This window comes from Xenopus laevis, chromosome 7S (assembly GCF_017654675.1).
Source record: "Xenopus laevis strain J_2021 chromosome 7S, Xenopus_laevis_v10.1, whole genome shotgun sequence".
NCBI lineage: Eukaryota > Metazoa > Chordata > Amphibia > Anura > Pipidae > Xenopus > Xenopus laevis.
The window spans coordinates 74,334-218,512 of record NC_054384.1 but is presented as its reverse complement, the minus strand read 5'-3'; the positions used below and the strand labels follow the sequence as shown (position 1 = coordinate 218,512).

General features: G+C 44.7%; 6 protein-coding genes across 9 annotated transcripts in view; 2 read left to right on the top strand and 4 right to left on the bottom strand.

The window, feature by feature from the left end:
- Nucleotides 1–7,326: 7,326 nt before the first annotated feature.
- Nucleotides 7,327–11,459, bottom strand: LOC108697295. Its single transcript, XM_018227202.2, has 3 exons — nt 10,681–11,459; nt 8,509–8,776; nt 7,327–8,380 (listed from the first exon to the last, which is right to left on the bottom strand). Exons 2-3 carry the CDS (start codon nt 8,769–8,771, stop codon nt 8,020–8,022), a joined length of 624 nt encoding a protein of 207 aa, XP_018082691.1. The 5' UTR covers nt 8,772–8,776; nt 10,681–11,459; the 3' UTR covers nt 7,327–8,019.
- Nucleotides 11,460–25,785: 14,326 nt separating this feature from the next.
- zyx.S (zyxin S homeolog) lies at nt 25,786–34,863 on the bottom strand. Of its 2 annotated transcripts, XM_041570286.1 has the most exons (9): nt 34,698–34,863; nt 29,966–30,217; nt 29,251–29,474; nt 28,340–29,161; nt 28,087–28,204; nt 27,638–27,807; nt 26,974–27,152; nt 26,761–26,881; nt 25,786–26,618 (listed from the first exon to the last, which is right to left on the bottom strand). In XM_041570286.1, the coding sequence occupies exons 1-9, from the start codon at nt 34,846–34,848 to the stop codon at nt 26,505–26,507; spliced, it is 2,151 nt and encodes a 716-aa protein (XP_041426220.1). In that variant the 5' UTR covers nt 34,849–34,863; the 3' UTR covers nt 25,786–26,504.
- Nucleotides 34,864–48,928: 14,065 nt separating this feature from the next.
- Nucleotides 48,929–72,609, top strand: fam131b.S (family with sequence similarity 131 member B S homeolog). 3 transcript variants are annotated; one of them, XM_041570748.1, is made up of 7 exons: nt 48,934–49,192; nt 57,846–57,952; nt 63,516–63,548; nt 64,525–64,618; nt 64,733–64,918; nt 70,089–70,220; nt 71,319–72,609. In XM_041570748.1, the coding sequence occupies exons 1-7, from the start codon at nt 49,165–49,167 to the stop codon at nt 71,699–71,701; spliced, it is 963 nt and encodes a 320-aa protein (XP_041426682.1). In that variant the 5' UTR covers nt 48,934–49,164; the 3' UTR covers nt 71,702–72,609. The 3 variants fall into 3 exon arrangements, with proteins under 3 accessions (XP_041426684.1, XP_041426682.1, XP_041426683.1); XM_041570750.1 differs by lacking the exon at nt 70,089–70,220 and having other exon boundaries at nt 48,929–49,192; XM_041570749.1 differs by lacking the exon at nt 63,516–63,548.
- A 7,759-nt stretch (nt 72,610–80,368) lies between these two features.
- clcn1.S (chloride channel, voltage-sensitive 1 S homeolog) lies at nt 80,369–103,552 on the bottom strand. Its single transcript, XM_041570747.1, has 23 exons — nt 102,768–103,552; nt 100,299–100,431; nt 99,640–99,771; nt 99,060–99,188; nt 98,814–98,947; nt 97,088–97,165; nt 92,294–92,372; nt 91,636–91,761; nt 91,060–91,144; nt 90,774–90,875; nt 89,821–89,905; nt 89,345–89,488; nt 88,908–88,977; nt 88,436–88,546; nt 85,637–85,850; nt 85,183–85,316; nt 84,859–85,058; nt 84,557–84,629; nt 84,046–84,128; nt 82,365–82,400; nt 82,068–82,172; nt 81,904–81,990; nt 80,369–81,094 (listed from the first exon to the last, which is right to left on the bottom strand). The coding sequence occupies exons 1-23, from the start codon at nt 102,966–102,968 to the stop codon at nt 80,807–80,809; spliced, it is 2,829 nt and encodes a 942-aa protein (XP_041426681.1). The 5' UTR covers nt 102,969–103,552; the 3' UTR covers nt 80,369–80,806.
- Nucleotides 103,553–124,346: 20,794 nt separating this feature from the next.
- hbox10.S (homeobox-containing protein 10 S homeolog) lies at nt 124,347–131,450 on the bottom strand. The gene is given in 9 exon segments (NM_001087690.1): nt 124,347–124,583; nt 125,075–125,260; nt 125,658–125,935; nt 126,945–127,170; nt 127,455–127,546; nt 128,076–128,305; nt 128,518–128,624; nt 128,811–129,314; nt 131,154–131,450. Coding segments are annotated over 9 exon segments (1,716 nt in total). The 5' UTR covers nt 131,215–131,450; the 3' UTR covers nt 124,347–124,551.
- Nucleotides 131,451–140,032: 8,582 nt separating this feature from the next.
- LOC108697140 (trypsin) overlaps nt 140,033–144,179 on the top strand; it is a 21,530-nt gene continuing 17,383 nt past the window's right edge. The window contains exon 1 of the mRNA XM_041571177.1: nt 140,033–140,162. Within this exon, the coding sequence (XP_041427111.1) occupies nt 140,033–140,162 (130 nt within the window). The remainder of the gene's footprint in view (nt 140,163–144,179) is intronic.

The following is a 144,179-nucleotide window of genomic DNA, read 5'->3' as shown; positions in this document are numbered from 1 at the left end:
GAGACCCTGTACATTTGGCTCCAAAGTCAGGCACACCCTCTCTCCCAAGGATGCACTGGGGTGCCCAGCCAATCGGATGCTCTCCAGCCTGTCACTGGGCTGGATGATGTCACAGACAGAAAAACACGTGGAGGATTCCTCTTGTCCCCTACAGTTAGTTAGGCAAAAATGTAATGTATAAAGGCTGGAGTGAGTGGAAGTGTAACATAATAGTCAGAACACTACTTCCTGCTTTTCAGCTCTCTAACTCTGAGTTAGTCAGTGACTATAAGGGGGCCCACGTGGGACATAACTGTTCAGTGAGTTTGTAATTGATCCTCAGCATTCAGCTCAGATTCAAAAGCAACAGTTGTGACTCATGTGGTTCCCCATCAAGTCCCTTCCTGCCTGGTAACCAATCAGTGGAAAGCAAGAGAGCTGAAAAGCAGGAAGTAGAGTTCTGGCTATTATGTTACACATCCACTCACTCCAGCCTTTATACATTACATTTTTGCTTTACTAACTATATTAGGAACATTTTTTATTTTGCACAGTCTATCTATTTACACATTTTTGATTGGTATACTGAACTGTTCCTTTAAGCCAAGAAATAAGTCACACAGGGAGGGGGCAGCCATTGCTGAGTCCATGCACGAGACTCATTGTGCCCATGGGCACCAGTGAATTCCCCTGGGAAACTGATGGAGTCTGGACCATAATAACCCAGGGCAGCACAGTGAGGAGCTTACCAGGCAGGTGCCCATTTGTGGGGCAAACAAATGATACAGTAAGAAAAGGTAAGTGGGGAAATGACACGTTACCCCCAAATGTGCCAAAATACTGTCAATTCTATTCAGTCTGGGGGGCACATAAAGAAAGAGAGGGTCACACAGCTTAGACTGCAAGCTCTTTGGGGCAGAGACCTCCTAGTGTGTTTCTCACCCTCATGGCACTTACTCTCTATTTCTCATGTGTAATGATATAGTAGCACTCTCTAGATACAGACACATGGCCAATAATTGACTTGTAGGTGCAGTAGAGCCATTGAATAGTCATGCCATGCTGCTGATCTGGTACTTTGTACTGTACTCATTCACAAATAGACTGGAGACGGGAAAACATAGAAAGAAGTGCAGAACATGAGAGGCTGCTCAGCTAAAATCATCTCAAATGCTTTCAAATAGCACCAAAACCTGACAGCCATGGAAGAAAAGGGGAAAGGACCATTGGAATGGATAGAAGAATATCCAAAAAGACTCAGCCAATGATCAACTCCAGGAAGATGAATAAAGAAGCAGTAAAGTTCCCTGTGATACTGTTACAATTAGAAGTGACTATGTGAAGCCAAGCTATCGGCAAGAAGCCCCCGCAAAGTCCCATTGTTGTTGACGTAGGCTGAAGAGCTTACAATTTGCCAAAGAACACATGACTGGCCTAAAGAGAGATGGTGCAACATTTTGTGGACTGATGAAACAAGATTGTTCTTTTTGGGTGTAGGGGCCGCAGACAATTTGTCAGACGCCCCCAAACACTGAATTGAAGCCCCAGTACAGAGTGAAGCACAAGCATCATGATATGGGGGGGTTTCTCATCCTATGGTGTTGGGCCTATTTATCCCTTTATACCAGGGATCATGGATCAATCCAAATACTTGTCATGTTGCCTTATGCCCAAGCGGAATGCCCTTGAAATGGGGGGCCCAAACACCCCAGTAACTGAGCAACATCTTGGTTCCACCCCAACAGCCCTTACCTGTAGGTGTGACACCCCCCCTGGAGTTCTGTGGGTAATGGCTGTGGGTAACTGGCAAGTCCAGATGCGCATGTGCATGAAAATACGATGGGGCGCCGGGTGTATACACAGAGCATTGTGGCATCAGCAAACGCACTGACGTCAGGTTTTAGCGCCACATTTGAAAATAAAAGGCGCATTTGGAAACAAAGCTTGTTTTCAGCTCAATGGACTTGCTGAGCATATACTTGTGATTATCTATTCTGGCTTTGATCCCTGCCTGTTAATTGACTCGGATTCCTTTTCACCCTTTGCCTGCCTTGACTACGAACATTGCCGCCTGCCAATGACCACTGCCAGTCCTGACCAAGCCTATTATTTAACCCTTCTGATAACACGTTTCCAATTGACTTCACTCACAAATAAGATCCCTGCCTATTACTGCAGCAGAAAGTTCTGGGGCCTCAAAAGGGAGTCAGTGAAAAGCAGGGTAAGCAGAGCTCTCTTGTTCAATTTAGTGCAGTACACAAGCTTCTCTGTATACAGGTCATAATACTTTGTTAAACACACTGCTATTATTCCAAATACCATTGTACTGGATATACAAATACACACACACACACACACACACAGACATACATATAGACACACAGACATACATATACACACACAGACACACATATAGACATACAGACACACATATAGACATACAGACACACATATACACACAGACATACATATACACACACAGACATACATATACACACAGACACACATATAGACATACAGACATACATATACACTCAGACATACATATAGACACACAGACATACATATACACACACAGACACACATATAGACATACAGACATACATATACACACAGATATACATATAGACACACAGACATACATATAGACACACAGACACACATATAGACACACAGACATACATATAGACACACAGACATACATATACACACACAGATATACATATACACACACAGACACACATATAGACACACAGACATACATATAGACACACAGACATACATATAGACACACAGACATACATATAGACACACAGACATACATATAGACACACAGACAGACATATAGACACACAGACATACATATACACACAGACATACATATAGACACACAGACACACATATACACACAGACACACATATAGACACACAGACAGACATATAGACACACATATAGACACACAGACACACATATACACACAGACATACATATAGACACATAGACACACATATAGACACACAGACACACATATACACACAGACACACATATAGACACACAGACATACATATAGACACACAGACAGACATATAGACACACATATAGACACACAGACACACATATACACACAGACATACATATAGACACATAGACACACATATAGACACACATATACACACAGACACACACAGACACACATATAGACACATAGACATACATATAGACACACATATAGACACACAGACAGACATATAGACACACAGAAATACAAATAGACATACAAACAAATGTGATTCCCTAGGCTCAGTCTGACACCTGCTGTCATTTCTATAAACTGCCACTCCTAAAACTGTCACAAGGTGTCACCATTGAGCCATTTATAATCCCAGAAAATGCACTAAATTGACTAGAGTTTGTTATGGGTCCAACCTGCACCCAATCAAGGGTTTGGGTTCAAGGTGCCATTTACATCCAGTGTAACATATAGAGCATCTTGCACTTAGGGCACCTATACTTATGCTTGGCATGTACAACACGGACTTCTGTTGTGCCCATGTGCTGCCCCACTAGAGCACCTTGCCCCCAGTTTACTCACACCAGCACCCACGGCACCTGGCACATATTGATGCTGGAATTCTGGGTCAGGTGCAATTGTGCTCAGTTACTGCACTTGCTTTAGTAAGAACTGCAGGAAATAAACAGATTCATTCTTTGCTTCTTCAGCAAGTTCTGATCCAATTCCTTCAGCCTGGAAGTGATGAATGTAATTTGCTTCCATCCTGTCTCTTACACTAGGAATGAGTTGTGCTCTCCGGTACCCAACAACCAGCTGGCAATGGCAAAGAAAATAAAGACCAACTGCAATTTGTATCAGAATATCACCACTTACTGTAAGGTGAAGAACTGCAGGGTTATGGTCACAAGAGCTTGCAATCTGTCACAATGATCCGACTGCTAAAACCTGTTTGGGGTCATGAGTCATGTGACTGAGGCACTGAGGTGTTGTCCTTTGACCCCACCACGTTCTCACCCTCCCCAACTGACAACACTGAAGTGATGGAACATCACAAACACTTCTGAGGAATTCCAAAACTGCACCAAAAATGCACAACAACAAAACAAATGTCCCAGGTCCAGTCAGAACTGGAATATACTGCACCCGGTTACTCATGGAGAGATAAACTGACCCTCTCTTTGGCTTCTCCCCAAACCTGCCCCAGTGTAGGGACCCTCTGATCCATGTGATAGTGTCAAGGGCCCGCCCCCCCCCCCCCCACACCCAAAGTTCTGTAATGTTTGTGGGACACTATGTGACATACAGAATATAAGGTTGGGGGAATGTATAGAGTGGCGGGAGTCATGGGCACAGAACATCATAATCTCATTGGCCAAATGTGGCCCCTTTTGTGTAGGGGGGGTTATTTTATTAGAGCATCAGATTCTTTGTTTCCTTCCCATATAGAGACCCAGTTAGAACACATCTATGTATCGTTGCTGGTAGGGGGGGGGGCAGCGGGTTTGTGGGGGTTACACTGAGTGGACCCCCAACACTATTTCCCATTACAGTCACTCTGACCCTCATAGAGCCCCCGGCCCGTGTCAGAGCCCTATTGTTCCAGTTTATTTGACTAAAGGTCTGGCCTTGGGTAAGTCAATCCCCAGTACCAGAAAGTCCCCACTCCGGGCCCCAGGTACATGGAACTGTGGGATTTCTCGGCCCTGGGTACATAGAACTGTAGGATTTCTCGGGCCCCGGGTACATGGAACTGTAGGATTTCTCGGGCCCCGGGTACATAGAACTGTAGGATTTCTCGGGCCCCGGGTACATGGAACTGTAGGATTTCTCGGGCCCCGGGTACATGGAACTGTAGGATTTCTCGGGCCCCGGGTACATGGAACTGTAGGATTTCTACATGCAGAATTTGTGCAAAAGGCAGTTATTTTGTTATATTTTGTTTGTACTGGAATCAGTTATTTGAGTGATCTCTAATACATCTACTAGGAAAGGAGCCCCCCTATAAGATATATTGGATGTAACTGTCAGTGAATATCTGACACCCAACTGCTGCATGAAGAGAGAATGAAGAGAAACAGATGCTGAGAGAGGAATAGTGAAGATAAACTTGATTATTTCAGAAACAAAGCAGAATTATTAATTGTATTTAGAGAGTTTCTTATTTGAGTCTGATGAAGGTCACATGTACATTAAACTTTCCCAATAGTTCCCCTGTGGGGGTGTAATGAGGCTGTGAGCACACAATACATAGAGACAAATACAAGCTGAGTGCACATGATCTTCTATTTTTCTGTATGGCCTTTCTCAGAGCCATAAGTGCAAAGTGTGGGCCCACATTGAGTCCCCAGGACAAAAGCATCAAGAGTATGTGACCCCCTTTGTTCCCTGGTCAGAGGATCAAGAGTTTCTCCATCACTCACACGATGATGCCTATTAAAGGGGTAGTTCACCTTTCAGCTAACTTTTAGTATGTTATAGAATGAATAATTCTAAGGAACTTTTCAGTTGGTCTTCATTTTTTATTTCTGATAGTTTTGTAGGGACCTATAGGGTTAATGTGCCCCTATGGCTTTAAATCCCGACCCTTCCTCTGTTTCCCTAGTTGCTGGGCAGAAGCCCATGTATGTAGCTCATCATTTACATATCCCAGTTATTGGCCAAGAGGTGTTATGACCACTTCCTGCCACACTTTAATATAGTGCATGGAAAGGGGTGGAGGTTCCTCTTTGGCTTCTGGTGTCCTAACATCTGGATGTTCCCACTGAGTCTGGGTACAACAAGGCCCAGTAAAGCCAGTTTGCCCTAGAGGGACCTGAACCCCTAGTGTGTAAATCGGGGGGGCAGGGACCCTGTGAATGAGACTAGTGAGTGTCAGGAATATAATCTTATAGATTCTCTAGGAGAGTAAGAAATAACAAGTAGGTGTAACAGGGAGGAGCTTCCCAGGCTGTAACACACTGTAACTTCAGTGAAGGGACACAGTGGATAGTGTGCGAGGCTTTAGCTCCTCCTCCCTGACCCCACCACTGGGTGAGATCCAGACCATGTGTGAGTATTTCTGCCTGGAGGTGCTGCACTGCCTTCACTACATCCTCAGGAGAGTCACATTCAGATGTCTCATCCAACTGTCCTTGTCTGCTGATGTTATTCTGTATTTGCCTCATTTCTTTGTAAGTAACCTGTGGTCTCAAACAAATAAACTCTTATCACTTTGTTTTACTGCAACAACCTCCTGGCGTCCATTCTTTGACATTTTTATTGCAGGGTAGCCTGTGGGAGTTGTAGTTACACTACACCGCACCTTTATTCTTCCACTTAGCGTCACATGTAACCCATACTCTAATCACTAGCTGCACATTAACCCGTTTGGTCTGAATAGCCCAAGTTACAGTTACAGTTTTCTTCTGACTCTTTCCACCTTCCAAATAGGGGTCGCTGACCCCATATAAATACAAATGCTCTGTAAGGCTACATATATATTGTTATTGCTACTTTTTATTCCTCATCTTTCTATTCAGGCCTCTCCTATTCATATTCCAGTCTCTTAATCAAATCAGTGCATAGTTGCTAGGGGAATTTGGACCCCAGCAACCAGATGGCTGAAATTACAAACTGGAGAGCTGCTGAATAAAAAGCTAAATAAGTCAAAAAACACAAATAATAAAAAATGAAAACCAATTACAGATGGAGGTGCCGCGGAGCATGCTGGGACATGAGGGGGCGGGGAATGTGCGGACATTACTGAGGATTCCGGAAGTTCCTGTCTCTAATCACGTCCCAGTTGTTGCTCCAGGGCAATCGCACGTCGGAGTCTCAGATCAGCCAATCAGCAAGCTGCTCCCTGTGCTTGAGGGCAAGGCCTGAGCCAATCAGAACTTTTCTCTCTAACTCCTGCAGCAGCTGCAACGCCCGGGGCCACATGGGATTCCTCAGACTCCGCAGTGATGTCAGCGATCTGCTCCTCTCACGTCACGTGACCAACTGCAGCTTTCTGGGAGTTGTGAGGGGGGGAGTGAAAGTGACGCAAAGTGATTATTATGTCCCACCTGTGTCATTACTTTAACCCTCTCCCTCCCTATTAACTCATTCCCTGACCCACTTTCTCTATTAACCCTGTCTCCCTATTAACTCATTCCCTGCCACTTGCCCCTTCCTAGTAACCCTGTCTCCTCATTAACTCATTCCCTTTCCCACTTCCTATTAACCCTCTCTCCCCTCTTTCCCTGTGTGTGAGGGCTAAAATGTGCTTTACTGGAGGAGGAGGAGCTGCTCCTGGGCCCCTATTGTCAGGCTTCACTGTCAACTTACACAAAAGACAATGAGAAATATGAGTGAAAATGTAAGAACCATGTGGAGTTTTTATTGTAATAAATAATGTGCACCCCTGACATTCCCTGATTGGCCCCCAGGCTGGTCCTCTGCATATGTTTAACCCCTTACTCACTGTAGCCTAAAGCACAAGTCTGACACAGTATAAATCCAGTCCGTCCATTCCATCTGCTGTTATGTAAAAGTGTTCAGCGCAAAGTAGAACGTTATGAAACCCGTCTGCTGACCACTTATTCAAGGGTTAATATTAAAGTGCTGCCAAAGTGCATCAGTAGAAAAAGGGGGGTCATTTGTGATCAGAAATATTAACCCCCGCCCCAGGAGATGAGCAATGTAGCAGCTCTGGCTACAGAGGGGTTAATGTTTAGAACCCTCCGTTTTGTATTTATTTCTGCAAGAACCCAGCAGAGCATTTCTTCCTACAGACCCTCACCCTCTGCAGAGTATTCCCCATATCTATAGTTCAGAACCTGCACTTTGTATTTATTGCTGCAGGAACCCAGCAGAGCATTTCTTCTACATCTGCAGAGCATTGCACTTTGCCCTTGTCTGTCTCACTAGTTCCTTGTGTCCAAGTCTTTCTGTTACTGCAGAGCAATAATCCTTGGCCAGTCCTGCGGAGCCTTGTGTTTGTCCTGCGGAGCTTGCGCTCAATCACTGCGGAGCTCCCCTCTGTCCTGCGGAGCTTGCACTCAATCACTGCAGAGTTTCCCTCTGTCCTGCGGAGCTTGCACTCTGTTCATATGTCGTTTGCTGAAAATCCTCCTCCCACTGCATCTCGGCCTCAGTGTAATCTGGTGGGGGGGTGAGGGGCTCCGGCCAGCGTTCCTCCAGGATCCCCCCATTGTTCTTAAATTCATGGATGTCAGAGCTGATTCTCAGCATGGTGGGGCGCTGCACCCGGATCCCCCCCACGGGCTCCACCTTCCCACTGGTGATGTCACTGTATGGGGGGGGCTCAATATCCGGCACCGGCCCAATTGTCACAGTCCAGACGGTCGCAGGGCCATGAACCATCACGTCCTCATAGCGGGGGGCATCGTAGTGGGCAGGGTCCCTGGGGGAGACAAAGTGAGTGAATAATATTGGGGGGGGAGAGAAATGGGGGAGACAAAGTGAGTGAATAATTTTGGGGGGGGATAAAGTGAGTGAATGACATGGGGGGGTTAAATACTCAGTACTCACATGTGAGTCTGTCCTGTGCCCTGGGCTTGGGCCTGTGCTCCCCCCTCCTCCTCATCGTCGTTCCTCCTCCTCTTCCTCACGCAGGACGACACGGTGACCAGGAAAGAGCCAATCACCACCAGGCTGCCGAGCCCCAACAAACAGGCCCCCAAAATGAACATTCGGTCAGAAATGGTGAGAATCACAACGCCCCCCAGCAGGAACGCCATCCCGAAGGTCATAGCCGTGCGGTGGATCCCCCTCATCACCAGCTGGGACACCATCTTGTCTGGGGGGGAGCAGAGGGGAATTAGGGGGTCACAGACATTGATCAGATCTTGTACAACTTTTGTGTGTGTGGGGGGGGGCAGATTGCAATGAACTGGGAAGAAATTGCCGGCGCCAGATGTTTCCCTAGATGTTTACTAAATGTGTGGGAATTGTCCAATCATATTGACCATAGGCTCCATTGTATCAAACAGACTAAATACAGATCAGATTGGATGCAATTTATTAGAGTAGATCAGATTGGATGATAATTTATTAGATCAGATTGGATGCAATTTATTAGAGCAGATCAGATTGGATGAGAATTTATTAGAGCAGATCAGATTGAATGACAATGTATTGGAGCAGATCAGATTGAATGAGAATTTATTAGATCAGATTGGATGCAATGTATTAGAGTAGATCAAATTGAATGATAATTTTTTAGAGCAGATCAGATTGAATGAGAATTTATTAGAGGAGATCAGATTGGAGATGATTTTTTCCTTCTAACAACCTCCACATCTGAGCGGCACCTGATGAGGGATCTGTGGCCAGTGGGAGCAGCAATGGGTTAATGGAGACAGAGAGGGGACACTGGGGGCACGGGGAAATCTTGGGGGGCCATGTCTTAGGTGAGAGGTTTTTGGGACAAAAGAAATATTAGTGACCCCCCTACTCATTTACATTCTTCTCCCAATAGGGGCCCAGGATTAATCCCCCTTCTACCCAAAAACTGGCCCAGGTTTAACCCCCGGGGCACTGAGCTGCTGATAGGAGAAACAGGAGGAACTGTGGGAATATTTAGGGTTAGGATGGCACAACTCTCCACAGTGGGAGCAACAAGTGACCACACCCCCAGCATTTTCCTAATTGCACCCAGTATCTGTGGCATTGCCCTCGCTGTGGCCCTACAATGACAGAGCCGGTTTTATTTTTGGGTTCAGCACTCTTTGTCCCACCCCAACATTCACTGACTGTAGTGTCTTAGGGGTTAAGTCATGTGACTGTGACTCAGCGATTCCTGTGCTCGCAGTTCCGTGTCACTTCGTGTGACCTCCCAGCCCTGGGTACTTAGATTGTCAGCTCTGTGGGGAAGTGTTAAATACTTTACAATAACTTCTCCATTAGGGCCCAGCAGAAGGACACTATTTGGCCCCCCCTGCTCTAAACTGGATGTAGTTTTTTTTTAGGGTCCCAGTGAAGTGTGGGCTTTTCCCCCTGAGCCCTGCCCCCACACAGAATGGGCACAGGGGAGTAGCCACAATTCATACAATATGAGCCCCACAACACAGGACGGGGGTACTGAGCACAGTCTGATCCCACCCAGTTCTAAAACTGCTGTAACCATGGGAACTAAGGGTTGCTGGGAGTTCTAAAGACCCGGAGGAACACAGGCTGCACTTTACTGCACTGACTTGGGGCCCTCGTGTCTCCCCTTATGCACAACATGGGGCCACAGACTGAGTGCCCCCCATATTAAATCCTGGGTTTCTCCTTCTGTATGTGCTGATACAATGGGAAAATCCCTGTTATTCCTGATATCCCCCAGGGTGCCACTGTCTCCTTCACTAGATAAATACAGATCTATATATATGTATATGTGTGTGTCCTTACTGGACTTTCCCTCTCCCTCCCCTGCTGAGAGACGGGTTACTGCAAGTACTACTCCAACCCCTTCCCCTGCACTAGTATCCCCCCCCCACTCATACAGTGTTCCCTTAATATCATCATTTATTTATATAGCGCCGACAAGATATAATATCCCCCCTGTGCTGAGAGATGGGTTACTGCAAGTACTACTCCAACCCCTTCCCCAGCACTAGTATCCCCCCACTCATACACCATTCCCTTAATATCCCCCCTGTGCTGAGAGACGGGTTACTGCAAGTACTACCCCAGCCCATTACCTGAGTGCTCACTCACCTAGTGCAGGTCTGTCTCACAGCAGGATCTGGAGGTGTCTCGTCCTGGCGGTAGTGGGTCTCGCTCTCTTACTCCCCGAATTCTCTCAGGTTCTGGCGGGTAAGTCCATTCTCCTGGAAGTTCTGCTTCACAGATTTAGTATATTGTTTCCTGATGTGTCTTCTGATTGGGAATGAGATTTGTACCCCCAAATTCTAACCTCCAAAACTGGAACCCCAACCCCCAATATAATCAGGAATGACTATGTCCCCTGTGTGGTGTCTCTTTCATGTTGTGCTGTCTCTCATGGTGTGTGTCTCACAGTGAGTGTCTCTGTAGCTACACCTGTGTGAGTCCCTGCACCTGGGGAAAGGTGAGTTCTATGTGACACTGGATGTTCCAGTCCAGAGCTGAGATTCAGGCCATTCCTAGGGTGTGTTTGTGCCAACTGGAACCAACCAGTCACAGAGCTGAACCTCGGAATTATATTTGGCCCCGCCCCTTAGGACTGCTTCTCATAACTGACTGTACAGCAGTGTCATTCCTCATATCAGCTGCATTCCTACTGGGACGGCCAGAGAACTGTCGGTTATGTAATGTCCTATTATTTACTGTCACTGGGACAGACCTGTACATTGTGCCCCCCCAAGAGTACAAACTTATGGGGGTGCTGCTTATGTCAGCAGCAGGAAAGGGCAGCAAGGTATTGTCCTGTATTAAATGGGGCAGAGAAGAGCAACTAAGCTGATAAAGGGAATGGAAGGGATCAGTTATGGGGAAAGACAAGTTGGGATTGGTTACACTGGAGAAGAGACAGTTAAGGGGGATATGATCACTATATATAAATATATAAGGGGGATATGATCACTATATATAAATATATAAGGGGATATGATCACTATATATAAATATATAACGGGATATGATCACTATATATAAATATATAAGGGGATATGATCACTATATATAAATATATAAGGGGGATATGATCACTATATATAAATATATAAGGGGATATGATCACTATATATAAATATATAAGGGGATATGATCACTATATATAAATATATAAGGGGATATGATCACTATATATAAATATATAAGGGGATATGATCACTAAATATATAAGGGGGATATGATCACTATATATAAATATATAAGGGGATATGATCACTATATATAAATATATAAGGGGGATATGATCACTTTATATAAACATATAAGAGGGATATGATCACTATATATAAATATATAAGGGGGATATGATCACTATATATAAATATATAAGGGGATATGATCACTATATATAAATATATAAGGGGATATGATCACTATATATAAATATATAAGGGGGATATGATCACTATATATAAATATATAAGGGGATATGATCACATAATATATAAATATATAACGGGATATGATCACTATATATAAATATATAAGGGGATATGATCACTATATATAAATATATAAGGGGGATATGATCACTATATATAAATATATAAGGGGATATGATCACTATATATAAATAATAAGGGGATATGATCACTATATATAAATATATAAGGGGATATGATCACTATATATAAATATATAAGGGGATATGATCACTAAATATATAAGGGGGATATGATCACTATATATAAATATATAAGGGGATATGATCACTATATATAAATATATAAGGGGGATATGATCACTTTATATAAACATATAAGAGGGATATGATCACTATATATAAATATATAAGGGGGATATGATCACTATATATAAATATATAAGGGGATATGATCACTATATATAAAATATATATAAGGGGATATGATCACTATATATAAATATATAAGGGGATATGATCACTATATATAAATATATAAGGGGATATGATCACTATATATAAATATATAAGGGGGATATGATCACTATATATAAATATATAAGGGGATATGATCACTATATATAAATATATAAGGGGATATGATCACTATATATAAATATATAAGGGGATATGATCACTATATATAAATATATAAGGGGGATATGATCACTATATATAAATATATAAGGGGATATGATCACTATATATAAATATATAAGGGGATATGATCACTTTATATAAACATATAAGAGGGATATGATCACTATATATAAATATATAAGGGGGATATGATCACTATATATAAATATATAAGGGGATATGATCACTATATATAAATATATAAGGGGATATGATCACTATATATAAATATATAAGGGGATATGATCACTATATATAAATATATAAGGGGATATGATCACTATATATAAATATATAAGGGGGGTATGATCACTATATAAAATATATAAGGGGATATGATCACTATATATAAATATATAAGGGGGATATGATCACTATATATAAATATATAAGGGGATATGATCACTATATATAAATATATAAGGGGATATGATCACTATATATAAATATATAAGGGGATATGATCACTATATATAAATATATAAGGGGATATGATCACTATATATAAATATATGAGGGGATATGATCACTATATATAAATATATAAGGGGATATGATCACTATATATAAATATATAAGGGGGATATGATCACTATATATAAATATATAAGGGGATATGATCACTATATATAAATATATAAGGGGATATGATCACTATATATAAGGGGATATGATCACTATATATAAATATATAAGGGGATATGATCACTATATATAAATATATCAGAGGGAAATGATCACATATGTGATGTACAAGGCAGGGTCGAATGCTTTAGTCACCAGTAGCTCCTCCCAGCAGACATACGGTGGAAGCTGCAGTCGGTGCCCATGAGATTATTTGTGGCCAGTCATTGAGCATCTAGTTATTGCCCCTCATATAAACCCTCTGTGATCGAATTCTTTCCAGTGGATCATTCCAGGGGCCCTCCTGCTCCTCCCACTTTTTCCTGTTGGCCAATATCCTGGGCTGCTTCCTGTTCCCCAGTCACATGATTATGCAAAGTCTCTGTCCCTTAATTGCCCCAGGAAATGAGATAACGAGGGTGAGTCAAGGTCATTACCCCAATGTTACAAACATTTCTATAACGACAGCAATAAAAATCTTCTATAAAAAAAATAATCTGCACCTAGGGTTGCCACCTGGCTGCTAAAGATAAAGGTTTATCCCAATCGTATTAATAGGGAATAAAGATAAATATTTAGGAGGCTGCTACTTTAATCCCAATGTTATTAATAGGGAATAAAGATAAATATTTAGGAGGCTGCTACTTTAATCCCAATGTTATTAATAGGGAATAAAGATAAATATTTAGGAGGCTGTTACTTTAATCCCAATGTTATTAATAGGGAATAAAGATAAATATTTAGGAGGCTGCTACTTTAATCCCAATGTTATTAATAGGGAATAAAGATAAATATAGAGTATAGGAAGACCAGTATCTGCACCTCCCTTGGCAAACAAGTCCCACCCCCGAGGGGTCTGGGGAGAGTAAAGAGAAGAAAAGTAAATGATGGTGGTTTTGTTTCCCCTGCCTCTTCTTTATCCCACCTGGAGCCGACTCTGCCAGGATTGTGCTGACTCACCTGCAGCAGACTAGGGGTTAACTTCTAGGTGCTCATTACTCATTATCACTGAGGTTCAGGCAAATTAACCTTTTCCATTGATTAATGATTATACGCTGGGCAGCCAATCACTGTTTGTGACACAATGGAAATTCCATGTTTCCTTATCTGTCCCTGCGCTTATCTCTGTTTATAGCCAGCAGGGAAGAGCCGCCGGCCATTGAACCCCCATTTCTACTATTAGCACCCCACTAACTGACTCCATTGCTGCCTAGGGATTGGGCCAGGGCCACCTCCAGAAATCGTGGGGCCCCATACTACTTATTTAGTCCTCTATGGGGCCCCGATTATTGGCACACCCTGTCCCATGTGCCGACTCCCTGGGGAAGAACTTTATTGAGTTGGTTCTGATCTGGTTCTGTTTTAAACCCAAGCACAAGAGCAACTGCTTTTAGCCCTAGGAGCAGCATGCAGGGAGTTAAAAGGAGCAGGGAAATGTGTGTTACCTGGCAATAACGTTCCCATCAATAGAAATGTTTGCTTAGGTGCAAAGTCCTGGTGCTGGGGAATGGGCTCTGGGGAGTGTTGAATGTCACCTGATCAGGCACCCGCGCCCTAATGCCCTATAATCCCCTAAAAGCCCAACCTTAATTGGGTTACAGGAAATGCACATTTGTTACATTCTATTATAATCAGGAGGCTGAAGGGGCTGCTGGGAAATGGAGCGACTCATGTATCGACTGTAACAGTTGCTATGGGACAGGCGTTAGTAACACTCAGGGAGCGTGCTCAGTAGGGGCTGCTGGGAAATGTGGCCCCATCCATGAGTGTGTGGGGGGCAAAAGGCAAGAGCTGTGACATCATCACTCTTATTCCTGGAGGCTCACGGTGATTGGCATGTAAGTGGCGCTGCCCAGTGCAGCTCTCGAGTCATGAGTAGCTTTACCCTGCCCATATGATGTCATAACCAAACAAGTGCATGTTCTCTGGTTAATTATAGTGCCCATTAGCAAATGAGCCCCAGACCCAGTATGTCATTTCTCTGCACCCCAGAGTATAAGGGGGGATGGCAACTATGCATGGTACCTAGGGTGCCCCCTGTAGCCATTTGAATGAATCTGCACCTCAGTATCAGGGTTTCACTACACAAAGAGCCCCATGTAACATTTGGGTGCAGAGCAGGTGCTTAGTTACACATGGGTGTAAAGAGCAAACACTGACATCTAGTGGTGACGAGGGGAACTGACAATAACAATTACAGCCCAATAACAAATCTGTAAACAGGGGGTGCAGCTTTCCTGTGGGGCCCAGAACAAGGGTAACACTTGGACCCCCTGCCCATTACTATACACAGACAAATGATCAAGGTTTCTTAACATCCTCAGGATAAACAAAACCTGCAGCCCAGTGTGTCCCTTAAAGCTTTGTATTGGGGTTCTGCCCCCCCACCCCCCACAGTCATGATCTGGCAGATAGTGGGGGCAAATCACAGCAGGAGTCTAAAAGCAGTGAATCTCTAATATAATAAACAGCAATAAGTAAATCCTTGTGTCTCAATGGGATCAGCTGGGGCTCCGAACCACAGGGAACCTCCAGAGTGTCATTTAGGGGTACACAAGACATTGCCCCAACTTGGCCCCCCTCTGAGGTCACTTTTATTAAACCTCTCAGGACAACTGTATCATTAGACGGTTCTCACATATTTCTATTGGTTTGTCCTGCCTAGACATTGAATGGTTAAAGGCAGCAGAGAGACGACCTGACTGAGTGGTTATCAACTGTCTCTTACTGCAACCAGTCACTCACACTCAACTGTCTCTTACTGCAAGCAGTCACTCACACTCAACTGTCTCTTTCTGCAAGCAGTCACTCACACTCAACTGTCTCTTTCTGCAAGCAGTCACTCACTATCAACTGTCTCTTACTGCAAGCAATCACTCACACTCAACTGTCTCTTTCTGCAAGCAGTCACTCACTATCAACTGTCTCTTACTGCAAGCAATCACTCACACTCAACTGTCTCTTTCTGCAAGCAGTCACTCACACTCAACTGTCTCTTTCTGCAAGCAGTCACTCACTATCAACTGTCTCTTACTGCAAGCAATCACTCACACTCAACTGTCTCTTTCTGCAAGCAGTCACTCACTTTCAACTGTCTCTTACTGCAAGCAATCACTCACACTCAACTGTCTCTTTCTGCAAGCAGTCACTCACACTCAACTGTCTCTTACTGCAAGCAGTCACTCACACTCAACTGTCTCTTACTGCAAGCAGTCACTCACATGATTCAACTGACTCTTACCGCAAGTAGTCACTCACACTCAACTGTCTCTTACTGCAAGCAGTCACTCACATTCAACTGTCTCTTACCGCAAGTAGTCACTCACACTCAACTGTCTCTTACTGCAAGCAGTCACTCACATTCAACTGTCTCTTACTGCAAGCAGTCACTCACATTCAACTGTCTCTTACCGCAAGTAGTAACTCACATTCAACTGTCTCTTACTCACACTCAAGGAAAAGGAGAAATGAATGGAAACCTGTCAATTGGCTCTACATTCTCTTCTCTCTTTCTACTGTCTCCTCTCTCTTCTCGCTCCCATTATTTCTTCTTCTTCTTCCTCCTCCCCACTGTACCCACAATTTCTCTTTTCTTATTTGCCACATTCTCTCCCAACTCCCCCTCCCTCTTTCCCCTTAATTATCATATATCCTACAAAATGTCTCTCCCTCACCCCTATCTCTCTTACACTTCTTCCCTTCTTCTCTGTCCCTGTGTCTCTCCCGTATTCTCCTTCTCTTCTCCCCAAAGCTCCAGCATCTCCCACGTTTTGGCCCCAGGCCAGTGAAGCAGAAATGTTCAGTAACACAGAGGAGAGTTTGGGGTTCATTGAATTTCTTGACTTTCTGGGAGAAAAAGTCAATCTTCAGACTTTCAAAGGGTGAGAATGAGCAAATGTTCTTTTCCCATGAAATTTGGGGGGGGGGGGCATGTTACTGAATATGTTTGATGAATTTTAACGTCTCATCCCGACAGTTTCCGGGGGGGTTTGTATGTGTTCCAGGGGCAAACGGGATCTGAGTCCATTTACACCACATTCCGGGGCCACAAAATCATGTTCCACGTATCAACCAAACTGCCCTACACCCCCGGGGACCCCCAGCAGGTCTGTGCACTGGAGAAATCCATTGACTGTTGTTCTACTATTTTGTCTTGGATCAGCCCCCCGAGTCGCCCCAAGTCCAGTCCTGACGGTGCCCCCGTATTACAGCTGCAGAGAAAGCGCCACATTGGGAAAGTGCCACATTGTGTCCCTGGTCTTCCAGGAGGAGGGGGCCGTGTTCGTCCCAAATCTCATCACCCCCCACTTCCTCCACTGCTTCATCGTAGTACAGCCCTGGCACTGCCCCACTGGGGACCCCTACTTCAAGGTGAGCTGGCCTTCAGACTGGGCCCCCTTAGCTCATAACAAGGTTACAGATATATAGAAACATTGGGGTGTCACCCTGCTATAGTTCCAGGGGTACCCAGGGTACAAATAAACACTCACCCCAAATCTCCCCTAACTGACCTTCAGACTGGGCCCCCTTAGCTCATAACAAGGTTACAGATATATAGAAACATGGGGTGTCACCCTGCTATAGTTCCAGGGGTACCCAGGGTACAAATAAACACTCACCCCAAATCTCCCCCTAACTGACCTTCAGACTGGCCCCCTTAGCTCATAACAAGGTTACAGATATATAGAAACATTGGGGTGTCACCCTGCTATAGTTCCAGGGGTACCCAGGGTACAAATAAGCACTCACCCCAAATCTCCCCCTAACTGACCTTCAGACTGGCCCCCTTAGCTCATAACAAGGTTACAGATATATAGAAACATTGGGGTGTCACCCTGCTATAGTTCCAGGGGTACCCAGGGTAACAAATAAACACTCACCCCAAATCTCCCCCTAACTGGCCTTCAGACTGGGCCCCTTAGCTCATAACAAGGTTACAGATATATAGAAACATTGGGGTGTCACCCTGCTATAGTTCCAGGGGTACCCAGGGTACAAATAATCACTCACCCCAAATCTCCCCCTAACTGACCTTCAGACTGGGCCCCAAGTACCTGTTCCATTTCAATGAGTTTCGGTTCAGTACAACCCAATGTCATTTTGTGACAGTACCATGGATTTCCCCCGGGTGGCAGTGTTGTTATTAATGACAGAATACGCTGCATCAGGGCCCCCAACTGGGTACAGACATTTCTGATGAATTTGAGGTGACTGATCTGTAGGGTGAATGGGAGAATGTTTGTGGCCCCTGGGGTCCACATGATCAAATAAAGGGGAGGCTCATTCAGGCAGCACTTTTGCCCCAGGGCACAGACCTAAGGCAGCTGTTAAATCCCCATTATCGTCTGTTTTCTTTTCTGCCCCTCAGAAATATCTCACTGTCTCTCTATCTCTAATTCCTGTCTTTTCCAAACAGAATTCCCAGTCCCAGGAATTCCTAATCACAAAAGTGATTAATGCTGAGGTCAGTTGCTACCGGGCTGAGAGATTCTCCAAACTGCAGGAAACAGGCCCTGTCCGTCTGTCTGTGCAGTTGGTCTCTTTAAGGGGCAGTGCAGTGAGCTTTGCTGTCTCTCTCACAGGAACATACTAGGGGCGCTCTCATAGACAGTTTGTATGAGGAGCTGTTCATGCACAACCAGAGAGTGCTGGGGACACTGGATGAGAGCGCAGGGGAGAAGCTGGAGAGTGCGGGGACTGGATTCCTGGAGAACATTAAGGTGAAGTGTTGGATTGTGGGACAGAGAGCGCTGATTCCATCAGATCCCCCCACTCACTGTCCAACCCTGAGCCTGGCATTGCCCAGTCTGGCACAAGGGGTCACCTCTCCATCATGAGCCCCCCCCCCCATGTTGGGTACCAGGGATCCCTATAACTATCATCACTTTCCTCCAGGCACCGCGTGTCACCCCCAACTCCAGTGCCAGTGTGCCCATTAAATGCCCCGCCAGGGTCAGAATCTGACACATACCTACAAATAACTGATATGGGGGCAGAGAACTCTAATACACGGACCCCTGAATTTGTGTTTCCTCACTAATGTCCCACCAGGGAGCTCAACCCATGTCTCTACCCACAGACTTTCTCATTGTCCCTGCGTAGCCCCCAGTGCTCTTGTGAGACCCTCACACGTGGCACCCAAACCAACAGCATCGCAACAGAGGGACCCCCTGATGAGAAAAGGTGGGTATCACTCATGTATTATAAGGGATAATGTACCCCCTACTGTAAATGATAAGGATATTAGAAGTCACTGAGGGGTTGTTCTGTGACCATATAAAGGCACAAGGCTGCAGGCTGAGTTACAATTTAGAGGTTTATAGCGCGTCTGATTACGCAATTATGTAAAACAAAGCAGGAAATGGTAAGTGCAAGGGAATTTCCTTCCCCGGGCTGCTGATTAGTTCTGCTGTACTTGGCTGTAAGTGGCCCAGTGGGCTCATGTAGGTGTGGGCAGAGTGGGATGAGAATATTCCCAGGCTGGGAGCCTATAGGAGGGCAGAGCTGTGGGTTTGCATGTCAGTGGGTGAGAACTCAGGTGTGGGACACATTCCAGGAATAACACAAGATTAGGCTTTATCACAACTGGCCCAACAAGTTCCAACACACAATGATTGTGTCCCTAGTGCTGGGTGCACAGTTCCCCCTCCCTGATAGCAGCACCCGTGTATCATTAGTCCTTGGCACAAATATTCACTGGCACCACTGAGCAGCTCACAGGATATAGAAGCCCCTGCTTGTGCCCTGGGGGAGAATAATCCTGGGCTCCCTAAATATGGGAAAGCAATACAGGCTAGCACACACAGCGAGTTAAACCGGGGTCATACCCCTGCTGCGTTTATTGCGTCACAACGTTTCGAGGGCGTTCCCCCTTCATCAGGTGATACAGAAATGTACGTGCATACACAATATATAGCCAAATTACCCACCCCAATAAAGAAGGAAGTGTCTCCAAAATAGTGTCCATAATTGTTGCAAACAAGATTCTGCAGGTGAAGAAGTCCCAATGAAACAAAGTATCCATAACAGAGCAATAAGAAGAGCCAATGTAGATTCACAATCTTAAACATGAAAAAAATAAATCCCTCTCCCTAATAATGGAAAAAAGGGTTTTACCTCACCCTGGATGCATATTCGATTATTTTCAAATTAATATCTGCAAAATAAAGGAAAATGGTTTAATAAAAAAGGCAATAATAAACTATAAAAAACAAGATAGATTGAATTCTTCATTTAAGCCTCTAGGAGTTTGTGTTTGCAGAGTTCAAATCCAATAACTTTTGTTTTGCAGTCATTTTTGTTTAAAGTCTTGTCCCTGTATCTCATTCACTTTTTCTACAATTTGCCAATGAATTTGTCAAATCCTATGTTTGTTCTCATAGAAATGTTTGGCTAATGTTGTTTCTTGTTTTTTCCTAATTACTTTATCATCGTTCCCTGGTTGGTAATTTCTTATTACCAATTTGTGTTCGTTCAGTTGAACTTTGATGGTTCTTTGTGTCTGACCCACGTCCGCCACACGGGCACTTAATACAATAGATCCCCCCTTTAGAGTTACACGTGTGGAAACCTTTGGTACTATACAGTGTCCCTTTTAGTGGGTGCATTACATTCTCCCCTTTAATAAAGCCATTACAATGACCACAGTTATGACATGGGTGGGTACCTTCCCATTCTCCTATTCTGTTTAATCAAGTCTTCAATATTTTTACCTCTTTTGTAGAAAAAGTTCGGAGGAGAGGAGAACAGATTCGCCACTTTTGGATCCTTCTCTAAGATGCCCCAGTATTTCAATATTATTTGATTAATAAATTTAGAGTTGGTATCATATGTCGATACAAATGGGATTCTTTGGAAGGTATCTTTTTTTCTTTGTTGTAATAAAATTTCTCTCGGTATTTTACCTATTTCCTCCAGAGTTATTTGTAACATCTCCTGTTTGTAACCTCTATCAATAAACTTCTCTATCGTTTTTTCTGATTCCTGTTTAATGATACCAACTCTAAGTTTATTAAACAAATAATATTCAAATACTGGGGCATCTTAGGGAAGGATCCAAAAGTGGCGAATCTGTTCTCCTCTCCTCCGAACTTTTCCTACAAAAGAGGTAAAAATATTGAAGACTTGATTAAACAGAATAGGAGAATGGGAAGGTACCCACCCATGTCATAACTGTGGTCATTGTAATGGCTTTATTAAAGGGGAGAATGTAATGCACCCACTAAAAGGGACACTGTATAGTACCAAAGGTTTCCACACGTGTAACTCTTAAGGGGGGATCTATTGTATTAAGTGCCCGTGTGGCGGACGTGGGTCAGACACAAAGAACCATCAAAGTTCAACTGAACGAACACAAATCGGTAATAAGAAATTACCAACCAGGGAACGATGATAAAGTAATTAGGAAAAAACAAGAAACAACATTAGCCAAACATTTCTATGAGAACAAACATAGGATTTCACAGATTCGTTGGCAAATTGTAGAAAAAGTGAATGAGATACAGGGACAAGACTTTAAACAAAAATGACTGCAAAACAAAAGTTATTGGATTTGAACTCTGCAAACACAAACTCCTAGAGGTTTAAATGAAGAATTCAATCTATCTTGTTTTTTATAGTTTATTATTGCCTTTTTTATTAAACCATTTTCCTTTATTTTGCAGATATTAATTTGAAAATAATCGAATATGCATCCAGGGTGAGGTAAAACCCTTTTTTCCATTATTAGGGAGAGGGATTTATTTTTTTCTTGTTTAAGATTGTGAATCTACACATGTGCTCTTCTTATTGCTCTGTTATGGATACTTTGTTTCATTGGGACTTCTTCACCTGCAGAATCTTGTTTGCAACAATTATGGACACTATTTTGGAGACATTGGACACTTCTTTCTTTATTGGGGGTGGGTAATTTGGCTATATATTGTGTATGCACGTACGTTTCTGTATCACCTGACGAAGGGGGAACGACCTTGAAACGTTGTGACGCAATAAACGCAGCAGGGGTGTGACCCCGGTTTAACTCGCTGTGTGTGCTAGCCTGTATTGTTTTACTATTTGAAGTTGGGGGTGCCGTCTCCCTTAGGCGTTTAGTACCAAGCGGAACCAGCGATGAAGGGCCTGAGTGTGCAGGTGACCTCTCTGTACAGTCCCTAAATATGGGCCCAGTCAGTTCCTGTCTGTATATTTAAATAAAGAAATCCCCCCCCCCCGTGTGTTGCAATAACAAGACCAGACACACATGTTAAACTTTCACATTCAGCTCTCTGCCCCCGACCTGGATATACAGGATCAGCCCAGCGCCACTATTTACAGAACTCCTTCCAAATCCACCAATGGGAGGGCAGGGAATTGTGTGCCCCGCAGTGATTGGTGCCGTCCAGGGGAACAGACAGACATGATGAAGAGCAAAGGCTGAATAGAGAGTTCATTGTCCAGCTGAGGCCCCTCTGATCTGGAATATTAATACTCCCACTCCAATGAAGTCAATGGGGAGAAAGCTCCAGTGAAGTAGGAGGAAATTGGCTCTACCCATGAGGAACACTTGTAGGCCTCACTACATGGGAAGAGGCAGCTTCTTGGGGCCCAGGATCACTGGTGTATTTGGGACTCTGCAGTAATGGGGGATGAGAGGCTTGAGGTACAGAGGGTCTGTTGGGGTTCCCATGCATAAACTCAGAATTAAAGTTTAGAGTGTAATGTTGGTGTGGGTGTGAGTGGCAGCTGAGTGATCAGGGGAAGGTTCCAATTGGCTGATCCATTAGTTGATCCATTTCTCAGTAGGATCTATGGGGAATATAAGTGCAACAATTGTATCAATTCTAACAGTTGCCTTTATTGAAACTCTGGGATTCTGCTCAGCAGGGACAAACACATGGATCAACTCATGGATCAGTTACAGGGTCGCTGACCCTCTCCCACAGCTGCTTCACAAACCACATACAGTAAGAAGGGGAAAACTTCAATATTAGAAAATTTGTCACAAATCGAAAACAATTGGGAAAAGTCGTTATTTCTGGGGAAGTGCCTGAAACTGAACGGATGGAAGAGGAAAAAACCCTTTAAGAAAAATAAAACAAATCCCCCCTAGGAACCTACAAAGGTTTAAGCTAAACAAAAAGAGTAAGAAATATTCCCTGGAATGTTCCAGCTATTAAAGGGACCCTCCCCAAGCAGGAATCTCTGTGTCACATGACTTTCCTGTAGAATCTGGGGGAAGGGGAGACCTAAGGGCACCCAAAGATAGTGGGAGGTCAAACCGACCTTTCACTGACCAATTAGAAGGCAGATCTATGCAGGGGACAAGTGCCCAAGGCAGCAAGAGCCCCCCTGAAGACAGGAAAATGGTAACTACGTGTAACTATGCCAGTAACATGGATTAATCAGTACAATTTGCGGACTTTGCCAGTAATTAGTTCCTTGGCGTCTTATAATACTGGAGTATGGACTGACCCCTCCCACACTGCTCAGCGGTCACATGGTAGAGTGCAAGCTTAGCATTATTATTATTCTCTTTCTCTCTAGGATATTCTACTAAAGTGATGCCGCTCAGGGGCCCAAGAAATGGACTGGCACCTATCGTGGCCCCTAGTTGATACCCAGGAGATTCTCAATTACAGATTCACAATGTTCCTTTTCTTACACACTCCAGGGAAAGTTACCACTACACAGGGTCGCACTACACAGAGCTTGTTGTATGTTGGCACCTGAGGGAGGGCCCCTATTACCCAATGAGCTTCTCTGAGCCCCTCCTTCTCCATTTAACCCAACCTTCCCTCACTTAGCTCCAATCCTTCTACTGTCAACCCACTCAGCTCCTCCCACAATCTCACTGCCAACCCCATCAAAAAGGATCCGCCTACTTGCGTTACAAAATTTATCAGGCCAGCCATTCCTTGTATCCACTACTCCCCATTCTAGACTTAAGAGTCATGACCTTGTGTTGCCTTTGTCTGTGACTATTGTGTCAATGTGCCAATTCTCCCAATAAAATGTGCATTTACCCCAAATTCACTGACTCTTTCTATCCCTGTGAAAAACAGGTGGAACCGAGATCAATTCCTAGACTGGGCACAGGCGGAGGGTAATTTGTGTGACTGGGAGGGTAGTTACAGGAATTTCCTTTTAACAAACTCCTTCATGTTTTTCTATAATACCCCAGAACCCATGGCAGTATAAATACAGGACCAATTCCATGTATAATACCCCAGAACCCATGGCAGTATAAATACAGGTTATAATACCCCAGGACCCATGGCAGTATAAATACAGGACCAATTCCATGTATAATACCCCAGAACCCATGGCAGTATAAATACAGGAACAATTCCATGTATAATACCCCAGGACCCATGGCAGTATAAATACAGGACCAATTCCATGTATATTACCCCAGAACCCACAGCAGATAAATACATGTCCAATTCCATGTATAATACCCCAGAACACACAGCAGATAAATACAGTGCCAATTCCATGTATAATATCCAGAACACACAGCAGATAAATACAGTGCCAATTCCATGTATAATACCCCAGAACACACAGCAGATAAATACATGTCTTATTCCATGTATAATACCCCAGAACACACAGCAGATAAATACAGGGCCAATTCCATGTATAATACACCAGTACACCCAGCAGGATGAATACAGTGCCAATTCCATGTATAATACCCCAGAACACACAGCAGATAAATACAGGGGCAATTCCATGTATAATACCCCAGAACCCACAGCAGATAAATACAGTGCCAATTCCATGTATAATACCCCAGAATACACAGCAGATAAATACAGTGCCAATTCCATGTATAATACCCCAGAACACACAGCAGATAAATACAGTGTCAATTCCATGTATAATACCCCAGAACACACAGCAGATAAATACAGAGCCAATTCCATGTATAATACCCCAGAATACACAGCAGATAAATACAGGGCCAATTCCATGTATAATACCCCAGAACACACAGCAGATAAATACAGTGCCAATTCCATGTATAATACCCCAGAACACACAGCAGGATAAATACAGTGCCAATTCCATGAATAATACCCCAGAACTCACAACAGATAAATATGGGGCCAATTCCATGTATAATACCCCAGAACACACAGCAGATAAATACAGGGTCAATTCCATGTATAATACCCCAAAACACTCAGCAGGATAAATACAGGGCCAATCCCATGTATAATATCCCAGATAACCCGCTAACCATGCCTCTCAAGGCATGAAATGCGTAAGGCGTGTTCTTTTAAGGTATTTTCTGGTTTGGCAGCAGTCAATCTTTTGGGAAGTTTAAGGGAGTTTTCCAGAGACAGAGCACAGCAGGGTAGAAACATTTAAAATGAACAAGCGCCACCCCAGAGATTGCCAAGCCACCCGGTAAGGATTTCACTCTTGATGGGACTATAAGGGCCCGGGGGCAGATATATGACAGTTGACCTTCAATATACACAGCACTGGACAATAAAGAGGTGCCACTGGTTTATTTCTCGTCAACCAAACATATTAACCCTTTGTTTGTCATACAGCACTGACTAGAGGGGGGCAAACACTTTACATGGCAGGTGCGTTTACTCAGGGAACCAATCAGAATGTGCCAAACCCCACACAGAATAATAGGACAGACAGACTTTCAGAGAAGAAATGCTCTCCCATTGGACAGGAAATCCTAACTGACAAACGACTGTTTGTACAAAAGAGTTTATTGGTCAATAAAATCCCCCCCATAAAAAAAAAAAAAAAACAGGAAAAAAAATCCGACACACCATAAAAAATCATTTGTGGCGCATCGATGCATTCCTTCTCATAATCAAGCATCCCCCCTCGGCCCCTCTCTGTGCCCGGGGCAGGAGTTAGACCCTGCTGGAACCTTCACAGCCAGTCCCCCCCTTCCACCATAAAAAAAGAACTGCCCTGTGGGGTGCCCTGTAATAGTGGCGTGCATAGATGGAGGGCAGAGAGAGTGCAAGCAATGAGATGAGCTTCCCAGCTAACTGCCACATAATCTATGTACTAGCAGCAAACCAGCAGCTGCCCACCAGGATCTGCCACTGAAGCTGAAAGTGGCTAATGGCTGGACTACGTGAGAAGCAGCAAGGCGGCCGGAGTGTCAGAAGGGTCCCAGAGTCTTGAGGGCCACAGAATGATGATTTGCTGGATTCTGTAGCCAGAACTAGGAAGTGGGGGGTCATCCCAGGGCAGCGCGGGCACGAACAGTGTGGCACTTCTTGCACAAAACATGGCCGTCCAAAGGGAAGCAGCCGGCATCATCCGCCTCAATGGAGAGGGGGCAACCGCAGTCCTGTGGGGCCAAACATGGGCATGTGAGATGGCACAAGGGTGCAAGTTGCACAGACAGCTAACAAGGGGTGTAACAGGTGGGTTTGGGCAGGGCAGTGAGTGAGCAAGGAAAACTGCCCCCTACAGAAAGGGCAGGAACTCACCTCACACTTGTAGCACATCATATGGAAGTTCTTCTCCAGCGCCACCACCCTCACTGTCTCGTCCCGCCCGGGTTCTGGGGCAATGGGGTCTCCACAAACACAACAGCGGGGGGCGTATCGCCTACAGGGGTGAGAGGCACAAACAGAGAATGTGAAGGAGGGGGGCGGGGGCTGTACAGATAAGGGGGTGACTACAATGTGGGGGGCACTGACCGGTGATAGTCGTTCACACAGTGCGGCAGTTTGTTGTCGTCCACAATGAAGGGTTCGCCCTGGAGGGAGCACTTACACACGGCACAAGTGAAACACGAGGGGTGATAGGATTTCCCAATGGCCTTCAGCAAACGCTCTGTGATCTTCTTGTCACAAACAGCGCAGCACTCGAGTGTGTCCTGTAATTCACAACATTCATTTCTACTCTGGGCACCAACTGGCACCAACCCAACGTACCCACGGGCAGTCACACAGTAACCTTCCCCCAATCCAATATACCGACGGACATAGTCACACAGTAACCAAACCCCCAACCCAATATAGCGACGGGCACAGTCACACAGTAACCTTCCCCCAACCCAATATACCGACGGGCACAGTCACACAGTAACCTTCCTCCAACCCAATATACCCACGGCACAGTCACACAGTAATATTTCCCCTATCCAATATACCGACAGACACACACAGTAACCAAACCCCCAACCCAATATACCAACGGGCACAGACACACAGTAACCTTCCCCCAACCCAAAGTACCGACGGCACAGTAACTTGCCCCAACCCAACGTACCGACGGGCACAGTCACACAGTAACCAAACCCCCAGCCCAGTGTAGATGGCCTCAGGAACATAACCCCCAACCCAACAAGTTGGCACTTACCTGGTAACACTCGTCACACAGCGGCTTGCCCGCGCTCTCGTAGTACTGCTGCCCCTGGAGCTGCTGATCACACCTGGAGCAGGTGAAACACGCCACGTGGTATAAATGCTCTCCAGCTCGTACAACCGTTTCTGTCCGAGACAGGCCCCGCCCACAGAAGCCACAGAGTTCTGCAGAGACATCATGATATTACACCTCTTATACCCCAGGAGTATTTGCCAATTCAAAATGCCTAACCCAATGTTCCAATAGGCACAGTCACACAGTAACATCACCTGGGGGTTTCCTCCCCCACATCTCACAAATGGGTGCAAGTGAGGCAAGACACACCCACATCAGCTTAGTCAACCCCAGTATTACATTTATGTGCCGATAACTGGTGAGTGATTTGCTTCCTGTGATTCACACTGCACCAGCCAATGGCAGATCTGCTCCCAATCTCGACATACCCATAGAGTGCGCCTCGGCTGTAGGTGGCTTGTCCATCTCTCTCATGAGCTGTTGGGTCAACATCTCCAGCTCCTCTACCTCCTTCATGTTCAGCCCTTGGGAGCCCAACGTTTGGTCCTGAAGGGAAAAAGCAAAAGCATCAGCCCCCGCTCCCTTATCTGGCCACCCCAGTGGTTCTACTAACTGAGAAGCCACAACAAGGGCCCCGGGGGCTACAGACACATGTTGCTGTCTTTTATAAAGAAGCCTCACCTGCTGCCCGGTCACTTTGTGGCCACTGTGCTGTCCTCCGGTTCTGTGGATCCCGTCAGACATTGGCTTTTGGCTCCTTAGTCCTTCAGGGAGGGGTTTCATGTCCTTTCCCCCAGTGGACTGAGCTCCTGGGCTTCTCCCACTCTCTGTCTGTGGCCCCAAACTTCTCGTTCTCTCCACTTGGACCTCCACCGTAGGCTCATGTTCTGGTTCTGACCCCTGAAGATTTGCTCTTGGCTTTTCCAGGACTCGGGGTCTCTCTCGCTGCTGTGCAAAGCTGAACCCGGGTGCTCGACCCCCTGATGGAACTGTAGGGGGAGGAGCTTCATGTTTGGCTGCAGGTGTCACTTTGGGACTTGACTGAGATGCTTCTGCTGGGGGTTCTGTGGTTTTTTGGGGGTATGTCACTGGGGCCGAAGGCTTTGGCATAAATGTATGAGGTGCAGATTTGGGTGAAAATGTAACTGTCTTAGGGGAGAACGTCTGAGCAGGGGCAGAAGGGGCAGGAGAGAAAGTGTGAGGAGCAGGTGATGGGGGTGCAAAAGAGACTGGGCCAGAGGGTTTAGCAGCAACAGGTGGGGGGGCAAGAGGCTTTGGGGCAACTGCCATTGGGGCACTGGGCTTAGGGATGAAAACGGAGGATGCAGCCTTGGGGGCCACAGATGGGGGCTCGGGTTTAGGGAAAGCAGGAGGAGGAGGCGACTTGGGAAAAACTGGTGCAGGTTTGGGTGCCTCGCAAGGAGCAGAAGGTCTAGGAGGAGGAGGAGCAGGTGGGGAAGGAAGAGGAGGAGGAGGGGGAGGCGGGACTGGTACAGGGAGGTCCTGTAAAAAAGACAACAAGCAAATGGATTAAAGTCCAGAGCAGAATTCATTCAATGACCCAAATTATGCCTCCCACTACTCACACTCACCTGAGTGTCACTCACACATTCCTCCAGCGGGGGCGGAGAAGGAAAGAATTCCTCTATGGGAGGTGGGAAGGGCTCGGAAAACTCAGGTGGGGGAGGGGGTGGGAATGAACCACCAGAGGGAGAACCCAGTCCCTCATCTCCAAAAGAGGGTGGGGGTGGGGGGAAAGAAGAGCTGGGGGGTGAGATTGATTCCTCACTCGGTGGTGGTGGAGGCAGGACAAAATCTGCAGAAAAAACAAAGCACCCCCCAATCAGAAACTTGTGCTTCAGGTTCTCCAATCAGATCTCCAGCGTAAGGAACTTGGGTTTCCCTTGTTAATGGAAATCAAGTGCTGCGATTGGCCAGACTGGATGTTACATAGTTACATAGTTAAATTGGGTTGAAAAAAGACAAAGTCCATCAAGTTCAACCCCTCCAAATGAAAACCCAGCATCCATACACACACCCCTCCCTACTGTCACATAAATGATATATACCCATACCTATACTAACTATAGAGCTTAGTATCACAATAGCCTTTGATATTATGTCTGTCCAAAAAATCATCCAAGCCATTCTTAAAGGTGACCCAGATCACATGACTATTAGCTATTGTGCAGCCCCCCACACACACACTCACAGGTGATTGGCTTGTTTGATAGTGAGTTTGCTTCCAGCCAATCAAACCCCAGGAAGTAAAACCTCCATCATGACAATTAATCACAAATGTCTTACCGTCATGGTCAACCCCAGGGGGCATTTCCCCAACTTTCCCCACAAACGCCTGGTGCAGCCCAGGCCCAGCAGAATTCTCCTGAGGAACTAAAGACTGTGGCTCTTCCGGGGCCTTAAATGGGTTAATCTTGGGCTTGGGCGGAACCACAGGTGCAAATTTCTTTGGGGGGTTATAAAAGGATGGGGTTGAAATGTTGATGGTGAAGGAGGACGTCATCCGGGTGGCAGGAGCCGCTGGGTCCATGGTAATGGCTAAAAACAGGGAGAGAGAGAGAGTGAGTGACAGGCCAAGGACTGAGAGACTCCCCACAGGCAGTAAATGGTTAATGGGCAGTGGAATTCTCCCCCAAGGGGCCATTTAGACTTTGCCCTGTGCGCCCCCTCCTGCCAGCTGGAAAGGGTTCAGTTATTTACGCACAAAGATTCATTGAGGCCCTTGGCTAGAGGGCAAAGTGGTGCCAGAGAAACATATTCTGAACTTTCCCCCCAACATCTGCCTCACTGCCCTTTCATATGTACCCCAACATTCTGGCTGAAGCTCCTCTTTCCCTCTACATGTTCCCCAGGTCTCAATCTCCCTTCCCCACCCCACCCCAATCCTGAATTCCTTGATTTCACATCAACCCTATCTTCCCACCCCAATCCTGAAATCCAGGATTCGGTTCGGTATTTCGGCCGAATCCTTCTGCCCAGCCCAACGAAATCGGAATCCTAATTTGCATATGCAAATTAGGGGTGGGGAGGGAAATCGCGTAGCTTTTTGTCAGAAAACGAAGTAAAAAAAATGTTCCCCTTCCCAGCCCTGATTTGCATATGCAAATTAGGGTTTGGATTCGGCTCGGTATTTGGCCAAATCTTTTGCAAAGGATTTGGGGGTTCGGCCAAATCCAAAATAGTGGATTCAGTGCATCCCTAATATCAACCCCATCTTCCCACCCCAATCCTGAATTCCTTGATTTCACAACAACCCCATCTTCTCACCCCAAGCCTGAATTCCTTGATTTCACATCAACCCCATTTTCCCACCCCAATCCTGAATTCCTTTATTTAACATCAACCCCATCTTCCCATCCCCAATCCTCAATTCAATGATTTAACATCAACCCCATCTTCCCACCCCAATCCTGAATTCCTTGATTTAACACCAACCCCATCTTCCCATCCCCAATCCTGAATTCAATGATTTCACATTAACCCCATTTTCCCACCCCAATCCTGAATTCCTTGATTTCACATCAACCCCATCTTCCCACCCCAATCCGGAATTCCTTGATTTCACATCAACCCCCATCTTCCCACCCCAATCCTAAATTCCTTGATTTCACATCAACCCCCATCTTCCCACCCCAATCCTGAATTCCTTTATTTCACATCAACCCCCATCTTCCCACCCCAATCCTGAATTCCTTTATTTAACACCAACCCCATCTTCCCACCCCAATCCTGATTTCAATGATTTCACATTAACCCCATTTCCCCACCCCAATCCTGAATTCCTTGATTTCACATTAACCCCATTTCCCCACCCCAATCCTGAATTCCTTGATTTCACATCAACCCCATCTTCCCACCCCCAATCCTGATTTCAATGATTTCACATTAACCCCATTTTCCCACCCCAATCCTGAATTCCTTTACTTAACACCAACCCCATCTTCCCACCCCCAATCCTGATTTCAATGATTTCACATTAACCCCATCTTCCCACCCCAATCCTGAATTCCTTGATTTCACATCAACCCCATCTTCCCACAATCCTGCATGCCTCTTGCAATCTAAAGTGAACCCCCCAGTAACTCAGTCACATTGCAACTCATTTAAAATGCAGATTCTGTGCCCCCCCCTGAACACTCTGCCTGGACCCCATTGTAGGTGAGCATAGAATAAAGGGCTCCTGGGGTCTCGCCCCCTTTGTTTAGTGTTTAGTATTGCTTAACTCATTCATAGCCAGACAGTATCTACAGCTGCCCTGCGACAGGTTGGGACTGATGGGCCAGCCAGGCAAACGAAGGGTTACTAGCGCACGTAACTCTACACGCACTGGGATTCCCTTTGGGCTCCTCACGCCTGCGCCGTCTCACTCTGCGTCTGTTCCTGTGTTTCCATGGAAACCGTCCCGGGGGTTTTGTGCAAAGCTCAGCAGATCAGCCAAGTCTCAATCATCAGCCGAGGTTCAGGCCCAGTGTGATATGCAGGAGGCCGTGCAACAGGACGACAGGAGCAACAGACACTTTCCCCAAACAGAAAGCTTATGACACTTAATCCACCAATCAGTCTGGATCTATGGCTTAACCCATTTAGTGCTATGGAAAAGCTTCAGTCAGACATTAAAACACAAATCAAGCTGTGCTTTCTGCCCCAGTCACTGAGCTGTAATTGTGCTGCCTCCCTGACCTACAGTCTTAGGTCCCTATCCCATTCCCATCAGTCCCTGTCCCAGTGAGCTTACAATCTAAGGTCCCTATCACATTCCCATCAGTCCCTGCCCCTGTGATCTTACAATCTAAGGTCCCTATCACATTCCCATCAGTCCCTGTCCCTGTGAGCTTACAATCTAAGGTCCATATCACATTCCCATCAGTCCCTGTTCCTGTGAGTTTACAATCTAAGGTCCCTATCACATTCCCATCAGTCCCTGTCCCAGTGAGCTTACAATCTAAGGGCCATATCACATTCCCATCAGCCCGTGCCCCAGTGAGTTTACAATCTAAGGTCCCTATCAGTCCCTGCCCCAGTGAGTTTACAATCTAAGGTTCCTATCACATTCCCATCAGTCCCTGCGAGTTTACAATCTAAGGTCCCTAGCACATTCCCAACAGTCCCTGCCCCAGTAGGCTTACAATCTAAGGTCCCTATCACATTCCTATCAGTCCCTGCCCCAGTGAGTTTACAATCTAAGGTCCCTATCACATTCCTATCGGTCCCTGTGAGCTTACAATCTAAGGTCCCCATCACATTCCCATCAGTCTCTGTCCCAGTGAGCTTACAATATAAGGTCCATATCACATTCCCATCAGTCCTTGCCGTAGCGAGCTTACAATCTAAGGTCCATTTCACAGCCACAAACATTAGGGCCAGTTATATCAGCAGTTAATGAACCTGACTGTATCTATTGGGGTGTGGGAGGGAACCCCACATCATATTCCTTGCCGTGCACTGGTGGGTATCAAAGCCAGAACCCTGAAGTGCTGCAACTGTACAATGCCCCCCCCCCCAGCAGGGAAGGGATTAATGACTTTACAGTACAGAGGGGCAGCTCTCCCTGCAGTTGTGCAGAACAGGGGCAGCCAGTGACCTGGGGGCAGAAATAAGGTAACGGTGTGTGTGTTTATAAGTGTGTGTGTGTGTGGGGGTCCTCGGGATTATAAGAAGAGGGGGGCACATCCCTCTCCCTCCCCAGCTGGGAGTCATTAACTTGAGCTGAGAGACAGACAGAGAGAGACAGAGACAGAGAGAGAGAGAGAGACAGAGACAGAGGGGCCAAAAACACACTAAGTAAACAAGAGACTGCCCTGTATAGAGACACAGAGACAAGGGACAGCCCAGCACAGTAAGAGACTTTTTCATTCTCTCTGAAATGGAGCAACACTGATTCACTCCCCTACAAAACCCAAATTGGATCAGTACCGCCCCCTGGAAGCCCTGTAGCTGCTCAGCTCCCCCCTGCCTTGTACTGGATCTCAATGGATTCCCTTCAAGAACAGCCTGTTGTATCTAAAGACCAACTCCCTGCCCCGGGGCAATTATACTACCAACCCCCCCCCCCTGCCCTGGGGCAATTACACTACCAACCCCCCCTGCCCGGGGCAATTACAGTTCATTTCTCCAACCCTATTGCATTTGCCCCCTCCCGCCTGCCCAATCCATGGCCCCAGTGTGTGTAACTTTCCAGCAACTCCTGTGATTGTGAATAAAATCTGGTGCCACAGACGCTGCTGCTTTATACTGGGCCTGTGTCTGAGCCATGAAATGCCTCGAGTTTCACTCCACATCTTCCCAAAGTTTCCAAATTGCCACTCCAGGACTCCCACTGAGCACCCAGTCCTCATGTCCCACAACTATCCCAGTAGTCAGACCCACCCAGTCCAATCCCAGTATACAGCCCTTGTCCCACTCCAATCCCAGTACACAGCCCTTGTCCCAGTCCAATCCCAGTACACAGCCCTAGTCCCAGTCCAATCCCAGTACACAGCCCTAGTCCCAGTCCAATCCCAGTAGAGCCCTAGTCCCAGTCCAATCCCAGGACACAGCCCTTGTCCCAGTCCAATCCCAGGACACAGCCCTTGTCCCAGTCCAATTCCAGTACACAGCCCTTGTCCCAGTCCAATCCCAGTAGAGCCCTAGTCCCAGTCCAATCCCAGTACACAGCCCTTGTCCCAGTCCAATCCCAGTACACAGCCCTTGTCCCAGTCCAATCCCAGTACACAGCCCTTGTCCCAGTCCAATTCCAGTACACAGCCCTTGTCCCAGTCCAATTCCAGTACACAGCCCTTGTCCCAGTCCAATCCCAGTACACAGCCCTTGTCCCAGTCCAATCCCAGTACACAGCCCTTGTCCCAGTCCAATTCCAGTACACAGCCCTTGTCCCAGTCCAATCCCAGGACACAGCCCTTGTCCCAGTCCAATCCCAGGACACAGCCCTTGTCCCAGTCCAATTCCAGGACACAGCCCTTGTCCCAGTCCAATCCCAGCGGAGCAGGTCGGACAAATAAAGTCTCAAACAAAAACTCACGGTTCGTGCGATCCCAGAGCTCTCGGTGCCGGTGGGTGCGGGAGACTGAGCGGTGAAACAGAGAGAATGAGAGGCGCAGGGCAGGATGGGCGGGGCTTGTACAGAAAGGTTTGGGTGGAGTTTGTGGTTTCTGAGCGCCGCCCCATCGCATATGTGCTCGCCCCGCCCTCTTTGTGTCACAATGATGTCACCACACATTCCATTAACTATTTCATTGTGTCAGTTAGGTCCTTGCGTGGAAACTGGTTCCTTAAAGTATCAGTAACACCGAAAACACAACACAACTAATGACAATATAATGTAGTATTGCCCTGCATTGGTAAAACTGATCTGTTTGCTTCACAAACTCTACTATAGTTTATATAAACAAGCTGCTGTGTAGCCATGGGGACAGCCATTCAAGCACAGGATACACAGTAGATAACAGATAAGTACTACTATAGTTTATATAAACAAGCTGCTGTGTAGCCATGGGGGCAGCCATTCAAGCACAGGATACACAGTAGATAACAGATAAGTACTACTATAGTTTATATAAACAAGCTGCTGTGTAGCCATGGGGGCAGCCATTCAAGCACAGGATACACAGTAGATAACAGATAAGTACTACTATAGTTTATATAAACAAGCTGCTGTGTAACCATGGGGGCAGCCATTCAAGCACAGGATACACAGTAGATAACAGATAAGTACTACTATAGTTTATATAAACAAGCTGCTGTGTAGCCATGGGGGCAGCCATTCAAGCACAGGATACACAGTAGATAACAGATAAGTACTACTATAGTTTATATAAACAAGCTGCTGTGTAGCCATGGGGGCAGCCATTCAAGCACAGTATATTTATATAAACGTTACTACCAGATGAGCGTAGGACTGGCCAGATATGGGATCAGTGTGACGCAGTTGTTCAGCTTAAATATATTGCAATATATGGACAAACAATCGCTGTTTTGTTTAAAGGGTAAGGCATTTTTCAGTAGCAGTAGCACAAAATGTCTCTGTCTTAAATATTTTGATAATGGGTTGAGTGCAGAGGACTCTTGTATTTGTCTATATTATATAGTGAATAAAGTGCCCCCTTTTGTAAAATATAGGGATATTATAAGTTACCGAGGAGTTTCATGACCATATAAAAACACGAGGCTGAAGGCCGAGTGTTTTTATACAGGTCATGGAACTCTGAGGTAACTTCTAATATCCTCATATTTTACAACTGGGGGTACTTTATTTATTATAATACACAAATTTCAATGAGTCATGTGACAGAAATGACATCAGAACTCACCGTTTATAACTGATGACATCAGAACTCACCGTTTATAAGGATATAATTTACAGGATATTCATGGCTTTTGTGTATTATATATATATATACTAAACTACCAGTTGTACCAGTCCAGGGCTACATAGCATTGTATGTTTATTACTTTTAAACACTTTCATCTTTTGGTGTTCCTGTTACTGTATGTGATATATATAGTTATACAGTATATTTGTCTGTATAATATATTCCCCCAGTACTGTATATTGTGTGGGTGTAAGTGTGTACATGTGTAGGTATGTGTGTATATAATGTGAGTCTGTTACTGTACATGTGTAGGTATGTGTGTATATAATGTGAGTCTGTTACTGTACATGTGTAGGTATGTGTGTATATAATGTGAGTCTGTTACTGCACATGTGTAGGTATGTGTGTATATAATGTGAGTCTGTTACTGCACATGTGTAGGTATGTGTGTATATAATGTGAGTCTGTTACTGCACATGTGTAGGTATGTGTGTATATAATGTGAGTCTGTTACTGTACATGTGTAGGTATGTGTGTATATAATGTGAGTCTGTTACTGCACATGTGTAGGTATGTGTGTATATAATGTGAGTCTGTTACTGTACATGTGTAGGTATGTGTGTATATAATGTGAGTCTGTTACTGTACATGTGTAGGTATGTGTGTATATAATGTGAGTCTGTTACTGTACATGTGTAGGTATGTGTGTATATAATGTGAGTCTGTTACTGCACATGTGTAGGTATGTGTGTATATAATGTGAGTCTGTTACTGCACATGTGTAGGTATGTGTGTATATAATGTGAGTCTGTTACTGCACATGTGTAGGTATGTGTGTATATAATGTGAGTCTGTTACTGCACATGTGTAGGTATGTGTGTATATAATGTGAGTCTGTTACTGTACATGTGTAGGTATGTGTGTATATAATGTGAGTCTGTTACTGCACATGTGTAGGTATGTGTGTATATAATGTGAGTCTGTTACTGTACATGTGTAGGTATGTGTGTATATAATGTGAGTCTGTTACTGCACATGTGTAGGTATGTGTGTATATAATGTGAGTCTGTTACTGTACATGTGTAGGTATGTGTGTATATAATGTGAGTCTGTTACTGTACATGTGCAGCCGGCAGTCTCCTGACCTCTCCCTCTCTATTTTCTTTGCCCATAAAAGGCACAAACTCCCAAATCAGCAGGAAATGAGGAGAAGAAATACCAGAACTCTCCCCCCATAGCTGCTCCCTCCCCCTCCCCTTATAAACAATATGAGATCATGTATCACTGACCCTTCCCCATTACTGACTGTCTGTCCCTCTGTCTGTCTGTACCTCTGTCTGTCAGCTCCTTTCACTGCCCTAGCCATCTGCCTGACTGCTGCTATGTCTGTCTGTCCATCTGTTCTGTCTGGCTGCTCCAATGTCTCTCGGATACAAGGTCTTCATGTTCCTACTTCTATCTCTCTGCTGTGTTCAGCAATTTTTCTTCAATAATACAACAGTGCAGGTGATTAGAGGACACCAATTGAGACTGGGGGGAATTAGATATCACCACCAGCATAGGAAGGAGTTCTTTACTGCAAGGGCAGTCAGGTTATGGGATTCCCTACCAAGAGAGGGGGAATGAGTGATTCATTTGTGGGGAGGAAAGGAGATCTCACCATCAGCATAGGAAAGGGTTCTTTACTGTAAGGGCAGTCAGGTTATGGGATTCCCTACCAAGAGAGGGGAATGAGTGATTCATTGGTGGGGAGGAAAGGAGATCTCACCATCAGCATAGGAAGGGGTTCTTTACTGTAAGGGCAGTCAGGTTATGGGATTCCCTACCAAGAGAGGGGAATGAGTGATTCATTGGTGGGGAGGAAAGGAGATCTCACCATCAGTATAGGAAGGGGTTCTTTACTGTAAGGACAGTCAGGTTATGGGATTCCCTACCAAGAGAGGGGGAATGAGTGATTCATTGGTGGGGAGGAAAGGAGATCTCACCATCAGCATAGGAAGGGGTTCTTTACTGTAAGGACAGTCAGGTAGTGGGATTCTCTATCAACAAATGTTGGGAAAGACCCTCAGTTCTGTCTTAGCACAGCCCTATTTAAGTTTTACTTTTAACATTTGTAAAAACTAGGGAACTTACATTAAGTTGAAAGAGGACAGGACCGATCGTGTGGCCAACAAACCTACAGTATTGGATATTGAGTCAGTAACAGCAGGACATCAAGTTGCTCTGGAGTCCAAGGGATTTCACTAACAATATGTCACTATCCCACAATGCTCTTCCCAGGGAGCTGCCCCCTGCAGTTGCAACAACATAAAAGAGACACTTTGCAGCATTGTATGATAAATTGGGGGAGGTGTATAAATAGGTGAGGGGCTGAGCTCAGTGTTATTTGCTGTGGGGGTGCAGTACCCTATGGAGTGAAAGTGCCCCCTATCCCCTAAAACTGACTCTCTATCAACTGTCACTCTAACAGCAACCTCCCAATTTCTCATTCTCTTCTCTGCACTGCTGCCTCTGACTCCTGATACAACTTCCCAATATCCATTCATTCCTCATTCTCACTGGGTTTATAGTTCTGTGTAACTGTCATTGTGTCTGTCCCTTTCTCTTCTCTGCACTGCTGCTTCTGACTCCTGATACAACTTCCCAATATCCATTCATTCCTCATTCTCACTGGGTTTATAGTTCTGTGTAACTGTCATTGTGTCTGTCCCTTTCTCTTCTCTGCACTGCTGCCTCTGACTCCTGATACAACTTCCCAATATCCATTCATTCCTCATTCTCACTGGGTTTATAGTTCTGTGTAACTGTCGTTGTGTCTGTCCCTTTCTCTGCACTGCTGCTTCTGACTCCTAATACAACTTCCCAATATCCATTCATTCCTCATTCTCACTGGGTTTATAGTTCTGTGTAACTGTCATTGTGTCTGTCCCTTTCTCTTCTCTGCACTGCTGCCTCTGACTCCTGACACAACTTCCCAATATCCATCCATTCCTCATTCTCACTGGGTTTATAGTTCTGTGTAACTGTCATTGTGTCTGTCTCTTTCTCTTCTCTGCACTGCTGCTTCTGACTCCTGACACAACTTCCCAATATCCATCCATTCCTCATTCTCACTGGGTTTATAGTTCTGTGTAACTGTCATTGTGTCTGTCTCTTTCTCTTCTCTGCACTGCTGCCTCTGACTCCTGATACAACTTCCCAATATCCATCCATTCCTCATTCTCACTGGGTTTATAGTTCTGTGTAACTGTCATTGTGTCTGTCCCTTTCTCTTCTCTGCACTGCTGCCTCTGACTCCTGATACAACTTCCCAATATCCATTCATTCCTCATTCTCACTGGGTTTATAGTTCTGTGTAACTGTCATTGTGTCTGTCCCTTTCTCTTCTCTGCACTGCTGCCTCTGACTCCTGATACAACTTCCCAATATCCATTCATTCCTCATTCTCACTGGGTTTATAGTTCTGTGTAACTGTCATTGTGTCTGTCCCTTTCTCTGCACTGCTGCTTCTGACTCCTAATACAACTTCCCAATATCCATTCATTCCTCATTCTCACTGGGTTTATAGTTCTGTGTAACTGTCATTGTGTCTGTCCCTTTCTCTGCACTGCTGCCTCTGACTCCTGACACAACTTCCCAATATCCATCCATTCCTCATTCTCACTGGGTTTATAGTTCTGTGTAACTGTCATTGTGTCTGTCCCTTTCTCTGCACTGCTGCCTCTGACTCCTGATACAACTTCCCAATATCCATTCATTCCTCATTCTCACTGGGTTTATAGTTCTGTGTAACTGTCATTGTGTCTGTCCCTTTCTCTTCTCTGCACTGCTGCCTCTGACTCCTGATACAACTTCCCAATATCCATCCATTCCTCATTCTCACTGGGTTTATAGTTCTGTGTAACTGTCATTGTGTCTGTCCCTTTCTCTTCTCTGCACTGCTGCCTCTGACTCCTGATACAACTTCCCAATATCCATTCATTCCTCATTCTCACTGGGTTTATAGTTCTGTGTAACTGTCATTGTGTCTGTCCCTTTCTCTGCACTGCTGCCTCTGACTCCTGATACAACTTCCCAATATCCATTCATTCCTCATTCTCACTGGGTTTATAGTTCTGTGTAACTGTCATTGTGTCTGTCCCTTTCTCTTCTCTGCACTGCTGCCTCTGACTCCTGATACAACTTCCCAATTTCCATTCATTCCTCATTCTGACTCTTGATACAATGTAATAGAAGTAACAGACCTATGTTTCCTCCTAAGTGGAAAATAAAGCAGAGAACCAGAAGCAGGACCCCCTTCGCCCCCACCCAGGATAACCCAGGTATATGTCAGAGGCAGGTTTAATGCTGGATTCACACTCAGTACAGTAGAAAGGTGGAAGCCGGGTCCCTCTTTCTCCCTCCGGATGCCCAACCCCGTGCCACTTATATTTGTTTGTTGGTAAAGTACAAGTTGTAGTTGCCACTAGTACCCCCACCCCAGACATTCTTTTGATTGATGCCAAACCAGCACAACCAGGAATAACCTTTTTTTTTTTTACATGTCATAGGATCCTGATTATATGCAGCCAGAGCTCAGCCCAGCACCCTAAAGGTTAAAGCTGTTGTTGAGCTTTCAGTAAAACATGAGTTCAGTCTAAATGTAGGGTCCCCAAGATGTGCTGCAGTAGCTGAGGCTCTGCTATGTTCTGCTCTGCTCTATTGTACATGTCTCTGCCTACATTTCGGATTGCAGGGCACTAGGTGTCTGCAACCCTAACTAAAGATGTAGGCTAGAAATACATTATATTTTGGACTTCTTTACCAGCCCAAGGCAACCACAGCCCTTTATCAATAAAGATCTGTGTCTCCAAAGATGCCCCAGTAGCTCCCCATCTTCTTTTCAGCTGATTCACTGCACATGCTCTGTGCTGCTGTCACTTACTGATTTAGGGAGCCACTCACAATATACAGTACACATAGAATAGAAATGTCACAATGTAAGGCTGATTAGTCATTAATACACATAATTACTACATGGCAGCACAGAAACCAGTGCAATTAGCATCAGAATTGAATAATCAGCAAACCTGTAGCATCAGCTTATATTACAGCCAGGGAAGCTCATTTTCTGCTGGATAATTAGTGACGAGCCCTAAGCTTAGCTTCTCAACAGCCAATCAGAGCCCACTGAGCATGTGAGTGTCACAGACACTTTCCAAGATGGTGACCCCCTGTGACAAGTTTGAAGTCCTGGATCATTGCTGCTATTGACAAGCTCAAACTTTAGCCTCCTGCAATAAGTTCACTATATTCCATATATATATACTCCATTCGCTTGGCCTTCGTGACACAGCCCTGTCCTGGTTCTCTTCTTACATCACCAATCGTTCCTTCAGTGTCTCCTACAATGGAGTATCATCTTCTCCCCTACCTCTTTCTGTTGGGGTTCCTCAAGGCTCTGTCCTGGGACCATTACTATTCTCCCTCATTAATCAACTCATATGGTTTCCACTACCACCTCTATGCTGACGATTCTCAGATCTATCTCTCATCTCCTGATCTCAACCCAGAACTCCTAACTTGCTTCTCCGGTTGCCTAACCGGTGCCTTGGGTTTATTCTAGATTCTGCCCTGTCATTCACTCCTCATATCCAGTCACTTATTAAATCATGTCACTTTCACCTAAGGAACATATCCAAAATACCATCATTTATCTCCCAAGCTGCTGCCAAAATTCTTATTTACGCTCTCATCATATCACATCTAGACTACTGTAACTCTCTTTTAATTGGCCTCCCCCTCCAGACTGTCAGCTCTCCAGTCCATAATGAACACTGCTGCGAGGCTCATACACCTCAGCAACCGCTCCTCCTCTGCCTCTCCATTCTGTCAATCCCTGCACTGGCTTCCGTTACCTTTCAGAATCAAATTCAAGTTAATGACCCTGACATTCAAAGCACTTCATAACTCTGTCCCACCCTACATCTCTGAACTCATCTCTATATACTCACCCACTCGCTTACTACTCTCCTCTACTGACCTGCTACTTAACTCTTCTCTCATAACCTCCTCACATGCTCACATTCAAGACTTTGCAAGGGCTGCACCCCTCCTCTGGAACTCTCTCCCACGGTCTCTCCCACTTTCTCCCAACCTTTCTGCTTTCAAGAAATCTCTTAAAACGCACTTCTTTCGAGAAGCCTCCCCTCACTCTGCTTAACTACCAAACGCAACATCACATACAGTACCACATTTCTCACCCACTTAATTCCATCTTGCCCACTCCCACACCTTGTGTATTACTCCCTTCCCTTTAGAGTGTAAGCTCTTTCTACATAGGGCCTTCCTCACCTTTTGTACCGGTATTGATTGTGATGTATGTAACTCCATATGTTCTATGTATAGAATTCATGTGATTTAGTTGTATAATCACATTTACTTTACAGTGCTACGCAATATGTTGGCGCTATATAAATAAATGTTAATAATATAAAATGTGGCTTTTTAGCCATATTCATATTAGGGTTTAGTTCTAGTTTAAATAGATGCCCTGAGGCTTGGGCCCCTGAAATCCCCCTGTGAGTGGGGGAGAAAATGCACTTAGTGTAAAGGCAGGGGCTGGGCATAGTCAGGCATTTGGGATGTGTTTAATATAACAGAGTGTGAGCTCTTGAGCATCAGAAATGTCCTGTTTTTTTCACCCTGTTACAATATATCAGTTCTTCGATCATCGCTATGGTTACAAATCAGGGTAATGGGCAGGTGCTACAAATACTACTTGGCCTCTGCAGTCAAAGGGAAGTTCCGCTGCACAAAACAGATAAAAACACAGAAGTCTCCGACCACAAAGGGGAAGGATAACCCAACTGTCAGGAAGATCAGAGCAAATTGAGGGCAAATATCACAATAACAAACTGATGAGAACAGATGAGGATCCTGGCAGAGCTGCTCTTAGGGTGGGGCCCCCATGTGGGGACAAAAGGGTTAGATAATACCAGGCCCCCTGGCTCTATGAGCTTACAATCTAAATGCAAAGTGGAATAGGGATAACAAAGCTTATTGGAAAGGGAGTTTCATACAATAAGTGCTGATTATGTGACCATGAAGGGTTAAGGTTGGACAGTTGCAGCTGACACTTTATCACAGCTGGTCTGTAGGGATGTAGCGAACTGTTCGCCGCCGAACTTGTTCGCGCGAACTTCGACCGTTCGCGTCCGCCTAATGTTCGCGAACGTTTTGGAACGTTCGCATTTTGAGTTCGCGTTCGATTCGAATACAAATCGTTCGACCATTCGACCATTCGACCGCTAAAATCGAACGATTTCCATTCGTTCGAACGATTTCCATTCGTTCGAACGATTTCCATTCGTTCGAACGATTTCCATTCGTTCGAACGATTTCCATTCGTTCGAACGATTTCCATTCGTTCGAACGATTTCCATTCGTTCGAACGATTTCCATTCGTTCGAACGATTTCCATTCGTTCGAACGATTTCCATTCGTTCCAACGATTTCCATTCGTTCCAACGATTTCCATTCGTTCCAACGATTTCCATTCGTTCCAACGATTTCCATTCGTTCCAACGATTTCCATTCGTTCGAACGATTACAATCCTTCGAACGTTCGATTCGAATGAAAATCCTTCGATCGAAAGATTAAAATCCTTCGAACGTTCGATTCGAATGAAAAATCCTTCGAACGTTCGAATCGAACCATTTTAGCGGGTGTTCGAAGTTCGCGAACACCAAATCGGCAGTTCGCTACATCCCTACTGGTCTGCCACAGTGCAGGGGCACAGATAATGGGCGCACCTTCTGGCTTAGGGAACTTTCTACACATCCCCATATCAGATGTTTGGAGGCAGCTATAATAATGATTTGTGTGTGTGTGGAGGGGGGTTATTTTCTAACCCTCCCATATCAGGCCCAGAGACATTGCCTGGGAGATACAGACCACATGCCCAGTCATTTTAATTGTCAGTTTTGATGTTAATTGTGTGTCAAGCAGTATGGCAGCCTTGCCAGGGTGGACAGTTGCCTCTTGGAACATTAAAGGGAATTGCCCAATGTGTGACACCAGGGCTCAGTACCAGGTAACAGCATCTGTTCTCATAGGAATCATTATTGGGGTATCACTTGGGGCCCATACAAACAGACAGGGTCTAGTTGGGCCCTTATAGATGAACCCTGTTGTGAGCACAGTGGGAAGGACAGATGCATTATGGGCTGTTGCAGCCCCTTGTGACATGGAGATTTCAGCATCAGCAAAGGAAGGGGGTATCCCATGACACGGCTCCTGCAGTAGATAAATGGAGAGATTTGCTGTGCTCTATGAGCCCCCATACAACCCTGCTCTGTTGATATGGGGTCTCACAAACACAGGATCATTTCCAGCATGGGAGGGGGGCAGCCAAAGCCTTTGTTGCTTTACAATGGAGCCAATGACTCCAACGGTTCCAATTCTCATTGAATTAATACCATTTTGAATGTAGACTTCTTGCACCCCAGGGGGTGTTTGAGACTGGGGTGGGAACAGCAGACACATTAGGAGCAATTAGAACAGATAGAAGGACATTATTGGCCCATGGGATTCAGGAAATTATTGGGAGAGACGAGTGATAGGAAGTCAAATAACAAAGGGGGGGGCTCAATGACCCCAAGTAGCAGCCACCAGTCTAAACTGACGGGCAAAGAAAATGGAATGGGGGCTAGTGACATCATGCCTGGTGCTGCCCAGTCAGCGAGAAATGGCTGGTGTGTGGGGGGTCCTAAAATCTTATTTCTTCCCCCCCATGCAACTTTGTTTACTTGGACATCGCCCAGATGATTAGGGTGGGGCAGCCCGTGTCCTTGTAAATGTCAGCGGCGCAGTGGGAGGAGCCAATGATTACACATCCAACTTACCATTCGCTGGTGCAAATATTGCCCCTATTTTGCCAACACAATTAAGGACTTAACCCCTCAATGGACATAAAGCAGATACACTAATAATAAAGTGACAAATCATTTTTTATTCCCAAAGGTTGCCCCTCTTTGTTTAGTGTGGGGCCCCATGATCCCCCTCCCCCAGTGACATTATCCAAACCCAAACAATAAATGACATCAGTAAGCAGACATGTCACTATGTGCATCACATGGTGCCCAGAGAACCCGGCAAAGACATGCAGGTAACCCCCCCCCCTGCACTCTGCTAATCTGGAGGGGGGCATCGGGACCCAGAAACTTCCCATGAATAAGCAAGTGCAATTGGCAACCCTGACCTGACAAGGGTTAATTCCTGGGACCCATTGTGTCCATAGTCTCTGTACTGAAGGCTGAACTGGCAGGGAAAGAGTGTGCTTGCCCAATTGCACCACTGGACACATTGCATTGGAGCATAAGGACAGGGGCAGAACATGGAATTGCAGAGCCGCAGAGTAAATAATGTGATGCAACTCCGACATCTGGGAGACTGGGGAAGTTCTGCATTCCACTCCCATTAGTCACTGAGCAAACAGGCCCGGGCAGCACGGCTCCTGGCACTCACATCCGCATTCACTCAAACTGCCGCCCTCACTATACCTGATATTTCCAGGAAATCAGATGGAAGCATAAGGGGAGGGGCAGGAAGTCCATGACTCAAACAGTGGGTGGGACTAGAGCACTCTGATGGAAGCTTACAGGGGGAGGGAAAGGGAGTCTATGACTCAAGCAGTGGGTGAGGCTAGAAAACCCTGGATGAGCTTTCACCTCAGTCCTGCAACATGTGGGGTTATATTATGTTGGGGTATATTAGGACAAGATCGCATTCCACTTGGCCTCACAGCATATACGGTTTATTAATGTCTTAATGTACATGGACAGGATCAGATTCCAGTTCAGCCAAATATTTCTCTGCACTGCTGGCTCTGACTCCTGCTAAATATCAATTCAATGCCAATATCGATTCATTCCTGATTTTTAGGAATGAGCGAATTTTACCCGTTCCGCTTCACCAAAAATTTGCCGCCTGCAAAATGTCTCCGACATTTCCGCAGTGAAACAAGGCAAAAAATTCGCTCATCGTAACTTATTTTCACTGGGTTTATAGTTCTGTGTAGAGAAGAAGAGAAACAGATAGACAGTGACACACACACACAATGACAATTACACAGAACTATAAACCCAGTGAGAATGAGGAATGAATGGATATTGGGTAGTTGTATCAGGAGTCAGAAGCAGCAGTGCAGAGAAGAGAAAGGGACAGACACAATGACAGTTACACAGAACTATAAACCCAGTGAGAATGAGGAATGAATGGATATTGGGTAGTTGTATCAGGAGTCAGAAGCAGCAGTGCAGAGAAGAGAAAGGGACAGACACAATGACAGTTACACAGAACTATAAACCCAGTGAGAATGAGGAATGAATGGATATTGGGAAGTTGTATCAGGAGTCAGAACCAGCAGTGCAGAGAAGAGAAAGGGACAGACACAATGACAGTTACACAGAACTATAAACCCAGTGAGAATGAGGAATGAATGGATATTGGGTAGTTGTATCAGGAGTCAGAAGCAGCAGTGCAGAGAAGAGAAAGGGACAGACACAATGACAGTTACACAGAACTATAAACCCAGTGAGAATGAGGAATGAATGGATATTGGGAAGTTGTATCAGGAGTCAGAAGCAGCAGTGCAGAGAAGAGAAAGGGACAGACACAATGACAGTTACACAGAACTATAAACCCAGTGAGAATGAGGAATGAATGGATATTGGGTGTATATGAATGTAAGCTCTTTTGGGCAGGGACCTCTTTAGCACTTGTATCTGTTATTGGTGTTTTTTGTATTTTCCTGTATATTTAATGGATGGGACTATTGTTTGTACAACACTATGGACTATGTTGCCATTTTATAAATACATGTTATTAATAATAATAATAATAATAATATGCAACGTATTGCTCATTCCTCAGTTCTGCTTCCCATAATCCTCCGTGTGATGGTGACAGACAGTCTCTCGCACTAGATTGTGGTACGACACATATTTGCCTGTAGGAAAGTTGTTGGGGGGGCCCAGGAATAGTTGAATTTAGAGACTAGCAATTCCCGGTGTTACACAGTTTTGTGCCGGGTATAATTTCCCTGTACGGCAGCCCCCACTTTAGGGCTTGATGGATCCTGTGGGTAAATAGCCCCTCGCTGGGTATCAGAGGGGGCGACTCCTCTGCATTTGCCCCTCAGGTTGTGTTCATGGATGGGATGGAGGGACATGGGGGTAAAAAGGGATTCAAACCCCCATATTTACTGTGGAATGTTCTTTAATGAAACCTGCAGACATTGCCCAAGACATAACCAAGGAAACATCTCAGATATTTGTGCAGAGGGAACGGCTTGGGGATTGTTACCAAATTTGGCAGGTTTCACAGAGTTTCTAAGAAAAAATGTCGTCAACTTTATGCCCCCTCCCCATGTTCTGCCCCAAATCTCCTCTTTGTCTCACAATGAACTTGTACTGAACATGAAACTCAATGTCAGGGGCAGGGACCCTCTTATTTACCCTTAAATCTGACAGCAACAGTTACACTCACACAAATACACTCTCACACACACTCACACTCATTCGCACTGACTCACAAAGACACACTCATGCAGACACACACTCATACACACACACTCATACACACACACACACTCCCACACATTCATTCATACACACTGACACTCTCACACACAGGCACAAAGACACACTCACACAAACACAAAGACATTCGCACAGAGATCCCAGTGGTACATGTCTAGCACCCCCTGACTGTTGTACCCCAGGTAAGTGCCTCTTATGCCCCCCCCCCCCCGCCAGTTCTGGCCCCATATAAAGCACACACAGCAGTGCAGGGCTCACACATAACAACTAGAAGCTGCAGGGACAGAGAAGTGATGGGACAGACCAGACTCAGACACAGAAGCTCACACTCTACAATAAAGTGAAACAATGTCTCAAACTGTGAGTGAAACATTTACCAAATGAATTGTTACTGATCCCACAACCAGCTGCAAATTGGGGTATAAATGACCCTAAAACAGCAACAGCACCCCAATGAGAGTGAATGAGGAACCCACAATTCTACAATTGCAACAGCGCAAATGCCAGAGACCCCCAAATCTAATCCCTACTGATAAACTGCAATGAACCCTAGTACTGACTCCATCAAATGTGCATCTTAGTCAATATGAATGTTGGACTCTACCCACTATTGGGGGGATGGGACTGGGAGAGAGATATTGGGGTGCTGAATGGGACAGGGAGAAAGATTTTGGGGAATGGGACTGGGAGAGAGATATTGGGGGGATGGGACTGGGAGAGATATATTGGGGGATGGGACAGAGAGTAAGATATTGGGGAATGGGACTGCGAGAGAGATATTGGGGGATGGGAGAGAGATATTGGGGTGATGGGACTGGTAGAGAGATATTGGGGGATGGGACTGGGAGAGAGATATTGGGGGGATGGGAGAGAGATATTGGGGGATGGGAGAGAGAGCGATATTGGGATGATGGGAGAGAGATATTGGGGGGATGGGAGAGAGATATTGGGGGATGGGAGAGAGAGAGATATTGGGGAGATGGGAGAGAGATATTGGGGACTGGGAGAGAGATATTGGGGACTGGGAGGGAGATATTGGGGGGATGGGAGAGAGATATTGGGGGGATGAGCGAGAGAGATATTGGGGGGATGGGAGAGAGATATTGGGGACTGGGAGAGAGATATTGGGGGGATGGGAGAGAGATATTGGGGGATGGGAGAGAGATATTGGGGGGATGAGAGAGAGAGAGAGAGATATTGGGGGGATGGGAGAGAGATATTGGGGACTGGGAGAGAGATATTGGGGGATGGGAGAGAGATATTGGGGGGGATGGGAGGGAGATGTTGGGGCGCTGGGGGGTGAGAGTGACGATGGTAGAAAAGAGGAGACAGAAGCTTCTCATGAGCGCGCCTGGTACCCAGTAAGGCGCGCCCCCGCAGCCGCAGCCAATCAAGAGCCGCCGGTCCCGCCTGTTTGTGAGCCAGAGAGAGAGAAGGGACCGCGGATCGTCACGTCCGGAGCCTCCCGGGAATGATGGGCCCCCAGTGACAGGGGATCCCCCCTCTTCCCCAATATCTGTCTCTTCCCCATCCCCCCCTCCATTGTCTCTCTCCTCCGCCCGCGCACCTGCTCCGACCCCCCCCATCAACATCATGGGCTGCATCGGATCCCACAGTGCCGGTAAGTGCCCCCCCGACCCGGACATATTCTATATAATAACCCCCCCATATATACACACTGTATAATAACCTCATATATACACACTGTATAATAACCCCCCCATATATACACATTGTATAATAGCCCCCCCATATATATACACACTGTATAATAACCCCCATATATACACACTGTATAATAACCTCATATATACACACTGTATAATAACCCACCCATATATACACACTGTATAATAACCCCCCATATATACATACTGTATAATAATCTCATATATACACACTGTATAATAACCCCCATGTATACACACTGTATAATAACCCCCCCATATATACACACTGTATAATAACCCTCATATATACACACTGTATAATAACCTCATATATACACACTGTATAATAACCCCCATATATATACACTGTATAATAACCCCCCATATATACACACTGTATAATAACCCCCATATATACACACTGTATAATAACCCCCATATATACACACTGTATAATAACCTCATATATACACACTGTATAATAACCCACCCATATATACACACTGTATAATAACCCCCCCATATATACATACTGTATAATAACCTCATATATACACACTGTATAATAACCCCCATATATACACACTGTATAATAACCCCCCCATATATACACACTGTATAATAACCCTCATATATACACACTGTATAATAACCTCATATATACACACTGTATAATAACCCCCATATATATACACTGTATAATAACCCCCCCATATATACACACTGTATAATAACCCCCCATATATACACACTGTATAATAACCCCCATATATACACACTGTATAATAACCCCCATATATACATACTGTATAATAACCTCATATATACACACTGTATAATAACCCCCATATATACACACTGTATAATAACCCCCCATATATACACACTGTATAATAACCCCCCCATATATACACACTGTATAATAACCCCCCATATATACACACTGTATAATAACCTCATATATACACACTGTATAATAACCCCCATATATACACACTGTATAATAACCCCCCCATATATACACACTGTATAATAACCCCCCATATATACACACTGTATAATAACCTCATATATACACACTGTATAATAACCCCATATATACACACTGTATAATAACCCCCATATATACACACTGTATAATAACCTCATATATACACACTGTATAATAACCCCATATATACACACTGTATAATAACCCCCCCATATATACATACTGTATAATAACCCCCCATATATACACACTGTATAATAACCCCCCCATATATACACACTGTATAATAACCCCCATATATACACACTGTATAATAACCCCCCCATATATACACACTGTATAATAACCCCCATATATACACACTGTATAATAACCTCATATATACACACTGTATAATAACCCCCCCATATATACACATTGTATAATAGCCCCCCCATATATATACACACTGTATAATAACCCCCATATATAAACACTGTATAATAACCTCATATATACACACTGTATAATAACCCACCCATATATACACACTGTATAATAACCCCCCATATATACACACTGTATAATAACCCCCCATATATACACACTGTATAATAACCCCCCCATATATACACACTGTATAATAACCCCCATATATACACACTGTATAATAACCCCCCCATATATACACACTGTATAATAACCCCCATATATACACACTGTATAATAACCTCATATATACACACTGTATAATAACCCCCCCATATATACACATTGTATAATAGCCCCCCCATATATATACACACTGTATAATAACCCCCATATATAAACACTGTATAATAACCTCATATATACACACTGTATAATAACCCACCCATATATACACACTGTATAATAACCCCCCCATATATACATACTGTATAATAACCTCATATATACACACTGTATAATAACCCCCATATATACACACTGTATAATAACCCCCCATATATACACACTGTATAATAACCTCATATATACACACTGTATAATAACCCCCATATATACACACTGTATAATAACCCCCATATATACACACTGTATAATAACCTCATATACACACTGTATAATAACCCCCATATATACACACTGTATAATAACCCCCCCATATATACACACTGTATAATAACCTCATATACACACTGTATAATAACCCCCATATATACACACTGTATAATAACCCCCCCATATATACACACTGTATAATAACCCCCCATATATACACACTGTATAATAACCCCCCCATATATACACACTGTATAATAACCCCCATATATACACACTGTATAATAACCTCATATATACACACTGTATAATAACCCCCATATATACACACTGTATAATAACCTCATATATACACACTGTATAATAACCCCCATATATACACACTGTATAATAACCCCCCCCCATATATACACACTGTATAATAACCCCCCATATATACACACTGTATAATAACCCCCATATATACACACTGTATAATAACCCCCCATATATACATACTGTATAATAACCCTCATATATACACACTGTATAATAACCCTCATATATACACACTGTATAATAACCCCCCATATATACACACTGTATAATAACCCCCCATATATACACACTGTATAATAACCCCCATATATACACACTGTATAATAACCCTCCCATATATACCCACTGTATAATAACCCCCATATATACACACTGTATAATAACCCCCCCATATATACACACTGTATAATAACCCCCCCATACACACACTGTATAATAACCCCCCATATATACACACTGTATAATAACCTCCATATATACACACTGTATAATAACCCCCATATATACACACCGTATAATAACCCCCCATATATACCCACTGTATAATAATCCCCCCATATATACACACTGTATAATAACCCCCATATATACACACTGTATAATAACCCCCCATATATACATACTGTATAATAACCCTCATATATACACACTGTATAATAACCCTCATATATACACACTGTATAATAACCCCCCCATATATACACACTGTATAATAACCCCCCATATATACACACTGTATAATAACCCCCATATATACACACTGTATAATAACCCCCATATATACATACTGTATAATAACCTCATATATACACACTGTATAATAACCCCCATATATACAAACTGTATAATAACCCCCCCATATATACACACTGTATAATAACCCCCCCATATATACACACTGTATAATAACCCCCCATATATACACACTGTATAATAACCTCATATATACACACTGTATAATAACCCCCATATATACACACTGTATAATAACCCCCCATATATACACACTGTATAATAACCCCCCATATATACACACTGTATAATAACCTCATATATACACACTGTATAATAACCCCATATATACACACTGTATAATAACCCCCCATATATACACACTGTATAATAACCTCATATATACACACTGTATAATAACCCCATATATACACACTGTATAATAACCCCCATATATACACACTGTATAATAACCTCATATATACACACTGTATAATAACCCCCATAAATACACACTGTATAATAACCCCCCCATATATACACACTGTATAATAACCCCCATATATACACACTGTATAATAACCTCATATATACACACTGTATAATAACCCCCCCATATATACACATTGTATAATAGCCCCCCCATATATATACACTGTATAATACCCCCATATATAAACACTGTATAATAACCTCATATATACACACTGTATAATAACCCACCCATATATACACACTGTATAATAACCCCCCCATATATACATACTGTATAATAACCTCATATATACACACTGTATAATAACCCCCATATATACACACTGTATAATAACCCCCCATATATACACACTGTATAATAACCTCATATATACACACTGTATAATAACCCCCATATATACACACTGTATAATAACCCCCATATATACACACTGTATAATAACCTCATATACACACTGTATAATAACCCCCCATATATACACATTGTATAATAGCCCCCCCATATATATACACACTGTATAATAACCCCATATATAAACACTGTATAATAACCTCATATATACACACTGTATAATAACCCACCCATATATACACACTGTATAATAACCCCCCCATATATACATACTGTATAATAACCTCATATATACACACTGTATAATAACCCCCATATATACACACTGTATAATAACCCCCCATATATACACACTGTATAATAACCTCATATATACACACTGTATAATAACCCCCATATATACACACTGTATAATAACCCCCATATATACACACTGTATAATAACCTCATATACACACTGTATAATAACCCCCCATATATACACACTGTATAATAACCTCATATACACACTGGTATAATAACCCCCATATATACACACTGTATAATAACCCCCCATATATACACACTGTATAATAACCCCCCATATATACACACTGTATAATAACCTCCCCATATATACACACTGTATAATAACCCCATATATACACACTGTATAATAAACCCCCCATATATACACACTGTATAATAACCCCCATATATACACACTGTATAATAACCTCATATATACACACTGTATAATAACCCCATATATACACACTGTATAATAACCTCATATATACCACACTGTATAATAACCCCCATATATACACACTGTATAATAACCCCCCCCCATACATACACACTGTATAATAACCCCCCATATATACACACTGTATAATAACCCCCATATATACACACTGTATAATAACCCCCCATATATACATACTGTATAATAACCCTCATATATACACACTGTATAATAACCCTCATATATACACACTGTATAATAACCCCCCATATATACACACTGTATAATAACCCCCCATATATACACACTGTATAATAACCCCCCATATATACACACTGTATAATAACCCTCCCATATATACCCACTGTATAATAACCCCCATATATACACACTGTATAATAACCCCCCCATATATACACACTGTATAATAACCCCCCCATACACACACTGTATAATAACCCCCCATATATACACACTGTATAATAACCTCCATATATACACACTGTATAATAACCCCCATATATACACACCGTATAATAACCCCCCATATATACCCACTGTATAATAATCCCCCCATATATACACACTGTATAATAACCCCCATATATACACACTGTATAATAACCCCCCATATATACATACTGTATAATAACCCTCATATATACACACTGTATAATAACCCTCATATATACACACTGTATAATAACCCCCCCATATATACACACTGTATAATAACCCCCCATATATACACACTGTATAATAACCCCCATATATACACACTGTATAATAACCCCCATATATACATACTGTATAATAACCTCATATATACACACTGTATAATAACCCCCATATATACACACTGTATAATAACCCCCCCATATATACACACTGTATAATAACCCCCCCATATATACACACTGTATAATAACCCCCCATATATACACACTGTATAATAACCTCATATATACACACTGTATAATAACCCCCATATATACACACTGTATAATAACCCCCCCATATATACACACTGTATAATAACCCCCCATATATACACACTGTATAATAACCTCATATATACACACTGTATAATAACCCCATATATACACACTGTATAATACCCCCATATATACACACTGTATAATAACCTCATATATACACACTGTATAATAACCCCATATATACACACTGTATAATAACCCCCATATATACACACTGTATAATAACCTCATATATACACACTGTATAATAACCCCCATATATACACACTGTATAATAACCCCCCCATATATACACACTGTATAATAACCCCCATATATACACACTGTATAATAACCTCATATATACACACTGTATAATAACCCACCCATATATACACATTGTATAATAGCCCCCCATATATATACACACTGTATAATAACCCCCATATATAACACTGTATAATAACCTCATATATACACACTGTATAATAACCCACCCATATATACACACTGTATAATAACCCCCCTATATATACATACTGTATAATAACCTCATATATACACACTGTATAATAACCCCATATATACACACTGTATAATAACCCCCCATATATACACACTGTATAATAACCTCATATATACACACTGTATAATAACCCCCATATATACACACTGTATAATAACCCCCCATATATACACACTGTATAATAACCTCATATACACACTGTATAATAACCCCCCCATATATACACACTGTATAATAACCTCATATACACACTGTATAATAACCCCCATATATACACACTGTATAATAACCCCCCCATATATACACACTGTATAATAACCCCCCATATATACACACTGTATAATAACCTCCCCATATATACACACTGTATAATAACCCCCATATATACACACTGTATAATAACCCCCCCATATATACACACTGTATAATAACCCCCATATATACACACTGTATAATAACCTCATATATACACACTGTATAATAACCCCCATATATACACACTGTATAATAACCTCATATATACACACTGTATAATAACCCCCATATATACACACTGTATAATAACCCCCCCATATATACACACTGTATAATAACCCCCATATATACACACTGTATAATAACCCCCATATATACACACTGTATAATAACCCCCCATATATACATACTGTATAATAACCCTCATATATACACACTGTATAATAACCCTCATATATACACACTGTATAATAACCCCCCATATATACACACTGTATAATAACCCCCCATATATACAAACTGTATAATAACCCCCCATATATACACACTGTATAATAACCCTCCCATATATACCCACTGTATAATAACCCCCATATATACACACTGTATAATAACCCCCCCATATATACACACTGTATAATAACCCCCCATACACACACTGTATAATAACCCCCCATATATACACACTGTATAATAACCTCCATATATACACACTGTATAATAACCCCCATATATACACACCGTATAATAACCCCCCATATATACCCACTGTATAATAATCCCCCCATATATACACACTGTATAATAACCCCCATATATACACACTGTATAATAACCCCCCATATATACATACTGTATAATAACCCTCATATATACACACTGTATAATAACCCTCATATATACACACTGTATAATAACCCCCCATATATACACACTGTATAATAACCCCCCATATATACACACTGTATAATAACCCCCCATATATACACACTGTATAATAACCCTCCCATATATACCCACTGTATAATAACCCCCATATATACACACTGTATAATAACCCCCCATATATACACACTGTATAATAACCCCCCATACACACACTGTATAATAACCCCCCATATATACACACTGTATAATAACCCCCATATATCCAACTGTATAATAACCCCCATATATACACACTGTATAATAACCCCCATATATACCCACTGTATAATAACCCCCATATATACACACTGTATAATAACCCCCATATATACACACTGTATAATAACCACCATATATACACACTGTATAATAACCCCCATATATACATACTGTATAATAACCTCATATATACACACTGTATAATAACCCTCATATATACACACTGTATAATAACCCCCCATATATACACACTGTATAATAACCCCCATATATACACACTGTATAATAACCCCATATATACACACTGTATAATAACCCCCATATATACACACTGTATAATAACCCCCCATATATACCCACTGTATAATAACCCCCATATATACACACTGTATAATAACCCCCATATATACACACTGTATAATAACCACCATATATACACACTGTATAATAACCCCCCATATATACATACTGTATAATAACCCTCATATATACACACTGTATAATAACCCTCATATATACACACTGTATAATAATCCTCATATATACACACTGTATAATAACCCTCATATATACACACTGTATAATAACCCTCATATATACACACTGTATAATAACCCCTCATATATACACACTGAATAATAACCTCATATATACACACTGTATAATAACCCTCATATATACACACTGTATAATAACCCTCATATATACACACTGTATAATAACCCTCATGTATACACACTGTATAATAACCCCTCATATATACACACTGTATAATAACCTCATATATACACACCGTATAATAACCCTCATATATACACACTGTATAATAACCCTCATATATACACACTGTATAATAACCGTCATATATACACACTGTATAATAACCCCCATATATACACACTGTATAATAACCCTCATATATACACACTGTATAATAACCCCCCATACATTGTTTAATTTGTGCTGCATTTGAGAAGCAGTATCAGTAAGAAGCAGTATCTGCAAATTGTTTCTGTTTCTCTTTTTGCGGTTGTTCTGATTGTGTTTTATTTCTTTCTATAGGCAGTGAAGGGGCCGCTCTGGACTGGAAAGGGTTAAAGGATGCTGACCAAGGAACCACGGAAAACAGCTCTGTGCACGGCAGCAGCACCCACCGGCCTTCCAATGAGGTACCCCAGTGATTGTACCCCACTTTCCCCTCTTCTTATCCTTATTTCTCCTGAGAGGGGAACTTGTTTCAGAGTTCCGTGTATAACTCACCCTCATCATTTACAGTAGGGGGTACATTATCCCTTATAATACATGAGTGATACTCAGAGTTCCCTGTATAACTCAGCCTGCAGCCTTGTGCCTTTATATGGTCACAGAACAACCCCTCAGTGACTTCTTATATCCTTATCATTTACAGTAGGGGGTACATTATCCCTTATAATACATGAGTGATACTCAGAGTTCCCTGTATAACTCAGCCTGCAGCCTTGTGCCTTTATATGGTCACAGAGCAACCCCTCAGTGACTTCTAATATCCTTATCATTTACAGTAGGGGGTACATTATCCCTTATAATACATGAGTGATACTCAGAGTTCCCTGTATAACTCAGCCTTGTGCCTTGTGCCTTTATATGGTCACAGAACAACCCCTCAGTGACTTCTAATATCCTTATCATATACAGTAGGGGGTACATTATCCCTTATAATACATGAGTGATACCTAGAGTTCCCTGTTATAACTCAGCCTTGTGCCTTGTGCCTTTATATGGTCACAGAACAACCCCTCAGTGACTCTAATATCCTTATCATTTACAGTAGGGGGTACATTATCCCTTATAATACATGAGTGATACTCAGAGTTCCCTGTATAACTCAGCCTGCAGCCTTGTGCCTTTATATGGTCACAGACCCCTCAGTGACTTCTAATATCCTTATATAGTTACATAGTAGTTACATAGTTAAATTGGGTTGAAAAAAGACAAAGTCCATCAAGTTCAACCCCTCCAAATGAAAACCCAGCATCCATACACACACCCCTCCCTACTTTTAATTAAAATTCTATATACCCATACCTATACTAACTATAGAGTTTAGTATCACAATAGCCTTTGATATTATGTCTGTCGAAAAAATCATCCAAGCCATTCTTAAAGGCATTAACTGAATCAGCCATCACAACATCACCCGGCAGTGCATTCCCCAACCTCACTGTCCTGACTGTGATGAACCCCCTACTCTGTTCCTTTAAATGAAACTTCTTTTCCTCTAGTCTGAAGGGGAGGCCTCTGGTACGTGATTCTCTTTATGGGCAAAAAGGTCCCCTGCTATTTGTCTATAATGTCCTCTAATGTACTTGTAAAGTCTAATCATGTCCCCTCACAAGCGCCTTTTTTCCAGAGAAAACAACCCCAACCTTGTCAGTCTCCCCTCATAATTTAACTCTTCCCTCCCTCTAACCAGTTTAGTTGCACTTAGTCTCTGCACTCTCTCCAGCTCATTTATATCCCTCTTAAGGACTGGAGTCCAAAACTGCCCCCATACTCCAGATGAGGCCTCACCAGGGACCTATAAAGAGACACAATTATGTTTCATCCCTTGAGTTAATGCCCTTTTTTATACAAGAACTTTATTTGCTTTAGTAGCCACAGAATGACACTGCCCAGAATTAGACAACTTGTTATCTACAAAGACCCCAAGATCCTTCTCATTTAAGGAAACTCCCAACACACTGCCATTTAGTGTAGAACTTGCATTTATATTATTTTTGCCAAAGTGCATAACCTGCATTTATCAACATTGAACCTCATTTTCCAGTTTGCTGCCCAGTTTCCCAGTTTAGACAAATCACTGTGCAAAGTGGCAGCATCCTGCATGGAACCTATAGTTCTGCACAATTTAGTCTCATCTGCACAAATAGAAACAGTACTTTCAATGGCCACCTCCAGGTCATTAATAAACAAGTTGAAAAGCAAGGGACCTAGTACAGAGCCCTGCGGTACTCCACTAACAACACTGGTCCAATTAGAAAATGTTCCATTTACCACCACTCTTTGTAGTCTATCTTTTAGCCAGTTCTCTATCCAGGTACAAATACTATGTTCCAGGCCAACATTCCTTCATTTAACCAGTAACCTTTTGTGTGGCACTGTATCAAATGCTTTAGCAAAGTCTAAGTAAATCACATCCACTGCCATCCCAGAATCGAGGTCTCTACTTACATTCTAGTAAAAAGAAATTAAGTTAGTCTGCCAAGATCTATTACGCATAAAACCATGCTGGCACAAACTCATAGTATTATGATTTGCTATGAAGTCCAGTATCTTATCCTTTATTAACCCTTCGAAAAGCTTTCCTAATACTGACGTCAGACTAACTGGCCTATAGTTTTGAGGCTGAGAACGGGATCCTTTTTTGAATAGAGGCACCACATTAGCAATTCGCCAGTCTCTCGGCACTATGCCAGATCTCAATGAATCCTGAAAAATTAAGTAAAGAGGTTTGGCAATCACAGAGCTAAGCTCGCTAATTACCCTGGGATGAATACCATCTGGCCCTGGACCTTTGTTAATCTTAACATGTTCAAGTCTCTTTTGAATTTCTTCATGTGTGAACCATGCATCATTAGTTGTATTACTAGAATTGGGAGTGTTAAGAAGGAAACCTTCACTTACTGGTTCTTCATTTGTGTAGAAAGATGAAAAATACGAGTTCAGAATCTGCGCTTTTATTTTGTTTTCATCAACCAGCTGACCCCCCTCTGATAGTAAGGCTCCCACCCCTTCCTGCTTCATTTTTATCATTTACAGTAGGTGGCACAATGCCATATCATACACTAATGAGGGTAGAGCTGAACCCTAAGGGCAAACAGCGGGGGGCAGGGTATAAAGGGCAAAATTTTGGTGCTTGATGCTGGTTTTTGCACTTTGTCGCATGTCCTGTCTATGTAACACACTTGTTGCATTGGGTCTGCCTGCCATCTTGTGGCCAAGTGGAGCATGACATCCAGCAGCCAGTGGACAGTGAGAAAGAGAAATTGGATTTTCTGTAGGTAAATCAATGAAACTCTGAGCAGATGATACAGAAACAACATCCCATCATATTCAGGGGCATATATATATTTCCAGGCAGACCGATTGTCCCAATATTCTTTTTCCCTGGTGACAGGGCAAGACCCCATTAGGGGCAGAAGCTGCAGTTTATAGAATGTGAGTCTCTTTGTCCTTCCCAAAATCGAATATATATAAACCCCCAAAAGAGGGAATACGTATAGGGAGCGATCAGCGCCTGTGGCAACAGAAATAAAAAACAACAAAAATAGCGCAATACGTTTGCAATGTAGAATATCACCCCGTGCTTGCACTGGATATTAAGTGAATGTGTTTTCCCCTTTTCCTTCAGGTGGCTATTAGTGAATGAAAGTGGCAATTCAAGTGAACAGAGGGGCGGAAGAGTGCTTTTCCTGTAAAAATAGAATATGTTCCAAGGATGCAGGTGCCTCCACCTTCTATATAAAATGCCTACTTACAAACCACTGGCGTGGTATAATGCGTTTAATATGAAGCTCTCTCAGGTTTTCTCCTCCAGTGTTCGACTCCGTCCAGGTTCCCAAAGTAGGAATACAAACCGATGATAGTGTAACACCGTTTATTTAAAACATAATTAAAAGCAATTAAAATTTACACTCACATTTCCCTTGCGGGTTTTTGCGCATTGAGTCCAACAAACAGTTTTTCTGGGGTCCCCAGAGGCAGTCCTGCCAGCTCGCTCCAAAAATCTTTTCTGCTCGCTCCAGGTGCCTTGGTCCAGGTTGTTGCGTCCCCCAAACTATGCCTAACGCGTTTCGCTGGATGCTGCCAGCTTCCTCAGAGGCGTCATCCAGCGAAACGCGTTAGGCATAGTTTGGGGGATAGTTACACTATCATCGGTTTGTATTCCTACTTTGGGAACCTGGACGGAGTCGAACACTGGAGGAGAAAACCTGAGAGAGCTTCATATTAAACGCATTATACCACGCCAGTGGTTTGTAAGTAGGCATTTTATATAGAAGGTGGAGGCACCTGCATCCTTGGAACATATTCTATTTTTACAGGAAAAGCACTCTTCCGCCCCTCTGTTCACTTGAATTGCCACTTTCATTCACTAATAGCCACCTGAAGGAAAAGGGGAAAACACATTCACTTAATATCCAGTGCAAGCACGGGGTGATATTCTACATTGCAAACGTATTGCGCTATTTTTGTTGTTTTTTATTTCTGTTGCCACAGGCGCTGATCGCTCCCTATACGTATTCCCTCTTTTGGGGGTTTATATATATTCGATTTTGGATTCATGTACAGTTGAGAGACTGTGAAGGGGTCGGCAAGAAATAATCTAAGAGACTGACATTTTTTCATTGGGCTGCATTTTGTAAGCTTTATTGTTTTTCTTTGTCCTTCCCCCCTGCCCCCTCCATTCCCAATATCTCAACACAAAGGGGCTCAGCCTGGGGGAGAGAGAAATCAAAGAATTGTGGTTGAAATTAATTAACTCCACCTAAGTAGTAGGACCAGTCCCAGGAGTCTCTGGTATTGGACCTGATCTGATTTGTACCGCCCCTTTTGTGTGACTGTCATAGACCCCCAAGATTATAAACTCCACTACAGCAGCAAATTTCTGTTTCAATTTCACTTTCAATTTCTGTTTCAATTTCACTTTCAATTTCTGTTTCAATTTCACTTTCAATTTCTGTTTCAATTTCTGTTTCAATTTCTGTTTCAATTTCAGTTTCAATTTCTGTTTCAATTTCACTTTCAATTTCTTTTTCAATTTCACTTTCAATTTCTTTTTCAATTTCACTTTCAATTTCACTTTCAATTTCTGTTTCAATTTCTGCTTCAATTTCTGTTTCGATTTCACTTTCAATTTCACTTTCAATTTCACTTTCAATTTCTGTTTCAATTTCTGTTTCAATTTCTGTGGGGTGATTTTTGTTCCACCTGCAGAGCTGAAAAGCACAAAGAAAACAAAGTCCCTCAGATCACCCCATTGATTATTACTCTAAATGATAAGGATATTAGAAGTCACTGAAGGGTTGATCTGTGACCATATAAAGGCACAAGACAGCAGGCTGAGTTATACAGGGAACTCTGAGAATCACTCATGTATTATAAGGGATAATGTACCCCCTACTGTAAATGATAAGGATATTAGAAGTCACTGAGGGGTTGTTCTGTGACCATATAAAGGCACAAGGCTGCAGGCTGAGTTATACAGGGAACTCTGAGTATCACTCATGTATTATAAGTGATAATGTACCCCCTACTGTAAATGATAAGGATATTAGAAGTCACTGAGGGGTTGTTCTGTGACCATATAAAGACACAAGGCTGCAGGCTGAGTTATACAGGGAACTCTGAGTATCACTCATGTATTATAAGGGATAATGTACCCCCTACTGTAAATGATAAGGATATTAGAAGTCACTGAGGGGTTGTTCTGTGACCATATAAAGGCACAAGGCTGCAGGGTGTATTTGGGGGAGTCGTGGTGCCAGGGTGGGCAGGAGGGGTGAGAGGGTGTTCTAGGGGGTGTTTTGAACATTATGTGGATGAGAATTTCCTTCTGTTGTTGGAGATGTTGGTGTAATTGTTCCCCAGGGTCCCCCCTCATTTCTTGTGTCTGGGAGTTGCTTCTCCCCATATTTCTGCCCCCCTGTGACTCTGTGTCTGTGTCTCATGTGACTGTTCTCCCCTCTCTCTCAGACCCGCACTGAATTCTCCTGGGACGGATTTAATGTGAGTTCAAATGATCTTGTGCCTCAGCCCCGTTTTCCTTTGCAGCCCCCCTCATATCAGGCCCCCGGTATCCTCTGTGCTTCGTGGTCACCCCCGGGACCGGCAGTTGTGATGTCCCAAGATCTTTGTCTTTTTATTCAGCAACTGCGCAGGGATCTCATAGGCTCCTCCCCCAAGTTCAGAATATCACCCCCTGGTATAGAGAATAAGATTTCTAATTAACCCTTTTATCAACACTCACTTGTCTGTCCCTTTCCTTCCTCCCCTGTGACTCCCCCAGTGTCCTCTGTTTGCTACAGCCTCACTCCATTCACCCCACTACAGTCTCTCTCCTGTCCCTCACTCCAGTCTCTCTCTTGTGCCTCATTCCAGCCTCTGTCTCTCCTGTCCCTCACTCCAGTCTCTCTCTCTCCTGTGCCTCACTCCAGTCTCTCTCTTGTGCCTCACTCCATTCTCTCTCTCTCTCTCCTGTCCCTCACTCCAGTCTCTCTCTTGTGCCTCATTCCAGCCTCTGTCTTTCCTGTCCCGCACTCCAGTCTCTCTCTCTCCTGTGCCTCACTCCAGTCTCTCTCTCTCCTGTGCCTCACTCCAGTCTCTCTCCTGTGCCTCACTCCAGTCTCTCTCTTGTGCCTCACTCCATTCTCTCTCTCTCTCCTTTGCCTCACTCCAGTCTCTCTCTTGTGCCTCATTCCAGCCTCTGTCTTTCCTGTCCCTCACTCCAGCCTCTCTCTCCTGTGCCTCACTCCAGTCTCTCTCCTGTGCCTCACTCCAGTCTCTCTTGTGTATCAGTAGACTGCACCCCCTGGCATGTTGTGTGCATGTGTCACTTGCCCCTATGCCCCCCTGTACCCACATAACAGATGTTGTCCCCCCTGTGTGTTGTCCTGTTGGAGGGTCACGCTGGTCTCTCTCTCTCTCTCTGTCCCTCTCTCTGCTCTGAGCGAATGTCTCCTCTCTCTTTTGGTCTGACTGTCAGTTCTCCATGGAAGATACCACCTCGATCCTTCCTCGACTGAAGAGACACTCTAATGCCTATGGAATTGGTGCTCTCGCCAAATCCTCTGTCAAAGGTACTGTACCCCTCCCTAAGTGAACCTGAAGCCACGCCCCAATGGGCACACCCTTACACCTCTTCTTCCAGTCACGTTCCATTTCATAACTTGGCTCCTCCCTCTCTCCCCAAGGTGTCTCTCGGACCATGAAGGATCATGTGACCAAGCCAACTGCCATTGGGTCAGGCCGTGTTGCTCACATGATTGAGTGGCAGAGTTGGGGCCAACCCCCGGCCCCCACAACTGAGACCACCCGAATGGACAGCGATGCCTATTCTGACCTGAGTGACGGAGAGAAGGAGGCTCGTTTCCTTGCAGGTGAGTCACAATATATCAGTGCAAAGCCAAAAACAGGGCATGCTGGGAATTGAACATGACTAATAACATACCATTAGGACCCAGTGTAGCCTGTAGCCCTTCATTATCCTGTCTGCCCCTCCAAACCCCTCACTGCCCCACTGCTCTGCTGTTCTCAACCCACTGCCTGTGTATCTACTGAGTGTGAGTGGGACTATACTGTGTGTGGTACTGAGTGTGAGTGGGACTATACTGTGTGTTGTACTGAGTGTTAGTGGGACTATACTGTGTGTTGTACTGAGTGTGAGTGGGACTATACTGTGTGTTGTACTGAGTGTGAGTAGTACTATACTGTGTGTTGTACTGAGTGTGAGTGGGACTATACTGTGTGTTGTACTGAGTGTGAGTGGGACTATACTGTGTGTTGTACTGAGTGTGAGTGGGACTATACTGTGTGTTGTACTGAGTGTGAGTGGGACTATACTGTGTGTTGTACTGAGTGTGAGTGGAACTATACTGTGTGTTGTACTGAGTGTGAGTGGGACTATACTGTGTGTTGTACTGAGTGTGAAGTGGGACTATACTGTGTGTTGTACTGAGTGTGAGTGGGACTATACTGTGTGTTGTACTGAGTGTGAGTGGGACTATACTGTGTGTTGTACTGAGTGTGAGTGGGACTATACTGTGTGTTGTACTGAGTGTGAGTGGGATTATACTGTGTGTTGTACTGAGTGTGAGTGGGACTATACTGTGTGTTGTACTGAGTGTGAGTGGGACTATACTGTGTGTTGTACTGAGTGTGAGTGGGACTATACTGTGTGTTGTACTGAGTGTGAGTGGGACTATACTGTGTGTTGTACTGAGTGTGAGTGGGACTATACTGTGTGTTGTACTGAGTGTAAGTGGGACTATACTGTGTGTTGTACTGAGTGTGAGTGGAACTATACTGTGTGTTGTACTGAGTGTGAGTGGGATTATACTGTGTGTTGTACTGAGTGTGAGTGGGACTATACTGTGTGTTGTACTGAGTGTGAGTGGAACTATACTGTGTGTTGTACTGAGTGTGAGTGGGATTATACTGTGTGTTGTACTGAGTGTGAGTGGGACTATACTGTGTGTTGTACTGAGTGTGAGTGGGACTATACTGTGTGTTGTACTGAGTGTGAGTGGGATTATACTGTGTGTTGTACTGAGTGTGAGTGGGACTATACTGTGTGTTGTACTGAGTGTGAGTGGGACTATACTGTGTGTTGTACTGAGTGTGAGTGGGACTATACTGTGTGTTGTACTGAGTGTGAGTGGGATTATACTGTGTGTTGTACTGAGTGTGAGTGGGACTATACTGCGTGTTGTACTGAGTGTGAGTGGGATTATACTGTGTGTTGTACTGAGTGTGAGTGGGACTATACTGTGTGTTGTACTGAGTGTGAGTGGGACTATACTGTGTGTTGTACTGAGTGTGAGTGGGACTATACTGTGTGTTGTACTGAGTGTGAGTGGGACTATCCTGTGTGTTGTACTGAGTGTGAGTGGGACTATACTGTGTGTTGTACTGAGTGTGAGTGGGACTATACTGTGTGTTGTACTGAGTGTGAGTGGGACTATACTGTGTGTTGTACTGAGTGTGAGTGGGACTATACTGTGTGTTGTACTGAGTGTGAGTGGGACTATACTGTGTGTTGTACTGAGTGTGAGTGGGAATATACTGTGTGTTGTACTGAGTGTGAGTGGGACTATACTGTGTGTTGTACTGAGTGTGAGTGGGACTATACTGTGTGTTGTACTGAGTGTGAGTGGGACTATACCGTGTGAGTGGGACTATACTGTATGTTGTACTGAGTGTGAGTGGGACTATACTGTGTGTTGTACTGAGTATGAGTGGGACTATACTGTGTGTTGTACTGAGTGTGAGTGGGAATATACTGTGTGTTGTACTGAGTGTGAGTGGGACTATACTGTGTGTTGTACTGAGTGTGAGTGGGACTATAATGTGTGTTGTACTGAGTGTGAGTGGGACTATACCGTGTGAGTGGGACTATACTGTATGTTGTACTGAGTGTGAGTGGGACTATACTGTGTGTTGTACTGAGTGTGAGTGGGACTATACTGTGTGTTGTACTGAGTGTGAGTGGGACTATGCTGTGGGCTGTATTGAGTGTGAGTGGGACTATACCGTGTGAGTGGGACTATACTGTGTGTTGTACTGAGTGTGAGTGGGACTATACCGTGTGAGTGGGACTATACTGTGTGTTGTACTGAGTGTGAGTGGGACTATAACTGTGTGTTGTACTGAGTGTGAGTGGGACTAATACTGTGTGTTGTACTGAGTGGTGAGTGGGACTATACTGTGTGTTGTACTGAGTGTGAGTGGGAATATACTGTGTGTTGTTACTGAGTGTGAGTGGGACTATACTGTGGTGTTGTACTGAGTGTGAGTGGGACTATACTGTGTTGTTGTACTGGAGTGTGAGTGGGACTAATACCGTGTGAGTGGGACTATACTGTATGTTGTACTGAGTGTGGAGTGGGGACTATAACTGTGGTGTTGTACTGAGTGTGAGTGGGACTATACTGTGTGTTGTACTGAGTGTGAGTGGGACTATGCTGTGGGCTGTATTGAGTGTGAGTGGGACTATACCGTGTGAGTGGGACTATACTGTGTGTTGTACTGAGTGTGAGTGGGACTATACCGTGTGAGTGGGACTATACTGTGTGTTGTACTGAGTGTGAGTGGGACTATACTGTGTGTTGTACTGAGTGTGAGTGGGACTATACTGTGTGTTGTACTGAGTGTGAGTGGGACTATACTGTGTGTTGTACTGAGTGTGAGTGGGACTATACTGTGGGCTGTATTGAGTGTGAGTGTGTAGCACTGCTCCCCCAGGGAGTGTGACTATGTGGTTAGTGGAGGGGGGGCAGGATGACAGGCAGAAGGTCAGGGTTTCGGGTGACACTGGCAAATGCGACTCATGACTCTCAGCAGAAAGAAGACCCGGCAGTGGATAAAGAACAGTAAAGCTGAGTCTGGGGAATGGAATGTGCCTGTGGAGAAAGTGCAGGATATTATGGCGGCGGCGGCTGCTGCTGGTGAAACACTGAGGGCAGGTAGGGGCTGGGGGGGGGCAGATATATTTTGTGTGGGGAAGGAGAGGATCCACCCAAATCTCTAAATCAGACACATTACAAATGGATCTCATTAATCAACAGTCCAATTCAGCATTGTCTCACAGGGTTAGGGCTCTACACAAACTGGTTGGTCCACCCTCCCCCCCTTACCTGAGCCCCCCTATTGGGTGATACACCTCTGAGGGTCTGGGATGGTGGAATGGTAAGGACTGCAAGTTCCTAGGGCTTGGGGGCAACAGCCTGGAAATAAAGGAATGTGCCCTACACCCACACTCTCCCTATTAATTGTTTCCTCTCTCCCAATACAATAGAAGGGTGTATCACCCTAATGCACATAAGGTCACCCAGTAGCTGAATAGGGACAGAGGTACAATAACATAATTGGTCACATGTTCCCAAGGCACAGGACATTCTGCAAACTCAGGAGATTGGGAGCAAGGGGCTGGGGGGTTCAGGAGAAGATTGGGAGTGGGAGGTTGAAGGGATCAGGAGGAGGTTACAGATTTGAGGCTAGTGGGTTTAGGAGGAGATTAAGAACAGGACGTTGAAGTGATTCATGATTAGTGAAGACTGGGAACAGGAATGGTTCGGGGGGGGGGGGGAGATGAGGAACATGAGACTGGAGGTTGTTGGAAGAAAGGGTTGAAGGGTTTAAGACAGGGATCCCCAACCTTTTGAACCCGTGAGCAATATTCAGAAGTAAAAGGAGTTGGGGAACAACATTAACATTAAAAATGTTATTGGGGTGACATATAAGTGCTGTGATTGGCCATTTTGCAGCCCCTATGTGGATTGTCAACCTACATTGAGGCTCTTTTTGGCATTACACCTGGATTTTATGCAACCAGAACTTGCCTCCAAGTCAGGAATTTAAAAATAAGCACCTGCTCTGAGGCCACCGAGAGCAACATCCAAGGGGGTGGAGAGCAACATGTTGCTCACGAGCTACTGGTTGGGGATCACTGGTTTAAGAGGAGATTAGGAACAGTAGGCTTGAGGGAGTCTGGAGGGTTCAGGAGGAGATTAAGAACAGGAGGTTGAAGTGGAGGAAATTGAGAACAGGAGACTGGAGGAGATTGGAACCTGAAGGCAGAGGGGAATAGGAACAGGAGGTTGAAGGAATCACAAATAAATTAGAAACAGGTTTCAGGAGTTGTGCAGGAGATTGGAAACAGGAGGCTGGATGGTTAGACACAAGATTGGAAACAGGAGGCTGGATGGTTAGACACAAGGTTGGAAACAGGAGGCTGGATGGTTAGACACAAGGTTGGAAACAGGAGGCTGGATGGTTAGACACAAGGTTGGAAACAGGAGGCTGGCTTCTAACCTTAACCCAACTAGATGCTGGAGGGTTTGGGAATTGATTGTGAAAGTAAGTTGAATGGATTCGGTGGAGACTGAGAAGGGAAAAAGTTTTAAACCAGGAGGCTAAAGGGATCGGCTTTTCCTCCTGATACCTTCAATCAGCTCTTCCCAATCTCATTCCAGTCCCTCCTCCTGTTTCCCAACTCCTCCCAGTCCTGCCAGTTTATTGTCTAAAACCTCCACCAGAACCCTTCCTAGAGTCTCATGTAGCCCATCTTCTAACCCCTTCATTCTCAGTTCTTTTAATGTTTCTTTTAATTCTCAGTTCTTTCTGTTTCCTCCAGCTTCCTGTCCCATTTCCTCCCTTTCCTTTGTACCCCATTTACCCCTGTTTTTCCCATTGTTTTCCATGTCCCTCCCAATTTCCTTTGTATACATCTTGCAGGAGTTTATATACAGTAAATACAATGTATCCTGGATCAGCTTGTTCTGTAGGTTTCACCCCCTTATATTGTTCCTGGTTCAAATGGAGGGGCATTTCCATTTGCTAATTATGTACCTGGGGCAGATGGGGTAATTTTGCCACTGACACTTTGGAGAAGGGTAGGAGGTTTCTGTCTGATGCTGCAGGGATTCATGTTCATGAGTGGGAGGGACCATATTTCCTTACTGACAAAATATCCAAATGTAATTTAGTGTTTCCTGGATTCCTGCAGTTTTATTCCCCCAGAAACCCCCAAATCTATATTCACTTTGGCAGGAGTAATGCAGCAGTTTGCCATCTCAGAGGCAACTCTTATGGCCTGGTCCTCCATTGATGGGGAGGAAGAGAGCATCAACTCCAACCAAGAGAGACAGAGCGAGACCTACCAGGAGCTGCTGGAAAACCAGGGTAACGGGTCAATGAATGAGGAACATGGGCAATGTGAGCTCAGAGGGGCATCTCCCAGGGAAAGGGACCCGCAGAATTTATTCTAAGTCCAATATATTCTATGTCTGTGACCAAGAGGGAGGCCTAACTAAGGCCTATCTAAGTAGCTGCTCAGACTCACTTTCATTTCAAATCAGCCTTAGCCATCTATAGGTGAACTAAATCTCAACAAAGATTGAGGGTAGAATGTGATGTTGGGTTTCTGTTCCAGCCCAAGCCCCCAAAATTCCTACACCAGGGAAGATCTGTGACGCAGAAGATGCCCCCAGAAGCTCCCCCTCTTCTATTCTGCTGTTCCGCAGCATATGCTCTGGTCTTGGGGACATTCAACAGTATATATATACAATATAACACTCACACTCTACAGTCTATATATACAATATAACACTCACAATCTACAGCCTATATATACAATATAACACTCACACTCTACAGTCTATATATACAATATAACACTCACACTCTACAGTCTATATATACAATATAACACTCACAATCTACAGTCTATATATACAATATAACACTCACACTCTACAGTCTATATATACAATATAACACTCACAATCTACAGTTTATCTATACAATGTAACACTCACAATCTACAGTCTAATTATATACAATGTAAGACTCACAATACAAGACTGACTCTGATATTACATGGCTGCATAGAAATCAGTACAGTCTGCATCAGAACCGATTCCTAACTAGTCGCATAGCTGCTATTACACATGTGATTAATGTTCCCCTGATTACGTGTCCCTGTAGTTAGTGGGAGATGCATGATGGGAGCTGCAGGGGGCAATGCTGAAGGGCAGATCATTATTGTTATAGAGATGCTGAATGTGGGGGTTACAGGTGATGGGTGGGGGCAACAGAGAGGAGAACCTGAATTAGGTGCCAGTGGTGTCTGAGCAGAGACTGGGGGGGGGTCACATTCACCCTCCTTATTCCTCCCCCCTGCAATATGTTACTGTGTCCCCCATGCCTTGCCTACCCCCAACTATAATTGTCACATATTGGCTTTTAGTGATTTGCCCCCTTGTTTTGTCTCTGTCTCAGATAACATTGGGCAGACGCACTCTGATTGTTGGCCGCACTCCTATGTGTCCCAGGGGCTGTACTGTCTGGGCTCGTCGGAGGCGTGGGCGAGCAGTGAGCAGTCTATGACGGGGTCCCCTGTGCCCCCTGGAGAACCAGACTGTATCCCGGGCCCCGAGTTTGAGGAGAGACAGCTGGAGAACATCTGTGAGATTAGCCCTCAGCTGCTGCACTCTAAAATCTCCCCCATGGAAGAGGACGACGTGTTGTGTCATGACCTGCAGTCTCTGTCGCCCCAGCGGGAGGATTGCGAGACCCCCCCACACAGCCGCAAGGTGTCCGACGTGGCCACTTCAGGAGTGCAGTCGGGGGAGGAGGAAGAGGATCGAGAGATGGAGAACTGAGAGTGTGTGCGAGACTGCTCTGTGTGAGACGCTCTGGGTGTCATTTATCATGGGGAGCCATGAGGGGGACATGTAAGTTTTCATGCGGTCGCTATGCAACAAGTTGGGTAGTGACCGTGTCCCTTTCGCTCTCAGTGCGGCGGGAAGTCTGTGTCTTTCTAGTGTCTTTTATTTCGGGGGGTCCCTGCGTCCAACCCCCCCCATTGTGATATCAACACTTTGTGTGAGTTACCTCCATGCACGTCACATGCATTCCTGCCCCCGCGCCATCCCCACAGCAGGGGGGTCAGTGCCATTCATGGGGTGCACGTATTAACGCTGCAAGTGCTGGGGGCTGTGACAAGCCTTCAGACATCACTGGGCACAATTCTATGCATCTGACACGGCCTTGTTGGAAATGGGAAACGGGGAGTGGCACTAAATTGTCCCTTCTTGTTGTTTTGTGTGGTGTCCGACTTGTGTTGTTTATTTGTGCGACGGTTCTGCAGTGTTGCCCAGTCTCCCCAGAAGGGCGGCACATTGGTCCCCAGGCTGCATTCAGGGGGCATTGTCGGCCATACAAACCAATCAGCTTCCTCAGGAACTGCTTTTTCTTTTCTCAGTGGGCATTACATTTGCTGGCCGGCCAATCGGGGGGCTTTTTATTGAGGTTTCATACCCAAAGCCAGTTAAAACTCATTGCTTTTCTTTAACAGCGCAGTTTTATGCTCTCCTTATGCACTTCAGTTAAGAGCCCAGGTATGGAAGTGGGTGGGGAGGAAGAGGCCAGTGTTGCCCCCCAGGTGGCATTTTTTCTGTGAATGAGTAGTTTTAGTGTCAGTAGAATAGACCGTAGTGACATATGAATGGCAGTTCCCTCAGTTAAAGGGAAACTATTTGCAAAAAAATAAATAAATTGTGTAACCACAGTGAATGTATCCACTAAGGGCTGCGGGTCAGGGAGGTGACTCTGTGTTGATAAATGACCCCCAGAACGTGAGAGTGTTGGACAGAACCATCATCTCCCAATTGAGGAAGCAGCGACCGGACTCCCGTGGCCCCTGGCAACTCGTCTTCCCTGGTACCTTGGAATGTTCTCCCGGTCCAACCAGAAGAGATCAGGGGGCCCAATTTCTCCAGCAAACTGGATCCAACCTTTGTATTGGCAGCGGGATGGATCCAACCTTTGTGCTCTCTGGAAGAGTACAGAGCACTTGGTGGGAGGTGACTGCTGCGCTGGGGGAGGTCTCGCATGCCTTACAGTGACCTCCCCAAAAAGACCCAAATCATTGCCAAAACCCTAAAACTGTGTAACTACATTCCTGCCAAAGACCTGCAGAGCCCAGCTTCTTTAACCCCATCCCTGCCAAAGAGCTGAAAGCATTGCTCCTAATTGCCAACGAAAGCCCCCGGGGGATGCTCTGTTACCCCACTGCCTGCTGACGCTCAGGATCACTCTACTAACTGGTGACCCAGCAAAGTAACCGTGTAATTCATTGGCCGAATCCTGCAAAGCTTCTCTGTACTAGTGTCTCCCCCATCTGCAGAGCGTTTTCTTCCCAGACACCTGCAGAGCATTGCTCCAGCGCTCACCCTAAATCTCTGCAGTTTGCTCCATCCCTGCACATTACTGCCAGTCTAACAGTCTGTGTTGTTCAGAGCAGATCCAAGTGGTTATGGGAGGGGGCACTAGGGTGTTGTGGTGCTGTGTGGCATTGTGTGTGTGGCATTGTGTGTGTGGCATTGTGGTGCCAGTGTATCCAATGAAAGCTTTTGCCACGAGTCTCTAGAAACCCAGACAAAGAGTTTTTTATAAAAGCGAATGATTGAGAATCAGAGAAATATTATTTGTAGGCATTTTGTATCATGAGTCAAAATTCTCTTGGCCGGGGAATAAACCTGATGCAGATGCACATCCATCCAAGTAATGAATTCCATTGGCCTCTCAGTCTCAGGAATGAAGTGGCAGCTTCCAGGACTCTAATTGGCTACTGCACGAATCCAGCTCGGCCAATCACCAGGGGCACAGGGAGATTGGAATTGTATGAGAAACATATAAAGGCACAAAACTGCAGGCTGAGTTATACAGGGAACTCTGAGTATCACTCGTGTATTATAAGGGATAATGTACCCCCTACTGTAAATGATAAGGATATTAGAAGTCACTGAGGGGTTGTTCTGTGACCATATAAAGGCACAAGGCTGCAGGCTGAGTTATACAGGGAACTTTGAGTATCACTCATGTATTATAAGGGATAATGTACCCCCTACTGTAAATGATAAGGATATTAGAAGTCACTGAGGGGTTGTTCTGTGACCATATAAAGGCACAAGGCTGCAGGCTGAGTTATACAGGGAACTCTGAGTATCACTCATGTATTATAAGGGATAATGTACCCCCTACTGTAAATGATAAGGATATTAGAAGTCACTGAGGGGTTGTTCTGTGACCATATAAAGGCACAAGGCTGCAGGCTGAGTTATACAGGGAACTCTGAGTATCACTCATGTATTATAAGGATAATGTACCCCCTACTGTAAATGATAAGGATATTAGAAGTCACTGAGGGGTTGTTCTGTGACCATATAAAGACACAAGGCTGCAGGCTGAGTTATACAGGGAACTCTGAGTATCACTCATGTATTATAAGGGATAATGTACCCCCTACTGTAAATGATAAGGATATTAGAAATCACTGAGGGGTTGTTCTGTGACCATATAAAGGCACAAAGCTGCAGGCTGAGTTATACAGGGAACTCTGAGTATCACTCATGTATTATAAGGGATAATGTACCCCCTACTGTAAATGATAAGGATATTAGAAATCACTGAGGGGTTGTTCTGTGACCATATAAAGGCACAAAGCTGCAGGCTGAGTTATACAGGGAACTCTGAGTATCACTCATGTATTATAAGGGATAATGCACCCCCCTACTGTAAATGATAAGGATATTGGCATATGGGTACATAAGAATGATATGAATACTAAGAAGTCCCATGTGTATATAAGAGAGACACTGTCCCTATACATTTAATAAAGTAATTGATTTAATCAGTGGGTAATTGGGCATGTACAATACAATTCATGTGTGTCCTACCTGTATATATGAGCATGTAATAGGGTTGCACAGAATCCAGGATTTGGTTTGGATTTGGCAGAATCTGAGCACTTTTTACACTTTGTCTGAAGCCTTTGTCTGAGCCTGGACAAAATCTGAATCCACAAAGTCAGTGACCTTAAAGCTCTGGACAACTGACGTGACTATTTTTCACAATTGATGCAAATTAAATATGTGTCTGAAATGCAAAATGCAAATTAGAGTTCAGTTCGTTATGAGCTGAATCTTTTGTGGAGGATTTGGTATTTGGCTGAATGTAGAATGGATTCAGTGCATCCCTATTGTGCCATATAATTGGGGGGCAAATGGCATCTGTATGTGGCCACGTCCCCTGTATATTACCCCCACCCCATGTTCCACCTGTAGATGTAACTCTTTAATATAACCAGTCCTGTCGGAATATCGGGGTTCTGCAAAGTCTGGGAGCCCCTTAGAAGTTCATATTTGTGCATTAATATGAAACTAACCTTTTTCTGCCCTAAAAGCAGATAAATGAGACCCAAAGAACCGAGTGAGTCACAGATTTAATGATTGTTTATTGTGTGGGGGCAAATGTCTGAGCTCCACAGAGATTCTCAGTTCATTGAAAGGAGAAATTAGAGGCAGGTTTTCCAATTAATGGGGTCTCCAACCTTAACAGAACAGAAGTCTGGGGTTCACTATTCAAGTCTCCTCTTAATAGCACAGATTTATTTGGGGGTGTTGTGGCTCCAACACAGGAGAGTTGCTTCCCAGGCTGGAAAGGGTTACAGTTGCTAAAGAGTTTGGACTCCCCCAGCAAATATAGGACATTGAACTGTAACCCTCCAAAGGACCGGACAACCAGCAAATATCAGGCCAGGAGCCCAGTGTGTAAATTGGGGATCTCTGAACCCCACTCTAACGGTTAAGGGACTAACGGCTTTTCCTGCATTGGCCATTGAGTGTTCAGGAGCCCAACACTAGAGAACCCTGAGCAACAATGATGTGCATGGCAGGGTGCAAGGAGAAATCACTACTGTCTGTGGCCCCCTACAGCTTATTAAAGACCCCCTTTAGCAAAGAATAATCACAGCACCAGAAAATGAATGTTTAGGAACCCCCAACACCTGACTGTGACCCAATAGAAATGTGCGAGGGGCTAAAAAATCATTCTGTAGGAAGGAATGGGTTAAAAGTCCAACTCTGATGTGCCGGACAGACTAACAGTTAATGGTAACGTTTAGTTTCACTCCCGGGGGGCACCGGGTACTGGCGGCAAAAGGGCACATGCCCCCCACACAGATCTGTGTCTCAATGAATCAAATGAAAGGAACAATTGTTATGTGGGTGACACGTTTATTTCATTGGCTCGAATTATCTCGTTTTGGGTCAGTTTACAGTTGAGCTCAGAATTATGCTCAAATATAGAAAAGTCAGAAGGATTCCCGATATTTTACAAGTGGGGTTACATTATTTATTATGATACACCAGTGACTCGTGACATCACTAAGTGCTAATTATAAGTGATGACATCAGCAAGCACTGTTGGTGTGACACCTCTATATATCCTTAGATATAACATGTATAGGATAAGTCCTGTATGTATACGTCTGTATATAGGACAATATTATATAAGGAAGATGTCTCTGTATATAACTATATAGGATTATCAGAACCCCATGTTTCAATAACGCTGGAACCCTACCCAGTACAGAGACCGATAGAGTTGCGGAGATTTTACAGCACAGGCTGTTGGCCTCACTTGGTAGGGTTCAAGTTCAGTGCTGCTGGATTGGATCAGTACTGACTCGGCTCAGAATTGCACCCCAAATTGCAGAGCCAGTTAGTCCAGATGGAGGAAGTTGGTCCGGTCTCCGGTCAGCTTTTATGGACTGTTCAATGAGTCTTAGAGCTCAAGGTACCAAAGAGCTGACATCGAAGTTGAGCAACCCAATCAGTGACACCCCACACTTGTCCCAATCAGTGACACCGTTTCCCTGACCTCATGAGCTCTTCCTCCTCATTCTGTTCCTGGGCCCAGTCCATAGGATGAAGCCTTCTAGCCATGGCACACCTAAACTATATATGTGATATATACTATCCCATAAACACTATTTATATGGATTCAGGGTCACTCTCCTGAAATTCTGCACCTGACTCTCTGGATCCCTCCAGATGCTTCAAGCTTAACAGTGTCTCAATGTATGTGCAAAGGGTTCCTTCTGCCCCAAAAGTGAGATAGATACTACCCAACACATCCAGTGAGTAGAACTACAAGATCCACCAGTGGGGTCCATACAAACCCGTGTATGCACCAAGGAATGGGAATCCCACTGAACATCAAGGGAATTTCTCCTCTTATGTTCTGGTTCCAACCAAGGACCAGTGAATTCTTTTATGGAATTTTATTGGGCCAAATCTGCCCCCCTGCACTCAGTAACCCCATGGTACCTCCTCATTTAGTGGGGCCCATGCACTCCAAAGGCTGAAGTCGAATTTAAGGTTCTGCATCAATGTGCAGTGCTGTGCAGTTCTGTGGGTTAGCGAATGGGCAGCGCCTCTGCATCAGGATTTATTGGAGAATTCCCCGTTAGTGTTGGTTTGCAAAGCTTTCAATTTCATTGGATACAGACCAGTAGTGATGCACCAAATCCAGCATTTTTGGATCCGGCCAGGTACTGAATCCTCCACAAAAGAACCCTAATTTGCATATTTTGATTTGAGATAAAAACGCTGCATCAGTTGTGAAAAAATGTCACTTAGTTGTCCAGAGCTTAAAGGCACGTGGATTTCCCATGGCCAAAAACTGGATCCAGAACCAAATACTGGAATTGGTGCATCCCTGGCCCAAAAGTGTTTTCATTGGTTACTGATCTGTGACCCTGCAGTAGATTACTGGCCTCAAGTTCTCAGAAATCTCACTGTGAGTTCATGGTCAGTGGTTTCCAGAAGTCTGTGCTGATGGGTCAGTGGTTTCTCCTGGCTCTACAGAACACTCAATGACCAGCAATCTCTGTATTGTTGGATCGTCGGCTGATACCTGGCAGAAGGCAAGTGTACTGTTAAGGTACTGGCCATCTTGTTGCCATGTGGTACTATTGGGTTGCTGCCCAAATGTATTGGGTTACTGTTGGGTTAGTGGAAAGCTCTGTGCCATGTGGTACTGTTGGGTTTAGGAGAGTGAGCTGACAGATGTGCAGTAATACATGTAACCAGCGCTGCTGCTCTGCACTTGGATTGGGCCAGTGTCCAGAACAGGGTCACTAAGCTCTGCGGGTTCTGTGGTGGCGGCTCTGTTATTCTGTACCCCAATTCACTGAGATTTGTATTTTTTTTTTTTTGTACATTGCTGATGTTTTGATTCTTGCCTTGTATCTCATGGGGCTCCTATTTTTATATGTTTATATGTGTACTGTATATATAATATGTATGTACAGACACACATGTGCACACGTACATATATATATATATATATATATACACATACCCCCACGCACGCACGAGTAGCTTTATCCCAGGGGGAGACTCGGTCAGACAGCATGGGGAGGGTGCACGGAATAAACAGAACTGACAGACAGATTTCCTTGCCTTATTGCTCTGTGTGTGTCTTGAGTGTGTCTGTGTATTTATGTGTGTGTGTGTCTGAGTGTGTCTATGTGTGTATTTGTGTGTATGTGTGTCTGTATTTGTGTGTGTCTGTATTTGTGTGTATGTGTGGGTGTATTTGTGTGTGTGTGTCTGTATTTGTGTGAATGTGTGTCTGTATTTGTGTGTATGTGTGGGTGTATTTGTGTGTGTGTGTGTGTGTCTGTATTTGTGTGTGTGAGTGTATTTGTGTGTGTGAGTGTTTGTGTGTATTTGTGTGTATGTGTGTGTCTGAGTGTGTCTGTGTATTTATGTGTGTGTGTGTCAGAGTGTGTGTATGTATGTGTGTATTTGTGTGTTTGAGTGTGTGTGTCTGTGTATGTGTGTGTCTGTGTATTTATGTGTGTGTGTGTTGGAGTGTGTGTGTATGTGTGGGTGTATTTGTGTGTTTGAGTGTGTGTGTCTGTGTATGTGTGTGTCTGTGTATTTATGTGTGTGTGTGTTGGAGTGTGTGTGTATGTAAGTGTTAGAAGCCAATGCCCTATGTCTCCTCCCTGCACTGGGGGGGAGGGGGCACAGATGGGACTTGGGGGGTTTGGTCATAAAACTTACACCTGATTCGCGACCAGATCTGAAGCTGAATATTTATATTTAAATTTGAGCAAAATGAGAAATTGTGGGATCTGCAAAATAATCACCCCCATCTGGTTCCCTGGCATTTTATTGCACCCCTAATCATAAAATACACTGGCTAGTGTCCCCAGAGAGAAAGAGGGCGGAGTATTAGGAATGCAAGCAATGGTGATTGGTGGATACAGTTGTCTGTTGCGGGGACCCCCACTTGCCAAAGGTTGTGTTATTTGCTTGGTGCTTGGGATTGACGTGCAGTGGAGCAAATGAACAGATTAGTGGGGGCTGGGAAAGAGCCTGACCCAAACACAAATAGTGATCTAGTGGATCTAGTGTAATAACCCAGAACGTATAAAAAAACACTGAAACCCGACCATAATATTCAAACCCTTTCCCCCAATTGTAATTTACACAGATTAGAAACAAAGAAGCTTCAGGAAAGGGAATTCAAACACTTGGGACAGAACTGGGTGTATTAAAACACAGACCAGAATCATTGTCCTTTATTATATAAAAACAATGTAACCTGTGTGGCTAAACTCAGATGTATGGACATTAATAGTAAGTAGACAGACAGACACATCATATAGAATCTATAAATATTCCAGTGAGCGTTGGAAAGTAGCCATTGAGGAGACAAATTGAAGAGACAAATCTCCAAAGCAAGTTAACAGTGAAAAAAAGAGGTTTGAAAGTGCGGCTCCAGTGGAAATGTGATTATTTTGGTTACTGGGGGCTCTGGAAAAGTCCCTCGTGATTCATTTCAAAGTATAACGAATAGAGGAGCCAAGGTTACAGGACTCACAGTGTAGTGGTACAGAAGGCTCAGCTCCAAAACATGATCAGTGGTGGGCACAGGGCACAAGGTACTCACGAAAATTGGACTTTAGGGGCAGTCAAGCTGCCCAAACTCACTGGAAACACAACTGAATGTGAACCAATTGGCTCTGCTGATCAAAGCTAAATCTCTTTTGCTTCCACTTGATTCTTATTGCTCAGAATTCTATTGGAAGCCTAGGCCAAACCTCAGGTGATGTGCATGTGAAGATGGGGTGTGGGTGAGGGGCAGAAGGTTTAGGTATAGTCTGGGGCAGCTAAGCTACCAATAATTATCTGAGCAATGAACAACGTTACATTATAAAACATGAATAAATACAGGATTTGTCTCAAAGCAGCTTAGATTTACCAAATTAATTCAATTACAGAAGGAACTGAAGCAGATCTGCATTTAAGTAGAAGAATAAGACAAAATATAAGCATAAATGATTTAAGGACATGAGTGTATAATGCACCCTGCACAGCTAGCCAATCACTTCTTCGTTACACTTTATTCATATTAAGACTTTATGCTTTTTTGACCTCATGTTGAGGCCAAAACCCCAGAAATGATCATGTATATTGAAACCCATCAGTGGGTTAAAGTGAAAGGACTGTAGGGAGCGCCATGGGCAGCAGGTTGGGTAATCTATCAAAGACTGGAATCAACAAACCCCCAGACTTTTGTGTTTCTAAGAAAATGTTGGTGCTGAATTGCACATAAAATTGCCAAATACCCCCTTCTGCCATCTCCAGTTACTACTGATATCAAGGAATTTGTATAGGCCCCTACTGTTCCTGATGGCCCTTAAGGGTAATAATACTGTTTTAGGGCCCACATTTCCTCCTACAGTCAAATCCAGCTGATTTTCATGATGAGAAGAGCTATGAGATTCTTTATGGGCACATGAAGTGGGGGCATTGTAAACAGTGAATAATGTATCTTTGGTACCAGGAGTTTGTTGTCAAGCAGTAACTTTCACAAAATCCTTGAAATCATTAGAATTCCAAAGGCTACAATGGTGCATCTTCATCACTGTGCTCATTGGAGACCTTGAAGTCCTTGAGAATTTGGGAGACGTTCTCTGAACCCTGACCAGAGAGATCATCCAGCTCAGAGTCTGGTGTCGCCAGGTTTGTGGGGTCATCAGGCAACACAGAAGGGTCAGGGGAAGGTGGCGCCTTGGGGACTGGTCTGTAGGAATTCTTCTGAGACATTGACCTCCTGCCATCCCGAAAACTGGCTAAAGGAGGGCGCAGGCGAACCCCTGTTTGTGCAGTTCCTTCAATGGCCTTTTGCAGCTAGAAGAGAAAAAGTGCAATACTTTTAAATAAATAATTCCTTTCACTAAATGAAATATCAAGAATGTCACACATGATATCTGTTGCTCCAGGCAGTGTCGGACTGGGACACCAGGGGCCCACCCAAAAACCTTTGACTAGGGGCCAACCAATTAATCAGACCAGGGGCCCACTCTTAGTAATATTATTCTCTCACTCAACCTCTATTCTCCTAGTCTCTGTTCTTTACATACTATAATCTATTATTCCATCTATTTAGCCTCTTTGTTCTCATAGAAATAGGAACTGGCCATGAAATGGGCCAAATGTCTAGCAGCATGAGGGGCCCCTGACACCTTGGCCCACCAGGGCTTTTCCTGGTATCCCTGTGGGCCAGTCCGACACTGGCTCCAGGTGTGGTGTGTTTCATAATTTTTGGGTTCAAACATCTCATTTCATTGTCCAAAATGTGCTCTACACCAACTGGCCTTCAGGCTGGACCCCTTAGCTCATAACAAGGTTACAGATATATAGAAACATTGGGGTGTCACCCTGCTATAGTTCCAGGGGTACCCAGGGTACAAATAAGCACTCACCCCAAATCTCCCCCTAACTGACCCTCAGGCTGGGCCCCCTTAGCTCATAACAAGGTGACAGATATATAGAGACAGTCACCCTGCTATAGTTCCAGGGGTACTCAGGTAAGGATACTAGCGCTCACCCCAAATGCTACCTTAACTGGGCTTAATGCTGGGCACCCCAGCCACTGATCTAGGCCCCTTTGGCTCCAGTCGAACAGTTTAGGGGAGCACTAGTCTCAACCCTCTCACCTCTTTCAAAGCGATGACTCCTCTGAGTTTTCCCCCGTGGGTTATGTAGGCCTGGCTCAGTCCGAGGAGGGAGAAGAGAGTGTGAGTCTGAAGAGAAGAGACAGCCAGTGAGTATCATTATAGCTGGGAGGCCACTTAGCGCTGCTTCCAGGAGGGTTCCCTACCTTATGAAGGGATGTTCGCTCCACAATCTGGAATGGTGATGGGTCAATCAAGCAGCTGTCAAATGAAGCCCGTTTAGAAAGTTCCTGCTGCTCCCACACAGTGATCTGGAAGCACAAAGCCTTTCAATGTAATTTCAATATCATTTGTACCTGTTGCTGTATCACACCCCTCTTATATATTTTATACCAAAGCATTGTTTTTACTAGTAGGGCTCATTTAACAACCATGGGTCTAATATTTACTAAGACAGGGGACTCTTACCTCTTTATTTAAATACCTTTGGCTTTTTTTCTTACCTCTTCCGGTGTCATTATGTCTTCAGGCTCTGATTCCTGTAAAGAGTCTACAGTTATGCCGTTTATATTATAAGCTGCAGAGCATTTCTTCTTTTTGTAGAGGGAGGGGTGCACACAAGGCAGACAGAAGGTTCATTAAATATTTTTTTTTCTGAATTTCTTGGGACTCTAAAATGAAATCTTTGGGCTCAGTAACTTTAGTAATGACAATGAAAAATCGAGATGCAGACAGTATGACAACATGCAGAAGTAGGACAAGATGGAGACAGTAGGACAAGATAGAGACAGTAGGAGAAGATGAAGACAGTAGGACAAGATAGAGACAGTAGGACAATATGGAGACAGTAGGGCAAGATGGACGCAGTAGGACAAGATGGAGACAGTAGGGCAAGATGGAGACAGTAGGGCAATATGGAGACAGTAGGACAAGATAGCGACAGTAGGACAATATGGAGACAGTAGGGCAAGATGGAAACAGTAGGGCAAGATGGACACAGTAGGACAAGATGGAGACATTAAGGCAAGATGGTGAGAGTAGGACAAGATAAGGACAGTAAGGTAAGATGGAGACAGTATGGCAAGATGAAGACAGTAGGCTAAGTTGGAGACAATATGGTATGATGGAGACAGCAGAACCAGATGGAGACAGTAGGGCCAGATAATGACAGCAGGGTTAGATGGAGACAGTAGAGTTAGGGACCGCCATGTGGGGTTTAGCTTGACGTGGTATGGTGGCTTTTCAACTTTATGATCATAACTTTGTAACTAAAAACCCCTGTTTTGTAAACTTACTTTTGAGACAGGGGCCCAGGGAATGTGCATTAAAACTAGCACTTCCTTTATACTTAAATATACTATTACTTAGCTTCCACACCCCTATGCTTCCACACCCCTATTTTTATACATTGTATTGTTGCCAGAAGCTGTGGCTGAGCTTCATGTGGTTTTTAATAGCACCCCATACCCCCCCTTAACCCTATACTTTTAAAAATGGGCGTTGGTTGGACAATGCCTCTCCCTTAAAAGCCGCATACTGGCGGGGGAGGATAGATCCTTTTCACTGAAACCAAGGTTCAACAGACACTGATTACACTGAATGCTACTATGCAGTAAGACTTTTTATACTATGGCCGAAAGGCAAACAAGTTAGGGACCGCCATGTGGGGTTTACCTTGACGTGGTATGGTGGCTTTTCAACTTTATGATCATAACTTTGTAACTAAAAACCCCTGTTTTGTAAACTTACTTTTGAGACAGGGGCCCAGGGAATGTGCATTAAAACTAGCACTTCCTTTATACTTAAATATACTATTACTTAGCCTTTAGAGTGCTTCCACACCCCTATTTTTATACATAGTAGAGTTAGATGGAGACAGTAGGACAAGATGGAGACAGTAGGGCAAGATTGACACAGTAGGACAAGATGGTGACCTTAGTAAAAGATTGTGACCATAGGACAAGATGGAGACAGTAGGACAAGATGGAGACAGTAAGGCAAGATGGAGACAGTAGGGCAAGCTAACGATTGGCCCATATTCTTGCAGGGCATTGTTTTTCAGCCCACTGCAGAGAATCCATTCCCATTCACCTTGAGGCCATGTTTGCACAATAATTGTAGTCCGAGACACTTATTTGCCCTTTTATTGTATCATCTCTATGCAGACCCTCATATTATTCTGACCTGTGGTGTGTCTTGTGGTTTTGTTGCCTCGGAGATGCAGAAGAATCTGTGAATTGCTGCACGAAACCTTCCACAAGAACTTTCTGGGAAAAGAAAGAAAGTTGGAAAATGAACCCAAATGAATAATAAATAGATTGTTAAGGAATTGACACGGCGGCGTAAAGGGGTGAGATACTTATCTTTGCAGCAAGAACCCTGAAACTGGGTCATTTGGTTACTGGTGTTTCCAATGCTCAACATGGAAAGCTATTTCTACCATCTTCTGCTCACTGGTAATACCCAGTTCTTAGGGGGACCTTACCGAAGAGTTGAAATCTACCCTCAAAAGCAAATAAGGGCTGATAGGAAAAGGGTTCAATTATTCTGCCCATGGGGAGCCTTGATGTCCTCATCTGGCATTTGCACAGAGTATATTTTCTATTTCTCTATTGCTTTGGGTCCAGCCATGATTGTTATGGAGGATTGATCAGTATGTTCTTGGTTCCAAAAGGACATTAGTGATGTGGGTTACCTGGCTGTGCTGGGGGGCTTGGAGGCTCCACTGAATTATTTGAGGAGATGGGACCATTGCATTCCTCAATAGCCTTAAAAAACAAGAAAACAATTTGCATCACATTGTGCCCCTCTGTAACAAAGGTTTCTTGCTGTGTTTGATCACTGGCTGCTGCTAAATTTCATTTATAGGATTTCCCTTGACCACCCAGGGGCACTGATGAACCTTATGACCCAAGCCATCATGACTGCAAACTATGAAGGAAGTTCATTAATTGCCTTACTTGCCTCTCAAATGATTCTCTGCTTTTCATTCCTCACCTCTTTCTTCTCTTCCTCTTCACCCGTGGTCTCCTCTTCATCTACATATTTAAATGAGTCTCTTTTTCCTGCTACATCTGCAGGCCTTTGACCTCTGTATGGTGGAGAGGCCAGGTGCTCCCTTCTCTCTCGACTGAGGAGTCTCTCCAACAGGGCAATGATCTCTGACCTTTCTACAGAGCCAAGAAGGACCATACTTTCTGCAAGAAACAGTTTCACTGTTGACAGGATGACTGTACACTGCTGATTGGGGCCAGTTCTGGGTTCTGTAATTCTAGGATGTGGGTTTCTAAACCAACACTATACACTGCCTAAATCTTGTACCTGCTGACTCAACCAGGGGCAATGCTTTGTGGGTGCAGCTTTGCAGAACCTTGAGTAGGTCTCCATAGGTACAGCATGATGTGATGTAATGGAGATCTCTGACCATAATGTCTTCTACAAAGATGTTATATTTACTGGAGGAAAGGAGAAGAAAGTCATAAACTAAGTACATGGAAACAATAACAGTCCAGGATGGACCCAGATTCACAAAATAAGCCAAGACATTTTGGAACCAATCCAGTTGGCCTGCTGGTATTTTGTTGCTGGAATGGGCAGCTTCCCAATTATACTGTCCAGTACAGCGAGACCACCTACGTTTGGTGGCACATACCTTTTGTTGGTTCAGCATGGGGAGAACAGAACTAATGTTAGAAGGTGCTTCAAGCTTCTCTTTGGCAATGGATTAGCTGAGCAGTAATTAGGCAAATGTTTGCAGTGGTATGGGAGGTCTCACCTAACATGGCACGAGGAGAGTTCTGGTAAGTATGGCAACCTCTTGGTCTGGATGATGGAGTCATATAAACTTGGCTGAAGGTTCTGGGCAACAACATTGGCCATAATGACAGAGATCAGCATGGGAAGAATGTGAGAAATCTGCCCAGTCAGCTCAAAGCAGATCACAGCTGTGGATACGGTGTGTGTGACAGCCCCTGTTAGAGCTGCAGCTCCTAGGGAACAACAAATAGAAAGAAGGCTTAGCTTGGCTCAAGCTGCATATCCTAGGTAACAACTACTATGAAGAAAGGTTAGATAGGATCAAACTGCATATCCTAGGTAAAAACCAATAGGAAGAAGGGTTAGATATGATCAAGCTGCATATCCTAGGTCAGCGCTGTCCAACTTATATGGTACAGAGGGCTGGAATTTTTCTAATCAACATGGTGGAGGGCCAATAATGGAAGCCAATGTTAGCCACGCCCTGTTTTTAGACCACACCCACTTTAAACTACACCCATGTTACCGCAAGACTATGTCCACTTTAATAGCACACCAAAAAAACAGATGGTTGGTGCTCACTGCAGGGATCAGGGCCGGAACTAGGGGTAGGCAGAGTAGGTGGTTGTCTAGGATGGCATCATTGAGGGGCGCACGTTTAATTGGGTTTTTTATTTTAATTTTTTTCAAGCGTTTATTTAATAATTTGTTTCAGTAATCATGGTCACTCAGTCGGGTGGAATCCCCCTCCTTCACCTTCTCCCTCTTGCCAGCAAGTAATAGCTCCTTCTGTGCGGTGCCCCAGTGCAGCGTGACATGCGTATACGAGTCTATGACATCACTGATGTGTTGGGTGACAGAGAGAGGCAGAGAGCTGGGGGGCTGCTTGGTGTGACTCTCGCTGCTCTCACACTTGCACAGTTGCACTGAACTGAAGACTTTCTTTCTATTACTGTAAAGTGTGAAGCTTCCTGCTGGCACAGCCACGTACAGATTTGGGGGCCATATATTTGCTGTTGCTGCTGGGCTGGGCGCTGGCACAGGTACATAAATACTTGGGGGCAATATGATGTGATCAGATTTATTTTGGCTGCTGCTGGCACAGGTAAAGATTGGGGGCAATATGATGGCTGCAGGAGGGCTGTATGATGGATGGCTGCTGAGCTTGCTGGTACAGGTATGGGGGGGCAGTATAATGGATGGCTACTGGCACAGGTATGGGGGGCAGTATGATGGATGGCTACTGGGCTTGCTGGTACAGGTACAGGGGGCAGTAATATAAATTTACATTTTCTTGCTTTCTTTATTTAAAAACCATCATGGTAAGGAGGTAAATGGTAATGCAGGACAGGGGGGCACTGATTGAAGCTCTTGCCTAGGGGCCAAACTACTTTGGCCCAGCACCGGCAGGGATGCCACTCATGAAAAAAGTTAAGTCATATTAAGACATACCCTTAAATCCATATGCCTCCTCCTCCCTTTGTATAATACAGTACCCCAGCATATGATTAAACAACTTAGGGGCAACTAACAATCATTTTCAAATGCTAACAAACCCCCAGAACAAATACCAGACTTATGTTCCATAGGGATCATAGGTCAGGCAGAGTATGGCAAACACAGGTTGCAAAAAGCAGGAAAAGTATGAGACACACAGGGAGGGAAGACAGAAGAGAGCAGGAGACAGGGAAAGCTCTCAGTCTAATATGTACTACATACAGTGACACAGTGCTGGGGCCCCATTAGCATTTTGTATAAAGTGTGAACAGGAGAACAATGTGGCAGTTTCAGTCTGGGTCTCAGGTAGAACAGTACAGGGGCTTTAGGATAGAAACAATAGAGGGGTCTCAGGTAGAACAGTACAGGGGCTTTAGGATATAAACAATAGAGGGGTCTCAGGTAGAACAGTACAGGGGCTTTAGGATATAAACAATAGAGGGGTCTCAGGTAGAACAGTACAGGGGCTTTAGGATATAAACAATAGAGGGGTCTCAGGTAGAACAGTACAGGGGCTTTAGGATAGAAACAATAGAGGGGTCTCAGGTAGAACAGTACAGGGGCTTTAGGATATAAACAATAGAGGGGTCTCAGGTAGAACAGTACAGGGGCTTTAGGATATAAACAATAGAGGTGTCACAAGTGTGAACAATACAGGGGGTTAGTCTGAATTTGATGTTTAAACAATGCAGGGGCCAGTTAAACTCTGTAGTGATACCTTTTATATTTTACAGATGGTAAGTAGACACAGCAGGCAGACTTTGATGTGGAGGGCCACATAAAGGGGGGTCGCGGGCCGCCAGTTGGACAGCCCTGTCCTAGGTAAAAGCCAATTAGAAGAATGGTTAGATGGGCTTAAGATGCATATTCTAGGGAAAAACCAATAGGAAGAAGGTTTAGATGGGATCAAGTTGCATATTTTAGGGGACAGCCAATAAGGAGAATGGTTAGATGGGCTCAAGATGCATATCATAGGGAACAACCAATATGAGGAATGTTTAGATGGGCTCAAGCTGCATATCATAGGGAACAGCCAGTAGGAAGAAGGGGTTAGATGGGCTAAAGCTGCATATTTGAGGGAACAACCAATAAAAAAAAGGGTTAGATGGAATCAAGCTGGATCTCCTAGGGAAAAGCCATAAGAAAGAAGGGTTGGATGGGATAAAGCCCCAGCTCCTAAAGTAGAACCAGTAGGAAGAAAGGTTAGATAGGATCATGTTGCATCTCTCAGGTAGAAGAGTTAGATATTGTTAGAATATTGTAAGTCCCAATTAGGGAGCAGAAGGGTTCCCAGCAAGTGGACCAGTGGAAAGACAATTACCAATCACTGCGTAGCCTCCAGGTACGATCTTGTACACAATCCCATCAAAAAGAATCCCATTGGGGAAGAGATATGCCATTAGCTCACCAATTAACCTACCAAAGGCTGCCCCTGTGGAACAAAGAAAATTTTCAGCCTCTATTTGTCATCAACGGAGTCTTTCTTATAAAATCTGGCACAACATAAAATCCAGTACCCTTCAAAACCCTTGAAATCCCAATGCCAGGAGAAAGTATTAGTATTAGGGTTAGGGACTAATACACAGTCCTGCAGAAAGAGCAGACATGTTTGTATAGTGCAGGTTGTTGATGTAAAAGATGTGGGACATCTGCACCAATCTTTGTCAGGAAAGGGTACATTTTGGATTGGCATTAATAATGAAATAAAAATGATACCCCCTTCCCCCTACACACAGTGGCCTACTGGATTTTTCTAATGGCAGACCCATTCATCTTGCCCACCAGTCTCTTACCAAGCACAAAGACTGGCATGAAGGTGCCACATGGTATTGGCATTGTAGTTGCAATGACTGACATCAGGAACTAGAAAGGGAAACACAAGAGCATTGAGCTTGATTGGGAAAAGCTGTTACATTTGATTTCTCTGTATGTTACATATGGTTCTCATTCTCATTTATTCTGCCTGGTCCTGGTCCTACAATCCATATTGCCCAGTCCTATCCCTTCCATGTTCCATCTGTATTTCTTTCCCTGCATTGACAGCTCTCAGCACGGTATGCCCAGTTCATTATAAAGGTGCCACCAGTAACATTGAGATCAGCCACGTTCCTATAAAAGTCATAGGCCCACTTAAAGCACAAAGGGCACAATCACCCTGATCTGCCTCAGGCCAAAGCTACAGGTCTGATCTGCTCACAGGTCTGATCTGATGGGCAGGTGGGTGACTTACCTTCATGACGAAGAAGAGTGGCAGAGTGATAAAAACATTTGGGTAGACGAAAGCAGCGGAACGACCGAGCAATAAGGGGTCCCCTGTATATTTTGTCCACGTGTGGTTATCAAACAGGACACTGATACTTTCCCTTGGCATGAGCTGTGGGGCAGTGAGAAAAAGCCAAGAAAATTATAGGTATGAGGACAGGAGAAACATAAAGGGCAGTTGTAGGTTCCAGTTCCAAAGCTGTGGTGAAATAAAGACAAACATGGAATCTGGCATTGAAACATGTTCCCCTATTAAATAAGTTCAGGTTAAGTTCATGTGGCAGGTAGATCATGACTTATGTACCGGCTGAAAGTGCCTCTTCCTACTTACTGCCCCTTTAGAAAGAGAATAGGGAAATGGCTGGGACAATAGATCAAAGTGCGGAAATGAGGCAGTTTGATGGTTCTAGGAATGATTCCTGGGGAGTTGCGGGGGGCACTTACCGCTCCAGCCATATACTGCCCAAAGCCTGGAGGGAAGGTGAGAGTCGCGATACTGAAGGTAATGGCTGCAGGATAAATGAAACGACTGCAGTAGAGACACAAAATATGAAAAAGAAAGAGAAATTAAGCAACTTCTTGTTACAAAAGGATCATTTCATTTCATGGAATTTTAAGCACAAAACAAAAACTGTGGTATGGAATTTTAAAAAATCTCATTGACAGTCATTTCATTTTTACTCACTAAGTGAGGCTGAAAAAACACACATAGTCATGACCTGACTAAACTGAGTTATGCAAGTACCCAAGGGTCTATTCCATCATGATCCCAATGCCTATGTACCTTCTCCTGTGTCTGAGCTAAACCTTCTGTACAACTAGAGAGTAAGTCATGTTGTGCTCTGCTGTATATTCCAAGGAAAAGAAATGATTTAGCACATTTGTAAAAGACCACACTCACCAAACTAATTCCTTTTAATAAAGTCAAACTCTCATTCAATATAGAGCGTTGGAACATACAGACTGATGTTTGGGCTCCTGATCTACAAATTTATTGAAATTGAAAAGGTACAACCCTTTGAGGGAAGTCCCTTGCTCAGGTGTGAAATGTTTTGCTTGTGCCTTTCAATAAATATTATAGGCCAATCAACCACCATCAATTTGCCACACAGTGGTTTTTCCTTCCCAGAAACTCATTATTAGGTTGGTCATTGCTCAAATTTTGGTGCAGATCATAAAAACTAGCGCCTGCCAGTTGCTCAGAAGTTGGGCCAAATTACTGTATAATTAATATTACCTGGTGGCAATGCTGAATATGTTTTATCCCTTTTGGATTTAAACCCAGAAGCAGTTTCTGTTCAACTGAACAAGAAGTTATGACAAACATATTCCAGCCAATGATCAGAACAACTGGCCCATTGATGCCAATATGTAGAGGTCCAAAGAGTCTCACTTACTAGCGGCTGAGGAAGCTGCTCAGGGTCTGGTTCCGGCGGATCCCTTCCACCACCTGCCGATTCATAAACACAAAAAAAGCACCAAGGAATCCGGAGCAGATTCTGTAACGGAAAAATAATTCTCTTACTCTTACAGCATCACTTAAGTCTATAGTGAAATTAAAAGCTGAACTAGGAGATACTTTTTCCTCATGCCATTAAATCCAGCCAAATGAAAGAACTGCAGACAACACTAAAGGGGCTCTAGATAACCAGCTGGCCCTATATTGATATGAGCACATCTTACCCAATTACAGCAAAGGCCGGGAGTTCCTGGAGGTCAAAGGGAAACTCCATGCGGAAGTTGGTACGAAAGAGAGCTGTAATAGTAACTGAAAGAGAAGGAAAAAGCACTAGGTATATATGTCTAGAATTAGGTGGGACTTACCTACAGAGACTATAACACAAATAGTTGGAGCGGGAATGACTTGCATTGTTTGATGCACACCTATATAGTCATTATAGTCTAAAGATGTCATTATAGCAATCAGGCCTAGCTATTGTCAATATAAATTATTATAGTCATTACCTGGTGAATGGTTGCAAAAAAGTGGTGGCATTAAAGAGGCCTAGCTAGAGTCAATATAAGGTGAATAGTTGGAGGAAGGGAGGCAGGAATACAAGAGGCCTAGCTATAGTCATTATAAGGTGAACACGAATTTACAGAAAGGAGAATTTAGATGGTTTTACATCACATTTCTGGGGTCAAGACAATATTGTTGGGGTGTACATGTCAAAAATGTACTTTAAGGACAGGCTACTTTTCCTGTAAACTCCCCCCCTAAACTGCACCCTTGGTTAATCATGTAAAAAATGTACCCACCAGCGTCCTTGTTCCACACGGCAAATACTCTGAACATGAAGGCACTGAAAGTGGCAGCGAAGAAACCCCGCCAGTAGTTCCTCACCGCAAAATAGGAAGAGGTCACCTCAATACTAAACAAAACACCTGTAGGAGATGGAAGGGCAGGAAAACACAGCATAGATTCATTAAGGACACACAATTAATTATGAGCACCTACCTATTTCTTCCTTCAATTCTCAGCTGTGACTAGAACCTCCCTACACTGTGTCCCCCAAATCTAATGATCTTCCCTATCGTGTATGTTCCTCTCTTACACTGTGTCACCAGCTCAGCTGCCTGTGCTTCTGAAATTATTAGCCCCTTACCCATATTGTGTAAGAACTGCTCCTATTTAACCTTCCTCCACACTAGTCTCAAGTCTTCTAAACTATTGCCCCTTATTGGGTATCAACATTTTGTTGCTGCCTTTTGTCCAGATTGTTCTTATTACTAGTCCATACAGACAGGCCATCTTAATCCATGGTGATCCAGTCCTGGATTCCCTTCTGTCTCCCTGTACTTTATAATCCAGGAACAATAGTACTGTCCTGTCACCCTTCTGGTGATATGGAATTAGTTGACCTCTTTGAATGCAATAATTTTCTCAGTTTTGAGAATTCTATAGCCTATCACTTGCCTCCCAGGGGGGTTCCGAAGCAGCATCCAACACCAACAGCACATCCCACTGTGAGAACGTCTGTGTAATAATATGCTTGCTACTGAGAGATGGTGGGAGGACACATGACACAACCAGGAGAGAAGCACCATCAGGAAGACAGTCAGATATAGCCAGGGGTTAACCATGGCACCATGGAAAGTGGCCCATAACAGCCAGGAAAGAATAACACCATCACCATCAAGAGGGGCACCACCAGGGATAGTGACACCACCACCATGGAGAGATACACCAAGCCACCAGGAGGGAGTATCACCACCAGCAAGAAAGTCACCACAACACCAAGAACAGTAAGGCCACCATTGAGATAGAGACACCACACCATCAGGAGAGAGTAAGATGACCATTGAGAGAGACACCACACCACCAGGAGAGAATGGGACCACCATGGAGATATCACACCACCAGGCAGGAGAAGGTGGACGAGAGAGGAACCATGCCAGCAGACGAGAGTAAGGCCACCATGAAGAGAGGCACCACAAAACAGAAGATGAAATATTCACCCAGAGAGAAAGAGAAGTAGAAATGTCAAAGGCAAGATATAGGGAAATGTTCCAAATAAACAGACAGAAGCACAAACAGGGCCGAAAAAGTGCATGTGAAAAGACAGACACTGTGAGACAAGCAGAAGTGACAGATAGTGAGAGAGATGTAACTAGTATGAGGCACAGAACCACAAGTATGATACTAAGGAATCCTCTTTTAGGGCAGAAGAGGCCATACGCTGTACACAAGAGAGGACCATGGTGAAGTAGCAGAATGGGAAAATTAGTATGAGATTGGCTTAAAGAAACTCATGAAAAAATCAAAAGGTCAAACATATTATTAGATAGTGGGAGAGGGGCAAGAGAGCTACATGTCTAGTATTTGCAGGGGCAACAAGAGCAGAAATTTGCGCAGTTTTGGTAACAAGGTGAATCTAATACATGGAGATGCTGGTACCTCTGGGTGAGAAAAACCCAGATGATTGAGAGAAGGCTACATTGCTCCATTCCCATTGAGAAGGTTTCCAGTCCTATGAGAAAGAACCAAAGGTTCCACCTCCCATTATAACTTCTTCCAGCTCCAAGTAAAGAAAGTTCTGAATCCCATTATCACCGTTCCCACTTCCCATTAGAAGGATCCAACTCCCGGTGGAAAGTTTAATGTCACAGAGAAGGTCAATATTCCCAAAAGGGTTTCAGTTTCCCATGATCAGGTCTCAGTTACCAGTGAGAATATTCCTAAACCCTGGGAGAATCTTCCAACCTCTATAAGTTCCCAACTACAGGTAAGTAGTTTCCATGCCCCAGGGATATGCTGTCTGTTGCCAGGGAAAGTTACTTATGAGCCATTTCTTGTGGTTAACTTGAAAGGGATTCTGCTCCCACCACTGCCTGTTTGTAGCTCCCTGCGCCCCTCTCTTGGGTAAGTAAGTGAAACAACAATGAAGGACACAGAAACAGAAATGGCATTAAGGTTAACACAGAGGGATCAGCACTTGCCTCCCATGGGCGCAGCAAAGCAGCATCCAACCCCAACAGCGCAGGCAGCGGGTAACAGTTCCAGAATCCGGAAAGGATCCTAAGTGGGGTGTTATATACATGTATATATAGGGATTTATACAGTGGGGAGGGCAACATAAATGTTCAGACACAAACACCGTCTACAGTTTAATAACATACAGCCTGTGCCAATCTTCTCATGGAAATATCCCATAATAATGAAGTGTTGAAGGCTAATGGCCAATGGGTCTCTATGGGTTACTGTATGGGCAAATCTGCCCTATGATAGTGAATGAGAATTACAAAGTCTTAAAGTAGTGGAAGTAGGGAATCCGCGCTCTGCCAATTAGCACCTGATGAATGAATGCATCAATCCTCCCGAACAGATGTACCGAACATCCCAAACAATTGAACTTTCAGTAGGAGAGAGGAAAGCACTCTGACGCAGATTAACTGCTTGTGATTATTATTTATTTAAGCTGCTATACACAACATGTTTCGGGCTGTAATTGCCCTTTCTCAAGACACTTGAGAAAGGGCAATTACAGCCCGAAACATGTTGTGTATAGCATCTTAAATAAATATTAATCACAAGCAGTTAATCTGCGTCAGAGTGCTCTCCTCTCTCCTACTGAAAGTTCAAAAGTCTTAAAGTAACAGAGAAATCACCTCCCCAACATGAGTACCTGTGAGGAGCCTATTGTAGCCATACAGTACATTAGCATTGCCCAATTCCCATTGTGAACCCAAACAACTCAATCATCTGGCAAGCAGGACATGCCCCAGAGTGCGAGGGGGGCTCACTCATCACTAGAACAGACATTGTCCCACAGCTGTAGGACATTAAGCTTACAGTTGTCTGATTGTCACTTAGTAACCACATTGTTATGAGACTATTGGGTGGCTGCTGTCAGCCTGCTGACCTGTGCTGAACTTGACCAGGCTTCTGTCTTGTCATTACTGACCAGGCTAACCTGCCCTACAGGGTCTCCTGCTCATCATGTTCCACCAATCTCCTTAAAGTTCTTTCTGCATGTTCCATCTTCCACTACACTGTTCCTTTCTCTTCATCATGTTTCTGCTCTTCCCCACAGTGCCTTCTGCTTCATCATTCTCCATCATTCTTAAAGTTACTCCTACCTCATCTTTTCCCATCTTCCCCTGGGTTCCTCTTGTTCCATTATGTCCCAGCTTTCACTCCATTTTATCCCAGCTGTGTAATTAATCTGCCCCTTTTCCCCTTACCTACAGGTCCTCTTCTCCACCTTGATCTTCCAAATCTCACCCCATACCCCTTCTTTTTATACTATTTAGAACTATAATCACCCCTTTTGTCCATCCTTGTTCCACTTCCCCCATCTTGCTGTTGTAACATACACCTCAGTCTTTCCCTGCTCCATCTTATTAGATGTTTACTATTTGATATTTCACACCCACCCACTCCTTAAATCTGTCCTTCTTCTAATGTCTTCTCTTGCCACATTCTGTTATTCCTTTCACTTTCCTGTCATCTACTTGTTACATTTCCAGTTAACATTCACCTTCCTTGCCCCATACTGTTACTTTCCACCCAAGTTTTCCCTCTGATTTCTCCTATTTCTACTTCCAGTGCCATCTCTCTTATGGTTCCTGCTGGTCCATTTTCCAGCCAGATGTCCAACTGTTCTCTCAGCAGCCCTCTAACTGTGCCTTCTTGTCTCAGGTTCCTCCTACTAAGCATCTACACCAGGTTTTCTCTTAATTCCTCTTCTTCCTGTACCCACTCCAGTTCTTCTGCAGCTCGAGCGTTGTTCTAACTTTCACTCCAGTCTTCCATTGATTCATCCTAATTTCGCTCACACTCCCTTACTCTCCTGCTACATTTTATACCAACCCTTCTGCTCCACCCTGATCTGATCTTCTATCTACCCCTCATTCTCCTGCTCCAGATGATGGTGGGTTGATGTGAATAGTTTTCTTTAGGGTTAGGGTTAGAGTGTGGCCCTGCACTATTAGTGTGGCATGGAGTGTAACACATAAATACTGACAATGTTGTGTTAGGGGAATGGAATATTTTGAGGGAAAAGTAGAAGTATGTTATGTAGTGCAGAGACACAGGGCTGTGAATGTTATCACTACAGTATTAGAGCTGTAGAATTTATCAAATTCTGCTGGACCAACAGAAATTTGCTGGACCTGGAACACCTGCTGCACTTTGAAAAGTTCTACTGAAACACTGTGGGTACCAAGGGGTCTTTAGTATGTGATGCTGGATTGCTAGGGCCTGTGCGATGCAGTGCATCATGGGATCACGTAGTGCACTGACCATCTCAACTACCACATGGGCTACCTAACTGCCTCAGTGGTTTAGAGACCATGGCACTGGGAAGGGTGCAGGGACTTTTACTCTATGGATGAGGTCCCAAAATGGGTTTCAGTCTTGTTCATTGGGATCTCCCATTAAAGGAAGTAATATGATTTACAAAACAATATCTCATTCAATTAAAAGCAATTAGTAAAGCGGACTTAATGTGGGCAAGACAATGTAGCAGGAAAAATACAACATATTGAATATTTTTGTTTGTTTGGTCATTATATCCCCCCTGTTTGAGTAGAAACATCATCTCGAGAGAAGAGGCGGAGGAAGTCAAACATGAGTTAATGAAAGTTTCCTTGCTCACAGGAGCACAATAAGGGGATTGTCTGTAAAGTAAAGGGCCCTCCCCCTGGAGAAATGGGCAGGGAAAGCGGATTAGTGAAGAGAAAAATGGACATTGCTAAGCAGGTTAGTAAAGGTTGTTAGCAAACTCATCCAGAGGAGCAGAAAGGAGAAGGGGCTTAGTAACGGTTCTGCTCCTCTGTTCCTCTGGGGTAGGGATTATTACTAATCACTTCACCATGGAGCAGTCAGTAGTAGAAGTCCCCACCCCAGATTTAAAGATCTAAATAATACAGGTAGCAAACACAAACCCCAGTAATGGGTGGGTTAATTAGGGTCCCTTATTGTAAGGACAATAATGAATGGTTTGATATATACCCCTGCCCTCCTGCAGAGAACATGGGGAAATAAAGTTCCCATACATAATGAATGCATTCATAATTTTTCCTCCTGGGTGGGTCAATAAAAGTCACACCCCCAGCAGAAAGGACACCATTGGATGAGTTCACAGAAGACCCTCCCCTGCATAAAGGAAACAGCAGCCAAAGCCAGTTGTAGCCAATTAGAACCATCGCTCCAGTCAGAGAAAAGGAAAGAGTTGTGAATGCGGGTCCATCCAAGGCAGCTCCTTACCTGGTACACTCCACAGAACACTGACATGAACTTGCTGAGGACAACTGAGCAGATACTTGCAATGTGGACAAATGGACCCTAAAATGAAAATCAACATTTGTTATCCAATATTCGAAGGGTGCCGTAGCACCAACAGGCTGGAAGCATAGAAACCTAGTTCTACAGAACCTGCACAATATTCTGGCATGTCCTTCTTAACTGTCTCTTCTCCAGTTTAACCAATCCCAACTTACCTTTCCCCATAACTGATCCCTTCCATTCCCTTTATCAGCTTAGTCGCTCTTCTCTGTACTTTCTCTATTTCATTACTGTCCCTTATATATTTATATATAGTGATCATATCCCCCTTATATATTTATATATAGTGATCATATCCCCCTTATATATTTATATATAGTGATTATATCCCCCTTATATATTTATATATAGTGATCATATCCCCTTATATATTTATATATAGTGATCATATGCCCCTTAATTGTCTCCTCCAGTGTAACCAATCCCAACTTGCCTTTACCCATAATTGATCCCTTCCATTCCCTTTATGCGCTTAGTCGCTCTTCTCTGTACTTTCTCTATTTCATTACTGTCCCTTATATATTTATATATAGTGATCATATCCCCCTTATATATTTATATATATATATATAGTGATCATATCCCCTTAAATATTTGTATATAGTGATCATATCCCCTTATATATTTATATATAGTGATCCTATCCCCCTTATATATTTATATATATAGTGATCATATCCCCTTATACATTTATATATAGTGATCATATCCCCCTTATATATTTATATATAGTGACCATATCCCCTTAAATATTTGTATATAGTGATCATATCCCCTTATATATTTATATATAGTGATCCTATCCCCCTTATATATTTATATATATAGTGATCATATCCCCTTATACATTTATATATAGTGATCATATCCCCCTTATATATTTATATATAGTGATCATATCCCCTTATATATTTATATATAGTGATCATATCCCCTTATATATTTATATATAGTGATCATATCCCCTTATATATTTATATATAGTGATCATATATCCCTTATATATTTATATATAGTGATCATATCCCCTTATATATTTATATATAGTGATCATATCCCCTTATATATTTATATATAGTGATCATATCCCCTTATATATTTATATATAGTGATCATATCCCTTATATATTTATATATAGTGATCATATCCCCTTATATATTTATATATAGTGATCATATCCCCTTATATATTTATATATAGTGATCATATCCCCCTTATATATTTATATATAGTGATCATATCCCCTTATATATTTATATATAGTGATCATATCCCCTTATATATTTATATATAGTGATCATATCCCCTTATATATTTATATATAGTGATCATATCCCCTATATATTTATATATAGTGATCATATCCCCCTTATATATTTATATATAGTGATCCTATCCCCCTTATATATTTATATATAGTGATCATATCCCCTTATATATTTATATATAGTGATCCTATCCCCCTTATATATTTATATATAGGGATCATATCCCCCTTAAATGTCTCTTCTCCAGTGAAACCAATTCCAACTTGTCTTTCCTCATAATACCTTTACAGGAGATTTTACTTGTCTGATGTTTCTGCACATTAATTAGCTATTTAACATCATTATGAGTGCACTATAGAGGGTGCTGTTAGTTCCTTACCTCCTTACCCAAGGGCATCCCACTGCCCAATGAGGCTGTCAGACCAATCACCTTGGCAACAAATGCTTTTAGGGTCAAATACTCCTTCAGCACCACCCCGCGAAGTATCACTTTTAGCTCGGGGATTCCAGAACCTGCCAACAGCAGCACAGGGCTAATGACTACGCTGAGGCTAATAAGTGACATTCAAGTGACATACACAGCCCACCGGCCAGGGGGTCTATAGAGCACAGCCAATTACATTACCTATGGCCTGCGGAGATACAATGTGGCAAAACACTGCAGCAAAGAGAATGAGGATGAGAGGATAAGAGACCCAGGCCAGATACTGGATCCAGACGTTTGGAGAGAGGGACTCGTACATCCACCTGTAGGCTGTGAGACATGGAAATAAGTATCAGAATCCCTGGAAATAATGTAACATCATAATCCAGGTCTGGACTGAGAATTAAAACAGGCCTTGGCATTTCAGGTACACAGAGGCTAAATGAGCCCACACTGATGCCCAAACAGCCCACCAGCCCACTAAATACTGACTTTCTATGGGACCCACAGATTGCCAGTCCGGCCTGCCCAGGGCCACTTACAGACAATGATGAGGCAAAGCTGCCGTTCCCTATCATACCCCCAACTTTCCCATTGCCCTGCTCCAACTAACCATGCCCAGATCCACATTACCCCGCCCACATCTGTAGAGGCCACCCCCTTTCTATGAAGCCGCACCCTATTTCTATCCCTAGAAGCAGAGGATACAGTGCAGGGGGTACTGTTGGACTCTGGGGTTGGACAGAAGGGCAAATCCCAGTGTGAAAGTGAATGCCGTTACCCTGCAGACTTTTGGAACTGGCATAGTCCATACACCAGCTGACTATCGCCATCATAAAGCCCAACAGAACCAGGAAAATCCAGTCTTCTGCAAGCTTCTTTATGATGTATTGTTTCAGCCGGTGGATAAATCCTGCAACAAGATATCAGGGGGTGAAACAAAGAGAGGGAACCGGCTGAATCCAGACATTTGGCTCAGATGCCCCCACTGGCATCAGTCTGTATAAACCACCATCATCTGTGGATCTTTTGGAGGACATTGGAGTTTCTCTCTAAGAAGTGGCACAAGGGGCCCCACCAGATTATTATAACAATATCATCATTCATTGGATTACCCCTCAAAAGCACATTGTTTTATTCCACCAACCCCCCAATAGTCCTGTAGGCAGATGAATATTAATTGGACCAATTCATTGCACTTCATGCCTTCAGGTTATGCAGAGAAATAGCGAGCCATAATGTGGGAGAGGAATGTGCTGAACTGTAGCTTTTACTGCTGGTCCCTATAAATCATTTAAATTAAGATTTTTCTGTACATGAAGTCTCATCTCTCTGTACATATAAATTTGAGAGGAAGCAGAGGTTTTATCTGTGCTACAATTGCTCTGTAGTCGCAACACAACAAACACACAACATTGTAGGGCCGGGGGCTGCACTTACTGTGGCACTTGGAGTAACATTCCTTATGGACATCAGTGGGTTTGGGGGGTTCCACTTGCTGCTTTTCCTGCAGTAACTTCACTGCTTCTTTCCGTGCAAATTGGGAGAGCTCCTCCGTGTAGTGTCCGTACGTCTGTGAAGGTACCAGGTACAGACAGTTAGAAACGCACACTCACATATATCCCCCTGTTCTACATCTGCTCGTCTCTTCTTTAGATTGTAAACTCTTGCCTTGAGACCTCTGTTTGTTATAAGTGAATGGAAAACACTTGCTGGCACTATATATATATATATATATATATATATATATTTTTTTTTTTTTTTTTTTTTTTTTTCATATATATATTTAATGCTCTCTCCAGTCAAACATCTGTATGAGCAGATTTACCAAGATCCTCCATACTCTATCATATAGACCAGGATGTCCAGGGTTAGGGTTGGGATTAGGATTAGGGTTGGAGTTAGGTTTGGGGTTATGGTTAAGGTTGGGATTAGCATTAGGATTAGGGTTGGAGTTAGGTTTGGAGTTAGGCTTTGGCTTATGGTTAAGGTTGGGGTTAGGATTGGGGCTAGGGTTGGGGTTGGGGTTAGCTCCAGTCACTTGTCTCTAGTGTAGGCTGAATGTAGGTGTATTCGAGTTAGGTTTAGGATTAGGGTTAGCTCTAGCCAGTGTAGGCTGGATGTAGGTGTATATAAATGTAGGTGTCTATCAATGGCCCCTAGTCTATCATTTTGTCAGATCCCACTTAATTCTAAAGTTCTGTTCTCTATTGCTGATTCAGATATTTGGTTTCAAATCCCACCAAATGATACCAAGAACTACCTGTCTGCTGCAGACCCCTCTCCTTCTGTTGCTGGTGCTACACTCATCCAACTATTCCCATAATTCCATAGCAACTGCTCCCCTATGCAAACACCTCCACTGAATCAATGAAATGCCTCTGGGTTTGCACTAGTCTAGGGAGAAGATGTGTGGCCATTAGGCTCCTTCTCCCACTAAAACCAGCCCCAAGTCGGCACAATAGTGGGATCACTTCGGAGGTCGATTGGTCCTCTTCATTTCTTCAAATTGGAGGGGGAAGGACAAAGAGGTTCCACTAGCTTTGAGGCAAAGGGAGCCTGAAGACCCTTGCCCCCGTTGGTGCCTTTTGAGAGGAGGGGTCAGGGATTTAGGGTTCCACCTTAGCCTTCTGGAGAAGGTGGTTCAGGAGAATTCTTTTTATCCCTGCTCCCTTTGTTTGGATAATGGAGTTTTTGGGGACCAAAGTGACACAAGTAATGAAGCACACTCGATCTTAAAAAAAAAAAGAAATTGAATCAGCAACTGCTGTATTGAACCAGCAATGGTACCTATACTAACCGATTAGTATCTTTGCTTATTACCTGGAACCTCCTGGAACTTATGACCTAGAACCACAATAAATAAGAAATATATTTCACCCCCCGACTGATAAAGCGTATCCCCCTAAAGGCAGGAACAAGCCTTTGACCCAAACCCAATGGAAATTCTTGTTTGTGAGGTGAATCTCACCTTTAATCTCAGAGACCTGCAAGTTAATGAAAGTGAGTAGCACCTGCCCTACATCACCTGTGTACAGCAGCTCCGCACGTCACACTCACCTTTCACTCTATTTACCTTATAATGAAACTTATGTCTATTTAATGAGTCTGCACTCAGCACCAGGGAACAGTCCGGCCAGGTCTCATGTTCAGCCCCAGACAGGTAAGTACCAGCCTAATAATCAGTACTGATTTCCCTGAACAATCATCCTAATCAGCAAGTTATTATTAGCCACCTCTTGGGCCCTCTGAGTAGTCACATGTACGGTATTGGGCTAAATGAGCCTGTGAATATTTAGAGTAGTGTTGGGGGCTAAATGGGACAGAAATGCACTCCCCCGTGCAAAGGAAGTAGAGACAGTCATACGAGTACCAGGAAATACATTCCCCCGTGCAAAGCAAGTAGAGACAGGACAGAAATGTGAGCACCCCTAGTCGTGTTACACCCAGAATTCACTGCAGATCAGCAGAAGATTTGGTGCCAGACAATTCAGTTGCACAATTTGGAGACATTGAGGGGCCACTTTGGAGGGACATGGTGCAGTGTATAGGGGATCCTGTTGCATGCTACACCTTGCACCTCACTTTGTATAATGAGTGCTTGAGGGGGCTGAGGTACACTATAGGATCTTACGAATCTGAGCAGGTTTTTGGTCCTAGTGCTGGACCTATTAATGGAAATGGAGGCCCGTGATCTTTTAATCCATCAATGTGTTCCTGTACCCAGTCTCCTTTAGCCCCTCCAATTTCTCATTGTGTACCCCAGTGGTGCATCCCCTCCCCACTCTACTCTCCCCCAGTAACACCAGTAGTCTATCAATAGCCCCAGGAAGATTCCCAGTTTACACCTGGGTCTGAAGTTTTGACTACCTCCCTTTCCTAACCCCAACAGATTGGCATAGGCCCTACCTGTATTTGAGATAGGGGCTGCTGCTCCAGAGTTTCCTGTAGAGGAGGGGGTGATGTCTCGCTGGGGATCCCATAGCTGGAACAATCTCGCAGTTGCATATATTGGTACTGAGGATCATCTCCCCACCAGCCTGACGTCCGCTCATTGCCTTCATTTGCCTTGGGGTGCTCCATGTGAGATATGCTCCTATCTTTGCTCATCCCTCTGCCTGTCAATCATTCCTCCTTACTGTCCCTATTCCCTCATAGGAATTCAGTCCACTCGCTCTCACCCTATTTTATGGCTGTCTCTTTCCAGCCACCCAGAGTTGACCTCTCTTTTGCTTTTTAGAATTGGCCTCTAAATTCCAGCCGTCACTTTCCAACTGATGTCTCAATACTGGTTAGTTGCCTCTCTGCCCCCAACAGCCTCTTACTGTCTAGAACTCCTGCAGCTGTCTCACACTGACAGTCCTGTGCACTCCATGGACAGTCTGTCCCTTGTGGGCTCCACTAGAGACATCTGGCGAAGGTTCAAGTACAGGTATATGGAGATGGGGATATATATAGACCAGCACGTGACTACTTGCAAAACCTGAGATATTAAATAACAGTCAAGGAGCCAGAGACGTGTGGGTGAGGGAAGTGACAGTCACATAGGGACAGTGACACCAGGGCAAGAAAGTGAGAGAGTTAGGAGGGGAGCGAGACTAAGGGTACTGGGGGTGCAACAGATGAAAAGAGACAATCATAAGTGACGGACAGACAAGAAGTGTAGGGAAAGACAGATGAGTGAGGGGTGCAACAGCAGAGAAGGATCACGGGGTGCAAGTCAGACCAGGGTGTTAGAAAGAGGGGCTTGGCATGAATAGTAAAAGGACAAACAGATCAAACTGAGTCTGAGACTGCTAGGGATGTGAGGACACTGCGAGACTGTTAGATACAGCTTCTACATACTGAGACTGTGTCAGATGTTGGAGTTCATCACTGAATGTGTGAGACAGATACAGGGGTTCCCCAGTGAGTGAGGGCAGTGTGAGACAGATACAGGGGTTCCCCAGTGAGTGAGGGCAGTGTGAGGCAGATACAGGGGCTCCCCAGTGAGTGAGGGCAGTGTGAGACAGATACAGGGGTTCCCCAGTGAGTGAGGGCAGTGTGAGACAGATACAGGGGCTCCCCAGTGAGTGAGGGCAGTGTGAGACAGATACAGGGGTTCCCCAGTGAGTGAGGGCAGTGTGAGACAGATACAGGGGTTCCCCAGTGAGTGAGGGCAGTGTGAGGCAGATACAGGGGTTCCCCAGTGAGTGAGGGCAGTGTGAGGCAGATACAGGGGCTCCCCAGTGAGTGAGGGCAGTGTGAGACAGATACAGGGGTTCCCCAGTGAGTGAGGGCAGTGTGAGACAGATACAGGGGCTCCCCAGTGAGTGAGGGCAGTGTGAGACAGATACAGGGGTTCCCCAGTGAGTGAGGGCAGTGTGAGACAGATACAGGGGTTCCCCAGTGAGTGAGGGCAGTGTGAGGCAGATACAGGGGCTCCCCAGTGAGTGAGGGCAGTGTGAGACAGATACAGGGGCTCCCCAGTGAGTGAGGGCAGTGTGAGGCAGATACAGGGGTTCCCCAGTGAGTGAGGGCAGTGTGAGGCAGATACAGGGGTTCCCCAGTGAGTGAGGGCAGTGTGAGACAGATACAGGGGCTCCCCAGTGAGTGAGGGCAGTGTGAGACAGATACAGGGGCTCCCCAGTGAGTGAGGGCAGTGTGAGACAGATACAGGGGTTCCCCAGTGAGTGAGGGCAGTGTGAGACAGATACAGGGATTACCCAGTGAGTGAGGGCAGTGTGAGACAGATACAGGGGTTCCCCAGTGAGTGAGGGCAGTGTGAGGCAGATACAGGGGTTCCCCAGTGAGTGAGGGCAGTGTGAGACAGATACAGGGGCTCCCCAGTGAGTGAGCAAATAAATGTAGATTTCTGCCTGTTTTGGGCAATTTGGACCCTGCCTTCCCAACAGTTATTGAGCCCCATTGGAGCTGCTTTTGGGCCAATAAATCCACTTTTTCACATTTGCTCCAATATAATTGTCCCCTGGCGTGTTCTAGAGCGGCGCTGTCCTAGAGACCTGCCAGATGTGGTGCCCCCAAGCACATGCTCAATCTCTGTGTGTGACATTATGTGGCCCCTACAGTCACAGGCAATTGTCCCATGCATAAGAAGCCTTGGGGGGCAGAATAGATGGGGCTACAGAGCTGATCTGTACTGAGAGCAACACAGCACTTACCCCCCCCCATGCAGAGGGGCAGCTTGTGCCACCAACCCCCAAACTGATGAGCAGAAAATTGGCCAAAGTAACAGAGCAGGAGGGCAGAGTGAGGCAATGAGGAAGTGAGAATATTAATGAGAATAATAATTGCTTAATGGGCAATGACTGGAGATAATGATGTGCCAGGCTCGTGCCCGGCCAGAGGTGCCAAGTTCTGAACTGAGAGATGATGGTGCCCACATATTCCCAATGGTCCCAGAAACTCTTCTTTATCTGAATGATGCCCTCACCCCAATTCCTGGGACCCCTCACCAACCTACAGCCAGATATAAACTGCCCCTCAGAATCCTCATTGGCTTCTCACAACTCACGTCCTGATTGGCTAAAGGTAAAAAGGACAGGACTCGCCCCTGTGAGACTGAATGGGAAGCTGCTCAGTATGGGGGGTACTGGCTGTTGCAACTGAGGAAACCCAACCCCATTTCTTTCCAAATAACCTCCCCAATTCCTTATTTGTGCTTGTTCCCCCAATTAACCTGCTCAGCTCCTTTTGTCCACAGTGTCCAACCAGTGTACCCCACCTGCACCCCACAATGGGCCTCCTCCTCTCAGAGGAGACAATGATCACTTACCCAAACCTTTTTGCTCACTGATTTATTTGACATTTCTCCCTCTTGCTAAATCCTTGAAGGGCCCCTCAGATGCAGTCTCCCTCCTTGTGTTCTGGGCAGCGCTTAGGGCCCCTCAGATGCAGTCTCCCTCCTTGTGTTCTGGGCAGCGCTTGGGGCCCCTCAGATGCAGTGTCTCTCCTTGTGTTCTGGGCAGTGCTTAGGGCCCCTCAGATGCAGTCTCCCTCCTTGTGTTCTGGGCAGCGCTTAGGGCCCCTCAGATGCAGTCTCCCTCCTTGTGTTCTGGGCAGCGCTTGGGGCCCCTCAGATGCAGTCTCCCTCCTTGTGTTCTGGGCAGCGCTTAGGGCCCCTCAGATGCAGTCTCCCTCCTTGTGTTCTGGGCAGTGCTTAGGGCCCCTCAGATGCAGTCTCCCTCCTTGTGTTCTGGGCAGCGCTTAGGGCCCCTCAGATGCAGTCTCCCTCCTTGTGTTCTGGGCAGCGCTTGGGGCCCCTCAGATGCAGTCTCCCTCCTTGTGTTCTGGGCAGCGCTTAGGGCCCCTCAGATGCAGTCTCCCTCCTTGTGTTCTGGGCAGTGCTTAGGGCCCCTCAGATGCAGTCTCCCTCCTTGTGTTCTGGGCAGCGCTTAGGGCCCCTCAGATGCAGTCTCCCTCCTTGTGTTCTGGGCAGCGCTTGGGGCCCCTCAGATGCAGTCTCCCTCCTTGTGTTCTGGGCAGCGCTTGGGGCCCCTCAGATGCAGTCTCCCTCCTTGTGTTCTGGGCAGCGCTTGGGGCCCCTCAGATGCAGTCTCCCTCCTTGTGTTCTAGGCAGTGCTTAGGGCCCCTCAGATGCAGTCTCCCTCCTTGTGTTCTGGGCAGCACTTGGGGCCCCTCAGATGCAGTGTTTCTCCTTTTCTTCTGGGCAGCACTTGGGGCCCCTCAAATGCAGCGCTTGGGGTTCTAGAAATGAACTACCTTTTGTTGTATTGTGGGCAGCCCCAGGGTGGGGTCTCTCTGATGAAGACCCCCAGTTGTATATTCTCAGCAATGCTTGAGGTTTGTGTAATGAAGTCACTTTCAAGTCCTATAGAGGAATGTCTCTTGTGCGGCTGTCTCTCAGTGCATCACTCTGCCAGGCAACTGTCTCACCTTTGTGTGCATAGAAATATGTGGGAGAGTCTCTCAGGCTTTATATTACCCCTGCCCTCCTGCCCTCCTGCTGCCTCCAATTAAACTCCATCACAGATATGGGACCGTTCCCTTTTCTCACAGGAGCAGTGACATGTGGCCTCTGTGTGATTTATAACCTCTCCGTACCTGTGCCCTTTATATCCTGTGCCCCCCTAGCCTGGCACTGCCCCCGGGACTCTTGTACTCATTGTGCCAACCTGCCCAGCCTGGGATTGCACCTACTTTTCTGCCATTTATTCACAACACACTGGCACCCCAACATCCAGACATAAACTATACACTCGCACCCCAACATCCTCACATAAACTCTACAAAGGCACACCAACATCTAGACATACACTGTACACTGACACCCCAACATCCAGACATATGCTATGCACTGACACCCCAACATCTAGACATACACTGTACAATGACACCCCAACAACCAGACATATAGTATACACCGACACCCCAACATCCAGACATATACTATATACAGGCACCCCAACATCCAGACATACACTATAGACCGATACCCCAACATCCAGACATACACTATACACATGTACCCCAACATCCTGAAGTGTGTGACATTCCTGCATGCTGATTGGTGGAATAGTGTTGCTATTGCTAGAGTTGGGTGCTGCTGGATACACAGCTGTATTGGCAGGGGGTGGCATTATTGGGGTGCTGGGCATCTACACTGGGAGACATTAACTGGACTTATTATGCCACGTTGGGCACAGGTGCCACTCACATTACAGTTTATTTTCTACATTGTTGTGTTTAATATTCAGCCAGTGGGACCTTGAGGGACCTCACAGTTTAGTGCGACTATAAATCACTTCTGGGCTTTCGGCCCGGTTATAGTTTCCCATGAGCCCCAGCACTTCCCGATATGACAGTTGATAAGCCAGCGCTGATAAATGGCCCCAGTCACAGGGGAGATAAGGGCCCCGCTGGCCCAGGAACACAACATTCAGTACCAGAGGGTCTACTCCAGGGGAGCGACATTGAGTGATTGGACAGAACTGGTTAATCATTAGAGCTTGTGGGATGTGAGTAACTGAGCTTCAATACCAAGGTAAAACCATCATCATCCTCATCACCAGGTAATGCCAGGGAAATGAACCCTCTTATAAACAGGCAGTTGTTTATAGTTCTCCTGCATCTACCCAACTAACCAATCAGGCATCATTCAGGTGAATGTACCAATCAGATTCACTGACCATTTAAAATCAGTTGGTACTTTCTGTGTGGGTCCACAAGTGGGTCAGTGTCTCTAAATCCCACACCCCAAGTGGGTCAGTGAAATTCAAAACACACACCCCATGTGGGTCAGGATGTCCAAATCCCACACCCCAAGTGGGTCAGTGTCTCCAAATCCCACACCCCAAGTGGGTCAGGATGTCCAAATCCCACACCCCAAGTGGGTCAGTGTATTCAAACCCCACACCCCAAGTGGGTCAGGATGTCCTAATCCCACACCCCAAGTGGGTCAGGATGTCCTAATCCCACACCCCAAGTGAGTCAGTGTCTCCAAATCCCACACTCCAAGTGGGTCAGTGTCTTCAAAACACACACCCCAAGTGGGTTAGTGAAATTCAAATACCACACCCCATGTGGGTCAGGATGTCCAAATCCCACACCCCAAGTGGGTCAGTATCTTCAAAACCCACACCCCAAGTGGGTCAGGTTGTCCAAATCCCACACCCCAAGTGGGTCAGTGTCTCCAAATCCCACACACAAGTGGGTCAGTATCTTCAAAACACACACCTCAAGTGGGTCAGGATGTCCTAATCCCACACCCCAAGTGAGTCATTGTCTCCAAATCCCACACCCAAGTGGGTCAGTGTCTTCAAAACACACACCCCAAGTGGGTCAGGTTGTCCAAATCCCACACCTCAAGTGGGTCAGTGTCTTCAAAACACACACCCCAAGTGGGTCAGGATGTCCTAATCCAACACTCCAAGTGAGTCAGTGTCTCCAAATCCTACACCCCCAAGTGGGTCAGCGAAATTCAAATCCTACACCCAAAGTGGGTCAGTGTCTCCAAATCCCACACCCCAAGTGAGTCAGTGTGTCCATACTCCACAGCACACATCACCAGAATGTTCATTATATAACACTACTGAGTAGCTCCATGTGCCACAGAAGAGTAAAAGTAAGAAAGTTACAGTTTTGGTCAATGAGTGGGGGTTTTGGTGCCGAAGAGAAGCCTCCTGGCTGGTTCAGTTGCAGAATATTAATAACAGAGGAATTTCCTAGAGGATTAATATGAGATTGAAACAAACAGGTTCTGGTTATGGAGAGAAGGGTCCAGGAGCAGAGACATCCCCATTATTACCATAGAAATGGGCCAAAGGTGATTCCTGTTCATCCCTGCGGGTTCCTCAGTGGGAATGAGTGGCAGTGAGTGTGAATGAGTGGGAGTGAGTGGGAATGAGTGGGAATGAGTGGGAGTGAGTGGGAATGAGTGGGAATTAGAGGGAATGAGTGGGAGTGAGTAGAAATGAGTGGGAATGAGTGGGAATGAGTGAGAATGTGAGGGAATGAGTGGGAATGAGAGGAAATGGGTGGGAATGAGAGGAAATGAGTGGGAATGAAAGGGAATGAAAGGGAATGAGAGGGAATAAGAGGAAATGAGTGGGAATGAGTGGGAGTGAGTGGAAATGAGTGGGAATAAGTGGGAGTGAGTGGAAATGAGTGGGAATAAGTGGGAGTGAGTGGGAATGAGTGGTAATGAGAGGAAATGAGTGGGAATGAGTGGGAGTGAGTGGGAATGAGTGGGAATGAGAGGAAATGAGTGAGAATGAGAGGGAATGAGTGGGAATGAGTGGGAATGAGAGGAAATGAGTGAGAATGAGAGGGAATGAGTGGGAATGAGTGGGAATGAGAGGGAATGAGTGTGAATAAGAGGGAATGAGAGGGAATGAGTGGGAATGAGAAGAAATGAGTGGGAATGAGAGGGAATGAGAGGAAAAGAGAGGAAATGAGTGGGAATGAGAGGAAATGAGAGGGAATGAGTGGGAATGAGAGAAAATGAGTGGGAATGAGATGGAATGAGAGAAAATGAGTGGGAATGAGAGGGAATGAGAGGAAATGAGTGGGAATGAGAGGAAATGAGAGGGAATGAGTGGGAATGAGAGAAAATGAGTGGGAATGAGAGGAAATGAGAGGGAATGCATCTGAATGAGAGGAAATGAGTGGGAATGAGATGGAATGAGAGGCAATGTGTGGGAATGAGAGGGAATGAGAGGGAATGAGTGGGAATGAGAGGGAATGAGAGGGAATGAGTGGGAATGAGAGGAAATGAGAGGGAATGAGTGGGAATGAGAGGAAATGAGTGGGAATGAGATGGAATGAGAGGGAATGCATGGAAATGAGATGGAATGAGAGGGAATGCATGGGAATGAGAGGAAATGAGTGGGAATGAGATGGAATGGAGATGGAATGAGAGGGAATGCATGGGAATGAGAGGAAATGAGTGGGAATGCGATGGAATGAGAGGGACTGCATGGGAATGAGAGGGAATGAGAGGAAATGAGTGGGAATGAGAGGGAATGAGTGGGAATGAGTGGGTCGGGCACTGGAGGGACAAATGACAGTGAGAAGGGAGGCAAATGGCTCAGTGGGTGGGGGAGACAGTTGCAAAACAGAGATAATCTCAGAAAGATTTGAAGCCACAAAATCTGTCATCACCTTTTCATTGGTCAGATAAGTCAGATAAGGGACACTGAATACTGGTTGTGATTCCATGAAAGCAAGGAAACAACTGTATTTAAAGGAGAAGCTAAACTGTATATAACATGAGAGGGGGAAACATGTACATTCAGATAATGTGTGTGGTGTGGCTATACCATGGGGGGGGGAAGCATAGGTATTGCCCCCCCCCTGCCAGGTTGTTATGGACTGTGCTGGCAACCAACTCAGCAATACCTTATAGTCTTAATGTACCCGTGACCCCTGGCAACAATGTTTCCAGATTAAAATAAAACAACAATTTTGCCCCATGAGGATAAATGATTCTTTATCAGCAAGTTTCCCAGATCAGCCCCCCTCCCAACTCAGTCTGATAATGAGCTTCATTCTCTGAGGCTGAAGAGATTTGCCCATCACAGGGAATTCCAGAACTTCTACTTCCATAATCCAGTCCATTAGTGAATGTGAACTCTGGCACCAAGGGGAATGGGCCCCATAGGGAGCATAGAGAGAGGTTGTGAGAAAAGAACAGAAAGCACAACAAGGGGTATAGAGTACAGTAAGGAGCACAGATGCAGCTGGGGGTATAGAGTACAGTAAGGAGCACAGATGCAGCTGGGGGTATAGAGTACAGTAAGGAGCACAGATGCAGCTGGGGGTATAGAGTACAGTAAGGAGCACAGATGCAGTTGGGGGTATAGAGTACAGTAAGGAGCACAGATGCAGCTGGGGGTATAGAGTACAGTAAGGAGCACAGATGCAGCTGGGGGTATAGAGTACAGTAAGGAGCACAGATGCAGCTGGGGGTATAGAGTACAGTAAGGAGCACAGATGCAGTTGGGGGTATAGAGTACAGTAAGGAGCACAGATGCAGCTGGGGGTATAGAGTACAGTAAGGAGCACAGATGCAGTTGGGGGTATAGAGTACAGTAAGGAGCACAGATGCAGCTGGGGGTATAGAGTACAGTAAGGAGCACAGATGCAGCTGGGGGTATAGAGTACAGTAAGGAGCACAGATGCAGTTGGGGGTATAGAGTACAGTAAGGAGCACAGATGCAGCTGGAGGTATAGAGTACAATAAGGAGCACAGATGCAGCTGGGGGTATAGAGTACAGTAAGGAGCACAGATGCAGTTGGGGGTATAGAGTACAGTAAGGAGCACAGATGCAGCTGGGGGTATAGAGTACAGTAAGGAGCACAGATGCAGCTGGGGGTATAGAGTACAGTAAGGAGCACAGATGCAGCTGGGGGTATAGAGTACAGTAAGGAGCACAGATGCAGCTGAAGGTATAGAGTACAGTAAGGAGCACAGATGCCGCCGGGTGGTTTAGGGTACAGTAAGGAGCACAGATGCAGCTGGGGGTATAGAGTACAGTAAGGAGCAAAGATGCCGCTGGGGGTTTAGGGTACAGTAAGGATCCCAGATGAAGCTGAGGGTATAGAGTACAGTAAGGATCACAAATGCAGCTGGAGTTATAGAGTACAGTAAATAGCACAGATGCAGTTGGGGGTATAGAGTACAGTAAGGAGCACAGATGCAGCTGGAGGTATAGAGTACAGTAAGGAGCACAGATGCAGTTGGGGGTATAGAGTACAGTAAGGAGCACAGATGCAGTTGGGGTATAGAGTACAGTAAGGATCACAGATGCAGTTGGGGGTATAGAGTACAGTAAAAAGCACAGATGCAGTTGGGGGTATAGAGTACAGTAAGGAGCACAGATGCAGCTGGAGGTATAGAGTACAGTAAGGAGCACAGATGCAGCTGGAGGTATAGGGTACAGTAAGGAGCACAGATGCAGTTGGGGTATAGAGTACAGTAAGGAGCACAGATGCAGTTGGGGGTATAGAGTACAGTAAAAAGCACAGATGCAGTTGGGGGTATAGAGTACAGTAAGGAGCACAGATGCAGCTGGAGGTATAGAGTACAGTAAGGAGCACAGATGCAGCTGGAGGTATAGGGTACAGTAAGGAGCACAGATGCAGTTGGGGGTATAGAGTACAGTAAGAAGCACAGATGCAGCTGGGGGTTTAGGGTACAGTTAGCAGCACAGATGCAGCTGGGGGTTAAGGGTACAGTAAGGAGCACAGATGCAGCTGAGGGTATAGAGTACAGTAAGGAGCACAAATGCAGCTGGAGTTATAGAGTACAGTAAGGAGCACAGATGCAGCTGGAGGTATAGAGTACAGTAAGGAGCACAGATGCAGTTGGGGGTATAGAGTACAGTAAGGAGCACAGTTGCAGTTGGGGTATAGAGTACAGTAAGAAGCACAGATGCAGCTGGGGGTATACAGTACAGTAAGGAGCACAGATGCAGCTGGAGGTATAGAGTACAGTGAGGAGCACAGATGCAGTTGGGGTATAGAGTACAGTAAGGAGCACAGATGCAGTTGGGGGTATAGAGTACAGTAAGGAGCACAGTTGCAGTTGGGGTATAGAGTACAGTAAGGAGCACAGATGCAGTTGGGGGTATAGAGTACAGTAAGGAGCACAGTTGCAGTTGGGGGTATAGAGTACAGTAAGGAGCACAGATGCAGCTGGGGGTATAGAGTACAGTAAGGAGCACAGATGCAGTTGGGGGTATAGAGTACAGTAAGGAGCACAGTTGCAATTGGGGTACAGAGTACAGTAAGGAGCACAGTTGCAGTTGGGGTATAGAGTACAGTAAGGAGCACAGATGCAGTTGGGGTATAGAGTACAGTAAGGAGCACAGATGCAGTTGGGGGTATAGAGTACAGTAAGGTGCACAGATGCAGTTGGGGTATAGAGTACAGTAAGGAGCACAGATGCAGTTGGGGGTATAGAGTACAGTAAGGTGCACAGATGCAGTTGGGGTATAGAGTACAGTAAGGAGCACAGATGCAGTTGGGGGTATAGAGTACAGTAAGGAGCACAGATGCAGTTGGGGTATAGAGTACAGTAAGGAGCACAGATGCAGTTGGGGGTATAGAGTACAGTAAGGTGCACAGATGCAGTTGGGGGTATAGAGTACAGTAAGGTGCACAGATGCAGTTGGGGTATAGAGTACAGTATATATAACCAATTATTTTGCCAAAAACAGAATCAAAACCAAACTTTATCAGATCACAGAACCAGTACCTTTAGCCCAATCCTTGTTGTACACACTGGGGCAGTATCTCTGCACAATCAGTGTCCTTTCCCCCCCCATACACAGTCTGATGCCCAGTTCAAATGCCCAGTCCTCCCTGGAATCTAAATCCCTCGGCAGAGCGGAAACATCCGGCCAGGATCGTGTTTCTTTCCATAATTGTGTCGGGAATCACAGAGACAGGAGTTCCCATGTGAAGGTCAGTGAGAGCCCCAACCAGAGGTCCATTGAGGAGCCACCCAAGGTTTCCTACTCAGCACCTGGTATAGATATATTCCTTTATTTCTCAGCTGAGGGCTGCTCTACATATACACCCACACATCTATTCCTTGGGGTCCCCAGTCCCCCTGCACCATGGCTCCTGCATTACAGACTGTGAAAAATGTGCAAACCTTTCCTTCATAATATAAAACATTATTAGAGAGGAGAGAGACAGAAAGAGAATTGAGGAATAGAGAAGAGAGACAGAGAAGCAAGAAATAGAGTAAAAATAGAGAAGAAGAAGTAGAGAGATCAGTTTGGCAGGTTATATATCGACATAAAGGTTTTACTTGCTGCACGTGGGTCTTTTGTCAACCTAACTCATTATGTTACTATGTTACTGCGTTATGGTGTTACTATATATGTTACTATGTATGTTACTGTCAATGTATTTGGGGTGAAAGGAATGGGGGAGCACAAATGGGTAGGTGGGAAATGGGTAGGAAATGGGTCGGGGACAGACACACAGAAGCCAAGAGGAGAATGTGGATGTGTGACCCATGGGGACTACTTTGAGTCTCCCCAGGAAAGCTACTCCCTAAACCCCCGGAACCAGGTCTCCCACTCAGCTCCATTCAGCAGCAGCTCAGCCAATGGGGGGTTAGAACTACTGATAGTAAAATACAATTGGGAGACTCACCAGGGTCTGCTGGTAAATGAGGGTTCTCCTTGGTGGATCAAAGCCGGGCATGACCATGAGGCAACAGGAGAACAGTAGTTCAATAGAGCAGTAGCCCAATAGAGCAGTAGCCCAATAGAGCAGTAGTCCAATAGAGCAGTAGCCCAATAGAGTAGTAGCCCAATAGAACAGTAGCCCAATAGAGCAGTAGCCTAATGAAGAAAGACACCAGTCCCATGAGTGTAATGTCCCACCATACACTGAGAGCCAACAGAGACACATTCGCTTTCACATGAGACTGCTGCTGCTCGAGACAACACCTGTCACATGGACAGCCAAGAATAACTGTGTGTGTGTCATTGTGTTATTGTGTATCCCAGTGCCACTATGAATGATTAGCAATTACATGGGGGGTGATCAGGAGTCTCAGATTTAGGAGGGCAGATGGTTACACAGTTACACTGAAGTGAAGAAGATCCCTCCATACACTCACATAAACTATATATACTCATACACTAACTATATAGACTTTGATATTATGTCTGTCCAAGAAATCATCCAAGTCCCTCTTATAGTCATTAACTGAATCATCACCCGGCAGTGCATTCCCCAACCTCACTGTCCTCACTGTGATGAACCCCCTACTCTGTTCCTTTAAATGAAACTTCTTTTCCTCTAGTCTGAAGGGGAGGCCTCTGGTACATGATTCTCTTTATGGGTAAAAAGGTCCCCTGCTATTTGTCTATAATGTCCTCTAATGTACTTGTAAAGTCTAATCATGTCCCCTCACAAGCGCCTTTTTTCCCCCAGAGAAAACAACCCCAACCTTGTCAGTCTCCCCTCATAATTTAACTCTTCCCTCCCTCTAACCAGTTTAGTTGCACTTAGTCTCTGCACCCTCTCCAGCTCATTTATATCCCTCTTAAGGACTGATCTGTTATCTACTGTGTATCCTGTGCTTGAATGGCTGCCCCCATGGCTACACAGCAACTTGTTTATATAAACTATAGAAGAGTTTCTGAAGCAAACACACCAGTTTTACCAGTGAAGGGCAACAGTTCATGATATTTTCCTTACTTTAAAACACTTTAATTTTTTATGTTACTGTTCCTTTAAGGAAACTCCCAACACGCTGCCATTTAGTGTATAACTTGCATTTATATTATTTATGCCAAAGTGCATAACCTTGAATTTATCAACATTGAACCTCATTTTCCAGTTTGCTGCCCAGTTTTCCAATTTAGTCAAATTACTGTGCAAAGTGGGGGGCGTGGTCTAACCACCTATGTAGTCAGACGTGTCCCCACTGAGCTCCGGTGTCATTGATCTGTGACTGACTGATCAGAGGGCTCCACAGCCATGAAACTGAACAATCGGCTACCTAACACCACCTGTATAGCTGCAGATGGGTGGCCACAAAAAAGCTAGCGACACAACAGCACCTAAAATGGACAAATATGTCAGGCTACAGAATCAAGATGGCGCCCGTCTCCACAGAACAGATCCGCCATCTTCACAACCTCCACCAGATCAGTGTGCGGATCAGTCCGATCCAGAACCGACACTGCAAGAAGTCCTCCTTGCAATACGTGAATCCAGGACTGCGGTGGAGGTAAAAATCGATACCAGGATAGAGGAGGTTAAAACAGACTTGGCGCTACTACACCAAGATCTTCAGAAGGTGCATGAGCGGACCGCAGGAAGCGGAGAGGAGAATCTCCGACATCGAGGATGTTACAAGAGATGTTCCGCAATCCATCAGCGATCTGCAACAGCAACTCAAAATGTGTAGAGCCAGGATGATCTGGAAGGCCGGCAACGGCGGAATAATATCCGTGTCACGGGTATACCTGAAGGCCAAGAAGGGCCCAACCCGGAACTCTTCCTAGAGGCCCTGATCAAACAACATATTGAGGCACGGTACTTATCTCCTCTTTTCTTAATTGAGCAGGCTCACAGAATCCCCGGGCGCCCACCGCCTCCGGGTGCACCACCACACACTATGATAGCCAAAATTCTCAATTACAGAGACAGAGACGCTATCCTGAAACAAATGCGAATAAAAGGGGACATTACTAAAGAGCTAAACGCTAAACTACTGTTCTTCCCGGACTATACAATCAAAGTACAGCAACAGAGGGCAAAGTTTGTTGAAGTCCGAAAGAAGCTAAGAGACAAAGGTATTCCTTATTCAACTGTGTTCCCCGCAAAACTCCGTCTGATAGATGGTGAGATCACCCGTTTCTTCGATACTCCCCAGAGTGCCATGGACTGGCTGGAACAACAAGGCGCACCGGCTTCATCACGTACAGCCTGAACATCTTCCTACTGCAGTGTGAGTTGTCTGAAGATGTAGATAACTTCAAGTGCTCGACTGTCACATACATGCTCCCCTCCTGCTAGACTGTTGACCATCATGGAGTGGGAGAGCCGACAACTACACCTGGGGGACCCCAGGTTCGGACATTTGGAGACTGGGGTGGGCCTTGACCCTGGTTTAGCAGCTGACCACAGACTGCAATGGGTCACTACCTTCAAATATCTAGTGATACATATCCATAGGAACTTAGATCAATTTGTACCCCAGAACATTTCCCCCATTACTAGACAGCTCACGTCAGCATTAATATCTTGGAGTTCACTCCCACTTACTCTCTGGGGCAGAACTAACGTAATCAAAATGATCTTTCTACCAAAGTACCTCTATGTATTGCATAATTCACCGCTGAGATTTGCTAAAGATACATTAGACTCTATACAAGCCCTAATTAGACCCTTTCTATGGGATAATAAAGTCCCAAGAGTGTCGCAGAGTATGTTAATGGCACCATATGATAGAGGGGGACTGGGATTGCCCAATCTTTATGCTTACTATCTGGCAGCCCAGCTGGCTTACATTAATTGATGGCTAACACAGGACTTGGAAAATCCCAATGTAATTCTGCAAGCCAAATGTGTGGGCTCTCTGGAGGCTCCACGGAACTGTGTCTTTAGGAAAGAGAAGGATATTCCACACCTTCCACCTTGCATGAAAGCTCCATGGTTAGTGTGGGTGGCAGTACTGAAACTAACACGAACCAAACCCCCAATTAGATCCCCAGCACTTCCCTTTTGGGGAAATTCCCGTCTACATCATTTTCTAGATACAGAGATCACTAGATATTGGGCCCCCAAAGCAATCAAATACATGGCTGATTTGGTGGAGGGTTCTAATTTCATTGATATGAACCCGTTAAGGTATAAAACTGGGACCCCAAATATGCCCATGTACAGGTATCTCCGCCACATGTTTCAGGCTCAGTTTGGGGCAGGAGCCATGGTAATGGAAGAACCCCGACTGCTAAGCCAACTCAGAAAAGAGGACACCTCCAAAATGATTTCCAAACTATATGCCATAATAGTAGAAACTGGTCCCAAACCCTTTGATAAAGCTCTAGCAGCGTGAAAAAGAGATATTCCAACTCTCAGTATTGATCAGTGGGATGAGGTAACTGGGAACCTTTACAGCTTCCTCATTAGTGCCAGAGACAAACTTATACAGCACAAATTTATTCTAAGAACTTACCTCACTGCCAACAGGTTATATCGCATGGGGAAACTCCAAGCACCAATATGTAAGCAGTGTGGGGATCAGGATGGGTCCTACTGGCATATGATTTGGACATGTCCGGTCATCGTTAGATATTGGACAGCGGTAACACACCATGTAAAGGAAATTCTTGACCTTCCTTCTATCTGTACCCCAGAAATCTGTTTGCTGGGCGTAGTAGACAACTTTCTTAATGCAACCAGAACAAGAGATCTAGTTAGATCCCTCTTCTACTATGCTAGGAAAATAATAATTATGAAGTGGATGGCTCCTCTGCCGGGTACAATATGTCAACCTAATGCTCCCTTTGATCAAACTAACCTATGAAGCCAGAGGTTGTCCTGGAAAGTTTGGTAATACTTGGGACCATTGGACTGATGTGCACCTGACAACATTGCCTTGAATTGGGAATGATATTATTCTGTGTGCTTATGGAATGCAACAGATGTTCCGCTTCTATGGACCTTGCTGTACCCCCCCCCCTTTTTTCCTTTCTGTATCCCACCTTATTTTCCTTTGAAAATGTTAATAAAAAGTTACCTATTTAAAAAAAATGACTGTGCAAAGTGGCAGCATCCTGCATGGAACCTTTAGTTCTGCACAATTTTGTATCATCAGCAAAAATAGAAACAGTACTTTCAATGCCCACCTCCAGGTCAAGTTGAAAAGCAAAAGAGCAAGTACAGAGCTTTTTGGTACTCCACTAACAACACTGGTCAATTAGACCACCACTCTTTGTAGTCTATCTTTTAGCCAGTTCTCTATCCAGGTACAAATACTATGTATGGTAACCAGTGACCTTCTGTGTAGCACTGTATCAAATGCTTTAGCAAAGTCTAAGTACATAACATCCACTGCCATCCTAGAGTCAAAGTCCCTGCTCACCTTCTCATAAAAATAAATAAAATTAGTCTGACAAGATCTACTACACACAAAACCATGTAACCCCTTCCCACTACTGATGGCCTATAGTTTTTAGTTTAAGAATGGTATCCCTTAAGTAAAGGGATTAAGTAAAGAGGTTTTGCAACCACAGAGCTGAGCTTGTTTAGTGACCTGGGATGAATCACATCTGGTCCTGGACCTTTGTTTACCTGATGCATGAAAGCATTAGGGGGGACAAATGATCAGGAGTTAAAGATATCGGGGGAAGCCATATATTGTTACACCCTAATTGTGTCCATGGAAACAGTCGGAAGCAGATGAAAGCAATGGATGCCCCCGTTAAGCCCAGTGCAGAAAGACAAGTGTGAGACGTGAATAACCAGTTCAGTAAAGGCTACGACGCCCTAGATGTTCAGGTTCAGGACCTGGAAGCGAGTAGTTAATATTTTATAGGGCTAATCCATCTGCTGGGCACATTCCTGTGGGAAAGACATTTAGTGATGTCACTGGAATTTACGCAGAGGCTTGAATGATGTCACCCAAGCGTTTCCCACGGACACAGTTTTGTGTCAATCTCCCAAAATAAAACATTAACCAGCCTGATACCGGGGGAGCATTCATTATTTACACACAGTGTTTCTTCCAGTCTATATTGCTAAAACTTTACCAACATGTGCCCAATACAAGATGGCAGCAATAACCAGCATCTGAAATGCCAACCCTAACCCTATATTATATCTGGAAGGAAAAGACAGAAATGGGGAACTGATTTCGAAGCAGGCTAAGACTAACCCCAAAAAGTTACTATAATAATAATAAAACGATGTGAGTTGAAAGTGGGGCTCCATGAAATAATGTGTTGATGAAGGATACAGAAAAGGCAAATGTGCTAAATCAGTTCTTTTCTACAGTGAATACAATTGCATAGTCACAGTTCCAAGACCCACTCAATAGGTACATAAATGATTACTCAACCTTAACGTGAGCAAGGCCTCTGCTTCTAAGAGAGATTAGTTCAATTTTAGACCGGCTTCTATTTCTGATTTTCTCAGATTCTCTTTTATCTGGTATGGTACCTATGGATTGGAAGAAAGTTGATATTATATATATATATATATATATATATATATATATATAGATAGATAGATATATATATATAGATATATATATATTGCAATCACAAGACAATTTTTTTTTATTAAAAGACACTTTTTTTCACTTCAAAAGTTCTGTGAGTGCAGTTTTTATATCGAAAATCAATAGGTTAAATCTGCGCTCAGTCCAAGGGTGATACGGAAATATAAGCTGCACCTATGTTCGGTAAATGGATCCACTTATCCACATGTCGATAAGTTCAAAGGGGATGAAAGGTGCGCTGGAAATAAAATAGAGGTTCCTATAGGAAGAGAAGACAAAGGCTCTATGGTGTAATATCCTTTGTACACAGAGCTGATATTTTACGTCAAGTCTACTCACACTTGAGAGGATTTCAAGTCGCAAACAGAAAAGTTGGACGCGTCTATTAGCAGCCGGCCATGTGCCTGTTGGATGAAAGTGCAGGATAGTGTAGTACCGTCACTTTTCGCTTAGGAGATTAGCCGATATTGCGCGTACCTAGTGCCGATGTAAGACTGGCGTACAGATCAGTGTCAGTGCGGTCACTGCCAGTAACGGTTCTTTCTAGGCCAGTTTTTTCGAAGCTGTTCCACTTGCGCATCTCCTAAGCGAAAAGTGACGGTACTACACTATCAGCCCAATTAATTCCATCCAGAATGTGGCACTTGCAACACGATCTTGACAAACTGGCAATCTGGCCTCCAGTGCTCAAACATTTATTAAGAGAAAACATCTGAAAAACATTATGTGTTTCGTGCCAAGAAATGGCCACTTTATCAGAACGGCTTTGCCCCTTACCATCTGGGGGTGCTGAGTCCTGCAGGCAGCAAGATGTGCCACTCAGTGCTTAGTGTGTGTGTTGCTGGGGCCATTCATACAGATCAGGCGAAGGCTGCTGGGTGCCCTAGATATGCTGGCCAGCTCATGTGGGGGGGGGGGCTGAGAAGTCCACAGAAGGCAAGACTCGCCAGGGGACCAGGGGTAGACAAAAGAAGAGGTACATACTTGGCACTACACTTTGTTGAGGCACGTGGCTCTAGTTCCGGCCCTGGTACAGATGCCCAGTGCCTGGTACAAACACATTCCAGTAAATTCACAGAATGACCGAGTGTTAGCTCAGTGGGTTGTACCGATGGGTCCAACTTGACTGCTCTGTGTAGAGAGTTTGTTCCTTCTCCCAGTGTCAGTGCAGGGTCTCAAACACATAGAGGCAGGTTTATTGGCTCCTGGTTAAATTGACTACTGACCTACTGAATGTGACAAGGCCAGGAAGCTTCACTGGGGTCTGGGGATGGGAAGATGCCTCTGTACAGCGCTGGGGAATGTGTTGGTGCTATATAAACTATAAATAAAGGTGGCCATACACGGGCCGATAAAAGCTGCCAACAGACCGAGCTTATTGGCCCGTGTATGGGGCCCTCTGACGTGCTTCCCCGATCGATATCTGCCCAAAAGTCAGCTAGATGTCAATCGGACGGGACTAAAAATTCAGTCGGAACGTGGCCGCATCTGTTCGTTGATGCGGTCCCGCGATCCGACCGGCTGTTAGTCATCGGATCTTAGGGCCCACGATTGGATCAGCCCGATATTGCCCACCTCAAGGTCGGCATATCAAGGAAAGATCAGCTCGTTTGGCGACATTGCCAAACTAGCAGGATCTCTCTGTGTATGGCCACCTTAATAGGAAATATATGTCCTGTCTCTCTTTTCTCATGTAAACCTCTCATTCCAGGTATTTTCCCTGCCCCATCCCAAAGCCTACAGACCCCCCTTGGCACCGAGCAAGCGTTGAGAGTCTCCTTTTGAGTGCAAGCTCATTCGGTCCCAATGGCAACTGAAAATGCGTTTTATGGTTTCCCATTGCGCACGCATCGACTGTTCTGGGCTGATTTATACGACCTTTCAAAGGCCAATTAGCTCAATAAATCAGATTGGCCAAAGGAAAGTAAATAAAAGCTTTGCACGGGTGTGAGACAGTTCCATTCCCAGCCCCCAGACCCAACTGTCACTGAGGGAAAGGGGAAGGCCACTGACAGTTTTATTTACTCTTGTATTTATGGCCTGACTGCAATCGGACCTTGTGTTCTAGCAGATCAGCACCACTGGCTCCTTCCAACCTCCCTTGACTGCTCCAGTCTGAATGTGGCACTTCATTGACCTGTCCCTTATCAGCAGTACAAAGTAGATGGGGCGCTGTTCTACTGTAGCCCAAAGGGGAACACTGTTTATTTGCTGCTGGTGGTGGGAAGTGGTACTGCAAGTAATTGCTTATAATAACATCACCCTCAACGGAAAAAGGACTAATATACAGAAGGGGCTTTGTGCTATAGGTTATCAGAAAGACCTAATCACTGGCCCCATAGATACATGCCCAATATTCAGCTGTTGTGCCCCAGGACTGGCAGGGCATTTATTAGTGAGATCCATGATGGAATCTATGAATGTGAAATATTAATAGAGCCAAGAGACACACAGAAAGTGCTCCTTGTTTGGCTGCTGATTATCAGGGCAAATGCTCTTTATATTCTGTTCATCACAATCATGGCACTGGGGTGGGGGCAGGGACAGGTTGGCAAGCGACTTTCAGATCACTGTAATCTGATGAAATGGATATATTGAGTCATATCCAGGGGTGCATATTAACCCTCTCCTCAGAATAAAGGGCAAAAGTGGCACCAGGGACCAGTCTTGATTTCGCCCAATTGCCCCAGTTGGATCCAATACATTGCTACATTCTGCATCATGCACCATTAGTTGCAACATACATCTGCCAGTGCGTATTGCATTAAATGCATCTGGGAATCCTGATAATAGAAAATGTACATTACTACATTCTGCATCAGGCACCAGGTCTGGACTTGGAATCAAAAAAAGCCCCTGCATTTCAGGTACACAGAGGCCCAAACAGCCCCCCACCAGCCCAATAAATAATGACTGTCTATAGCAACTTACAGAAGCCCTTCTGGCATTTGCCAGAACCCACAGATTGCCAGTCTGTGCCTGTCACGCACCATTAGTTGCAACGTAAAGCTGCCAGTGTGTATTGCATTAAATGCATCTGGGAATCCTGATAATAGAAAAGAGCAGAGATTTACACCTCGGCCCCAGTCTCTCCCAGGACAGAACCTGATACGGTGGTGTATTTGCAGCAGAAGCAGCCCCCCCCCTCCTTGCCCAGGGATTTTTCTTTGCCCACACATTACTCATTTGTGACTTGTTATGCCAACAATGTGCTCCAAGGCTCTGACTTCTCCCAACAGCTGCTGCTTCATCAGTCCCAGGCTCCCCCTCATGGCAGCTGGCGGTACTGCAGGGAGTGATTGCAGCCAGGGGTTGCAGTGATTTCTGGGGTGCCACCCTGCCCACAGCTGTAATGAGATTCCAGTGACAGCTCTGCACATGACATGGCATCACCATGGTAACGGAAGGCTTGATTTCTTGTTGTCAGCCCAGTGGCTTTTAAATTCCTCAGGGGGGAGCTGTGCGCCTATCATGAGCCCCCTGCTGCTTTCATTGGGGAGAACCGAGCACTAATATTGCACTTGCTAACATGCCCCCCCGTTCCATGCCCAGCGGTTTAAAGCCTCAAACAATTAGAGAAAATACGTTTATTGTGTTAAATGACGAGAGAACGGAATGAGTTTAGTGTTGGTCATCCCTAAGAGGGCAGATTGAGGAGACAAAAACTGTGAGTGTAAAATGGTCTTTAGATGATTTTCAATATCTTTCCAGAAATTCTTAATTATTAAACATTCCCAAAGTAAATGAAATGAATTTGGGGCAGGAACATCACATTTAGGACAAGAGTTGAGAATGAATGAATATTAAATCCGCAGCCTTTCTGAAACCCTTCTGTGATGTCATCATGAGGTGAGCACAAGTCATTTGGAGGTGCAGGGGTGGAGCAGTGGATTAGGGGCGGGTATGATGATTACCCTCAGGCAGAGAGGCAGGAGGGGGGCCATGGGGATGTTGCAAATGGCTTTAACCAAATGGCGCTCTCGTGGTTTTGCAATGTGCAATAATTCTGATATTTCATTAAGATCTCAGCAAATGATTCAGGGCAACCTCCCTTCTTTAATGGGGGGGGGAGACTCAGGCACCAACATACAATACCCAGAATATTAGGGACTTGGTGCTTGGCAGCTTCTTGCCTCCCCTGGTGCAGAGGGTTTAGGGGGCAGGTAAGTCAGGAGAGAGAGGGGCTTCCAGCAAATGTTCCCTCAGACCTGATGGTGTTGGACTGACCCAGAATTCACTTCAACTGATAAAATAAACTCACCAGAAACTTCATGGGTCAAACACAATGTGACTTTATTAGAATAACAAATGAATCTTTGGATATTTCCCAAAATATCTCCCTATTCCTGGAACACGAACAGAAAACCCCAAAGAAACTCAAATAAGTACAACATAAACAGCCGACTAATGTTGTGGCTCCGAATCCCAGCGACCCAACTGGGCTTTCTCCGTAATCCTCGCGGTTCCTGGTGATCAGACAGTCACAGCGGCATCTGGAGATACCGCTATGGAGAGAAAGGCAGGAGATAAAAGGGAAAGAAGAACCATTGACTGTGTATCTGGGGCTTCTGCGCATATTAGCACGTTCTCTATATTAAACAATGTCAGTAATAAGCTTTCCGCAACAAGAAATGCCCTGACCTGTGGATAAGGGGTATTTGCTCTAATGGGGGCGTTTCCAGTGACTATTCCCATCCCAGCACTGCTTTTCAGTATTGGGAGCACTGGCTCCCCCCCCCCATTTGCGTTAGATGGGGAGCAGTTTCTGGTAAATACCCACAGTCAGGCTCTAATAAACAGCCCAGGAATGACAGTGACGTTCAGGAGAACATGAGAAATGGGGAGAGGTAATGCCATGCTGCCCTCTGGTGGTGAGACTGGGCAATTACAGAGCACAGGAATATTAATACACTTTTTACCTGGTCTATATTACAAGCTCTCTCAGCCGGGGCAGTAATGAGGTTCAGAGGATCCCCCACATACTAACAGAACTTACTGGCTGTGCTGTCCTGATCTTCAGAGGCCTGACTTGGATTTGAAGTCTTCTGGGGCTGAGCAAGACGGGGGGCTGGATGAGAAAAGAGAGGCTGCTCGGTCAGGTTGCCCCCAATCTGCGATCGCTGGAAGGAAGGATTCTGTAGGTACATATCACTCCACGGGGAAGCATGAAATGTGATTCCACCTGTAGAAACATTAACTTCTCAATCAGTGCCATTAATTGTAAGCTCTGCTGGTAAAAGGCCGCCTACTCTTTCATACGGACTGTCCAGACCTCCCTTTGTGTCCTCTACCCCGAAACACCTCTGGTTCTTAAGGGCTTGTATATGTGTCAGCTAAGACACTGTAGGTACCGACTTCTACCAACCTCTCAATTATATTCACAGCTCCCCATTGCATCTAATTCCACTGTGATAGCCCCCCATTTAAACACTTGATGCTTCTGGAAAAAAAGTCACTTATACAGCAAGGGGGTCCGCTCTCCTCCTGCTGTCACCAGTTAGACCCATCCCATTATACTTTATATGTCTTGCATTGAAAGGGTCCAACTCCCACCAAATGCTTGCAGCACCAAACATTACCTGCACCCGATGGTAGTAGGATGTGCCCCCCAGTTCGGCCCTGCAGGAAGGCTCCTGTGCCCCCGTATGCCAGCATGCCGGGGGGGTTATTGGCAGGCATAGTAAGGAAGGAGGTCTCCTCAGGAGATGTTGGAGTAAGGCTATGCAGTGGAAGTCGCGGGTACTGGGAATACTGGGAGTACTGGGGAAACTGGAATGCTGCTGGCTGGTTGCTTGGATGGTAGTACTGACCTCCAAATCTCATAGAGGACCCCATAGTCTCCTGCAGGGTGGGGGACCTGAAACCAAAGACAAAATATATGATTATATCACAACACAAGCAAGAGCCAGGGACATGGCATGATAAGGTGAACATCCCCTTTAAATGATCTGACCCTGACAGCAGATGGCGCTCATGCCACACAAAGGAGATGCCACTGGCTCAGGGGGAAAATCAACGAGTGCCCACAGCAGTGGGGCCTGAATATTTTGAGCCAACAAATGACGGCATGTACAGAGGTCTATGGAGATACTTGGGGCCAAATCTTATGAAGTGCCACATCCAGCCCACTTGGACAGCCATGTTCCTCCATTCAACCAGCAAGTAAAAAAAAATGCATTGAGTTCCCCACATCACATCTCAGGAGCAATTCACAAAACTAAACTTTCTTTTAGAGTGTAAGCTCTTTGGCCCAGGCTTGAGCAACTAGTACTCTGATCTTGCTCCTTTGTGATACAGAGGATCAGCGCAACTCTCAACACCCAGTCCAAAAGCACCAGAGACACTACGGACCTTCCCAACACCCAGTGACTAAATTAGTGCCAATAGCAACAGCCAATCACAAACGTTATGTCTTGTAACAGACTGAATCCCATCTAAAACTGCTCTTCTGACACTGATTGACATGAAGATATTAGCGGTTTGTGCATTTCTGATACAATGAATTAGAAGCAACATCGCCACCTGCTGCTCATTTTAACCGACAGGCCAATAATGAACTTTTTAACTGTCAATCAGAATGACCACCAGGTGGCGCCACTGTTTCAGCCTCATTACGTATATAACAAATGGACAAACTACTTTTCCTATAAAAAAAATTCTGTGCAGAACAAAATATTTTGGCAGGAACCAATTCCGAATGTAATGAGCAGATAAAGCGGGCCGTTCCTTCAATACAGGTAAGTATCCCTGTCTCTCATAGCAAAGCACACTGGAGACACCACTCACCCACCAGCGCAGGCAAGAGCACCCCACTGAGCAGCTCAGGGGCCCGGGAGGCGGAGCATTTGATACGAAACACGAATTACCGGATTGCGTACTCCTGCGCAGCATACGAGAACATGTCGCCGTCACATGATGGAGGGGGGGTGCAGGTGCTCTCAGGTGTGTCCAGCATTAGTGGTACCATGTGACTGCTGGGGTTAAAGGCCATGGACATTGGGAGGCCAACTCTGCGCAGAGGCGGGGGGCTGGGGAACGTTGGGGGGTACTCCTGGGAGGGTGGGAGACAAATTTCACTGGGGGATCCCAAACCTAATAAGGAGGAAAGGAATAAATCAGAACACAAACAATAAAGCCCTGAAGAATCAAAACCACCGAGCTGAACTGTCCTGGTGCCTAATGGGTCACGTGGTTCTGTGAGTCCCTGTGTAAGAACCAGTAACATACAGGTCATGGAGCAGCAGAACTACAAGTGGAGCCATGAGAAGCAGCGTCGCATGATTCCCTGGCACTTTTATGTGTCCGTATCGGACACGGCTCCATATAATCAACTCTACCAGTCGGCCACGGCCAACTCACACCTCTGTGCCACTCACCTGAGCTGCTGGAACTGAGGGAGGTGCTGTGCTGGGAGTTGCCATCGGACAACTGAGATGTCTGCAGGGTGGAGCCAGGGACCACAGATAATCTAACAGGGGCCACAACAGGAAGAGACATTAGTACAGGGCACCTACCTGCCCCCACTCAATTTGGATCTTCTTCTGTCCAACCCAGAGCTGCAGGGGTTATTCAATAGGAGTTGCAGGTGCACAATTACCCCCTTCCCTCACCCCAACCCCCCATCTGCTCCACTCTGGACTCCTTGTATTTACCCCTTTTACACCCATGGCCCCCCCAAATTCACGGAGGGCCCATGTGGGAGCAATGAGGCACTGCCTACAAAATCACAAATTAAGTCAGCCGTCAGTAGAGTATGGGGGGTGTCTGACGCACTGGGGGAGCAGAGGTTTGTCCTACATAAAATCCTTCATCTTACTTATACCAACAACTGACCCCATTTACCCCAGTGGTACAGTCCACTCATTCATGAGCCCCTCCCACCCAGGTATGAACAGAAATGCCCCGCCTACAGCAATCCCTGGGGAACCTGATGGAATGATGAAACATCTCCCAGGGGTCCCTGCAGGGCCAGTCTCACCCTCCACCCAGAGACTCACCCATTCCGGACTCCGACCACTGGAGGGAATGAACTTCCGTAACTGTGGAATCCTGAAGTGACAGAAAGAGAAACTGCTTCCGGTGGGCGGGAAAGTGCGACAGAGGAAGAGACTGTAAGTACAGCAGTCTCGGGGTGAGACATCCCTGCTGAAGAGAGGGGTTTCCTTGGCCCCTTTAGGGACGTTTTCTCCACTTTGCGCCATTTTGCTCGCCGATTCTGAAACCAAACCTAAAGGAAACACAGGAATTTCTAACATCACCAAGTGAGACTGTAAGTGCCCGGGGTAAGTACTTCTAATAACAGGGCAGACATTTATACCCCCGGCCCAGATCTCTGCGCACATTGGTCATATATGGAGGCGGAATATGTAGAATAAAAGAGCAAAGACCATAGAGACAGGCGGGCTCCACCCACAAAGGGCAATAAATGGATAGAGTCACCATTATCCGCTGGGGGGTGACTCCAATGATTTCGGCAATCTCTCGCCTCTTCTCACTATCGGGATAATGGTCCTCAGCAAACATGTGCTCCAATTCCTGCAATTGGTCTGGGTCAAAGCCAAAGAAACAGAATGTTAGATGATTCCTCACACACCTGCTCAGCAAGAGAAACACACACTGCCCCTTCTATCAGGTAAATGGGACAGAAAGGAGCCAGGCGTGTGGGCAGGGTGGTACCACCTATAGAGAGGGCAGGGTATAGAAGGGGGCACAGGGGAAGGGTCACATCTCACCCATACTGTAGAGTGTCCTGCTTTTCTTCCGGCAGGGTGGTCCTGGTTCCTCAGTGGCATCTCCCGGGCACTTGCCCCTCTGTCGGTCTCCCCCATGTCCCGTGTCGTATATAAAGGTTGGCAGACGACAGGAGGCAGCACAGCGGGCAGAGCGACGAGGAAGAGGAGCGGAGGAGGGGAAGTTGCTCTCCATCTTTAGGTTCACCGGCTGGAACTGCCCCCTCACAGGGAAATACCCAGGACCTTGAGGATCATCCCCACTGAATGTAGAATAAGATGCCCCAGTTGTCTCTGGGAGGGGCCCGCACACTGCCAACAAACTCAGCTGGCACTGCCCTCCTTCACTCGCACAACCCTCTGAGGAGTTTAAATGGAAATCTCCGGGATCTGAAGGTCCCAAACCCTCGGCCTCCTCATTGATTATTACTGTGCCGTATTCATCATGTTGCCCCTCAACCTCTGGCTCCGAGCACCTCAGGGAGGTCTCCTCTTCATCCTGGGCACCTGCAAAGAAGCACCCACCATTAGACTCTCAGGGGCACCCACGTCTAGTGTTAACAACATGTAACGTACCGTCAGCCCATTGGCCCCTTGGGAGAACCTTCTGGATACCCCACCCCTTATACAAACAGAAACTGATCATTTGGGGTAATTTTCACATTTAACCCCCTTCAAATATTATAACCATAAGCCTCCAGGTACCCCAAACTGTGGGAGTGTCCTCTAGCGGGGGGGGAGCTGCTCTAAATGGAGGAGAAAGTGAAGCAGATAAATGTTCTCCTTTTTCTGGTCTCCAGGGAGAGAAGTGGTTGCGGAGGCACCAGACTCAGAACAAGGACATCATAGAATGAAACTTTAAGAAAAGAATTGGGATTTGGGGGCCCAGCTGCAGGGCACTAGGAACAGAAAACTCTGTATAACCAGCTGTTCCTTATCTCACAGCCTAACATGTTAAAGCTGGGGGTGGGGGGTTGTTTATACAGAGAGCATACATACAGAGTTGCTTGGAATATTTGCAACAACAAAGCACATAATTGGTTGAGCATGCACCCCCATAGTATAATGTAAGTACCCCCAGATCACATTAATCACAAGTAACTGTGCAGAGAGGCATGTGATAGGGACAGCAGCTGGGGGGGCACCCAAGATCAGGTACTTCCATCCACTCTGGGGGAGTCTCCATCAGCAGAATATTCTGTAAGGGTCCTTTTTATGGGCTTTTCAGATGCCAGAAAGTTTACCTTTACCAGAGACAGGGGTCCCTAGTAACAGACAAGGGCCCATAGGAGGGACAGGAAATCCCATGCCAAGGTTTCTTATTTTACAAAGGAAATTCATCTCAGAATTTACTTTTTGTATCCTGTAGACTTTTCTGAGACAATTTGCAGTTGGTCTTCATTATTGGCCTGTTGTTTGTAAATGACTTTATTGGACTCCCTCTCCCTCCAACCTGAATAGGAAATCCCATTTGGCCCCAGTGGGTGTCACTAGAACTGCATTTCATTACTTCAATTCTAGCCAGACCCTCGGTTTGCCTGAATTCACCCTGCTGCCTGGTTGCTACAGTAAGTGGACCTTAGCAACCAAATGCAGGCTTAAATACAAACTAGAAAGGAAACTGATATACAAGTGACGAGCCATCAATATAATTAATATAGACCAATTGCAAATTGATAAGACTCTGCATTGTGGGGGCAATGTATTTGCAATGTGCACAGATCTAGATTCAGGGGTCCATATTCAGGGGTCCATGTACCAGTACAGTTGGTACCACAGCCCTAGTCCCGGATCTGAAGTATCACAAAGCCAATATCTCTGTACTCGGTGCAATATATATGTACCCCCCGTCCTCCCTGCCCCCCACTAACAAGGGTCTCTCTGCCTGGGTTGTTCCCCTCCCCCATTAACCCTGTTGGTTCATTTCACAAGACAAGGAGAAACCCTTACTTTGGGCAACTGATTCTTGTTGGGGGTCAATTTCCCCCCCATGGGCGAGGGGATATATAACAACTATAGCTTAATACTGTTACATGATTCCTGCCTGTCCTGTTTCCCACTGCTCGGTAATAACGACAGGTCAGGGGTATTTATGGCTAATAATGCAGACAATTAGATTTAAATAGAAGTTATTACCCAGCTGACACTGCTACCTGCCCATAGCTCTACTTTCTATTGTCGGGGTAATTAAGACCAACAATGGGATAATTAAGAATTAAATATAAGTTATTACCCAGCAGACACTGCTGCTGCCTATGCCTGTCCTATTTGCCCTGCTGGGGGTCATAACAAGGAGCAATTAGAGCTAATAATGCAGATAATTGGGGATTAAATATAAATAGTTACCCAGCTGATAGGGTTTCTCTCCCACTTGCTGCTGCTGATCCGGTTCTGGTTCCTGATCCATTTCTCTGCCTCTGCCTGTCCCGTCTCCCCTCTATTTCCCTGGCCGGTGCCATTCGCAGCCCGCGGGTGGAGTTGTTTGGGAGTGACCCGGTTGGTACCGCTACAACGAATCTGTTAACGAAACCGGGGAAGGGAACCAGTGGATTAGAAGTTGGAGGGCCCCCACAGACCCCCTAGTGCTGACGGGTAATAGAGGGAGATATTTGGCTTCTCCCCCGGCCGGGAATGGTTTGTTCCAGGTGGAGGCTCAGGCCGGGGCAGTTGGAAGAGGCTCATTGCGCACCTGGGGGTGGGGGGAGGAACCAATTGGGGAGCAGTAATGGGAAGACCCCACCCCTACAGAAGCCCCGTTATATTCACAGGCACTGACTTACTAGAGCTGGGGGAGGGGTAGATTTAAGTGCAAACTGCCCACTTGGGGCAAAAGAAGAAACTTGGACAAGTGACAGTTTGAGGCGATTACACTGAGTAATATAATTTATAGAATCTATATAATATAATCTAAATAACAGAATCTATATAATCTAATCAATATAATCTGTAAAATCGATATAATACAATCTATGTAATCTAAATAATCGAATTGATATAATTAATCGATAGAATCTAATTGATATAATAGAATCTATAAAATCTATATACTATAATCAATATAATATAATCTGTAAAATCGATATAATACAAGATATGTAATCTAATCAATATAATATAATCTATAAAATGTATATAATATAATCTATATAAAGTTCTGTGGGGAAAGCGGTTGTGCAGCGGCCAATGCCCCGGACTAATTGTACATGAGCCGCTCGGACTAAACTCGACTTGTGCACCGCGCGGGGCTATTGATTCACAGAAAGCTGAAAACCCACAGCCTCCCCGGGGACGTGTCACCAGCGACTCCTTAGAGGACTCCCTGACCCTAGAGGACTCCCTGGTGACACGTGATCTATTGGGCTGATTAGAAGTCGACAAATCTCGGGACCGAACAGCTGCCCCGCTGGGAATCCGAGTGTCCAGACTCCATCTGGGATCCCATTCAGGTGCGGACTGAGAATTACAATAGGCCCTGGCATTTCAGGGCATAAGCCAAAACAGCCCCCACCAGCCCACTAAATACTGACTTTCTATGGGACCTTATAGCAGCCCCTCTGGCATTTGCCAGAACTCACAGATTGCCAGTCCAGGCCTAATCCCATTGGTCAGACACTCGCAGAACTTGTGGAACCTCTTCATCCACAGGTTGATAGAGAGATATATATATATATATATATATATATATATATATATATATATATATCTATATATCTGGGGGGCAAGTGGGGGGGATTCATTGCCTGTACATTTGGGATTGTGCCAGGCTTACATTTGCCCCAGAGCAGTCAGATAAAGACTAATATGATCCAAATGTCTGCGGAATGGAAATTAAATGGAATATATAGGATTTTGTGTGCGGCACTCTCATGGGCCCAGTCTGTGTATAAGAAACTGGGGGGTCTGTCAGTTCCTTCCCTGCTGTTATTCACCTTTGAGTTAATGTTTAGTATGATGTACAGAGTGGTATTCAATTGGGGTCATTTATAAACACTGGGCAAATCTTCACCTGGGCAGTAACCTATGGCAACCAATCAGATGATTGCTTTCACTGTTCACCCTACAGCTGGCTGAAAAAAAACTAATCACTGATTGGTTGCCATGGGATACTGCCCAGGTGCAAATTTGCCTAGTGTTTATAGATGAGCTCCACCGGTTAGATAATTTGTAATTGGTTTTCATTTTTTATTTGTGGCTTTTGAGTTATTTAGCTTCTCATTCAACTGCTCTTCAGTATGCAATTGCAGCAGTCTAGTTGCTAGGGTCCAAATTCCCCTAGTAACCATGCATTGATTTGAATAAGAGACTGGGATTTGAATAGGAGAAACCTGAATAGAAACAGATGCTCTGTAAAGCTACAAATGTACTGTTAATGCTACTTTTAATTACTTATCCTTTTTCTCTCCCATTCATATTCTGTTATCTTGTTCAAATCAGGGCATGGTTGATAGGTTAATTTGGATCCTAGCAACCAAATTGCTTCAATAGCAAACTTGTGAGTTGTTGAATAAAATGCTAAATAGCGTAAAAACCACAAATAATGAAAACCAAGAGCAAACTGTCTCAGAATATCACTCTCTACATCATAATAACAGTTAACTCAAAGGTGAACAGCGCATTTAAATTAATAATGATGACCAATTGAAAAAGTTGCATTGAATTGACAATTTTATAACAAACTAAATGTTCGCTTAAAGGTGAACCACCCCTGTAATTGCACAAATAAAGCCCCCACAGGAAGGCACTGCACCCCTTACTACCAGCCCCCTGTATTGTCTCCTTGTATTCTACACCACTGCAACTTTCTCTTATAATCCCTGAGCTGCATTAGGGTGTAGGTTGTTGTTGCCCTGCTCCAGAGGTAGGTGCCCTTGTCAGGAGCTTGGCACACTAGAACAAATTTGCACCCGTTAGTGGAACAGCACTTTTGGCGACCCTCTTTGTATACGAACCCTTAAACCTTTGTCATATAAAGCTGGTACCCATCCTATAGGGACAGAGCCATAGGGCAGAATCAGATCAATGAACAAGAGTTGCCATGGGGATGGACACACAGAGTGTAAGCTCTGTTGGTCAGGCTAAGAGAGTTGAGTGCAAGGTGAGTGGCTCAGGTTGGGAGTTGAGTGCAAGCTCTGGTGGTCAGGCTGAGAGTTGAGTGCAAGGTGAGTGGCTTAAGTTGGGAGTTGAGTGTAAGCTCTGTTGGTCAGGCTAAGAGAGTTGAGTGCAAGGTGAGTGGCTCAGGTTGGGAGTTGAGTGCAAGCTCTGTTGGTCAGGTTGAGAGTTGAGTGCAAGGTGAGTGGCTTAAGTTGGGAGTGGCGTGTAAGCTCTATACAGGCTGAGAGAACTGAGTGCAAGGTGAGTGGCTCAGGTTGGGAGTTGTGTAAGCTCTGTTGGTCAGGCTAACAGAGTTGAGTGCAAGGTGAGTGGCTCAGGTTGGGAGTTGAGTGCAAGCTCTGGTGGTCAGGCTGAGAGTTGAGTGCAAGGTGAGTGGCTTAAGTTGGGAGTTGAGTGTAAGCTCTGTTGGTCAGGCTAAGAGAGTTGAGTGCAAGGTGAGTGGCTCAGGTTGGGAGTTGAGTGCAAGCTCTGTTGGTCAGGTTGAGAGTTGAGTGCAAGGTGAGTGGCTTAAGTTGGGAGTGGCGTGTAAGCTCTATACAGGCTGAGAGAACTGAGTGCAAGGTGAGTGGCTCAGGTTGGGAGTTGTGTAAGCTCTGTTGGTCAGGCTGACAGAGTTGAGTGCAAGGTGAGTGGCTCAGGTTGGGAGTTGAGTGTAAGCTCTGTTGGTCAGGCTAACAGAGTTGAGTGCAAGGTGAGTGGCTCAGGTTGGGAGTAGGGTTGCCATCTGGCCGGTAAAAATGATGGTTGATCCCAATGTTATTGATACATAAAAAAGATAAATAAATAGGAAGGCCTGTATTTTTTTGCAGAAAAGGTGGCAACCCTAGTTGGGAGTTGAGTGCAAGCTCTGTTGGTCAGGCTGACAGTTGAGTGGCTCAGGTTGGGAGTTGAGTGTAAGCTCTGTTGGACAGTGTTGCTCAATGTTCATGGCAGGAGATTTGCACCAATAAATGACTCACAGTTTCATTATAATGAGATTTGTCCTGTTGTTTTGCCCCCAGCCCCACCCTCTGGTGCAAACATGTGGATGATGTCATTTCCTGTTTGGCGCCACAGGGGGAGGTTCCAATGTGCTTCCGGCATGAACTGTATCTGAGAGGAGATGGGTCGCACCTTGTGGTTGTTGAGGAGACCTTGGGGGCTGAAATGATGTGTTTGTTGCACTGGTTACCATGGCGTCTGTGTGGCACGGATACTCTGAGTGGCTTTGTGCCCCTTTGTGCCATCGCCTGTACATACACCCACTGAATTTCCTTTCTGCTTATAATGTGTGGGGGCACATTCTGACCCAGTAGACATTAATCATGTACTCGAGAGAGAGTATGGGGGGGTCCCCAGTAATCCATGTCCCCTGGGAGACGGTAGTGGGCGGTAGGGGGGACAATGGCATTTAGCTGGGAAGACTGAGGAGCCTCTAACAATGAGTTGCCAATATGTCTGTTCCCACCAGGTGCCAAGATGCCCGTGTCCTGCAGGTCCAGTAGTGCTTGTTCAACTATGGCTCTCGCACACTCTAAATTAGAGTAACGACACCTGGTGCACGAAGGTAGAGGATCGGCCGCTTGAGAAAGGGGCGTGACCCCGAAACATTGCACTTCGCAATAAACACGCAAGGCAGCTTGCTTGCAATTATCCTGTGTGCCTCGGGATTCTTTCTGCTGACCAGTAGTGCTTGTTGCCAGCGTGGGCACAGATATCTCCATGAGGGGCCGCCTGAGGGACAGCAGCTGTGGTACGTGCAAGAGAGAGACCAGCCACTGGCACTGATTGGGCACATGTACAGGGGGCCCGCCAGCATGGAAAGTACCTGCTCGGCTACAAATAACAAAACTGACACTTCCGACACCAGCACCCTCCTCATCCCAAGGGTGTCAGTGCAACTCCCGCAGCACCCACAGCAACTTAGGGAGGGGGAAACTGTGCAGAACCCCCATACTTCATACACACACGGGATCATTCCTGGGGAAGGGGCCTATTTAAATAAACTTTTCTGAGCAGGAGGAGGGTCTTGAAGGCAGTTTAGAGAAGCAGGGCACCTCTGTCTGTCTGAGCCCCCAGCTGGAGTAGTGGCTGTTTCTTGGGGATGGCACCCACCCTACAATCTCTCCTCCACATTTGGGGGCTGCACTATGAGAAGAGCTGGGGGGCAGTTGCTGGTGCCCATATGTCGTGGTTGGGTTGGGTTAGTGCTGGGTGAGGGGGGCAGTTATTGGGGTGACAGCCAGGGCTCCAGAGGGGTCTTTTACAAACACAATCACTAATAAGGCCCCAAAATGTGCTTTGCTGCTCTTCACAGCGGTAACTGGGTCTGTGGGATGGAGTCGTGTATAGTCAGTGTGTCAGGTAAGTTCTGTCTCTGTCCCACATTCTGTCTCTGTCTGTCGGCTGATGTTGCACAAACACCCGGACTGGTTCTGTCTCCTCCAGAGGCAAACGTCACCCCATTCTGTGACTCCAGTTTCCTCTATGAGTTCTGGTACCGACAGGAGAAGGACCGACCTCTCACCTTCATATGGTCCGTACACACCACCCAGAAGCCTTATATGGACAAAGAGTTTGAATGGAGAATAAACATCCAGCCCCAGTCTGCCCAAGCGGCTGCACTAACAATCTCCAATGTTAAACTATAACTCACATAGGCTCTCACATAGGCTCTCATATAGGCTACTGTGAATAAAAGTAAAGAAAGGATGCCTGCAATGGAATGAGTTTATTTGCATACCTCCCCGCTGTACTTTTTTCTGTGGGACAGTCCAGGGTTTCTCGCTGAAATATCCTGAGTTTCGCTTTGATCTCCTACACTGCTGCCAGAAAAAGATACAATGTTTCTTAAACATAATTAAAATAAGAAGCTTTTTGGCAGAGACCCCAGAACACTTGGCAGCTACACTTCAATACTTTTGTAATAATTTAACATGAGTAAAGAAACAACTATTTAAGATAAGCAGGTCTCTTGGGAAAACTGAGACTCACAGCTTAAAGGGAAAGTTTACCTTCATTAGCAAAATTGTTATAACTCATAAAACATTGCACTAAAACTCACAGAAATGTGTTCAGACTTTCCATAAGCTGCTAAATTTAGTAACACGGATATGGTAATTAAAGGGTGGCCATCTGATGTTTTTGTCCCTCTTTACAATGTTCAAATGTTGAGAGGTATGTATTTGTCCAAGACAGTAGAACCACAAGGCATTGCCAATGTTAATATGCCAGGACAGGCAGTGACAGCACAATGTGGCACCGTGTGGAGGCAGTTGGGGTATTTGAAGGTGCACCTCTAGGATGGAATGCCCAGGCAGCGAATAATCAGGCGCAATCTAAAGCCTGACACCCCATCCAGCTGCGGACCCTTCGCTATAGGCAAACTCAGAGCCTAGGGCAGACCTACTCCCTTCTACTATCCTTGTAGGAGCACAGCTGCTCATACTATTTAAAGGAACAGTAACACCAAAAAAATTAAAGTGGTTGAAATTAATGCAAATATCATGCACTGTTGCCCTGCACTGGTAAAACTGATCTGTTTGCTTCAGAAACACTATAGTTCATATAAACAAGCTGCTGTGTAGCAATGGTGGAAAATGAAAAAAAAGCTATATGGCACAGGTTAAATAATGGATAACAGATAACACCATTATCTTCTACAGAGCTTGTCTGCTATCTGTTGTGTAACACGAGCCTTTTCTCCTTTGAATGGCTGCACATCAGCTTGTTTATATGAACTATAGTAGTGTTTCTGAAGCAAACACACCAGTTTTACCAGTGCAGGGCAACACTGCATTATATTTTTATTACTGCTGCTGTGTAGTCGTGGGGGCAGCCATTCAAGCACAGGATACACAGTAGATAACAGATAAGTACTACTATAGTTTAAATAAACAAGCTGCTGTGTAGCCATGGGGCAGCCATTCATCACAGGATACACAGTAGATAACAGATAAGTACTACTATAGTTTATAAACAAGCTGTTGTGAAGTCATGGGGCAGCCATTCAAGCACAGGATACACAATAGATAGATAAGTACTACTATAGTTTATATAAACAAGCTGTTGTGTAGCCATGGGGGCAGCCATCCAAGCACAGTATACACAGTAGATAACAGATAAGTACTACTATAGTTTATATAAACAAGCTGTTGTGTAGCCATGGGGGCAGCCATCCAAGCACAGTATACACAGTAGATAACAGATAAGTACTACTATAGTTTATATAAACAAGCTTCTGTGTAGCCATGGGGCAGCCATTCAAGCACAGGATACACAGTAGATAACAGATAAGTACTACTATAGTTTATATAAACAAGCTGATGTGTAGCCATGGGGGCAGCCATTCAAGCACAGGATACACAGTAGATAACAGATAAGTACTACTATAGTTTATATAAACAAGCTGTTGTGTAGCCATGGGGGTAGCCATCCAAGCACAGTATACACAGTAGATAACAGATAAGTACTACTATAGCTTTTATACACAAGCTGTTGTGTAGCCATGGGGGCAGCCATCCAAGCACAGGATTCACAGTAGATAACAGATAAGTACTACTATAGTTTATATAAACAAGCTTCTGTGTAGCCATGGGGGCAGCCATTCAAGCACAGGATACACAGTAGATAACAGATAAGTACTACTATAGTTTATATAAACAAGCTGATGTGTAGCCATGGGGGCAGCCATTCAAGCACAGGATACACAGTAGATAACAGATAAGTACTACTATAGTTTATATAAACAAGCTGATGTGTAGCCATGGGGCAGCCATTCAAGCACAGGATACACAGTAGATAACAGATAAGTACTACTATAGCTTTTATACACAAGCTGCTGTGTAGCCATGGGGCAGGCTTTCAAGCACAGGATTCACAGTAGATAACAGATAAGTACTACTATAGTTTATATAAACAAGCTGCTGTGTAGCCATGGGGGCAGCCATTCAAGCACAGGATACACAGTAGATAACAGATAAGTACTACTATAGTTTATATAAATAAACTGCTGTGTAGCCATGGGGCAGCCATTCAAGCACAGGATACACAGTAGATAACAGATAAGTACTACTATAGTTTATATAAACAAGCTGCTGTGTAGCCATGTGGGCAGCCATTCAAGCACAGGATACACAGTAGATAATAGATAAGTACTACTATAGTTTATATCAACAAGCTGATGTGTAGCCATGGGGGCAGCCATTCAAGCACAGGATACACAGTAGATAACAGATAAGTACTACTATAGTTTATATCAACAAGCTGATGTGTAGCCATGGGGGCAGCCATTCAAGCACAGGATACACAGTAGATAACAGATAAGTACTACTATAGTTTATATAAACAAGCTGATGTGTAGCCATGGGGGCAGCCATTCAAGCACAGGATACACAGTAGATAACAGATAAGTACTACTATAGTTTATATAAACAAGCTGATGTGTAGCCATGGGGCAGCCATTCAAGCACAGGATACACAGTAGATAACAGATAAGTACTACTATAGCTTTTATACACAAGCTGCTGTGTAGCCATGGGGCAGGCTTTCAAGCACAGGATTCACAGTAGATAACAGATAAGTACTACTATAGTTTATATAAACAAGCTGCTGTGTAGCCATGGGGGCAGCCATTCAAGCACAGGATACACAGTAGATAACAGATAAGTACTACTATAGTTTATATAAATAAACTGCTGTGTAGCCATGGGGCAGCCATTCAAGCACAGGATACACAGTAGATAACAGATAAGTACTACTATAGTTTATATAAACAAGCTGCTGTGTAGCCATGGGGGCAGCCATTCAAGCATAGGATACACAGTAGATAACAGATAAGTACTACTATAGTTTATATAAACAAGCTGCTGTGTAGCCATGTGGGCAGCCATTCAAGCACAGGATACACAGTAGATAATAGATAAGTACTACTATAGTTTATATAAACAAGCTGCTGTGTAGCCATGGGGGCAGCCATTCAAGCATAGGATACACAGTAGATAACAGATAAGTACTACTATAGTTTATATAAACAAGCTGTTGTGTAGCCATGGGGCAGCCATTCAAGCACAGGATACACAGTAGATAACAGATAAGTACTACTATAGTTTATATAAACAAGCTTCTGTGTAGCCATGGGGCAGCCATTCAAGGAAGTATGTGGGCGAACGCTGTCGCTGCAAATGGGAGAACGAATCTGTAATCAGAAAGATCCATCCAAAGCCACTCTGGCTGCGGAAGTACGAATGCAAAGCAAGCTTGATTGTATGGACGGCATCATCACAGGAACCAGGGAAACCGAACTTGTTAAAATGAAGAATCTTTATTGTTCATAGTTCAAACACACCATGTGTGGCAGGGGAACAGCTTAACGCGTTTCGTGACCAAATGTCACTTCATCAGAAGCCATTCAAGCACAGGATACACAGTAGATAACAGATAAGCTCTGAAGAATCCCATTGTAAACATAGTTACATACAGTACATAGTAAATTAGGTTAAAAAATACACCTTTTTACTCTTTTTTAACCTGACTAACTGCCAGTTGATCCAGAGGAAAAAACCCCCATTTGAAGCCTCTCCAATTTACTTTAGAGTAACTCTAAGAAGCAATGGGACCAGTCCCTGGATCAACTTGTACTATGGGCTATCTCCCATATCCCTGTATTCCCTCACTTTCTAAACACCACCCAATCCCTTCTTATACCTATCTAATGTATCAGCCTGTACCCCTGATTCACTTCCCAGCTCTCCCTGTAACACCCCTTTCCCTCCTCTAATCTCATTGGCTCCCTCCTGTCTGCTGGGAGGAGCTACTGGTGAATAAAGCATCCGACCCTTCCTTGTACCTATCTAATATATCAGCCTGTACCCCTGATTCACTTCCCAGCTCTCCCTGTAACACCCCTTTCCCTCCTCTAATCTCATTGGCTCCCTCCTGTCTGCTGGGAGGAGCTACTGGTGAATAAAGCATCCGACCCTTCCTTGTACCTATCTAATGTATCAGCCTGTACCCCTGATTCACTTCCCAGCTCTCCCTGTAACACCCCTTTCCCTCCTCTAATCTCATTGGCTCCCTCCTGTCTGCTGGGAGGAGCTACTGGTGAATAAAGCATCCGACCCTTCCTTGTACCTATCTAATGTATCAGCCTGTACCACTGATTCACTTCCCAGCTCTCCCTGTAACACCCCTTTCCCTCCTCTAATCTCATTGGCTCCCTCCTGTCTGCTGGGAGGAGCTACTGGTGAATAAAGCATCCGATCCTTCCGTGTACCTATCTAATGTATCAGCCTGTACCACTGATTCACTTCCCAGCTCTCCTTGTAACACCCCTTTCCCTCCTCTAATCTCATTGGCTCCCTCCTGTCTGCTGGGAGGAGCTACTGGTGAATAAAGCATCCGACCCTTCCTTGTACCTATCTAATGTATCAGCCTGTACCACTGATTCAGGGAGATAATTTCACATCTTCACAGCTCTCACTGTAACAAACCCCTTCCCAATATTTAGCTGGAACCTCCTTTCTTCTAATCGGAATGGGTGACCTCTTGTCAGCTGGAAAGACCTACTGGTAAATAAATCATTAGAGAGATTATTATATGATCCCCTTATATATTTATACATAGTTATCATATCACCCCTTAAGCACCTCTTCTCCAGCATGAACATCCCCAACTTGGCCAGTTTTTCCTCATAGCTAAGATTTTCCCTTTACCAGCTTAGTTGCCCTTCTCTGTACCCTCTCTAATTCAATAATATCCTTATTTGCCCTTGATGCTGCTGACTGGCATTGCTTGCTTCAGACAAGTTTATTATCTACAAGGACTCCAAGCTCCGTCTCCATTATGGATTTGCCTAGTGCAGTCCCATTAAGGGTATAAGTGGATATTGTTACATCCCAGGTGCAGGACTTTACATTTATCAACATTGAATCTCATTTGCCACTTAGCTGCCCAGATTGCCAGTTTGTCTAGATCGTGTTGCAAGTGCCACATCCTGGATGGAATTAATTGGGCTGGATAGTTTTGTGTCATCTGCAAACACCGATACATTACTTACAATACCCTACCCTAAGTCATTAATGAACTAGTTAAATAAAAGTGGACCCAATACCAAGCCCTGAGGGACCCCACTAAGAACCTTACTCCAAATAGAGAATGTCCCATTAACAACCACCCTCTGTACCCGACCCTGTAGCCAGTTTCCTATCCATGTGCAAACGACTTCATTAAGCCCAACAGACCTTAGTTTAGAAAGCAGTCATTTGTGGGTCACGGTATCAAACGCTTTGGCAAAATCCAAATAGATCACATCTACTGCCCCCCCACTGTCCAGCATCTTACTTATCTCATCATAAAAAGCAATCAAATTTGTCTGACATGACCTATCCTTCATAAAGCCACATTGATTCCTACCCATAATGCTATTCTCTAGAATATAATTGTGAATGGGACCCCTTAACAAGCCTTTAAATAATTTGCCCACCACAGATTTCAGACTTACTGGTCTATAATTGTCAGGCTGAGATCATAATCCCTTTTTAAATATTGGAATGACATCAACTTTCCTCCAATCCATAGGTACCATACCAGATGAAAGTGAATCTGAGAAAATCAGAAATAAGGGCCTGTCTAAAATTGAACTAAGCTCTCTTAGAACCCAGGGATGTATGCCATCTGGCCCTGGTGCCTTGTTTACATTAATTTTTATTAAAGCTTTATGGATCATATCCTAAATCAGCCACTGACTAGATTGAGCTGAGCCATTAGTGCAGCTATGAAGTGAGCCTGGGAACTCAGACTCCTCTATTGTATACACTGAAGAAAATAATTGATTTAGCACATTTGCCTTTTCTGTATTTGTTACAACCATACTGGTACCATTATTTAATAGAGCAACACTCTCAACCTGCTTCTTTTTACTATTAATATATTTAAAAAACTTTTTGGGGTTAGTCTTAGCCTCAGCCGCAATGCGCTCCTCATTTTCTATCTTTGCCTTCTGGATTGCTGATTTACAACATTTATTATAGTGGTTACATTCATTTAAGGCTAAGGGCACACTAGGCGATAGCGCCGCGATTTGACTCGCGGCGACTTTTCGCCACGACTTTTAATCCGCAATCGCTGGGGAAACTTTGGCGCTGGCGTCTATGGGGAATCGCGACAAATCGCCAGCGTAAAAACACACGCGGCGATCTTTTTTCTATTGTCGCTCAAAATCGCCTAGCGAGGCGATTTCGAGCGACAATAGAAAAAAGATCGCCGCGTGTGTTTTTACGCTCGCGATTCCCCATAGACGCCAGCGCAAAAGTTTCCACAGTGATTGCGGATTAAAAGTCAAATCGCGGCGCTATCGCCTAGTGTGCCCTTAGCCTAATGCAGCTTCTGTCCCTTCAGACTTGTAGTTTTTAAATGCTTTTCTCTTCTTTCCTATCAACTTCTTTACCTCCATATTAAGCTACATTGGGTGATTCTTGGCGCTTCTACATTTATTAAATTGAGAACAGTAACGATTTAATATCAGTTTAAATGACAATTATTTCTGTTTTCTGTTTTTAGCTGAAAACATACTGTCCCAATCTAGGCAGCCCTCAAGGGACAAAAAAACATGTTCCCATTAACTGCCCTGGCAGTACTGTTGCTCCAGTCAATATCTAGGTTCCCCAAACTAGCATTTAACATAGCCTAATCCTTTATATTAGAGTTAAATCCTGCCTTACAAACAGACATACCCCTCCTCCTTTTCTATTGCCTCTGTTCCTGGGAAACAAAGCATAGCCACTAATATTAACTGCCCAGTCATGTGACTCATTCAGCCATCCATGTTTTGGCCAATCACATCATATTTTCCTTCCAGCACCTCCAGCTCTCCCATTTTACCAGTCAGACTTGTTGCATTTGCAAACATACATTTAAAACTGGTACCATATTGAACAAATGACATGTGGTAACAGTACCCCCAACCAAATCTCCTCCCATTTTCCCTTCCTTTTCCCACTATCTCATCTAACCTGTCTTCCACTGAATCCTTTACTGAACCCTCCCCCCCACACCTAGTTTAAAAACTCCTCCAACCCTCTAGCCATCTTCTCCCCCAAAACAGCTGCACCATCATCATTGAGGTGCTCCCACCAACAGGGCCGCCATCAGGGGGGGACAGGGGGGACAAGCGTACCGGGCCCGGGCATGAAGGGGGGCCCGGCAGCGCTGCATTTTTTGAAGATCCGGGCCCCCCTTACGAGCGCCCGAGCCGTACGTCTTGCCTCTTGCGTGCCGAATGCG

Coding starts and splice junctions, on each gene's coding strand:
- clcn1.S (XM_041570747.1), bottom strand. CDS start 102,968: ATGAGCAAAGATAGGAGCATATCTCACATGGAGCACCCCAAGGCAAAT. Junction 85,059..85,182: donor GCCCCTGGTTGAGTCAGCAG/GTACAAGATTTA, acceptor TGTTTCTTGCAG/AAAGTATGGTCCTTCTTGGC. Junction 81,991..82,067: donor AGCGAACATCCCTTCATAAG/GTAGGGAACCCT, acceptor TCTTCTCTTCAG/ACTCACACTCTCTTCTCCCT.
- fam131b.S (XM_041570748.1), top strand. CDS start 49,165: ATGGGCTGCATCGGATCCCACAGTGCCG. Junction 49,193..57,845: donor CATCGGATCCCACAGTGCCG/GTAAGTGCCCCC, acceptor TTCTTTCTATAG/GCAGTGAAGGGGCCGCTCTG. Junction 64,619..64,732: donor CGCCAAATCCTCTGTCAAAG/GTACTGTACCCC, acceptor TCTCTCCCCAAG/GTGTCTCTCGGACCATGAAG.
- LOC108697295 (XM_018227202.2), bottom strand. CDS start 8,771: ATGGTGTCCCAGCTGGTGATGAGGGGGATCCACCGCACGGCTATGACC. Junction 8,381..8,508: donor GGCACAGGACAGACTCACAT/GTGAGTACTGAG, acceptor TGTCTCCCCCAG/GGACCCTGCCCACTACGATG.
- zyx.S (XM_041570286.1), bottom strand. CDS start 34,848: ATGCGATGGGGCGGCGCTCAGAAACCACAAACTCCACCCAAACCTTTC. Junction 29,162..29,250: donor AATGTGTGAGTGACACTCAG/GTGAGTGTGAGT, acceptor TCTTTTTTACAG/GACCTCCCTGTACCAGTCCC. Junction 26,619..26,760: donor TGATGTGCTACAAGTGTGAG/GTGAGTTCCTGC, acceptor TTGGCCCCACAG/GACTGCGGTTGCCCCCTCTC.